This window comes from Ranitomeya imitator, chromosome 5 (assembly GCF_032444005.1).
Source record: "Ranitomeya imitator isolate aRanImi1 chromosome 5, aRanImi1.pri, whole genome shotgun sequence".
NCBI lineage: Eukaryota > Metazoa > Chordata > Amphibia > Anura > Dendrobatidae > Ranitomeya > Ranitomeya imitator.
The window spans coordinates 290,808,359-290,952,537 of record NC_091286.1 but is presented as its reverse complement, the minus strand read 5'-3'; the positions used below and the strand labels follow the sequence as shown (position 1 = coordinate 290,952,537).

General features: G+C 44.5%; 2 protein-coding genes and 1 long non-coding RNA gene across 3 annotated transcripts; 1 reads left to right on the top strand and 2 right to left on the bottom strand.

Moving 5' to 3' along the window:
* Positions 1–13,652: 13,652 nt before the first annotated feature.
* LOC138680683 (uncharacterized) lies at positions 13,653–15,087 on the bottom strand. The gene is made up of 2 exons (XM_069767985.1): positions 14,842–15,087; positions 13,653–14,689 (listed from the first exon to the last, which is right to left on the bottom strand). The coding sequence occupies exons 1-2, from the start codon at positions 14,955–14,957 to the stop codon at positions 13,804–13,806; spliced, it is 1,002 nt and encodes a 333-aa protein (XP_069624086.1). The 5' UTR covers positions 14,958–15,087; the 3' UTR covers positions 13,653–13,803.
* A 14,287-nt stretch (positions 15,088–29,374) lies between these two features.
* Positions 29,375–31,316, top strand: GPR6 (G protein-coupled receptor 6). Its single transcript, XM_069767984.1, has 2 exons — positions 29,375–29,475; positions 29,968–31,316. The coding sequence occupies exon 2, from the start codon at positions 29,987–29,989 to the stop codon at positions 30,968–30,970; it is 984 nt and encodes a 327-aa protein (XP_069624085.1). The 5' UTR covers positions 29,375–29,475; positions 29,968–29,986; the 3' UTR covers positions 30,971–31,316.
* Positions 31,317–69,419: 38,103 nt separating this feature from the next.
* On the bottom strand, positions 69,420–141,915 carry LOC138680680 (uncharacterized). Its single transcript, XR_011321727.1, has 4 exons — positions 141,896–141,915; positions 88,435–88,515; positions 75,214–75,274; positions 69,420–69,745 (listed from the first exon to the last, which is right to left on the bottom strand). It is a non-coding gene; the product is annotated as an uncharacterized lncRNA (long non-coding RNA).
* Between the last annotated feature and the right edge of the window lie 2,264 nt (positions 141,916–144,179).

Sequence of the window (144,179 nt, the reverse complement as noted above, 5' to 3'; positions counted from 1 at the left end):
GTCCCTTTAAGTCATCAATTCTTCTAGATATGCTTGCACACAGTTTTTGGAGGAACTCAGCAGCAGAATTTGTTACAAACATTTTGGAGGACTTGTTTATGCTAAAGATAATTCTTAATGACATTGTCAGCATGTTTGGGGTTTTTGGACTGCTGCAGAATACTGTAGATTCAGAGCCACTCAGATGCCTCTCTGATGATATTGCATGATGGATAATTATCTGCCAGCAATGAAGATAGCATTAATATTGACCAAATTCCCCAACTTAATTTGTTGAAATGCTGCATCAAACTTGCAAAGAACCGCCATTTGCGTAACTGTTGCCGGCAGACATTCTTTATTGTACTTTTTTGCTGCCTTTACTGTAACTAAATCTTTCACATTATAGCTCATCAGCCCAGAGACCCTGCTGTCATTTTTCTACACCCAAGTTTTGCTTTGCTCCCATGAAGACCACTTTCAGCCAGAGTTCACCAAACAGTAAATGGGTGTAGATGGGTCAAAGTGGTTGCTGCCAGTTCTGAGCTGAGGGAACCGCTGGTCATCTTCCAATTTCAAAAGGATGTAAGAATGATATCTTTTTCATCTGCTGAACTAAGTGTCCATCACTAACCACTGAGTCCTTAACCCCTTAACCCCCAAGGGTGGTTTGCATGTTAATGACCGGGCCAATTTTTACAATTCTGACCACTGTCCCTTTATGAGGTAATAACTCTGGAACACTTCCATGGATCCTGGTGATTCAAGACATATTTTACTTCACGTTAGTGGTAAAATTTCTTTGATATGACTTGCGTTTATTTGTTAAAAAAACGGAAATTTGGTGAAAATTTTGAAAATTTCGCAATTTTCCAACTTTGAATTTACATGCCCTTAAATCACAGAGATATGTCACACAAAATACTTAATAAGTAACATTTCCCACATGTCTGCTTTACATCAGCACAATTTTGGAACCCAATTTTTTATTTGTTAGGAAGTTATAAGGGTTACTAGATGGTAGCCCGATTTTACCGCATCGGGTATTCTAGAATATGTATGTAGTTTATTTATGAAGATTTTAGAATAATACATTGAATACACAGGATTCAGCCGGCAGCGACCAATTAGCGAAGAGTGGTTCAAATCCCGTGCCAATTAGCGGCCAGACTACGCCTGTCACTGATTGTTCGCGGCCGGCCACATAGTATATAGTACAGCAACGTAATATATAACAGCCCACGTAGTATATTGCACAGCCACGTAGTATATTGCACAGCCACATAGTATATTGCACAGCCACGTAGTATATAGCACAGCCCACAGTATATAGCACAGCCACGTAGTATATAGCACAGCCCACAGAGTATATAACACAGCCCATGGAGTATATAGCACAGCCCACGGAGTGTATAACAGCCAACATAGCATATAACACTGCCACGTAGTATATAACAGCCCACGTACGCAGTATATAACACAACCCACGTAGTGTATAACACAGCCCACATAGTATATAGCACAGCCCATGCAATATATTGCACAGCCCACATAGTATATTGCACAGCCCGCATAGTATATTGCCCAGCCCACATAGTATATTGCCCAGCCCACGTAGTATATAACAGCCCACGTACGCAGTATATAACACAACCCACGTAGTGTATAACACAGCCCACGTAGTATATAGCACAGCCCACGCAATATATTGCACAGCCCACATAGTATATTGCACAGCCCACATAGTATATTGCCCAGCCCACGTAGTATATTGCACAGCCCACATAGTGTATAGCACAGCCCACATAGTGTATAGCACAGCCCACGTAGTGTATAGCACAGCCCACGGAGTGTATAGCACAGCCCACGTAGTGTATAGCACAGCCCACGTAGTACATTGCACAGCCCACGTAGTATATAGCAAAGTGGGCATCATATCCCTGTTAAAAAAAAGGATTAAAATAAAAAATAGTTATATACTCACCTTTCGTTGGCCCCCGGATCGAAGTGGTTACCGACGCTCCTCGCACGCTCCGGTGTGAAGAGTGTATTATGGTCTCGCGAGATGATGATGTAGCGGTCTCGCTGGTGATGCTGTATGGTGGCTCTTTTTTGCGGGACATGATGACGTTTTCAGCGGTACCATGTTTATTTATATCCGTATTTTTGATCACGTGTTATTTCACTTTTTGTTCAGCGGTATGATGATAAAGCATTGTTTTTTGCCTGGTGTTAATTTTTTTTTAACGGTGTTCACTGACGGGGTTAACTAGTGGGACAGTTTTATAGGTCGGGTTGTTACGGACGCGACGATAGTAAATATGTGTACTTTTATTGTTTTTTTATTTACATATATTTACATATTTTTTTCTCTATATTTAGGATTTTTTAAAAAATATTTTTCCACATCAATTTAAAATAAAAACTTTTTTACATTGTCCCAGGGTGGGACATCGCTGTATAAAGTCAGATCGCTTTTCTGACACTTTGCAGAGCACTGTGTCAGATGTTGTGAATTCTGTGGCTGAATTCACTCCTGTGGTCACAAGTGGTACTGCAGCTTCTGAGCTTCCTCCCTCAGGTGTTCTGGTGAGCTCGTTGGCTGCTTTGTTATTTAACTCCACCTGATTCTGTCTTCCTTGCTCCTTGTCAATGTTCCAGTGTTGGACCTGAGCTTCTGGATCTTTCCTGTGGCCTGCTGCTCTTCTTAGATAAGTGCTTCTTTGCTTTTGTTGCTACTTTTTGTCCAGCTTGTCTATTCGTTTTTGCTGGAAGCTCTGAGACGCAAAGGGTGCACCGCCGTGCCGTTAGTTCGGCACGGTGGGTCTTTTTGCCCCTTTGCGTGGTTTCTTGCTTTAGGGTTTTTTGTAGACTGCAAAGTTCTCTTTGCTATCCTCGCTCTATCTAGAATATCGGGCCTCACTTTGCTGAATCTATTTCATCCCTACGTTTGTCTTTTCATCTTGCTAACAGTCATTATATGTGGGGGGCTGCCTTTTCCTTTGGGGTATTTATCTGAGGCAAGTCAGGCTTGTTTTTCTATCTTCAGGCTAGTCAGCTCCTCAGGCTGTGCCGAGTTGCATAGGTAGTGACAGGCGCAATCCACAGCTGCCTTTAGTTGTGTTAGGATAGGTTCAGGTATTGCGGTCTACAGAGATTCCACGTCTCAGAGCTCGTTCTATTGTTTTTGGGTTATTGTCAGATCACTGTATGTGCTCTGATTGCTGGCACACTGTGTCACTGGATTGCCTACATAACAGTCAGATCAGCAATCTGACAGGCAGTGTAGGAGGCTTCTCGGCGCCTGCTCTCAGTAAGCACTGACAAGCCACTTCCCTGCGGGACCCGGGAGGGCCCCGTGGCCATCTTAGAGCCAGGGGCCTGCAGGGAGGAGACCCTCGGAACAATACGATCACATTGCGTTGTTCTGAGGGTCTCAGGGAAGCACGCAGGGAGCCCCCTCCCTGCGCGATGCTTCCCTATGCTACCGGAACACTGCAATCTTGTTTGATCACAGTGTTCCACCGGTTAAAGTGCCGGGTGATCTCGGCTGATCATGTATGACGTACTATCCCATTCATGGGAATTAAGTCCCAGGTCACATGGACGAGATAGTACCTCCGATGGCAGAAAGGGGTTAACATTGTCAATTTCTTGGTGTTCTCAATGCTGAGAAAAACAGGTAGATGCTTATCCATCATGCAATGTCATCAGGGAGGCATCTGATTGGCTCCAAAGTGATTCATCAGAAGGACAACAACCCCAAACATACAGCGAATGTCCATAAGAACTATGTTCTGCATAAAGATGTACAAGGAATCCTGGAAGTGATCATATGCCCCCACAAAGCCTTGATCTGAGCATCAACGAGTCTGTCTGAGATTTGAAGAGACAGATGAATTTGCACAAACCTACATCCACCGATCTGTAGTTAGTTCTACAATATGTTTGGAGCAACCTCCCTGAAGAGTTCCTTCAAAAATTGTGTGAAAATGTAACTAGAAGAATTGATGCTGTTTTGAAGGCAAAAGATCACACCAAATATTGATTTGATTTAAATTTCTATTTCATTCATTCACTTCATGCATTTTGGTTAGTCGCTAAAACAATGTATTAACACATCTATTTTGTAAAGCATTTCTTACTTTGTAGCATTTTTTCCATACCTGCCTAAAACCTTTGCACAGGTGATGTGATTTTGTTGCACTGAGTATCTTGATTTTATATATAACAACTAGAGGATAACTATTAATTGTGAGGCCCCATTAAAAGCAGTGGAATAAGGAATCAATTCTTAATAACCAACATCAAAAAATAAAATCAAGACATAGGAAGATCTAATTGAAAAAGTAATGTTAAGCCAACCCCATAGAAACTATTCTATCTGCTACACCGTTAGTTACACCCATGCTTAGTTTGTTTGCATGTGCTTTAAAGCTTCCCATATAGTGGGTTTCCAGCTGCTGAAAAATTAAAACACTGACAAACAAAGACTTTGTTATTGATATGCAACAGCTGAAGAACCACAAACTGGAGGACATTGCTTGAAAGAAAGCAGATATAACAAATTCCATTAACACAGAAAAACGGTATCCTGTATATAGCTCTGGTGGGTATGTATGATTATAACATTTTCTACTAGCAGTCATAAATTGATACATGGTATAAAAACCCAATATACATTTTTTTTATTGAAACAATACAAATGTGACTCAAATTGAGTCTACCACAATAGGTAAACCTGGGTTCATTATGTAATATAGTTACCATATTTCCAGAGGCTTTGTCATATACCGCTGATGTTGCTTATTGGCATTCTCTTCATAAATAATTGGCCAACGCATCAGCAATATGAATCACAGTCCATCAGATAACTATGGAATGTGAGAACATCACATCTATGGGCTAATTGGCTTCTAGATGAGTGACATTTTTAAAAGCCAAAGGCTATTATATGTTATAGGCGAACTCTCCGAATGCCTTTACTACAGTAATTACGCTCACACATTCATTTGGAACCATATGGACCTTTAGATGAAAATATGAAGGACCAATCTGATGCTTTTACATTTCACCCCTTTCATACATCATTGAGTAAATTGTTTAATAAAAGAAACTGATGGATGGGCTACATTACTTCTCCATTAATTGAAACATTAATAATTAATGGATATTGCACTTTGTAGATTGCTTGAAATTGAGGTTTTTAATTCGTTTTCTCCTTTTTCTGTATTTTCCCCCAAACATAGCATGTGTATATATATTTGCATACACACATCCCCCATTCTACCAGGAAGACAATATGTGAAGACAGAAAGCATTCAATAGACTTTAGCTAAAACCCCAAGATGTGTCTGTAGTCACAACCTCATTCTAATAATGGATCGTCATACACAACAGATTAGGGCAGAAATGTCAGCAACTGTTCATCTCTATGAGGTTTGCAGAATTCCATGAAAATTAGTGATGAGCGAACATGATCGAATAAGGTGTTATGGGAGCATACTCGTGTGCTAACCGAGTGTCTTCGGTGTGCTCAAATATGTCTCGCCGCTGTTGGACAGCCGCAACACATGCATGGATTGTCTAACAAAAACAGGCAATCTCTGTCGAACAGCCGCGAGACATAAAGCCGCGGGGACTCGAACATATTTTTCTAGCACTCTGAAATCACTCGGTTAGCACACGAGCGTGCTAAGATAGCACTTTATCCCAGCACGTTCACTCATCACTAATAAAGATGCAACAGAAATAGTTGCTTTTGATATGAATGGAATAAATTTTATTTTTCAATCGCAGCGTAACAGAGAACTGAAATAATATACTGCTTCTTGCCAAAGTGGCAAAATAAATTTCTCAATTGGAGCGCTAATTCTAATTCTGAATTTACTTCTGATTTACTGTTACATCACAATGCAGGTAACATAGATTGAATGTTTTATGCTCTTCAGATTCCATTTGTGAACAAAATAGCTCTTCAGATTCCATTTGTGAACAAAATATCTAAGTAATACAGGAAAAAATAATTATAAATTGAATATTTAAAAAAAAACTTATACACTGATACTTTTTTTTTTACAAGGGACTCTAGGGCTCTTATGTATTTTGTAGTATTTTTCTAAATTTTGTCATTTGCTTCGATTCATAAAGTTAGTATTGATTTTTTACGCATCCACTTTCCGACAGATCCGAACTGTTGGCTTTCATGTGGTTTGTTAGGGAGACTACAAGAAAGTGCTGCAGACTGCCCCAAAAATACTAGAAAGATTAACTGGAACGCATAATCCATGTTATTACAAGCTCACAATAAACAGCGTCAAAGCTTCTAGGTAAGAATCCTATGCTTGATGTAGACTCCATTCTGCAGGACACAGAGTTCGAGTCAATACATAAATCAATATAGACTGTTGCTGTACAGAGTCTGTGCACGCTGCCACGCCATGTGAATGGACCCATCAAAAAAACACAAATTGGAAAATAAAATAATCTCTAAAGTGAGAAGAAACCATTTAACATTTTTAAGATCTGGAAAGGTTAGCTGCATAATTAATTTCATTGCATCTAAGCCTGTGTGATATTTTCAGTGTCAAACGTAAAGTTCAGAGCTCAGTTTTAGGGCAAGCTATGTCTAATGAAATGGTGGAATAAAGCAGAACACAAAAAGAAAATTAATTAAAAAGAAATTGATAAGTTACTAACGGACATTTGTAGTGTAGAACAAAGCTGTAATTTCTCTTAGCTTCCACAACAGATCTTACCAGCATATAGCTGAAGATGTTCTTTTTTGTGTAATAAATTTTACTTTGCTGTTGTGTGTTAGTCATCTTTGGTGTGGTGCTGTAGACCTGTCTAAAGCTTTATATTTCAGTTGCCATCGCACCGAAGAAACTATCTACTTTATTCTGTACCTGCCCCAGCTGCGCTCAGAGATTTTCCAGCAGTCCCATGCACCATGATTGTAGTGTGGTTGAACTTTTGCACCTATGCTTCATTATAAATGAGGTTTTGCAGAGCCAATTCTGGGGTTTCTGAGCCCCATCCAGGGGATCACTGTGGGTCCCAACAGACGGACTTCCTGTAATCCTCTATCACCAGGATAGGCTACGTTCACATTAGCGTCATGCGACGCAGCGTCGCCGACGCACGACAACGCATGCGTCATGCGCCCCTATCTTTATCATTGGGGATGCATGCGTTGCGTTGTCATGCGTTTTCGGTAAAACGCACAACGCATGCGTCGTTTCACCGCACATGGGTGGCGTCGGAGACGCTACCATGTTGCATTTTTGTAGCGTCCAAAAAACGCGCGCGTCACACTTGCGTCGCACTTGCGTCGTCAATGCATTACAATTTCCCATTGAAACGTATTGACAACGCACTTGCGTCGCGGGTGTGCGTCGTGCGTGCGTTGTACGACGCATGCGTCGTTAGATAAAATGAAACAAAAAAGTGTCTAGACAGTGTCTAGACAGTGCAAACAGTGAGAAAAACATCCCCCATATATAAAGAAAATGTTGGATTGTTTGTCACTTCTGCTGCAGCATCTTGAGGCAAGACACCAGAGGCACATCTCCAGAACATCTAGAGGCATCACACCAGAACACCAGACGACTTCTACTATTCATCCGCTGTCCAGAGATATAAGTATAGAATGATTCTGTGCATTTTCTCCATGTTTTTTAAAATTATTTTTGCAAGTTGTGTATTATATTCTGCACTGTGGTTAAAGATATTGTGGTATTTTTAGTCTGGTTGTGATGTATGGCGTTGTATAGGATGGCGTTTCATTGTGTGCGGCCTTGATTATTGTTCTTTCCAGGATAGATTTTTCGTTTCCATTTTTTGGTTTGGTGGTGTTTTTTGTATTCAGTTGTGATGTTTTCTTGCGTTATATGATGGCGTTTAATAGTCTACCGGCCCTGTCGGTTTTATTGTTAAGTATGGTAGTATAGAATGATTCTGCGCCCTTTTATTAAAAGTAACAATTTATATTGCAAGTTGTGTATTATGTTCAGCACTGTGGTTAAAGATATTGTGGTATTTTTAGTCTGGTTGTGATGTATGGCGTGGTATAGGATGGCGTTTCATTGTCTGCGGCCTTGATTATTGTTCTTTCCAGGATAGATTTTTCTTTTCCATTTTTTGGTTTGGTGGTGTTTTTTGTATTCAGTTGTGATGTTTTATTCTTGCGTTATATGATGGCGTTTAATAGTCTACCGGCCCTGTCGGTTTTATTGTTAAGTATGGTAGTATAGAATGATTCTGCGCCCTTTTATTAAATGTAATAATTTATATTGCAAGTTGTGTATTATGTTCAGCACTGTGGTTGTGTAAAGACATCGTTGTATGTTTATGGTTGTGATGTATGGCGTTGTATGGCCCTTTTATTGTCTCCGTCCCTGTCGGTTTTATTGTAAAGTATGGTGTGTTATTAATGTTTCTGCCCTTAATTTTTGGGGGTTGTTAATTTTTTACTTTCAAAAAACTATTGTGTTTTTTGTGTTGCTCCGTGCATACTGTACTTTTAAAAAAAAAAAAAAAAACCTTTTGGGATTACTACATAGGGTCTGTTGTAGATTAGTTTTCTTATCTTTAAGGTACCTTCACACATAACGATATTGTTAACGATATCGTTGCTATTTGTGACGTAGCAACGATATCGTTAATGAAATCGTTATGTGTGACAGCGACCAACGTTCAGGCCCCTGCTGGGAGATCGTTGGTCGCTGAATAAAGTCCAGAACTTTATTTCGTCGCTAGACTCCCTGGAGACATCGCTGGATCGGCGTGTGTGACACCGATCCAGCGATGTCTTCACTGGTAACCAGGGTAAACATCGGGTAACTAAGCGCAGGGCCGCGCTTAGTAACCCGATGTTTACCCTGGTTACCATGCTAAAAGTAAAAAAAACAAACACTACATACTTACCTACAGCCGTCTGTCCTCCAGCGCTGTGCTCTGCTCTCCTCCTGTACTGTCTGTGAGCCGGAAAGCAGAGCGGTGACGTCACCGCTCTGCTTTCCGGCTCCCAGACAGTACAGGAGGAGAGCAGAGAAGCAGAGCGCAGCGCTGGAGGACAGACAGCGGTAGGTAAGTATCTAGTGTTTGTTTTTTTTTACTTTTAGCATGGTAACCAGGGTAAACATCGGGTTACTAAGCGCGGCCCTGCGCTTAGTTACCCGATGTTTACCCTGGTTACCGGCATCGTTGGTCGCTGGAGAGCGGTCTGTGTGACAGCTCTCCAGCGACCAAACAGCGACGCTGCAGCGATCCGGATCGTTGTCGGTATCGCTGCAGCGTCGCTTAATGTGAAGGGGCCTTTAGGCTTTTGTACTCTGGCATTGGGTTGTCTCTGCCATTGTTTCTTTAATTTAATCAATGTGGCAGTGTTGTTTGCTCAGCGTTAGTTCAGTTGGAGTGCAATGTTCTTTGTGGTTTAAATGACTTTTTTTTTTTTTTATTTATATATTGCTGGATTGTGCATAGGAGCATAGGATCAATGTTATTTTGTTCTTTATTTCAGAATTGCATTAGTCATGGCCAGCGGCAGCGATTCCAGCCACACCCCACCGCTGAGGAGTCCGGTGAGTACATGATCTACTATTGCTTACTATATTCGCTGTCATTTGTAGTTGGTTCACTCAACTTTTTGGTAAACTATTTTGCAGGCTTCTTCAAGTGAGGAGGAGAACCAGGAGGAACAGAGGGAGCAGCAGCAGGGACCACGGGGCCAAGCTGTGGTTGCAGGACGGAGAGTAAGTATTTATTTCAAACCTATTCATTTTTTTTGTTTAATTTTTTTGTTTTTGCGGTTATGGGGGGTGGTGGGAGGTTGTGGTGTTGTGTGTAGTAGGTGGCGATGGAGGAGGTAGGGACAATTTTTTTTATCTTTCAAACATTAATATTTTCCATTTTTTCTAGGTTTCACAACGGGCCCTGGATGAACCACTCGATATTGACATGATGGTGGCATCCATTGAAGCACGGGGCCCGTTGTGGGACAGCCGTGACCCCCGGCACGCGGACCAGGGCATATTGCGGCATCTGTGGAAAGAGGTGGCACAATCGCTGTGGGATGGCTTCGACAGCGCTTCACCCAAGGCCAAAGCTAGTTTCCGTAAGTATTTACAAAATGCTGCTGTGACCCATCATGCCAGGATTACACAACCATCTGTGATGTCTTCTATTGGGATTGCACACGGTTGCGTAATCGTTTTCAATATATTATCTAAAACCTTTTTTATTTTTTCAATTTATACACAGTTAAACAATTGAAGACCAGATGGCGCTCCATGAAGGACCGCTTCAGGAGGGGCCTGAAAAAGGAGGGACAGACTCGTAGTGGTGCTGCCGCTTCAAGGACCTCGGTGTACAAGTACAACCGTATACTGCAGTTCTTGCGACCGGTCCTTGAAAGCAGAGAGTAAGTATAGTACCTATGCACACACCTAGTTTTTACAACATGCATATTCACATACTACATTCCAGCCACGTAGCTTATTGCCCAGCCATTTATTTTGGCAAGTACCAAGTATAGAAAGGAAGAAAAAAAGGCAAGTTCACCGAGGTGTGAAAAGGAAAAAATACATACTTTTATCCTCTTCAATCATAAGCAGAGGATGAAACATCAGCACAATACAATAGACACTATCTACGCGTTTCAGGTGACAGGGAACATCAGACCTGAAACGCGTAGATAGTGTTTTTATTGTATTGTGCAGATGTTTCATCCTCTGCTTCTGATTGAAGTGAATAAAGTATTTTGTTTTTACTTTTCACGCCTCGTTGACCTAGAATTTTTTATTCATTTCTGGTCTTCTCACACTTGACACAGCGGCTCCGTGCTCCGAGCCTTCTGGGATTACTACAATGTTGAGCTTGACTTACTAGCAATTTCACTGAAATCTGAAGTATACAGAACACAGAAAAATAGTAGATTGGCCATGCCCAGCCAATATTTAATAGTGTAGTAGTATAGTGGCTATCCAGGTGTATCCCCGATTTTTTATACACAAAAAAGTAAAATATAATAGATACGGCATACATTCCACTGCAAAGCAGGTTATGTTCCCATGGTTGCTCAGCTCGCAGGACCTGTGATGACGTCTCGGTCACATGACCGTGACGTCATGGCAGTTCCAACGTAAGCATAATTGTCTGGCGTTGCAAACCACAACCATGGGTGACTATTGTGAATTAAATAAATACCTTTTTTTTTAATATTGATGGTGCATATGCAGTGTCAATATTAAAAATAGGTTAATATTAATGGCGGCAATGGATACCTGGCGGTAAAGTTAATTAATGACGCATGTGAAATGTGATATTTAGTATACTAATGGTTTCCTTATGTTTTCACAGAACACACAGCAGCACCCGCGAGACTGTCCGACCCTCTGGAGCGGTCCTTTGTGAAGCGCCATCTGAACAGTCGCAGCCATCCCACAGCGAGAGCAGGTCTGCACCACCACAATCTTTCGAACCGGCAGCCGGTCCATCAGATGTTCCCCTGGCCGAGGCCTCTGTCGCTCCTTCCTTTGGGTCTTCCCGACAGCGTCAGCGGGCCTCGGACAGGGCGCCCATGCCCGAATTTTTACATCTGAGCACCGTATTTCAGAATGGTTTCAAGGCGCTGTGCGATAAAATGTGCAATATCGAACGGCGTCTTGAAAACATCGAAACGGATCTCTCGAGGCCGGCCAAACATTTTTTTACTGCCATTCACAACAGCATGGTTGAACATCTTACGCCGGAACTCCAGATTTCGGTCATGCAGGGCTGCAACAATGTATATGTCAGTGCTCTGCAGCAGGCTCGGGTCTTGCAGTCAGCGACAAATATGCCCGCAGTACCATCGCTGGCTGCCATGACTCCGACTCCTGCTGCAGAGCACCACCACAGAGCTCCGCGTGCCGAGGGCCACCGCCACCGCCACCACAGAACAGAGCCCCAAAGTTCAGAGCCTGACAGGCCTTCAAGGGGACACAGACGGGAAGCCGACCCACACCCAGAGGGAGAGAGGAGGAAAAAGAAGAAGAAGACGACGACAAGTACTACGACCTTGGCTATGGCTGCTCCCAAAAGTACCACCAGAAAACACCCCGGGTCGACCCGGAGCACACCAAGTATCCAGGCTGGGTCTACACGGAGTACACCCAGTACCCAGCCTGGGTCTACAAGGAGTACACCATCACAGCCTGGCTCTACCCGGAGCCGGAGTAGCCAGCCAAGGACACTGGTCATCCCTCCTCCTCCCTCACCTCCTGCTTTGCTAGTCACGCCACCATCCACTGGCTGGATTGATGTCGGCATCCCGTCTAGTGTCATAGAGTATGCTGCTTCCTCCCCCTCGTCCTCCTCCTCGGTCTCCTCAACACCCCCAAAAAGTGTGGGATATCAATCCCCTTTAATTGCGGATGTTGGTACCCCCTAATAACATTTCCCAATTTTTTTTTTGTACCCTAAATAAATGTTATATTTTTTTTAAAAATTAGTTTTTATTGTCTCAAATAAAGTTTGCACCGAATCACACCTTGCGCCGTATACACAAATCTTGTCTTTGTAACACCTGATGTGCAATGTCTGACAATATTTATCAATTTGTTTTTTTCATTGTTTTATAGGGCTGTCGCTCATTGTACTCAGATGTTACAAACACAAACAGCATTGCTCAATATGTCAAGTTTACAATGTACCATCACACAACAATTTCAGTATAGATAAAGTTGGTTTTTGTGTGTAACCAACGTTATCTTTTCTGAAATCGTAAAACGATTGAGCCCCTGCTGTGAGTTGTTTGGTGTCAGCGAATGATTTGGAATTTTTTTTGGGTAACTGATCAGACGCTGTCATTGTTGGATCGGCGAGTTTAGACCGATCCAGCGATGTCTTTGTTTTAAACAAGGGAATATTGGGTGACTAGCGCACTGTTTTAAACACTCAAATAAAAAGTGAACAATACCCCACAAATATAAAATGGTGTCTACCACGTCCCTCGCCGTCATCTTTCCGCACTGACACTGTGATTCCCGCCCGTAAAGCTGAGCACACCGTTGACTTAATAATAAACGCTGTGCTGTGCTTTAGGGCTGGCACAGTACGGGAAGTTGACAGCGATGGACGTTTCACACACCGGAGTGTAAGGGTTTTTTGTATTTTTTAAAATTACATTTACAATGGTAAACATCGTGAGTGTGGCAAAGCGCTTCATAACATTACCCAGATTACACGGGACTTGCTCTTTTTTGGTCGCTGGAGAGCTGTCTGTGTGACAGCTCTCCAGCAACCACGCGACAACTAAACAACGATCTCGGTCCAGTCGTATCACTGGTCGGTATCGTTGGATAATAGTTTTATTAATGTATCTTAAGATTATTGGTCAGGTGAGGTGGAAGCAATGTTCACAGTGTCGCCACTATTTGACTCTGGACGAATTCTAGCATCCTGAGTACAATAGTGTTAACTCTGTAGAGTTTTGCAAACATGATCGTCTCCCTCCTTGTCAAGCCTGGTTCCATATGCAAATAGTCTGCAGGATTAAAAATGGTTGACAAGGTGGGAGCCGATTATGTTATACGTCAAAACTATGGAACACACAAATTTTGTGTGACACACATTACTTTCAATAAAATTGGATTTTACAATTCTATTACTATGGAAAAACGTATGGGAGATTTGTTTGGTGAAAACGGAAAGGCACAAGAACTTTATTTCAAAACACAACGCATTATACAATCAGGGGACATTTTAACAATAACCATACATAGTATGGTTAAATGACATGGACTCCACAGTGTTTACATGACATCATAATAACACGAAGAATTAAACCATTTGATCTTGCCATGAAACACGGCCAACATCAGAAACAAAGTATGCAGCAAATTGGTCGCTCATATGAGCAATCTCCACAGTTGTCCGCAGAGGATGAGCTTGATAATCAGGCAATGGATTTGGTATGGGTTCATCGAGTTCCACGTTGACTCTCTCTTTATCAATAATAAAATTGTGGAGAACCACACACGCCTTCACCACCTCATCCACTGTCTCAATTTTCAAATTTATGGCGGATCCTAAGATACGCCATTTGGAGACCAGGATGCCAAAGGCGCACTCCACAGTTCTTCTGGCCCTGGACAGTCTATAATTAAATATAGTTTTGGTGCGGTCCAACCCACGACTTGAGTACGGTTTAAGTAGGTTGCCACTCATTTGAAAAGCCTCATCCCCAACCACAACAAATGGCATGGCCGGGCCGTCGGTGTTGGGAAGAGGTCGTGGATGGGGGAAATTAAAATTGTTATTGTACAATCTTCGGCCCATATCAGACTCCTTAAATGTCCGTGAATCATTAGCACGACCAAACGCTCCAATGTCCACAGCGAGAAACCTGCAGTCCGCACCTGCAATTGCCATCAGCACGGTGGAAAAGTATTTTTTATAATTAAAAAAAAGAGATCCACTTCTTGAAGGCTTGGTAATCCTAATGTGCTTCCCATCCACGGCTCCAATACAGTTAGGGAAAGAACACACTTGTTCAAATTTTTGGGCGTTGGCAAGCCATATTTCTCTTGTAGGGATGGGTAAAAATTCCTCCCGGAGGTTGTCCCACAATGCGCGGCATGTGTCGGCAATAATACCCGACAGTGTTGAGACTCCAATCCGAAACTGGAAATGCAGTGATCTCAATGTCTCTCCGGTAGCCAGGAAACTGACAAGAAGAAAAATAAATAAATATAATTAATAAAATTGTTATGAAAGAATTTTTCACTTTTAATAACAATCCCCCCACCCCACAAAACAAAAACACGTTACTTTAAAAAATGGCAAGAACATATAAATCCTTCACATTCCATTACGTACCGTAGAGTCACCAGCAGACGTTCCTCAGGGGAAATCGATTTACGGAGCTGCGTGTCCTGCCTGGAAATGGTTCCTTCCACCAGACGCAACAGATATCGGAAGCTGTCTTTTGACATCCTGGTGTATTCAAAGTATTTGTCCTGGTTCTCATTTAATTCGCCAAACAGACAATGGTAGGCTCCACGACTCTCTCGGACTTCCACTATAGGGTGTAGCCAAAAACGCCGACGACTCCTTCTCCGTAGTTTGTCTCTCTTTCTCTGTTCATGACAGGCAATAGCATAAGCAATAGCAAGGGCTAATTCCAGCTGAAAATTGAGGTAGATACTCTCCATGGGACGATCCATCTTGATGCTCTATGGTTGGAAATAATCTATGCCGGGGTATATATACCACTATTACATTAATACCCACCCCCATCTACCCATTGGTGGCATTATCGATTGTCTAGACACTAGACCCACCCTCTTCTATTCATTGGTGGTGTTATCTAGTGTCTAGACACTAAATTGTGTGTAAAGATCTAATCAGTGTTTGACAACGCATGCGTCGTAAAACGCTGCGTTTTTTGTAAAAACGCAACAAAAACGCACCAAAAACGCTGCGTTTTACGACGCATCCGCCCGACGCTTGCGTCAAAAAAGGTGCGTTTTTGCGTGCGTTTCCGATGCGTCGTGCGTTGCATCGGCGACGCTGCGTCGCATGACGCTAATGTGAACGTAGCCATAGAGGAGAGTTACTATTTAAGGAATAACCGTTTAGAACTTTAGGCATAGTAAATCTTCTTCTCAGTGTAGCCTATGTTAACATTTTATCTTTCAGACCACAGGTCCAATGTTTGAATCCTGGCAAAACAAGAGCTGTAAGGGAAAGTAGAGAATTAGTTACATAAATCCACTGAGCACAGTCAGATGCCAAAGGGCCCACAGCATCCTGTTTTCCCAGAGACTGAGGATGATCAGAAAGCACTGCAATGTTCAGCATCTGCTCAGGACATAAACTGTGATTACCATGTGCCAGTAAAGAAAAATCACCAGCAAAGTACTAGATCAGTTTGCTAACATACCTCGCCTCTGCCTTCTCCACCATGTACCCTTCTGTGGCTGCATATGCGAAATGTTTGCCCTATATTTGACCCTCAGGATTACATTAGTTTGTTTTAGTTTCACTAGAAGTTTGGTTGTCTACTATTGATGCACTTCTGCTTCTGTTACTTGTTTGGGAACAGTGGCAGTGCCCATGCAATCACCTCAACATTAAAGTATATCTGAATATACAATCCTTATAATGCCCTTGAGAAGGTGCAAATACAGGGATAATATTTTTATAGGTATTTATAATGCATTGGGAGATCATGTGAAAGCATTTATTTGCTGTACAGTTGAAGGAAATTTGTTCTCAACAAAGCACATGCTACAGGGTGGGATGTTAGTCAAGATGCAGTGGGAGTGACTACAGTGCGATCACAGTACAGTGACTGGTAACTGTTAACAGCTCCTTACGCTGCCCATAGACTGGAAGCGGGCAGTTGCAGGGAGAATAGAACTGCATTTTCTCACTGTAGCCACTCATTCAATAAACTATCTTAATGTGATTAAAACATTATTTACCACTTACCAGTAGATTATTACCATATCTGGATGAAAAGTTTTTGTAGCTCACAGGTTCCCTTTAAAAAAGCACCTCCATAAAAAAAATGTAACTTCTTAATATATTGCAATCATCATTTTATATGGCACTGTGTACTTACGATTGCTCATTTTACCTTTCTACCCAGTAAATTATTCTCTTTTCCATTAGGTCTATGACATCAAGCGATTAAAAACTGACTAGCTGAATCCTTCTAAGATCAATGTAGAAACAGGTGGTACATTTTTCCTATATGAGTCCTAAGTCACTGCAAAGGTCTCAGGCAGGGGGAAGAGCTGAACAGCTGGGTCAGGAGTTGAAGAGGGGAATGATAAATGCAGGGATAGGAGACTTCCTTTTTTTTAAATAGAGAAAAGAGAAGCATTAGCTGGGTAGAATTAAATGAGCAATTGTAGGTTCAGAGTGCTATATAATATGATGACTGCAATATATTAAGAGGATAAAACCATTGATGGGAGGAGTGCTGCTTTGAACAAAATGTCCTTTTAATACATAAGTTTACAGTGTGGGCAGCAATGGTGACGGATTTATGTAAGAGACCTTATGTAAGAGAAGCATCTACTCCATAGTTCATCTGAAAATTTCAATTGTAATTCAGTTTCCTAGGATTTGTAAAAATGGGGGAAAGATTCTAGATCATGGGTTAAGAGCAATTTGAATAAAGCCAAAATTGTGAGGTCAGTGTTTGATAGGGGAATGCACAATTTTCACACAGGGACAGAGGGTGCGCAAATATTTGCCTATTTGCGTGAGAGCCATAAAAGTAAGAGTTGGAAATACTACAAGTTTTCACGCAATGAGTGAGTACTACCGCTTAAAATGGCTGCAAGGAGGTGGAGGGTTCCTTGGGGGCAACTTGATTAAAGTGATGAGTGGATTTTTTGGAACTACTTAGAAATTAGTTGGCGGAGGAGCTTGGGTATTAAGTGTTAACAGTGTGATCAACACTAAATGACATCAGGATTTCCTTAAGTCGAGTAATAGATGGCTGAATCCATGGTGGTAAGGGAATGGAATAAGAGGAAATGTCTTGGGCGTTGTTGACCCAAAGCTTATAGTGTGAGCCAGGCTCGGACTGGCCCACAGGGTATCAAGGGAATCCCCCGGTGGGCCCCTTTGCTGACCTGGGCCCCCAATGTCACTGTATGGGCAGTATTTGACATAATTCACTTGACTCACTCCATACAGAAAAAACAGCATCTCTTCATTCATTAACAAAACTACCACGTGTATTAATAAATAGAGATAGAAGTAAATTTGTGACAAGGGTAGAGTAATATTTGTTTGCAGGGGAAAAGTGGACCCCCCAAACTCAATGTTACTGGTGGGCCCTTGGCACTCCAGTCTGACATTTGTGTGAGCAGTGTACTAAATCATGGATTGGAGAATGGGCTGCCCCCAGGTAGTATCTACGGCAGTACGGCAATCATGTTTTTATTATTTTTTTCCCAGCCATTTGTGTCATCCTTTTTGTTCTACAGTAACTGTATTTCGCTGTAGCAAGTGAATTGACTGTGGCTTTTTATATATGTGATGTACTATGCTTCAGTAATCTCTTTTTCCCTTGAATTGTTATTGTAAATACAGCCTGGAACAGCTTTTAGTTTATTTCTATTTGTGTAACTGGGACTGATAATAAAATGATGTTTAAATATACCATAATAATGGGGAAAGCGGAGAACAGGTCAATTGAGTAAACTATAGTTATTGGTTTATGGACCATTGTTTAATTAAGAAATGTCATCCCTTGTGAAACATTGGAATATGTTTGATTTAAAAATGAAGAGGTCACCTACAAATGCACATACACAAATGTATGCACACATAGACACAACATACAGACAAAAATGTATGCACACTTAGAAACAAACATACAGACACAAATGTACACACACATAGACACAAACATACAGACACAAATGTGCGGACACATAGACACAAATATACCGACACAAATGTACGCACACTTAGAAACAAACATACAGACACACAAGAAGCAGGGCGCATCCGAGGGTGAGTATATACCTAATAGGAATATACTCACCCTCGGACGCACCCTGCTTCTTTCCGGCAGCCTTCCTTCCTAAAGGTACTGTCACACTAGACGATATCGCTAGCGATCCGTGACGTTGCAGCGTCCTCGCTAGCGATATCGTCCAGTGTGACAGGCAGCAGCGATCAGGCCCCTGCTGGGAGATCGCTGGTCGGGGAAGAAAGTCCAGAACTTTATTTCGTCGCTGGACTCCCCGTAGACATCGCTGAATCGGCGTGTGTGACACCGATTCAGCGATGTCTTCGCTGGTAACCAGGGTAAACATCGGGTAACTAAGCGCAGGGCCGCGCTTAGTAACCCGATGTTTACCCTGGTTACCAGCGTAAAAGTAAAAAAAACAAACACTACATACTTACCTACCGCTGTCTGTCCCCCGGCGCTGTGCTCTGCTCTCCTCCTGCTCTGGCTGTGAGCGTCGGTCAGCCGGAAAGCAGAGCGGTGATGTCACCGCTCTGCTTTCTGGCTGCCCGGCGCTCACAGCCAGACCAGAGAAGCAGAGCGCCGAGGACAGACAGCGGAAGGTAAGTATGTAGTGTTTGTTTTTTTACTTTTTAGGATGGTAACCAGGGTAAACATCGGGTTCACTAAGCGCGGCCCTGCGCTTAGTTACCCGATGTTTACCCTGGTTACCGGGGACCTCGGGATCGTTGGTCGCTGGAGAGCTGTCTGTGTGACAGCTCTCCAGCGACCAAACAGCGACGCTGCAGCGATCCGGATCGTTGTCGGTATCGCTGCAGCGTCGCTATGTGTGACGGTACCTTAAGAATCAGCGCTTGAAGGACCTTCGGTGATGTCGCGGCTTGTGATTGGTCGCGCGAGCGGTCACATGGGCGGTCGCGCGACCAATCACAAGCCGCGACGTCATCTAAGGCCCTTCACGCGCTGATTCTAGGAAGGAAGACTGCCGGTTAGTACCAGGGCGCGTCCGAGGGTGAGTATAGCAATATTTTTTATTTTAATTCTTTATTTTACACTTAAATATGGATCCCAGGGCCTGAAGGAGAGTTTCCTCTCCTTCAGACCCTGGGAACCATTGGAAACCCAATGCACTGCATTGGGTTTCGTGTTTTGGCCGACCCCGACCCCGACTTTTTTATAGGATTGGCCGATTTCACTCGACCCGACTTTTGAAAAAGTCGGGTTTCGTGAAACCCGACCCGATCCTATAAAAGTAAAAGTCGCTCAACCCTACTTGTCATCATTGCAGAATGTCTCACAATGCACATATCTTTGTGGTCAGTTTTAGTGAACGCCAATATGTCCAATCTAGATGCTACCCATTCCATCAGACCTTGTAAAGAAAAACTCGAGTGCTTTCATAACATAACACTAAAAACATCTGAAGAAATAATTAGCATTAAACTTCGGTATCGGATTGGATCGGCCGATATCCAAAAAATATTGGATATCGCCGATACCGATACCAATGCAAGTCAATGGGACAAAAATATCGGAATTAAAATAAACCCTTTCTTTCCTTGTAGGTTAATTCTACTTGAAGGAAAACAACTAAGAATAATGTAGGATGTTTTGGGGAGGTGGAGGAGACATTAAAGGCATAGAGGTTTAGCCCAATCAAATGCAATAGCAGGAATTAATTTTTTTTTAAGACATTCGGAGTTACAAAGATATTGACTATATTAAGATTTTGTATATTTTGTCAGATATTTATGTTTCACTACTTCCATGCTCTTCACCTTCTTTTTTACTTCTCCCAAACTTTCTTCTTCATCATCCTCAGCAGCAGCATCTTTTTCATCAACTTCTTCTTCGCCTTATTCATCTTCTTCTTCACCTTCTTCCTATTATTCTTTTTTTTACATTCTTCTTATTCTTTTTATTCAACTATTATTATTCTTCATATTCTACTTCTTCTTCATCTTCTTCATATTCTTATTTTTGACAGGCATTCCTGTAGTTGTTATCTATAAAAGTTTGAAGATTACACCTTCCATTCTGTCTGTCACAAAAGATTTAAAACAGGATTTGTCCGCGTTCAGTTTGGCCTGCAGCAGCAGGTTTTTTCCAGGGGCACCACGAGGAGGAACGGACTCACCCCCATACAATGCTTAGTCTTCTTCTGCTTATAATTTAGATAATATCTTTTGCTCTGATTTTTAGTCTTATGCTTAATGTTCTTCTACTTTTTGTTCTGCAGCTTCTTGTTCTTCTGCTTCTTGGTCTTCTTTGGGGTGGTCTTCAGGGTCGTTGTCTCTAGGATCATCGTCTCCAGGGTCGTCGTCTCCAGGGTCGTTGTCTTCTTCTGGGTGGTCTTCAGGGTCATCGACTCTGGGGTCGTCGTCTCCAGGGTCATCGTCTTCTTCGGGGTGGTCTTCAGGGTCTTCGTCTTTAGGGTCGTCGTCAGGGAGATCCAGAGTGATTAGCAAAAACCATTTCCAAAAGCTTGAACTTGGAAATGTAGCAGAAGGTACAAGAAGGCTGAGGAACTGCCGAGAACCAGCTGACTGTACTGGAACCCGGATGGCTACCTGAAGGTACAAGAGCCAATGGAACTACCGAGAACCAGCTGACGGTACTGGAACCCGGTTACTAAGCAGGAGGTACCCGTGCCAGAAAGCACTATCAAAGACCACCAGACGTTGGTGGAACTCGGATACCGAGATGGAGGCACCTAAGCCAAAGACTCTGCCTGGAACCAGCTGATGGTACTGTAACCAGGATGGGGAGCAGAAGGTACAAGAGCCAAAGACACTGCCGAGAACCAGCTGACAGTACTGGAACCCAGATGGGTAGCCGAAGAAACAGGAGCCAATGGAACTACCGAGGACCAGCTGATGGTACTGGAACCCGGTTACTAAGCAGGAGGTATCCATGCCAGAAAGCACTACCAAAGACCACCAGACGTTGGTGTAACTCGGATACCAAGAAGGAGGCACCTAAGTCAAAGGCTCTGCCTGGAACCAGCTGACGGTACTGGAACCAGGATGGGTAGCAGAAGGTACAATAGCAAAAGACACTGCCGAGAACCAGCTGACAGTACTGGAACCCGGATGGGTAGCCGAAGGTACAAGATCCAATGGAACTACCGAGGACCAGCTGACAGTACTGGAACCCAGTTACTAAGCAGGAGGTACCCGTGCCAGAAAGCACTACCAAGGAGCACCAGACGTTGGTGGAACTCGGATACCGAGAAGGAGGCACCTAAGCCAAAGGCCCTGCCTGGAACCAGCTGACGGTACTGGAACCAGGGGGACCTATTCAAGATTGTCTTCCAAAGAACCAGCTAATGGTGCTGGAACTCAGATAGGCAGCTAAAGGTCCACATGAAAAAAAATTGCTAGGCCGCGAGCCGGCCGGAGTTACTAAAAACTCATAGTCCTACAGGGGGAGCTTGTCCTATTGGCACTGCGGAACCAGCCTTGATTGCCAGTTCCCGCAGCCCACATAGGAAGCACCTAAACTGCAGGCACCATAGAGTTGGCTAAACCGACCGCAACACGGCAGGACAACGTATTGGAGGCAAAGTGACCAAGACACTACCCGGAAACAGCTGGCGTGCTGGAACCAGGCTGGGCAGGAGGGAGTACCCGTGCCAAAGACACTTCTGAGCAGCAACTGGCAGTGTTGGAGCCCAGGGCTTACAGGAGAAACAGTGTAGGCTGAGGCCTAATTGGAGCAAGTTGAAAGGGAACCTGTATCCCCCTCCCAGGCGTTTGTAACTAATAGAGCCACCTTGTGTAGCACTAATGCTGCACAAGGAAAAGGTGGCTCTTTTAGTTATGCTCCTTACACACGCTGAAGTAAACACTTATAAAATGTGCCTCCTCATACCGTGAAACCGTCCCGGAGGCATTGTGTACCTCCCTCCTCTAGACAGATGTCTTCCTCCTACATTTACTCCTCCTCATCCTCCTTACAAAGTGTCCCCTGCCTAGGCCTTTGTGAGGAACCACATTGCGCAGACTGTCCAGAAGCAGATGGCATTTGTGACTCCTCATCCTCCACCTCTTCCACAACCTCATCCCTTAGCGCTTGCAGTGTTTATTGAAGCAGGCAGATAAGGGGGATAGTCATGCTGACTAGTGCATCATCTGCACTCACCATCCGCATGGAATCATTGAAGGCACGCAAAACCTGGCAGATGTCCTTCATAGTGGCCCACTCAGTGGTTGTGAAGTCTGAACGGCATGCAGTGCGACTTTTTTGCACCTGATGCAGCTGGTACTCCATTACTGCTGCCTGGTGCTCACACAACCGCTCCAACATATGTAACGTTGAATTCCACCTGGTGGGTAGGTCACATATGCGATGTTCCGGAAGGCAGAATCGGCGCTGCAGAGCTGCAATGCGCGATCTTGCCATGCTGGAACGCCACAAGTGAGCACACTCTAGGCGGACCTTGTGCAGCAGTGCATCAAGATCCGGATAGTCCTTCAAAAAACTCTGCACGACCAAGTTGAGCACATGAGCCAGACATGGGATGTGAGTGAGGTTGCCTAGGCCCAGAGCTGCCACCAGATTTTGGCCATTGTCACACACTACCATGCCTGGCTGGAGATTCGCTGGCACAAACCACAAGTCGTTCTCCTGCTTGATGGCATTCCATAGCTCCTGCCCTGTGTGGCTTCGATTCCCCAAAGAAATTAATTTCAATACGGCCTGTTGACGTTTTGCCACGGCTGTGCTCATATCAGTCGTAACAGGTAAGCGTTCACGGGTCCATGTGGAGGTAGACTATGACGGCTCCTGCAGCGGTGATTCAGAGGAACTGGAGTATGAGGAGGAGTCAATGTGTACAGACTGGATTCCTGCAATCCTTGGAGTTGGCAGAACACGTACAGCGCCACTCTCAAGATCTGTACCCGGCTCCACAACATTTACCCAATGGGCAGTGAGGGAAAGGTATCGTCCCTGTCCATGGTGACTGGTCCACGCATCGGTGGTCAGGTGGACCTTGCTACTGACGGCATTTAGGAGCGCATGTTTAATGTTTCCCTCCACATGCTTTTGCAGGGCAGGGATGACTTGCCTGCTGAAATAAAAGTGGCTGGGCACATTGTATTGTGGGACTGCCAATGCCATCAAGTTATGGAAGGTGTCAGTCTCCACCAGCCTGAATGACAGCATTTCAAGGGACAGTAGTTTTGCAATGCCAGCATTCAGAGCCTGTGCTCGGGGGTGGTTTGCCGAGAATGGCCACCTTTTCTCCCATGCCTGTGCTACCGATGGCTGTAGACTGGCCTGGGAGTGTGAGGATGACAGGGAACGTGGTGCTGTGGGTGGAATTACACTGGGTCACTGTACAACAGTGCCATAGGTTCTTCCATGGCGATCCTGTGAGGAAGCCGAACCAGCTGTGTGTGAGCTGAAGGAAGAGGCTACAACAAGAGCTGAAGAGGTGGTAGGTGCCGCTGTAGGTTGGCCTAGGTCTTCAGTGTGTTTTTGTAACTCTACCACGTGCTTCGTCCACACATGTTTCCACATATTTGTGGTATTGAGGTTGCTGAGACTTTTCCCTCTTTTGACTTTCTGATTACACAGCTTGCATTTGACAAAGCAAATGTCATCTGCAACTGTCAAAAAAGGACCAGGCACTGCAAGTCTTGGGAGCGCCCATTTTGGCTTGCTCCTAATGGGTGCTGAAGTGGAGGCTACAGGCAACGCAGTCTTCCCCCTCCCTCTCCTTCCTTTTTGGGCCGTTCGGGGAATCTCTTCCTCAGAGCTGCTCCCACCACCTTCCTGTACCTCATGCCATGATGGGTCAAGGACCTCATCATCTACACTACCCTCTTCCAACAACTGCTTCTCCTGGGTAGTCTCGGCAGCACAGTACGCACCAGAAAGTGGCACCTGAGTATCATCATCAAATGCGTGCTGCGTAGGCACTGGCCCACCCGCCTCTTCGGATTCAGAGAGACAAAGCAGTTGCACATCTGTTGTGAATTCTGTTGTCGAACTCCCTCCTGTGGTCGTGAATGGTACTTCGGCGAGTTCTGTCTATGGGCTCCCCCTGGTGGCTGTGAGTGAAGCTGCTGCTTCTGAGGTTCCTTACACAGGTGACGTGGTTTATCCTTTGGTTGGCTGCTCTATTTAACTCCACTCAGATCGTTACTCCATGCCAGCTGTTAATGTTCCTGCATTGGTTCAGTTCGCTCTTGGATCTTTCTGGTGACCTGTCTTCTCCAGCAGAAGCTAAGTTCCTGATAGTTATTATTTGTTCATTGTTTCCTTGTCCAGCTGGTTATCATGATTTTGTCTTGCTAGCTGGAAGCTCTGGGATGCAGAGTGGCACCTCCTCACCGTGAGTCAGTGCGGAGGTCTTTTTGCACACTCTGCGTGGTCTTTTGTAGTTTTTTGTGCTGACCGCAAAGATACCTTTCCTATCCTCTGTCTATTTAGTAAGTCTGGCCTCCCTTTGCTGAAACCTGTTTCATTTCTGCGTTTGTGACTTTCATCTTTACTCACAGTCAATATATGTGGGGGGCTGCCTTTTCCTTTGGGGAATTTCTCTGAGGCAAGGTAGGCTTTATTTTCTATCTTTAGGGCTAGCTAGCTCTGAGGCTGTGAAGAGGCGTCTAGGGAGAGTCAGGAGTGCTCCACGGCTATTTCTAGTGTGTGTGATAGGATTAGGGCTTGCGGTCAGCAGAGCTCCCACATCCCAGAACTCGTCCTGTGTGAGTTTAACTATCAGGTCGTGCCAGGTGCTCCTAACCACCAAGTCATAACACACATCACTGCATACTGCCTCTTCTCCAGTTTCTCGAATGCTGCTTGGTTGGCCCCCTCTTTCCAAGCCAAGAGATTCAGCAAGCAGATGTAGAGATGGCTTCTGTCCTGGGCTCTCTGACTGTCTGGGCAATTTGGCAGGTGGTGAAGAGACAGATGGGTGCTCTTCAGTGCTCTGTGCCTGAGAGGATGTGGCACTAATTGAAATCGATACGTTAGCTGCCATCCATCTGACAACGGCTTCAATTTGTCTGTCACACAGCAGTGGGGTACGGCGAGCTCCTACAAAGCTGCGCATGAAGGACTGTTCCCTGCTAAAACTGGGGGATGATGAGTCACTGGTGCCTGCAGCAGGCACAGAATCCCCATGTCCTCTCCCTGCAGAAACTCCACGCCCATGACCACGTGCCTTACTCCCTTCCTTCTTCATCTTGGTAGACTGATAAAGATAGGCAGAAAAGTACTAAGGGCTTAGTGTGCTTATTCCTGAACAGCTGCTAACAGGTATAAGAAACACTAATTTTATAAAGTGTGAACTAGACTTTAATATGAGCTAATGTGGTCTACACAACTGTAAAGCAAAGTGCTTGGTGAACTTTATTAACTTTTTGTTTTTTTTCACAAAAAGACACTGGAAGTGCCCAAAGATGTAAAACCGATAGTATCACAAACTTTTTGTAGCGATTACAATGCAGGAAGGTAACCTGCAATGCAATAGATGAGGCTCCAAAAAATAGGCTAATACTAATCTGGCTGGGCCTGCAGGGCACAAGGCTGCAGAAAGGCTCCTCTATGTACTCCTATATAGTGTTTTTCCACAATCTAGCAGGATACAGATGTAAACCCACTAATAGGATAAATCAGAAAAAATGTGCAGCAGGCAGCACTAATTGAAAAAAGGACAATGGAACAGTATGAGGCAGTGACGCAGGCTGAGCTTACTACAACCAGCTGTGGCGGCAGAACAGGCTACAGCGTGAGCTGCACTCACACAGAGACCTTGCAGACAGCCGTGAACAGCGCTGCAAGGCCAAAAAAGCTCCTCTATGTACTCCTATATAGTGTTTTTCCACAATATAGCAGGATACAGATGGAAACCCACTAATAGGATGAATCAGAAAAAATGTGCAGCAGGCTGCACTAATTGAAAAAAGGACAATGGAACAGTATGAAGCAATGACGCACTCTGAGCTGACTACAACCAGCTGTGGCTGCAGAACAGACTACAGAGTGAGCTGCACTCACACAGAGACCTTGCAGACAGCCGTGAACAGTGCTGCAAGGCAAAAACAAGGTTCTCACACAGTGGTTGCTAAATTAGCCTGGGTAAAGCACAATGAAGCAATCGCTATCTCAAACTATCCCTCAGTCAGAACAGCAGCGTCCTGTCCCTAACTGAATTCACAGCAGAGTGAACCCAAAATGGCGGCGGCGGCTTTTATAGTGCATCATGACATTTCAGCAGCCAATCACAACCATGCCCTTACTTCCATGCCTATCATGCGTAACAGGATGTGCCCACACTTCTTAGGATTCCTCATTGGCTGAATTAAATCATACTGGCTCATTGCACTATGGGAACTTCCGATTCCGGTATCCGATACACCGAATGTATCGGAACTCACTATCGGAATTCCGGTACCACGAATATCGGCCGATACCCGATACTTGCAGTATCGGAATGCTCAACACTAATTGCGATATATAGAGAACTACAGATTATAATTGTCACTCTGTACTTCAAGATAAAGCCGTCACTGCAGAATTGGACAGTGCCCATTCTGGGAGCCCAACTTTCACGAGACCAGATGATGTCCACCTTCCTGAAGGCGACGATATTCTCTCTCCCTAATTTCACTTTTCAACAACACTCCTAATTTTAAAAGTATTGGGTTTGCCATTAGGTGAACACCAATGGTTAAATGAGGTACTTAGGGTTAAAATGAGGTATATTGGGGTTGCTAATGTGAAACACATGGGGTTAGTATAAGCCTTACACTATACTGTATGTATCCCCATGTATTTTACATTAGCAATGTACTGATGTGTCTTGTTAAAACCCCATATACTGTAGTAGAAAACTGCTCTGACTGATTCTAAAATGAAGCTACGTTGCAAACGGAGAACAATGATGCTTCCTGAATGTGTACAAATTTTCTACCAATTTGTACCTACAGCCTCTGCACAGACCATTGTATCACAATTATAGCAAACTACAAACTAAGTTGGAAGCATACAATTATCTGAGATGTCTTGGTGTGCTGAAGCATTAAGATGTCCCTTGGAGGTTTGGAGCTCTGCAGTTATTAAGTTAGAAAGGTGTTGGTAACTCTTTATGGACTTTGACTTGGCATTTGTCGACCCTGCTCTGTAACTTTATGTGGCTGAGTTGCTGCGCTTCCTAAATATTTCCACTTTTCAATACAACTTACAGTTAATTGGGAAATATTGGAGAGGGGGGAGGAGGAACATTTCATAAACTGACTTGTTACAATAGAGACATTCTGTGACCCCCGGAGGTCCCTTCCGGCTCTAACACTCTATGGTCCTATTAGAGGACCCCACTGGCAACAGTGAACTCTTTAGATCAAGTCATTCTCCCACACAATTTTGTAAAGACATGACTAGTGGCTGGATGTTATATACCTGATGCAATGGGATTGAATGAAGATCCTGAATCCCATGAGTAAAACATGTCTTGATACTTTAGTCATATCGTATACATTTGGTAGGCTATAAAGAAGCATGTAATAAATGGAAGGTGCTGTGACCGAAGGATCATAGTTTATTTGTTGTTTTTTTACCATGAACTCAAAACAGTGGGATCTTTTTAATTAGGCAAATTTTTATTATTTGCAAAGTTTATCATTTTATTTTGGATGTGGTATTGAAGATGGATATTGCCTTTAATGGGGAATGTAGCAGGAGTTTTTTCTACCCCATCTGAGAACAGCGTGATGTAGGTGCAGAGACCCTGATTCCAGCAATGAATCATTTACTGATCATCTTGCAGCAGTTATAATAAAATAACTTTTTTATCTGCTGCAGATCTGCAAGTTCTCTGAATGCTGAGCTCTGCATAACACCACCCACACCACTGATTGGCAGCTTTTTGTGTACACAGCGCATAGGCAGAAAGCTGCCAATCAGTGGTGGGGGCATAATTATACAGAGCTCATGAGTATGGAGGACTACATGGCAGCATGTTTACTAGTCTTCTAGTGATAATCTTCTGCTGATAAAACTGTGATTTTATCAAAACTACAGCAAGCAGCCCAGTAAGAGACATATCGCTGGAATCAGGGGCTCTGCTCTTACATTATACTGCTCTCAGATTAAGTGGAATAAAGCTGGTGATCTTTAACACACTAACAATGGAGACATTCTTCTATATATCATGACGTTGTACAGATCCTAGAAGTTACCATAGATGTATGTATTCGTGCATTTTCAGAATGTGGTGACATAGCTGCAGAGATATACTATGGTGCTGCATTGAGGGACGGATAGTGATAGTGTGATAGTGCCTCTGTAAGCACAGGTGTCTGATGCCATGTCATGAAGTGTATTTTAGAGCTGAGCCCCTGATAACATTTCTTCGTTGTCCTGCATGCAAACGATATTCATTTTGATGATCCTTATGATATATTTTGTAACAGCATTAGTATGGTTCCGGAACAGGAGCCCCTGATGGGTGTGAATCATTTCAATATATTATCTGAACACTTATTTTTTTTCTAGCTTTAGTTCAAGGCATCTTTAGAGCTCAATCTTCAATAATGGAATATTAGAGGTGCTAGTGATGACAGCTACATTGTCCACACCAAGACAAGCATGGTCTTACTGTTTCCTACCACAGAGATCAGCATCCCCTTCTGGAGCTTATCCTTCATTATTGTGATGACAGGCTGCTCTGTATGGCGGCTTCTGTGTTATGGTGTGTGTAAGGCGCCAGAGTCTGCGGCATCGCTGAGCCTCTGACAAGTGTGCTTGCCATGGACGTCAATGTCTCAGGGTATGATGGCTATGTGAGCACAGCCAGCCCCAGTCCTTCACCTGCCTCCTCCTCTTCTGCACAGCCCACCCCTTCTCCCAACATCCTGAGACTCCAGTACAACATCCCCCGCCAGACTGCCACAGCACCAGTCCCTTACTCATCAGGTCAGAGGACTGCATGCATCCAGGCTGGCCCTCCATGCTTTCTACAGCTGACTTATGAAATGCCCTGCTAAGCCTTTGTAGAGGTAAGCACAGAAATCAGCCATTCAAAGAAATGCTGCTTTATTCTAATGAACCAAGTTGCACATATTATAGGATATATTTAATTTTCTGCATTTTGTCTAGACTATGCATGTATAAATATATATTTATTATATATAATATTTACTTTATTATATATTATACTATAGGTAGAATGCAAGTCCGCAAGGACAGGGTCCTCTCCCCTCTGTACCAGTCTGTCATTGTAAATTTGTGTACCGTAAATGATATGTATAACCCTGTATGTAACCCCTTCTTATGTACAGCTCCATGGAATTAATGGTGCTATATAAATAAATAATAATAATAATAATAATGATGTTGTAGGGTGAAGCATGTCATGATATTGCTTCGCTTCAATGTGTGCCGGTTACTATGACCTTCAGCACCATGGACAGTGGTAGCCTGCTGTTGTGCAATGTGCTGTGCTTCATTTTAGACATTGTGCTCACTTCCTATGTGTTTATATTTCCCAGGCAATCATACGCTGGAGAAATGAATGAAAGCCTTAATGACAGCGACGCCAGCTTCTCCGAACCTTGGATCCAGACCAGCGATGTCAATGGTTCCCTGGAGTTGTCAGCTTTCTTCTCAGTGTTTACCATCAACCCATGGGATATAATGCTGTGTATCTCAGGGACCATTATTGCCTGCGAGAATGCCATTGTGGTGGCCATCATCTTTTACACGCCAACACTGAGAACCCCTATGTTCGTGCTGATCGGGAGCCTAGCTACAGCAGACCTCCTTGCTGGGTTTGGCTTGATCCTTAACTTTGTATTTCAGTATGTGATTCAATCAGAGACTATCAACCTGATCACAGTAGGGTTCCTTGTGGCTTCATTCACAGCTTCAGTGAGCAGCTTATTGGCCATCACTGTGGACCGGTATCTCTCATTGTACAATGCACTGACTTACTCTTCAGAGAAGACAATCTTATGGATTCATCTCATGCTGGTGGTCACCTGGGGGGTCTCCATATGTCTAGGTCTCCTTCCAGTATTAGGCTGGAACTGTTTAGATGACATCTCATCGTGCAGCATTGTCAGTCCTCTGACCAAAAGTAATGTGACTCTATTATCCACCTCATTCTTTTTTATCTTTATTTTAATGCTGCATCTTTACATAAAAATCTGCAAAATAGTCTGTAGACATGCTCACCAAATAGCACTACAGCAACATTTCCTCACAGCGTCCCATTATGTAGCCACAAAGAAAGGAGTCTCCACTCTTGCCATCATTCTTGGGACTTTTGGGGCAAGTTGGTTGCCTTTTTCTATTTATTGTGTGGTGGGAGACCATGAATACCCCTCAGTGTACACTTATGCCACCCTCCTACCTGCCACTTACAACTCGATGATCAATCCTATTATTTACGCCTACAGAAATCAAGAAATACAGAGATCCATGTGGGTTCTTTTCTGTGGCTGCTTTCAATCCAAAGTGTCCTTTCGCTCCAGATCACCCAGTGATGTATAAATGACTGCACAAATGACAATCTAGCGACTACAATCGTGCCTGCTATGGACAACTAGATGTGTGCTGAGTAGTTGTTAAGACGAAACCTTGGACCTTTAGCACTTTATCTTTTTAATATCTCTGGGAATGGTCCATCCTGAGTATGAACAATGTGCAAGTCTATCTAGGACCCATGTGTGAAGAGAATATGCTTCAATATTGCACTTTATATTGAGCTGCTGTACTGCCAAATCAGTGTTGTGAGGGCTGACTGAGAAGGAATGTGTCTTTGTTTTATGTTATACTATATTTTGTCACTAATGCTGAGAACTTTTGTACCAACGAAATAAACGTCGTTGACATGTAATTATCATGGCTGTGTCAATCTGTTCTTCCCTTTGGTTCCATGCAGGTAGAGTATAGAGCTGAGGATTGATCACTGAAATCTTCCATGAGAAAAACAGATGATGGATTGAGAAGCATCTAATCACACAGTAAACACGTCCAATCATTACTATAAGGCTGTATTGTCGGTATCCTACCATGAACTATCCTGATGCCTGGAATTTTTTTCAAACCTAAAGATGCCCCCAGCTCTTGTGCTTTTCCCCTGTCGGAAGCTTTACGTCATGGTGGCTACCTGTGCAGAATACCAATAATGCCCCCACTATACTCACCCTGTGTGCTCACTGTATATAGTTCTGTCTCTCACTATTAGAGGCAGCTAAAAGGTTAAAAAAAAAGGCATGAGAAATGGAGAAGATTATTCCTTGTAACAGCTTTCACACTAAAGCCGGCCATAAATGTAATCATTTTTTTGCACCAATTTAATTAATGATAATTAATTGATTTGTTGCGAGAAGTGGACATTTATTCCTGAAATTATATACTACTCACTCTAGTTTGTCTCTATACGATGGTTTTATTAACATTTTTTTTGCAGAAATCCCAATGGTTGTTCAGGTTATTTAAAGTACCGTATATGTCAATTTTCAAGAGTCAGGTTGCATTACTTACACTGATCTTTATTTGCAGTAATGATCACCGCTCCATTTAATAAAACAGGGCATTGATAACACTGTTTTCCTGATCAAAGATCAGCAGCTTATAACCTCTTCTGTTGACGATACAACTCCTCTAAATAATGCAATGCATTCTTCTAAACCTTTCAGATATCTTACAATTAATCTTAATTTATAAATGAATCCAAAAATTCATTTATAAATTATAAAATAGAATTAAATGAGACACATGTTTCTAACTCGCAAAGCGTTTATGCATTCCTTCAGAAACGCACAAGAGATTGGGAAACTTTAAAAGAAATACGGTAAATAATAATAAAAACCCTTAGGTCTGAACTTGCATAATCTTTCCCTGTTTTCTTCTTTCTTTTTATCTATTTTGCATTTAAAAAAGAAATCTCAGTGTAATTACATTCAAAGGAGCCATCCTTTTTTTATTTTACTAAATTTGTCTCTCTCTCGCTCTATATATATTCCATCCTGCGTCCCCATCCTGTCATGTGCTGCTCCATCCTGCGTCTCCATCCTGTCATGTGCTGTTCCATCCTGCGTCTCCATCCTGTCATGTGCTGCTCCATCCTGCGTCCCCATCCTGTCATGTGCTGCACCCATCCTGCGCCCCCATTCTGTCATGTGCTGCTCCCATCCTGCGCCCCCATTCTGACATGTGCTACACCCATCCTGCGCCTCCATTCTGACATGTGCTACACCCATCCTGCGCCTCCATTCTGACATGTGCTACACCCATCCTACGCCTCTATTCTGACATGTGCTGCACCCATCCTGCGCCTCCATTCTGTCATTTGCTGCTCCCATCCTGCGCCCCCATCCTGTCATGTGCTGCTCCCATCCTGCGCCCCCGATCTGTCATGTGCTGCTGCCATCCTGCGCCCCCGTTCTGTCATGTGCTGCCCTATTCTATCATGTGCTGCTCCCATCCTGCGCCCCCGTTCTGTCATGTGCTGCTCCCATCCTGCGCCACCGTTCTGTAATTTGCTGCTCCCATCCATATGCCCCATACGCTGCTCCATAAAGGTTTATGGTCCCCATAAGATGCTCCATAGTATATGCCCCGTACACTGCTGCATAAAGATTTATGGCCCCATAAGATGCTCCATAGTATATGCCCCGTACACTGCTCCATAAAGGTTTATGGCCCCCATAAGATGCTCCAAAGTATATGCCCCGTACACTGCTCCATAAAGGTTTATGGCCCCCATAAGATGCTCCATAGTATATGCCCCTGTACACTGCTCCATTATGGTTGATGGCCCCATAAGATGCTCCATATTATACGCCCCCCGTACACTGCTCTATTATGGTTGATGGCCCCCATAAGATGCTCCATTGTATATGCCCGTATGCTGCTGCGATATATATATATAAAAAAAATACCATACTCCCCTATCGTCACTGGGCGCCGAGTGCTGGGGGCCTGAGCAGGCGGGGACACAGGCGCGGGCCCCCCAGCACTTGCTATATTCACCTGGCCGTGATCCAGCGCTGCGTCCGCTACGTGTTCCGGCTCCTCTGGCTGTGACTGTTCAGTCAAAGGGCGGCGCGCATTAAGCGCGTCATCGTGCCCTCTGAACTGAACGTCACAGGCAGAGGACCCGGGAGACGAAGCGGCACGCAGCGCTGGAATGGGGGACAGGTGAATATAATACTTACCCTCCTGGCGTGTCCACGGTCCCTGCCTCTCCGGTGGAGATCGCGGTGTGCGTTCAGTGTTTACGCATACCGTGATCTCCTGGGAGCGTCACTCTGTGGGGTCCAGACTGCGCCGGCGCTTGCGCAGTCTATAAAGGCTTCGGACAGAGTGACGCTCCCAGCGTTATATTATAGATATATATATGTATATATAGTGAAGTGTCCAGCGCCATTCTGCTCCTCTTCTCCGTGATTTCACCACTCTTCAGACACTCCGGGTCAAAGTGTGCTCTGCATAGGCTTTTTCAATGTAAGCCAATGTAGAGTCAGAACAAGGTTCCATAGATTTACATTGTAAGGCCTCGCTAACATAAGCAAATAAATCGGACGAGTGCAATCTGATAAAAAATCAGATTGCGCTCGGCTCAGTGTAATTCTATGAGGCAGTGCAGATATGTGATTATTTTCTCATGCATTTCAGCATGATTTGGCTTTCAAAAGCAATTGCAGTATGCGGTGACTAGCTGCAAGAATCGGATCGCATGCACTCATATAAGTCTATGGGTGTGTATGACACATCACACTTGCACTTGGATATCACCCGAGTGCAGTGCGATTCCCGCTAACGCTGGCAATTGAGAAGATGGAGAAATTACCTTTTCCGTCTCCTCCGAACTTGTGCTGGGATTCTTTCATGTGAGAGGATGGGAGCACAGAGCACTGACACTCGGCTCACACTCGCAGCAGAGCAGGAGCCATGGGCCATTAGCATCTCGCATCCAATGTTATATGCTAGTGTGTCTCCGGCCTAAACGAGACTTCCAGCTGACTGAGCCTGATAATCTGAAGAACGATGACCGTGTTTTTTGCCGCTTATGTGTGTCCACTAAACAAAAATGAAACACATATCCATTTTTCATCCAAATGACAGGTCAAAATCACACATAACAGGCTATTGTTCTGTGAAAATCATGGTCAGCACATGGGTAATATTAGAATGGGTTGGAAAAGCTTAGCAATTTTTGTTTTTATGAGAAAATCATTGATGGAAAAAATGGACACTCTGAACAAACACTGATGGAACTCCTGATCCAAAACATTACTGAAGACTGGTTTATTTTTTCATGTACATGAAAAAAAATTAAATCTGAATGAAGCTTAGGGTGTGGTCATATGGAGTTTTTTTTAAGGTAGAAAAATCCAATGTGGTTGTCAAAAGAAATCCACATCAGCAGTCCATTGTAGTGTTCAGTTCTGACACTGTTTGTGAAGCATTTTTTTCCATACATTTTATTTGCAGTGTTTTGACTTCAGTATAACCTTAGGTACTGACTCCATAGAGCAGTGTTCCCCAAGTCCGGTCCTCAAGAGCCACCAACAGGTCATGTTTTCAGGATTTCCTTAGTATTGCCCAGGTGATGGAATTATTGCCTGTGCAGGTGATGCAATTATCACCTGAGCAATACTAAGGAAATCCTGAAAACATGACCTGTTAGTGGCTCTTGAGGACCGGAGTTGGGGAACACTGCCATAGAGAATCCACATAAAAGAAGTGACATGTCACTTTTTTTTCTGCTGCATGGGTATTAAAGGGAATCAGTCATTAGGATCAACCCTCTTAAGCCATTTATATGGACATGCAGGTCATAGGAAGCTGAATAAAATGATGCCTTAAAACCTGGAATTCAATGTCTCATTCCAGAGAAATTCATATTTTTATGATATGTAAATGAGCTGTTCGGGACTATGGGCAGGGCATAGATCTCCCATAGAGTCTGCCTCCACAGCTTAATTTAAATGAAAGGAGACATTACCCATGTGTGACATGTAACTAACACAGAACAATAGTACTGAACTTTGTCTTCTTATAAACACCTTTGCTGTAGCTTTCACAGCTCTGCTGTAATGCAAAACTACAGCAGCACTGGCTACTTGTGAGATGGAAGATGAGAGGAACTTGCAGGTATGTCGGTAATAATCAAGCAAGAATCAGCAATGTATGTAGCTCACCACTACAGATGCAGTCCACAATGCAGGGAACAGCATTCAAACAAAACGTGCAGAAATGTGGAGAAACACAGTTAGGTTCCAGCTTGGGTAAAAAATATTAAATCCAACTTTATTCAATGATTAAAAGGTCATATCAAAATGTGATGAAGGTGGGACAGGAAGATTATGCTGTCTGAATAAAGCCTGATTTTTGATTAAAAAAAACTACTAAACACCTCTTCATCAATAAGAGAAAAAAAATATTTAATTGTTCTTACTACATACAGTTTATATAAAAAGAATATACAGTGGGGAAAATAAGTATCTGATATACTGCAGATTTTGCAAGCTTTCCCACTTAAAAAATTACAGATCTCGCCAATCTTTGTATTGTAAGTACACTTCATCTGTGAGAGACAGAATCTTAAAAATAATCCCGAAAATCACATTGTATGATTTTTAAATAATTAAATTGAATTTTATTGCTTGAAATAATGATTTGCTCACCTACCAACCAGCAAGAATTCTGGCTGTCACAGACCTGTTTTTCTTTAAGAAGCCCTCCTACTCTGCACTCATTACCTGTATTAATTGCACCTGTGTGAACTTGTTACCTGTATAAAAGACCCCTGTCCACACTCTCAATCACACTCCAAAATTTCCACCATGGCCAAGACTGAAGAGCTGTCAAAGGACAGGGACAAAATTGTAGACCTGCTCAAGGCTGGGATGGCTACAGGACAATAAGCAAGCAGTTTGGTGAAAAGGCAACAACTATTATCAATAAGAAACAAGAGTAAACTGAATGGCACTAGGAACAAGGTGGATACTCACTGATGAAGCAGGTTAGCTGAGTCGACAACACTCCTCGCGGTAACTCCCCGAGAACTTGTTGTGCTCGCTTGAAAAAACATGTGTGATCAATCCAGAAGTAGAAGAAATTAGCCGCACCACACAAATCTTCCTTATCTTTAAAAACCTTTGTCCTTTATTGCAAACATCGTGATGTGGATATGGTTACAAAGGGCAGGACGGCTGCAGATCAAGCTGGTGTAATCAATGGACGACGGCCGTTTCGCGTATTGCACGCTTCAACGGGTTCACACTACACCGTCATGGATTAAAATTCTGCAGGGCACGCAAAGTCCCCCTGCTCAAGCCAGCACATGTCCAGTCCCATTTGAAGTTCAGTAATGACCATCTGGATGTCACAGAGGAGGCATGGGAGAAGGTCATGTAGTCAGATGAGACCAAAATAGAACTTTTGGCATCAACTCCACTCACAGTGTTTGGAGGAAGAAGAAGGATGAGTTCAACCCCCAGAACACCATCCCAACCGTGAAGCATGGTGGTGGAAACAACATACTTTGGGGGTGCTTTTATGCAACAGGACAGGTGACTGCATCGTATTGAAAAAAGGATGGATGAGGTCATGTATCATGAGGTTTTGGCCAACAACATTCTTCTTTCAATAAGAGCATCGAAGATGGGTTGTGACCGGGTCTTCCAGCATGACAATGACCCAAAATACTCAAAACACTCAGCCAGGGCAACTACGGAGTAGTTCCGTAAGAAGCATTTCAAGGTTCTGCAGTAGCCTAGCCAGTCTCCAAACCTCAACCCAATAGAAAATCTTTGGAGGGAGCTGAAACTCTATGTTGCCCAGCAACAGTCCCAAAACCTGAAAGATCTGGAGAATATCTCTATGGATGAGTGGGCCAAAATCCCAGAAGCAGTTTTGCAAACTTGGTCAAGAACTACAAGAAACATCTGATCTCTGTAATTGCAAACAAAGGATTACCAAATGTTAAATTCTGCTTTTCTATTGTATAAAATACTTACAGTATTTCATGCAAATTCATCTTAATAATGTAAAAATCATACAATGTGATTTTCTGATTTTTTTTTTAAGATTCTGCCTTTCACAGTTGAAGTGTGCCTACGATAAAAATTACACACCTCTCCATTCTTTGTAGATGGGAAAACTTGCAAAAACGGCAGTGTTTCAAATACTTATTTTCCCCAATGTGTGTACAATATATATATATATATATATATATATATATATATATATATATATATATATATATATATATATATATATATATATATTATATCTAAGAAATATTATCATAGTTCATAATTTAGCACAGTCAAAAATATAAATTAAATTGAGATTATAAATCTAAATCCTCCAAACCACTTATTTTTGCTGGAAAAATGGACAGTAAGCAAAATATTTGCAGTTAGTAAATCACTAAAGGGTTAATTAAATCAACAATTTATCTTAGCAGTGCTAACCACTAAACTTCATCCAATTGTCTGATATTTTTGTTTAATCTGCCTGGAAATGAAGTGGATGGAGCTATACGAGAGTGCCGTGGGAGGTGAAGCTGGCTGGTGCTATCCCCAAGCCTCTGTTAATGTGTAACATAACCCTCTTGTGATGACAGTATTGATTCCTAGTCTCATTCCTCACATCGGTCATTGACACCTTGGGCTGGTTTTACCTCTGGAGCTGCATTCTTTAACTTATCTCATTGTGTGAACAATTACAGATCCTGCCTTTTTTTCATCCTAACCCTTTCCTGATAAAGCAATGAAATGATGTGCTACAGTGCATTTTTCCTGGTGATCGATGATTGTTTATATTCATGACATTAGATTTAATACTCTATAATTATATTCGTCCAATACAAAATAATAAATGTGTAACATAGAATATATATCTGCTTGCCAGCGCAAGCATTACAGCTTTGTCTAAGGATACAACACATTGTTATGAAACATAGGAAGCTTATTTTCACGCTTTCTTTTTTCAGACAGAAGCTTTTGAATGCCTCTGTGTGAAATGTATTAGAAGATACAATAAAAGGCCAATATCCCTCTATGAGAGTCCTTTAATGTTCTGTACAAGCTAGTAATAAAGCCCAAAACATGACAGATGCCACATGGTGTCCATTTTTAATGGATTAACTGCTAATATTAACATTGGAAAGTATATTTAGCTTTTTCACATCTTCCATTATCGATGTATAAAAATGGATGCCAAACGAATAGCATATACTATGGAGATGAAAAAATCTTGTTTTTTTCTAGATTAAAAATAGAGTTTTTCATACATTTGTGTGAACTTCACCTAAGCCTGTGCCCAGTCAGTCCAATTTTACAGGTTACTACTTCCAAGAGAAGGTGAACGGAAGCTGTGAACTTTTTGGTACAGCATAGTGCATATCCAGTTCATCTCCTCATTCTTTTTTCTCTGCTCTAATTATAATTTAGTCCCTGCGGTTACTTTTGTCTAGGTGTTAGCTGAAGATGCACTGAGTTTAACATTTGATCATGGCCAGCTTATATCCATACAACTGACAATCACGCAGAAGTCGACTGGCAACAGAAAAAGTTTATTAAGATCATAGTCCATATAGTTCACTTATTGTTCGCTCTTATTATGTCTCCTGATAATTAATACTTGCCCCCCAAAAAGAACTATGTTAATAATGAAAAAATGCTTTAACTATTAAAGAATCATAGAATTATCTGCTCTATAAATTGCAACACCAATAAGGAAAGTCGTGGAATCATGGAAATCACATCACTGATAAACAGAAAAACATGTTAATGATCTGCACATGGTGAGAAAAGAAACAAAATGTTCAAAATGTCTTGATTTATTTAACATTTTGTATTTGCACTATATGCAGAAATACCCGCACTTATAGGCTTTAACATGCTATCAATTAGTTTATTAATAATTTCCTGAGGAATATTCCATCACACTAAATGCACTTTGGCATGCAAATCATAAAGGTCTGTTGTTGGCAGCTTCCTAAGCAATAGTTGATAATGTCCCAGACATGCTCGATGAGGGACATGTTCCGAGATGCATGCCATGGTAACACTTTTAGGCCACAAGGGCTACCCATCAACATTTGGCATGACTCCTGGGACACGTTGGAGAAATCGCTATACCACTGGTTCCACGGTCTAGTCAATGCAAGGTTGAGACACTGGTTTACCTGGAATGGAGACTAAAGGTGTCTGACTGCTGTATACTTGGCAGCCCACACCATAATCCCGGGAGTAGGACCGGTGTGACATTCCCTTATGAAGGCCTTTTGGCATAGTCCATGTGGTGTCGAGAGGGAACATGGAGTCTGGATTGGAGCAATATAGCACTATCCTCCTCAGCAATGAGTCACACCTTTCTCTTAAACATAATGTTAACCAGAGATTGGTCTGCAGACCCCATCAGCAACACCATGAAGACAAGAGAAAATCACACCTGTCCACCTCCCAATATTATAATGTGGAGTTGTATAATTTACAGTAGTCAGACCCTTATAGTCTTCATTTCAGGTACACCAATAACTTGCCATGACATTGGTTTGGTCATGGAATCAGTGGTGTGGCCATTTCTCCAAAGTGTCACAGGACCAATTTTTTTCAATATGATACACTAGGCCACATGTAGAAGCAACTGTGAGCAGCCTGGTGTGACCTAAAATTGGTACCATTGCCTGCTGCATCTCGAGACTTGTCTCCCATAGAGTACGTCTGAAGCGACATTGGCTGTCAATTGCAAAGGTAGATGCCAGCAGTGAATCTTAATTATTTGCGTCCCCAACTGCATTCAGCGTGGATAATATTCTTCAGATAACCATTAATAACCCTATTGATAACATGCCAAAGCGCTTAAAGGGAACCTGTCACCCCCCCAGGTGTTTGTAACTAAAAGAGCCACCTTGAGCAGCACTAATGCTGCATTCTGACAAGGTGGCTCTGTTAGTTCTTGGTGTTGTAACTGCAGAAATAATCGATTTTGCAATTTGTCCAAAATACCTTGAAACAGTCCTGGGGGGCAGGTCTTTCCTCCCCCCCCCCCCCCAATGCAGACGCAGCACCGCCATCACTCATGCCCTCTTGGCGCCTCCTCAGCGTTGTTTTCAACTGTCCCGACACCTGCGCTGTTATCTTATGCCTTGGGCATGTGCAGTTAGCGCTGCCCATCTTCTGACATCATTTGATGTCTTGCTGACTGCGCCTGTGCGACCGCGCTGCCCGAGATCCCGCCCCGCAGTGTGAATAAATCAGAAGACACTGCGGGGCAGGATCTCAGGCTGCACAGCCACACAGGCGCAGTCAGCAAGACGTCAAATGATGTCAGAAGATGGGCAGCGCTAACTGCACATGCCCAAGGCATAAGTTGAAAACAACACTGAGGAGGCAGCGCAGGCGCCAAGAGGGCATGGGTGACGGCGGTGCTGTGTCTGCATTGGGGAGGGGGGGGGAAGACGCCCCCAGGACTGTTTCAAGGTATTTTGGACAAATTGCAAAATTGATTATTTCTGCAGTTACAGCACCAAGAACTAAAAGAGCTGCAGCACCCCAGGGTCCTGGTCATTGCAGTAATATCATTCTCCTCTAGGGGGGAGTGATGCACTCTTCACAATTAGGTAAAACTGGTGGTCTGGATAGGAAGTTAGGCAGAAGCTGGCTGGGCTTCACCCAGTGAGCTGCTATCTGAGCTCCGCTCAGGTAGTTGGTCCCTGACAGGGGTGGGATCCTGTCAGAGGCCTAGACAGAAGGCCACGGTGCTGCGACTGCCTACCGATGCGGCAGCATCCTAAGAAAGAGACACGAACAGTGAATTGTATTGTAGCGGGTGAGAAACAAAGTCATAGCAAAAGGAGAGGAAACCAGAAGCAGTTCTGCCCTGCAACAGGCTGCCTCCTTCTGAGGCGCAGAATCCGGTGGCCGGAACACCGAGGGAGCAATCGTCTCCAGGCCTTGCTCCAGAGACCGGCAGGACAGTTAATTGCACATTGCTGATCCGCACCTATGCCCAGGAGGCACGGTGGCAACTTGTGGAGGCCAGGGCGTGCTAGAGTCCCTGTAAAAAGCCTCAAGCCACCAGTCATACGGGTTTGTCCTATTCATCTGGGGGACAGAGAGAGAAATAACATCTACAATAGTTGTGAGGACCTTATCGAGAAGCTCAGCAGGAAGGGACTTCAACACTAAGATGCTAGAGGAAGGCTACTGATTTCCACCTGGATAGGGGGACTCTGGATTTGCCTTCAGACTGGCCGGACTCTGCCTGCCCTGTGATCTGGTGCTCTGGACTGTGGATGCTGAAGCCTTCAGTAAAAAGGTAAAGAGACTGCAACCTTGTGTCCTCGTTCTTCACTGCGCCTCACACCATCCGCCATCTATACACTGGGAAGCCCTGGGGACATACTTCACCTGTGGGCAGGTATACCATCTAGCTGCCATAACATCACCCCAGGGGACCCTTAAGCAGCATCCGTAACCCTGACCGAATACCACAGGTGGCGTCACGAACATTATCCATTTAAAGACCTTTCCCCTTTTATTAACGGACCTCTCGAGGCCCACGGACCGGGTCAGCCACCGTGACATCCCCCTTGAGAACCGAAGGGCCCGGTACCGAGTACTCCACTGTCCTACACGGTGGCGATCCAGAGCCACCTTGTCAGAATGCAGCATTAGTGCTGCACAAGGTGGCTCTTTTAGTTACAAATGCCTGGGGGGTGACAGGTTCCCTTTAAGTGCGTGTATTTCTGCACGTGGCACTCATACTCAATATTGAATAAATCAAAATGTTTTAAAAATGTTGTTTCCATTTTTTCCTGATTTTTATATCATTAAAATGTCTATCAATCCTGTGATTTCCATTATTCAACAACTTTTCCATCTTGGTTTTGCAATTTCAATGTTGAGGAGTGTAGTTATATGGATTTAAACTCAGGAAGTCTTAACCCCTTTCTGACCTTGGACGGGATAGTACGTCCGAGGTCAGAAGCCCCGCTTTGATGCGGGCTCCGGCGGTGAGCCCGCATCAAAGCCGGGACATGTCAGCTGTTTTGAACAGCTGACATGTGCCCGTAATAGGCGCAGGCAGAATCGCAATCTGCCTGCGCCTATTAACTAGCTAAATGCCTCTGTCAAACGCAGACAGCGGCATTTAACTACCGCTTCCGGCCGGGCGGCTGGAAATGATCGCATCGCCGACCCCCGTCACATGATCGGAGGTCGGCGATGCTTTTGAATAGTAACCATAGAGGTCCTTGAGACCTCTATGGTTACTGATCGCCAGTAGCTGTGAGCGCCACCCTGTGGTCGTTGCTCATAGCAAGCCTGCATTTCTGATACATAGCAGCGAACATCAGATCACTGCTATGTAGCAGAGGCGATCATGCTGTGTCTGCTTCTAGCCTCCCAAGGAGGCTATTGAAGCATGGCAAAAGTAAAAAAAAAGTTAAAAAAAATGTGAAAAAAATAAAATAAATATAAAAGTTTAAATCACCCCCCTTTTGCCCCATTCAAAATAAATCAATAAAAAAAATCGAACCTACAAATATTTGGTATCGCCACATTCAGAATCGCCTGCTCTATCAATAAAAAAAAGCATTAACCTGATCGCTAAATGGCGTAGTGAGAAAAAAATTTGAAACGCCAGAATTATGTTTTTTTGGTCGCCGCGACATTGAATTAAAATGCAATAACGGGTGATCAAAGAACGTATTTGCACCAAAATGCTATCATTAAAAACACCAGCTTGGCACGCAAAAAATAAGCCCTCACCCGACCCCAGATCACGAAAAATGGAGACGCTACGAGTAACGGAAAATGGTGCCTATTTTTTTAGCAAAGTTTGGAATTTTTTTTCACCACTTAGATAAAAAATAACCTAGTCATGTTAGGTGTCTATGAACTCGTAATGACCTGGAGAATCATAATGGCAGGTCAGTTTTAGCATTTAGTGAACTTAGCAAAAAAAACAAGCAAAAAACAAGTGGGGATTGCACTTTTTTTGCAATTTCACCGCATTTGGAACTTTTTTCCCGTTTTCTAGTACACGACATGCTAAAACCAATTCTGTCGTTCAAAAGTACAACTCGTCCCGCAAAAACTAAGCCCTCACATGGCCAAATTGACGGAAAAATAAAAAAGTTATGGCTCTGGGAAGGAGGGGAGCGAAAAACGAACACAAAAAAAACGGAAAATCCCAAGGTCATGAAGGGGTTAATATTAGGGTGAAACCAATCATCATAAAGTTAACGTAATAAGACAATACACAGTATGTGTTCAATTAATGATACACAGTATGTGTTCAATTAATGATTAACAGTAGCGTATAGAATATTTGTCAAAATTCCCAAGTTAATAAGAATGGGACTGCAAAATACATAGGATTTATGCAAATTTTCCTTGAAAGGGTATTTTTGGTAGTTTTCAGCATTTTAGTTACACAAGTAGGAGTATGAGAATATATTAAAAAAAAACTCTTCAGGGTCCACATAAATATAATACAGCTAAAAAAATTAAAAGACCACTCCAAAATGGTGGGTTTGTCTTATTTTTCTCTTTATAGGTATATTTTTGAGTAAAATGTAAATTGTTCTTTTCATTCTATAAACTTCTGACAACATGTCTCAGAATTTCCAAGCAATAAATGTTGCATTATTTTTTGAAAAGGAGAAACGGTCAAAATAAAAAACAACAACTGTGCTTTCAGACCTCAAATAATGCAAAGAAAACAAGTTCATAACTGTTTAGAAACAACAATACTAACGTTTTAACTCAGGAAGAGTTCAGAAATCAATATTTTGTGGAATAACCATGATTTTTAATCACAGCTTTCATGCGTCTTGGCATGCTTTCCAAGAGTGTTTTCAGTGCCCTCTGACTCTACGACCGACATTTCAGGGCAGGGGGCGCAATGATGTCATCACAGTGCTCTCAACCTCTCTGTCCTGAGCACTGCAGAATCAGAAGAGAACTAGAAAACCACACACACACACTAATATAAACTAATAAATATAATTTTTATATCTAAATAAAACAGATAAATATAGTGTATAGATAAATTAGATATATGGGGTGTGTGGTAAAAGTGAGTGGTTCCCCCTCAGTGCATAGAAAAAAAAAACAAAGCCCAAAAGACATAGACTAAAAGACAGAGGAATACTAAACTAGGATATGCATATATATATTTTTTTATTTTAATAGCAGATGGTCAAATTACATAACATAATTAAAAATAATAAAAGAAGTGTACCACAGGACATATAATAGCATTCCTTCGTCAGGAAATTCTACCGAAACGCGTGTCGGGGCACGTTGTGCACATGGACATTAACCCTTAAAGGTATCCTGTATGTGTATTTTGTTATCTTTTTAATCACTTATCTTGGTTTTGGCAGAGCAGTGGCTCTGATACAGTATCTATACCGGCTCTGGTATTTATACCTGACCGGTGTGAACACTTTATGGTTGCTGTGGCACTTGTGCACTTTATTTATTGATGCACTTTGTTATTATCTACTTATATGCTAATGATTGATGCACTTTTTTTTAAATTTCAATATATTTTGTACCATATTGGAAGTTTTTCACCGTTCCACGTTCACTTGTTATTAATTATTCTACTTTTTTTTTAGCATCATGTCTCCTTTTAATTATATTGTGGGTTATTATATAATTATTTATTAATTAATATTAATACTATTATATGTCCTGTGGTGCACTTCTTTTATTATTTTTTAATTATGTTATGTAATTTGACCATCTGTTATTAAAATTAAAATAAAAAAATATGCATATCCTAGTCTAGTATTCCTCTGTCTTTTAGTCTATGTCTTTTGGGTTTTGTTTTGTTTTTTCAGAGTCAGAAGAGACTCTGAGTATACCAGACCTGCGGTAGTAATGGGAAAGGTGAGTATTTGATTTTTTTTATGCGAGCAGCATTATATGGGGCCCATGATAGACTGTATGGAGGATCATTCTATGAGGCCCATGATATATTGTATGGAGGAGCATTCTATGGGGCCCATGAAAAACTGTTTGGAGGAGAATTCTCTGGGGCCCATGATATACTGTATGGAGAAGCATTCTGTGAAGCCCAATGTTAGGGATTGAGTTCCCGCCTCTGCACAGGGGGAATCTCCAACCATCTCCGCTGCGGTCTCCCATTCTTCTTCTGCCGCAGTGGAGCCTGCTCTACGGAGGCGTCGGTCCCAGCGTCTCGCTCAGTCTGACACTGTGCAAAGGGTTACTGCTGCTTTTCCAGCTTCTGCCATTGTAGCCAGTACTGGTCAGCGGCGAGCAGACGTCTTTGGGACTAAGTCCTACTTTAACCCTTCTGAGCATGCCCAGGGTAAGATCTCTCATTGGAGATCAAGGGTCACATGCTCAGGTACCGCAGCAATTCCCATTGGTCCTCTAGGAAGGTCCTGAAGTTGCTCAAGTTCTGTGGCAGCCTCCCATTGGTCCTTCTGGGAAGGTCCTGTAGTTGCTGCAGTTATAAAAGGTTTGCATGACCACACGGCCATGCGCTAGTATTAATCCTTGTTATGTGCTTTGCGCCAGTGTGGTCATGTATGCCTGTGGTCAGGGTCAGCTGTAAAAGCCATTAGAATACCGGCACCTCTGCTCAGAAGTTTGGTTGCATGTATTCAGGGCCCAGCTGAAATAAGCCCCTAGATTACCGGCTCCTTCTGTGAGGAATTGGTTGTGTGCTTTCCTGACTGCATGACCACTGACTGCTATCTGCTCAGCAGTTATCTGCGTGCTTTTTTTCCCATCTTTTGACAAGCACTTGCTTATTACTGTGATTTTTTTACAACAGGGTATTTTTGACCTCACTGTGCTCTTTTTTGTCTTCAAGTTTCTTGGTGGTGTGTGAACAGGTTCCTACAGACTTTTTCATTTTGCAAGTAGCCCATGTGTTTCTGGTTCTATAATTGTTCTCTTGTTTCTACAAGACTGGGGAGTCCATCACTCCTCTGTGGGTCATTTGCATTTAAGCTGTTCCATCCTGCATGTCCACATGGCTATACCTTCTCTGAACCCTGCTTATACAGGTACTATACAGATGATCAGGTTTTAAATACATCAGATAGGGATTATATACATTAGATAGGACTGCTCTATAAGGGTATACCTTGACGTTTGATGGAGCAGCTTAATATACATTTTTTTGCAAAAAAAGTATCAACTAAATACCCTGTTTTTTCCCATCTTTTGACAAGCACTTGCTTATTCCTGTGATTTTTTTTACAACAGAGTATTTTTGACCTCACTGTGCTCTTTTTTGTCTTCAAGTTTTTTGGTGGTGTGTGAACAGGTTCCTACAGACTTGTTCATTTTGCAAGTAGCCCATGTGTATTAGGGCTAGCGGAACGCACCAAATAATTAAATAGATATAATGAGGTGCGTTCGCAGCCCGGGGGCCACCGTGCAGAGATGGAACCTGCTGCTAAGTAATGACGGACTATATGGCGGTACAATGAGGATACACACATGGGTTAGCTTCACCCTGTATGAAGAAAGCGATCCCTGTTAAGTCACAGGGTTGCGGTACCGCACAGAGAGCGCAAGCAAGGAACCACAGACCTCTTTCCCAGGACACAGGATTAGAGTTAGTGTAGAGCTCTTGCGATCGACACCACAATTGGGGTATCAGAGGTAACTAATATGCACAGAAGTGCATGCTGTGCCACACTAGCGGACGCCACTAACCACCCAGACTTGGGTAAGGTAAGCGCTCTAATAGCGCATGGTGCTGCACTGGCGGTCACAGCAGTTAGACGCTGTTTCGTGTGTTAAAGCTGTGAGTTCAGCCGGGCGCTAGATTGCAGCCATACACCTTACCCGAACAGTCATACACAAGGGATGGGTTTTTTAAGGAACGACTTGCACTCATCAACACACACACGATAACAATTGTATACTGGCCGTGCGGCCATGCATACCTTTTATAGCTGCAGCAAGTACAAGACCTTCCGAGAAGGACCAATGGGAGTCTGCCACAGAAGAAGAACACCTTTAGGACCTTCCTAGAGGACCAATGGGATTAGCTGCAGTATCTAAGCATGTGACCCTCGACCTCCAATGGGAGGTCATCCCGTGGGCATGCTCAGAAAGGGAAAATCTGGACTTAGTCCCAGAAAGACCTGCTCACTGCTGAACATTGCTGGCTACAAGAACAGAGCCTGAAAGGGCAGTAGTAACCAGTCATCCAGTATTAGCCTGAGCTAGACGCTGGGACCGACGTCTCCGCTGAGCAGACTCCACTGCGGCTGGAGAAGAATGGGAGACCGCAGCGGAGATGGTTCGAGATTCCCCCTGTGCAGAGGTGGGAACTCGACACCTAACATTACCCCCCCTCCTTGGACCTCGCTACGCTCAAAGGCCGCAATGAGCTGTGGAGCTCGAATGTGTTCAGCAGGCTCCCAGGACCTGTCCTCTGGGCCATAACCCTTCCAATCCACCAAATAGAATTTTTTGCCACGCACCACCTTGCACCCCAAAATAGTGTTCACCTCGTAATCGTCCGTAGACTAACCCGATGTCCCGGCAGATGACTCGGAAAACCGGGACATGTATACGGGCTTCAAGAGGGACACATGAAAGGTGTCGGTGATACCCAGGCGTGGAGGAAGGGCCAGATGGTAGACCACAGGATTAACCTGTTTGAGGACCTTGAAGGGACCCAAGTAGCAAGGTGCAAACTTAGTGGACTCAACGCGCAGCCTGATGTTACGGGTGGAGAGCCACACCAAGTCGCCAGGAGCAAAAGTCGGAGCGGGGCGCCGATGTGCATCGGCGGAGGTCCTCATTCTCTCCTTGGAGGCCCGAATGGCATCCTGAGTGCGGTCCCAAATGTCCTGTGCCTCCACAGCCCAGTCTGCCACCCTGGAGTCAGCGGAAGACACAGGCATGGGCACAGGGTCACGCGGATGCTGGCCGTAATTTAGTAGGAATGGAGTCTGACCGGTGGAGTCGGCTACGCCGTTGTTAAGCGCAAACTCTGCTCACGGTAGCAAGGATGCCCAGTCATCCTGCCTGGCAGAAACAAAATGTCGTAAATATGTGACCAGGGTCTGGTTGGCCCTCTCAACCAACGCATTCATCTCGGGATGATATGTCAAAGAGAGATTCAACTCAATACTGAGTAGACGACAAAGCTCTCTCCAGAATCGAGACGCAAACTGGGGACCCCGGTCACTGACAATTTTGTCCGGCATTCCGTGTAGGCGAAAGATATGCCTGATGAACAACGCTGCCAGAACCCGTGCAGAAGGTAGCAGTGGAAGAGGCACCAAATGAACCATTTTGGAAAAATGATCGGTGACCACCCAGATAATGGTGCAGCTATGAGACTTGGGTAAGCCCACCACAAAGTCCATCCCGACCATCTCCCAGGGCCTGTCCGCCACCGGCAGGGGGTAAAGCAACCCAGCTGGCCGTTGCCGAGGAGACTTGTTCTTGGCGCAAGAGACACACGCCCGAACATAGTCTGCGACATCACGAGCCATATGTGGCCACCAGTATGTCCTCGCCAGTAACTCAGATGTCCTTTTGGACCCAAAATGTCCACCCACCCTGGACGAATCAGCCCAAGAGAGAACCTCCGGATGCAAACTGGATGGTACAAAAGTCTTGCCCGGAGGCACAGACTCTGGTGAAACCGAGGCCACAGTTCTCAGGCTCTCGGTGGGGACAATAAGCCGAGGCTCCTCTTCATCCTCCACAGATGATACAACGGAGCGAGAGAGAGCGTCGGCACGAATGTTCTTCTCCCCGGAAAGAAAATGAAGGGTGAAATGAAATCGGGAGAAGAACAAGGACCATTTGGCCTGGCGAGAATTTAACCGCTGGGCTGTCTGCAGGTACACCAAATTCTTGTGATCTGTGAAGACTCGGAAGGGAAAACGAGGTCCCTCCAAGAGATGTCTCCACTTCGAGAAGGCCAACTTCATGGCTAGCAACTCCCTGTCCCCGATGGAATAATTCCTCTCTGCTGGTGAGAAGGTCTTAGAAAAAAAGAAGCAAGGATGCTTCCGACCTTGAGCATCCTTTTGGAAAAGGACTGCTCCAGCACCAACAGATGAGGCATCCACCTCCATTATAAATGGCTTATCTACATTGGGGCGATGTAGGATGGGAGCGCTAGCGAAGTGAGACTTAATGGAGAGAAAGGCCTTGGAGACCTCAATTTGGGATTTGCTCCCTTCTTGGTGAGGGCAACCAAGGGGGCTACCAAAGTTGAGAAGTGTGGAATGAACTGGCGATAGTAATTAATGAACCCCATAAAGCGCTGCACTGCTTTAAGAGAATGGGGTTCCTGCCAGTCCATCACAGCCTGTAGTTTAGCAGGATCCATAGCCAATCCCTGGGCGGAGATGATATAGCCTAGGAAAGGTAGGGACTCCTGCTCGAACACACATTTCTCCAACTTGGCATAGAGGGAGTTGCCCGTAGGAGGTCGAAGACTTTGCAAACATCTCTCCGGTGGGAGTCAATATCTGGAGAGTAGATGAGAATATCATCCAGATAGACTACGACCGAGGTGGAGAGCATATCCCGGAAGATGTCGTTCACAAAGTCTTGGAAAACGGCTGGGGCATTACAGAGCCCGAAGGGCATCACCAGATATTCATAGTGCCCATTCCTGGTGTTAAAAGGCGTCTTCCATTCGTCCCCCTCACGGATGCGAATCAGGTTGTAAGCACCCCGCAGATCTAATTTTGTAAATACCCTTGCTCCCCGAAGCCTATCAAAGAGCTCAGATATCAGGGCAAAGGATACTTATTCTTAACGGTGATGGCATTAAGACCCCTGTAATCTATGCATGGACGTAGTTCCCCATTCTTCTGCACGAAGAAGAACCCAGCCCCTGCAGGTGACACTGACTTCCTAATGAATCCTCTTGCCAAATTGTCCTTGATGTACTGTGACATTGCCTCGGTCTCCGGGAGAGATAACGGATAGACTCGACCCCGGGGAGGCTCAGCACCAGGCAAGAGGTCAATAGGACAGTCATAGGGGCGGTGAGGCGGAAGGGTCTCCACAGCTCTTTTGGAGAACACGTCTGCATAGGGCCAATATTGCTTGGGGAGAGAGGATAGATCTGCGGGTACCTCAGTAGTAGCAACCTGAACACATTCCTTCTGACATCTACCCCCACAAGATTCACCCCATCCCAAAATTCTGCCTGTGGACCACTCAATATGAGAGTGGTACCGTAGCCAAGGCATCCCCAACAGGACCTCGTCAATTCCCTCAGGAATGACAAGCAGAGATATAATCTCCTGATGAGACGGCGACATGGACAGAGTGAAAGGGATGGTCTGGTGTGTTATCTGTGAGGGCAGTGTCGACCCATTTACCACTCGTACGGTCACTGGTTGAGCTAACATTACCAGGGGAATTGCGTGACGTTGGGCGAAGGCAGATGACATAAAATTGCCCTCCGCCCCAGAATCCACGCAGAGCTCTACCGAGTGGGAAAATGTGCCTATAGTAATTGTCCCCTTATAGGACAATTTGGAGGCAAACGTCACCGTGTCTAGTGTACCTCCACCTACTACCACTAGACGCTGACGTTTCCTCAACCGCTGGGGACATCTGGTGGCAAGATGTCCTGACTGCTGGCAAACATAACAAACCTGGAGTGCTCGAGCGGTCTGGGACTTAGATCCCGCTCGTGACACTACCATAGGCTCATGCAAGTCAGGGGCCTGGACTGGAGATTCCAAAGGTTTGGCAAAGGTTGGAGCCAGCCGAAACCTCTGCCTACAATGGGCTCGCTCTAACCTCCGCTCGTGAAAACGGAGGTCAATACGAGTGGACACTGCTATTAACTCTTTCAGTGTGGCTGGAATCTCCCTAGTCGCCAGAGCATCCTTCACGTGGTCAGCCAGCCCCCTCCAAAATATCGGAATAAGGGCTTTATCCGACCACTCCAGCTCAGATGCTAGTGTGCGAAAGTGGACGGCAAAATGGCTGACCAAGTACGAGCCCTGAGTTAATGCCAACAGTTGGAGCGCCATATCATGGATGACATGAGGTCCTAAAAAGACCTGTTTCAGAGTGCTCAGAAACAATGGAGCATTCTGCACCACATGAGCGCCACGCTCCCACAGCGGCGTAGCCCACTCCAACGCCCTGTCCGACAGGAGAGACACAACAAATCCCACCTTAGCCCGCTCTGTGGGGAAACGTGCGGCCAGAAGCTCGAGATGAATAGAACACTGACTCACGAAACCCCTACAAGATTTACTATCGCCAGAAAATTTTTCTGGCAGCGGGAGGCGAGATAGAGTCGGAACAGGGGTGGCAGTGGACAAGGTTGCTGCTGCCACGCTAGCAGCCTGAACAGCAACTGCGGTTACATCCACAGCTGAGGTTGTGCACTCAAGAGCCGCCAACCTACCCTCCAGCTGCTGGATGTACTGCAAAGATTGCTGTTTGTCCATCATTACTAGCCAGACCCTGGCGCTAGTATAATGTTAGGGCTAGCGGAACACACCAAATAATTAAATAGATATAATAAGGTGCGTTCGCAGCCCGGGGTCCACCGTGCAGAGATGGAACCTGCTTCTAAATAATGACGGACTATATGGCGGTACAATGAGGATACACACATGGGTTAACTTCACCCTGTATGAAGAAAGCGATCCCTGTTAAGTCACAGGGTCGCGGTACCGCACAGAGAGCGCAAGCAAGGAACCACAGAACTCTATCCCAGGACACAGGATTAGAGTTAGTGTAGACCTCTTGCGATCGACACCACAATTGGGGTATCAGAGGTAACTAATATGCACAGAAGTGCATGCTGTGCCACACTAGCAGACGCCACTAACCACCCACACTTGGGTAAGGTAAGCGCTCTAATAGCGCACGGCGCTGCACTGGCGGTCACAGCAGTTAGACTCTGTTTCGTGTGTTAAAGCTGTGAGTTCAGCCAGGCGCTAGATTGCAGCCATACACCTTACGCGAACAGTCATACACAAGGGATGGGTTTTTTAAGGAATGACTTGCACTCATCAACACACACAATAACAATTGTATACTAGCGCATGGCCATGCGGCCATGCAAACCTTTTATAGCTGCAGCAAGTACAAGACCTTCCGAGAAGGACCAATGGGAGTCTGCCACAGAAGAACACCTTTAGGACCTTCCTAGAGGACCAATGGGATTAGCTGCAGTATCTAAGCATGTGACCCCCGACCTCCAATGGGAGGTCATCCCGTGGGCATGCTCAGAAAGGGAAAATCTGGACTTAGTCCCAGAAAAACCTGCTCGCTGCTGAACATTGCTGGCTACAAGAACAGAGCCTGGAAGGGCAGTAGTAACCAGTCGTCCAGTATTAGCCTGAGCTAGACGCTGGGACCGACGTCTCCGCTGATCAGACTCCACTGTGGCTGGAGAAGAATGGGAGACCGCAGCGGAGATGGTTCGAGATTCCCCCTGTGCAGAGGCGGGAACTCGACACCTAACAATGTGTTTCTGGTTCTATAATTGTTCTCTTGTTTCTACAAGACTGGGGAGTCCATCACTCCTCTGTGGGTCATTTGCATTTAAGCTGTTCCATCCTGCATGTCCACATGGATATACCTTCTCTGAACCCTGCTTATACAGATGATCAGGTTTTAAATACATCAGATAGGGATTATATACATTAGATAGGACTGCTCTATAATGGTATACCTTGACGATTGGTGGAGCAGCTTAGTATACATTTTTTTGCAAAAAAAGTATCAACTAAATACCCTGTTTTTTTCCCCATCTTTTGACAAGCACTTGCTTATTACTGTGATTTTTTTTACAACAGAGTATTTTTGACCTCACTGTGCTCTTTTTTGTCTTCAAGTTTTTTGGTGGTGTGTGAACAGGTTCCTACAGACTTTTTCATTTTGCAAGTAGCCCATGTGTTTCTGGTTCTATAATTGTTCTCTTGTTTCTACAAGACTGGGGAGTCCATCACTCCTCTGTGGGTCATTTGCATTTAAGCTGTTCCATCCTGCATGTCCACATAGATATACCTTCTCTGAACCCTGCTTATACAGATGATCAGGTTTTAAATACATCAGATAGGGATTATATACATTAGATAGGACTGCTCTATAATGGTATACCTTGACGATTGGTGGAGCAGCTTAGTATACATTTTTTTGCAAAAAAAGTATCAACTAAATACCCTGTTTTTTTCCCCATCTTTTGACAAGCACTTGCTTATTACTGTGATTTTTTTTACAACAGAGTATTTTTGACCTCACTGTGCTCTTTTTTGTCTTCAAGCTTTTTGGTGGTGTGTGAACAGGTTCCTACAGACTTGTTCATTTTGCAAGTAGCCCATGTGTTTCTGGTTCTATAATTGTTCTCTTGTTTCTACAAGACTGGGGAGTCCATCACTCCTCTGTGGGTCATTTGCATTTAAGCTGTTCCATCCTGCATGTCCACATGGATATACCTTCTCTGAACCCTGCTTATACAGGTACTATTCAGATGATCAGGTTTTAAATACATCAGACAGGGATTATATACATTAGATAGGACTGCTCTATAAGGGTATACCTTGACGATTGGTGGAGCAGCTTAGTATACATTTTTTTGCAAAAAAAGTATCAACTAAATACTGTTTTTTTCCCATCTTTTGACAAGCACTTGCTTATTACTGTGATTTTTTTTTACAACAGAGTATTTTTGACCTCACTGTGCTCTTTTTTGTCTTCAAGTATCTATACCGGCTCTCGTATTTATACCTGACCAGTGTGAACACTTTATGGTTGCTGTGGCACTTGTGCAGTTTATTTATTGATGCACTTTGTTATTATCTACTTATATGCTAATGATTGATGCACTTTTTTTTACATTTCAAACAATATATTTTGTACCATATTGGAAGTTTTTCACCGTTCCATGTTCACTTGTTATTAATTGTTCTACTTTTTTTTTTAGCATCATGTCTCCTTTTAATTATATTGTGGGTTATTATATAATTATTTATTAATTATTATTAATACTATTATATGTCCTGTGGTGCACTTCTTTTATTATTTTTTAATTATGTTATGTAATTTGACCATCTGCTATTAAAAAAAAAAAAAAAAAAAAATATATATATATATATATATATATATGCATATCCTAGTCTAGTATTCCTCTGTCTTTTAGTCTATGTCTTTTTGGCTTTGTTTTTTTTCAGAGTCAGAAGAGACTCTGAGTATACCAGACCTGCGGTAGTAATGGGAAAGGTGAGTATTTGATTTTTTTATGCGAGCAGCATTATATGGGGCCTATGATAGACTGTATGGAGGATCATTCTATGAGGCCCATGATATATTGTATGGAGGACAATTCTATGGGTCCTATGATCAGGGCCGGACTGGCCATCGGGCAGTTCTGGCATTTGCCAGAAGGGCCGCCCCCTGCCGTGGGCCGCTCCCTCTGCAGGAGCACTATTGATGTGACAGGACAGGAGCCGCGCAGGAGAAGGAGGCGTGGCCTCAGTTGCTCTGTACATGTGAGCAGCAGCAGTGAGACACAGGAGTCGGCAGTGAGGAGGAAGGGCAGAGGCAAGGTGGAGGGGGGAAGGGCTCCTGCTCATGGCCAGCCGGATAATTTACATACCTCTCTGGTGGCATCAGCTCCATATCGCCAGCACAGCTGCTGAGCCTGACTATAGCACCCAGCCAATGAAAACAAGCAGCAGGGGAGCTGCAGAAACCAATGAGGAGGTGGGCGGGGCCAGTGCTGTGAGGAAAAAAAGACTGGAAGATCCCAGCACTGAGCTCCTCCAATAGCAGCTGCAGCGTTCCCTCCTCTGCCGGATCAGAGCTGGAGGATTCAGGGCCGAGAGAGGAGGGCAGACGGCCTGTGTGAAACCGCTAGCAACAGAGCTGAAATCCCCTGCTCCTAGGAAGTAAGGTCACATGAAGAAATCCAGCTGCCTGCAGAAAGGAGTGAGTATATAGGTGTATGCTCAATGTGTGTATATGTGCAAGTCCTGTGTCTTGTAGTTTATGTATATATATATATGCACTGTGTATATGTGTATGTATATACATGCACCTTATGTGTCTGTATGTGTACTGTATGTGAGTCCTGTGTATGCACTGTATGTGTGTATATGTACTGTATGTGACTGAGTGTGTCTGTCTATGTACTGTATGTAAGTGTTTGTATGTGTACTGTATGTGAGTCCTGTGTATACACTGTATGTGTGTATATGTACTGTATGTGAGTGTGTCTGTATATGTACTGTATGTGAGTGTGTCTGTATATGTACTGTATGTAAGTGTGTGTCTGTATATGTACTGTATGTAAGTGTTTGTCTGTATATGTACTGTATGTGAGTCTGTGTATGTACTGTATGTACTATATGGGCAGCACGGTGGCGCAGTGGTTAGCACTACAGCCTTGCAGCGCTGGAGTCCTGGGTTCTAATCCCACCTTGGACAACATCTGCAAAGAGTTTGTATGTTCTCTCCGTGTTTGCGTGGGTTTCCTCCGGGTACTCCGGTTTCCTCCCACATTCCAAAGACATACTGATAGGGAATTTAGATTGTGAGCCCCATCGGGGAGAGCGATGATAATGTGTGCAAACTGTAAAGCGCTGCGGAATATGTTAGCGCTATATAAAAATAAAGATTATTATTATTATATTATTATGTGAGTCTGTGTATGCACTGTATGTCTGTATATGTACTGTATGTAAGTGTGTGTCTGTATATGTACTGTATGTAAGTGTGTGTCTGTATGTGTACTGTATGTGAGTGTGTATACACTGTATGTGTGTATATGTACTGTATGTGAGTGTGTCTGTATATGTACTGTATGTGAGTGTGTCTGTATATGTACTGTATGTAAGTGTGTGTCTGTATATGTACTGTATGTAAGTGTTTGTCTGTATATGTACTGTATGTGAGTCTGTGTATGCACTGTATGTCTGTATATGTACTGTATTTAAGTGTGTGTCTGTATATGTACTGTATGTAAGTGTTTGTCTGTATATGTACTGTATGTGAGTCTGTGTATGCACTGTATGTCTGTATATGTACTGTATGTAAGTGTGTGTCTGTATATGTACTGTATGTAAGTGTTTGTCTGTATATGTACTGTATGTGAGTCTGTGTATGTCTGTATATGTACTGTATGTAAGTGTGTGTCTGTATATGTACTGTATGTAAGTGTGTGTCTGTATATGTACTGTATGTAAGTGTGTGTCTGTATATGTACTGTATGTAAGTGTGTGTCTGTATATGTACTGTATGTAAGTGTGTGTGTGTATATGTACTGTATGTAAGTGTTTGTCTGTATATGTACTGTATGTGAGTCTGTGTATGCACTGTATGTCTGTATATGTACTGTATGTAAGTGTGTGTCTGTATATGTACTGTATGTAAGTGTTTGTCTGTATATGTACTGTATGTGAGTCTGTGTATGTCTGTATATGTACTGTATGTAAGTGTGTGTCTGTATATGTACTGTATGTAAGTGTGTGTCTGTATATGTACTGTATGTAAGTGTGTGTCTGTATATGTACTGTATGTAAGTGTGTGTCTGTATATGTACTGTATGTAAGTGTGTGTGTATATGTACTGTATGTAAGTGTTTGTCTGTATATGTACTGTATGTGAGTCTGTGTATGCACTGTATGTCTGTATATGTACTGTATGTAAGTGTGTGTCTGTATATGTACTGTATGTAAGTGTTTGTCTGTATATGTACTGTATGTGAGTCTGTGTATGCACTGTATGTCTGTATATGTACTGTATGTAAGTGTGTGTCTGTATATGTACTGTATGTAAGTGTTTGTCTGTATATGTACTGTATGTGAGTCTGTGTATGCACTGTATGTCTGTATATGTACTGTATGTAAGTGTGTGTCTGTATATGTACTGTATGTAAGTGTTTGTCTGTATATGTACTGTATGTGAGTCTGTGTATGCACTGTATGTCTGTATATGTACTGTATGTAAGTGTGTGTCTGTATATGTACTGTATGTAAGTGTTTGTCTGTATATGTATTGTATGTGAGTCTGTGTATGCACTGTATGTCTGTATATGTACTGTATGTAAGTGTGTGTCTGTATATGTACTGTATGTAAGTGTTTGTCTGTATATGTACTGTATGTGAGTCTGTGTATGCACTGTATGTCTGTATATGTACTGTATGTAAGTGTGTGTCTGTATATGTACTGTATGTAAGTGTTTGTCTGTATATGTACTGTATGTGAGTCTGTGTATGCACTGTATGTCTGTATATGTACTGTATGTAAGTGTGTGTCTGTATATGTACTGTATGTAAGTGTGTGTGTGTATATGTACTGTAATGCTGCAGAATCACGCCCCCTCTAGGCTGCCCACCCTGTATGTCTGTGACTGGCATTTTACTGCCCTGTGTTGCAGATTTGTGGACACAAATATATTTATAAAGGGAACATATCACCAGCGTTTGAGTCTTTCAACAAATGCAGCCGCCTTTACCTGCTCTGTGCTGCATTATGTTTCCGTGTGGCGTATTTGGTCTGGATTTTCTGCGGATTAAACGCTGCGTACAGCCGCAGCGTCCAGATGTTACAGCATAGCGGAGGGGATTTTATGAAATGCCATTTCCACTATGTGTACAGGGATGTGGGTGACACACCCGAAATTACACACATGCGGCGCGTCTTTATAGACCGCAGCATGTCTATCTTGCGGACACGATCAGTCTCCACAAGATAAATATCCCTCTTTTATTTATAGGATGCGGTGATTAAAGGGACACTGTCACCTGAATTTGGAGGGAACAATCTTCAGCCATGGAGGCGGGGTTTTCGGGTGTTTGATTCACCCTTTCCTTACCCGCTGGCTGCATGCTGGCTGCAATATTGGATTGAAGTTCATTCTCTGTCCTCCGTAGTATATGCCTAGGAAAGGGTGAATCAAACACCCAAAAACCCCGCCCCTATGGCTGAAGATTGTTCCCTCCAAATTCAGGTGACAGTGTCCCTTTAAGCATGTGTTCAATGAACACAAGTGGTATCACCGCATGTACAAAGGGGGCAGCGCTTTGGGTGGAGCTGGTTATCCGCTGCGTCCAAAGCACTGTCAGTACGCAGCGTGGAGACATACCCTCACACCGACATGTATATTGACTCCTGACCCCCTGCCTAACCCCAAACAAAACATTTGAGTTGCTCCCACGCTGTATTTAAGTGAGGCTGGTCGGGCGTCATCTCTGTGGTCCGTGCGCCTCCTTTCTGCTCCTAAACTTTGTCCTTCAGCTCTGATAAATATGGATGACTTGTCATCCACATAGCACAACAAAATCTTATGCCTGCACAGTAGCATCGCCGTCCCAAGCAGGCGCACTTTCACCGATGCTGGAATAACATCTTTTGCCACATATCCAATAATGTGCCTTGCTCCACCCGCAGAGCAAAGTGGACGGGCCGGCGATGCTACTGCACAGGCGCAAGATTTCGTTGCACTATGTAGATGACGCAGGACGAGTCATCCACAACAATCAGAGCCGGTGGACGGCGATTAGGAGCAGGGAGGAGGCGCACACACCGCAGATAGTTTGCGGGTTATACAGGAGAAGGCAGGAATCAATATACACATTTGTGTAATGCAGCACAGAGCAGAAAACAGAGGTGACATTTGTTGATTGACTCAAAAAATGGTGACAGGTTCCCTTTAAAATTCTAAATAGCTTTAAACACTTTTTTTTTTCAATCTGCTTTTTTTTGTGGGGTCGGTGGGGTGCTCCTATGCCTCCATCTACCTTTTTCTTAAAATGACGCATCCTTTTAAGCTGCAGCAATTTTCAAATAATTTTTTCTTATAACATGTACATGACCACCGACCAGCTATATACACCTCAGTCAGCATCCTATACGGCCTATTCACACAGGAGGACCGCACTTCTCTGTGCACACAGTGACTGTTAGGGTATGTGCACACGTTGCGGTGTTTGCTGCGGATCCGCAGCAGTTTTCCATGTGGTGTACAGTACAATGTTAACCTATGGAAAACAAAAACCGCTGTGCACATGCTGCGGAAAAAAACGCGCGGAAACGCTGCGATTTATTTTCCGCAGCATGTTAATTCTTTGTGCGGAATCCGCAGCGGTTTGGCACCTGCTCCATATTAAAAATCCGCGGGTGTCTAAAACCGCAGTGGAAACCGCACAAAAAACCGCGATAAATCCGCAGTACTTTTTGCACTGCGGATTTAAATCAAATCCTCTGCGGAAAATTCCGCAACGGAATCCGCAGCGTGTGCACATGGCCTGAATATGTTTTGTGCACATAGAATGTCCTGTTCTTGGGAGCGCATGTCCTGTTTACTGGGGCAATATGCTACCATGAACCTTGATTTTTAAGCCGGCTAAAAATCATCTCATGTGACTACTAATCATTTTGGTCTTAAATCAGGTGATTACTGACCTATTTAAATGAGCCAATAATCAGGAAGATGCGCTCTTACAATGACACATTTCATAATTATTGGCTCATCTAAATTGGCCATAATTCAGTGGCTGATGGCTACGGAGGTCCGCAACACAAAGCGTTTTGATTGTATGCTGCTGACCTGTACTTAGACTATCTAGAGAGCAAGAGTACAGAAGTTACAAGACGTGGGCCTGTGTTCTTAAAAATGCCAGGGCTGAATTTCAGTCCCAGTCCGGCCCTGATTAGAGGACTGGGGGTTCTGCAATACCAAGATAAATTATTACACTTGGGGCTATTTAGTTTGGAAAAACGAAGGCTAAGGCGTGATCTTATTTTAATGTAGAAATATATGAGGGGACAGTACAAAGACCTTTCTGATGATCTTTTTAATCATAGACCTGAGACAGGGACAAGGGGGCATCCTCTACATCTGGAGGAAAGAAGGTTTAAGCATAATAACAGATGCGGATTCTTTACTGTAAGAGCAGTGAGACTATGGAACTCTCTGCCGTATGATGTTGTAATGAGTGATTCATTACTTAAATTTAAGAGGGGACTGGATGCCTTTTTTGAAAAGTATAATGTTACGTTTTATATATACACTAGATTCCTTGGTAGGGCGTTGATCCAGGAAACAAGACTGATTGCCGTATTTGGAGTCGGGAATTTTTTTCCCCAATGTGGAGCTTACTCTTTGCCACATGGTTTTTTTTTGCCTTCCTCTGGATCAACATGTTAGGGCATGTTAGGTTAGGCTATGGATTGAACTAGATGGACTTAAAGTCTTCCTTCAACCTTAATAACTATGTTACTATGTATGTGTCAGAGGCTGCGCGCTGACTCCTGCAGCCTTTGATAGGCCGGTTGCCTATGTTACTGCTATGTGACGTCAGAGCGCGGCCTGTCACATAGCAGAGCTCCCTATGACAGCTGCAGTTGGCAGCCATTTTAATGACCACGCCGAATATGAAGCCACAGGAAGACATCGGGGAGCACAGGAAGGTGAGAAGAATGTAACCCCCCCCCCCCACAACCACCTGTGTAGTGGACTTAGGGGCAGACATATGGGCTCAGGATGGGGACCTTATTAAAGTAGACATTGGGTTCCAGGATGGGGACATTAAACTATTAAATAAAGGGGTGACATGATGACTGTATGAAGGTCAGGATGAGGAACATACATTATTGGTGTATAGTGGCAAGTGGGGACTTAATTACTGTAAGAGCCAATCAAGGAACATTATTACTGCTGTAATTTAATTTACTTTTAATGATATGGGGGAGAACAAATGGGAGGCCCTATTACTGTTCAGGGGGACACTATGCCTCTTTTTTCTTCACCTGACATGTAGAAGTCGGGGGGAAAAAGTGGAGAATGTGCTCTGGAAGTGATCAGCTATAGAAATCTGTGTCTTATATTCTGCAGAGATGAGTCCTGGCCAGAAGAAGTGATTGCGGTCTGCACTGGATGAAGATGAAGGACTTCAACTACAAACATCAATGGTGAGTCAGTGTATTACCAGTACACTGACACTATATACTGTATACTGTGTATAGAGCTCCTGTGTATAGTGTCACCGGTGGTCACTAAATTACCTGTACACTGACATTATACACTGTATACTGCGTACAGAGCTCCTGTGTATATTGTCACCGGTGGTCACTGTATTAACTGTACACTAAATACAGAGTAGTCTTTTACGGCCTGCTGCCATTATAAGGAAAGAATGTAATAAACCTCAGATCGTACACACAAACAGATCCAGACTTGTCTGTCTGTGGCTATGCTGCAGTATTGTGCTCAAAGTTTCACTTTCATTTTCTTGTCTGCTTGCCCTTCCTCCTCCTCACACTTAGATTCACATTCTTCCTGTGTTGTGCAGATCTATTCCACTCTGTTGTGAATTCTGTGGCTGAGTTCACTTCTGTGGTCACAAGTGGTATTGCAGTCTCTGGGCTTCCTCCCTCAGGTGTTTTGGTGAGCTCGTTGGCTGCCTTGCTATTTAGCTCCACCTGAGTCTGTCTTCCTTGCTCCTTGTCAATGTTCCAGTGTTGGATCTGAGCTACTGCATCTTTCCTTGGGCCTGCTGCTCTGCTAGATAAGTGCTTCTAGTTTGTTTTCTGTTTTTTTCTGTCCAGCTTGCTATTGTCTTTTGCTGGAAGCTCTGAGAAGCAGAGGGGTGCACCGCCGTGCTGTTAGTTCGGCACGGTGGGTCTTTTTGCCCCTTTGTGTGGTTTTCGTTTTAGGGTTTTTTGTAGACTGCATAGTTCTCTTTGCTATCCTCGCTCTGTCTAGAATATCGGGCCTCACTTTGCTGAATCTATTTCATTCCTACGTTTGTCTTTTCATCTTGCTAACAGTCATTATATGTGGGGGGCTGCCTATTCCTTTGGGGTATTTCTCTGAGGTAAGTCAGGCTTGTATTTCTATCTTCAGGCTAGTCAGCTCCTCAGGCAGTGCCGAGTTGCATAGGTAGTTGTTAGGCGCAATCCACTGCTGCTTATAGTTGTGTGAGGATAGATCAGGTACTGCAGTCTACAGAGATTCCACGTCTCAGAGCTCGTCCTATTGTTTTTGGTTATTGCCAGATCTCTGTATGTGCGCTGATTACTGCACGCTGTGTTGCCTGATTGCCAGCCATAACAGTACAAGGAGACAACCAATGATTCCCAATAGAGGGAAAAAAGAAATCCTGACATCATTTTTTTTTCTTAGCTCTGTCTTCAGTCTTTTTTTTCCCCTAGACATTAGAGTGCTTCAGGACACAGCTGTGGACATGGATATTCAGGCTCTGTGCTCCTCAATGGATAATCTCGTTGTAAATGTACAAAAGATTCAAGATACTATTGATCAGAAATCGATGCTAGAACCAAGAATTCCGATTCCTGATTTGTTTTTTGGTGACAGAACTAAGTTCCTGAGCTTCAGAAATAATTGTAAGCTATTTTTGGCCTTGAAACCTCATTCTTCTGGTAATCCTATTCAACAGGTTTTGATTATTATTTCTTTTTTGCGCGGCTACCCACAGGACTGGGCGTTTTCTCTTGCACCAGGAGATTCTGCATTGAGTAATGTTGATGCATTTTTCCTGGCGCTCGGATTGCTTTACGATGAGCCTAATTCAGTGGATCAGGCTGAGAAAAATCTGCTGGCTTTATGCCAGGGTCAGGATGATGTAGAAGTATATTGTCAGAAATTTAGGAAATGGTCAGTACTCACTCTGTGGAATGAATCTGCACTAGCGGCTTTGTTCAGAAAGGGTCTCTCTGAAGCTCTTAAGGATGTAATGGTGGGATTTCCTATGCCTGCTGGTTTGAATGAGTCTATGTCCTTGGCCATTCAGATCGGTCGTCGCTTGCGCGAGCGTAAATCTGTGCACCATCTGGCGGTACTGCCTGAGAGTAAACCTGAGCCTATGCAGTGCGACAGGACTATGACTAAAGTAGAACGGCACGAACACAGACGTCTGAACAGACTGTGTTTCTATTGTGGTGATTCTACTCATGCTATTTCTAATTGTCCTAAACGCACTAGGCGGTTCGATAGCTCTGCCGTTATTGGTACTGTACAGTCCAAATTCCTTTTGTCCATTACCTTAATGTGCTCTTTGTCATCGTATTCTGTCATGGCGTTTGTGGATTCAGGCGCTGCCCTGAATCTGATGGATTTGGATTATGCTAAACGTTGTGGATTTTTCTTGGAGCCTTTGCGGTGTCCTATTCCGTTGAGAGGAATTGATGCTACACCTTTGGCCAAGAATAAACCTCAGTACTGGGCCCAGCTGACCATGTGCATGGCTCCTGCACATCAGGAAGTTATTCGCTTTCTGGTACTGCATAATTTGCATGATGTGGTCGTGTTGGGGTTGCCATGGCTACAAACCCATAATCCAGTATTGGATTGGAACTCTATGTCGGTAACCAGCTGGGGTTGTCAGGGAGTACATGGTGATGTTCCATTTTTGTCTATTTCGTCATCCATTCCTTCTGACATCCCAGAGTTCTTGTCGGACTTTCAGGATGTATTTGAAGAGTCCAAGTCTGATGCCCTTCCTCCGCATAGGAATTGTGATTGTGCTATCGATTTGATTCCTGGTAGTAAATTCCCTAAGGGTCGTTTATTTAATTTGTCCGTACCTGAACACACCGCTATGCGCAGTTATGTGAAGGAGTCCCTGGAGAAGGGACATATTCGCCCATCGTCGTCACCATTGGGAGCAGGGTTCTTTTTTGTAGCCAAGAAGGATGGTTCGCTAAGACCGTGTATTGATTACCGCCTTCTTAATAAGATCACTGTTAAGTTTCAGTATCCCTTGCCATTGATTTCTGACTTGTTTGCTCGGATTAAGGGGGCTAGTTGGTTTACTAAGATTGATCTTCGTGGTGCGTATAATCTGGTGAGAATCAGGCAGGGAGATGAATGGAAAACGGCATTTAATACGCCCGAGGGTCATTTTGAGTATCTGGTGATGCCGTTCGGACTTGCCAATGCTCCATCTGTTTTTCAGTCTTTTATGCATGACATTTTCCGTGAGTATCTGGATAAATTCTTGATTGTTTACTTGGATGACATTTTGATCTTCTCAGATGATTGGGAGTCTCATGTGAAGCAAGTCAGAATGGTTTTCCAGGTACTGCGTGCTAATTCCTTGTTCGTGAAGGGATCAAAGTGTCTCTTCGGTGTGCAGAAAGTTTCATTTTTGGGGTTCATCTTTTCCCCTTCTACTATCGAGATGGATCCGGTTAAGGTTCAGGCCATCCAGGATTGGACTCAGCCGACATCTCTAAAAAGTCTGCAGAAATTTCTGGGCTTTGCTAATTTTTATCGTCGCTTCATCTGTAATTTTTCTAGCATTGCCAGACCATTGACCGATTTGACCAAGAAGGGTGCTGATTTGGTTAATTGGTCTTCTGCTGCCGTGGAAGCTTTTCAGGAGTTGAAGCGTCGTTTTTGCTGTGCCCCTGTGTTGTGTCAACCTGATGTTTCTCTTCCGTTCCAGGTCGATGTTGATGCTTCTGAGATTGGTGCAGGGGCGGTTTTGTCACAGAGAGGTTCTGGTTGCTCAGTGTTCAAACCGTGTGCTTTCTTTTCCAGGAAATTTTCTGCTGCTGAGCGTAATTATGATGTGGGCAACCGAGAGTTGCTGGCCATGAAGTGGGCATTCGAGGAGTGGCGTCATTGGCTTGAGGGTGCTAAGCATCGCGTGGTGGTATTGACTGATCATAAGAACTTGACTTATCTCGAGTCTGCCAAGCGCTTGAATCCTAGACAGGCCCGTTGGTCGTTATTTTTTGCTCGTTTTGATTTTGTGATTTCATACCTTCCGGGCTCTAAAAATGTGAAGGCGGATGCTCTGTCTAGGAGTTTTGTGCCCGACTCTCCGGGGTTATCTGAGCCGGCGAGTATCCTCAAGGAAGGAGTCATTGTGTCTGCCATCTCCCCTGATTTGCGGAGAGTGTTGCAGAAATTTCAGGCTAATAAACCTGATCGTTGTCCGGCCGAGAAACTGTTCGTCCCTGATAGGTGGACTAGTAAAGTTATCTCTGAACTTCATTGTTCGGTGCTGGCCGGTCATCCAGGAATCTTTGGTACCAGGGAGTTGGTTGCTAGATCCTTCTGGTGGCCATCTCTGTCACGGGATGTGCGTGCTTTTGTGCAGTCCTGTGGAATTTGTGCTAGGGCTAAGCCCTGCTGTTCACGTGCCAGTGGGTTGCTTTTGCCCTTGCCGGTCCCGAAGAGGCCTTGGACACATATTTCGATGGATTTAATTTCTGACCTTCCCGTTTCTCAAAAAATGTCGGTCATTTGGGTGGTCTGTGATCGCTTTTCTAAAATGGTCCATCTGGTGCCCTTGGTTAAATTGCCTTCCTCCTCTGATTTGGTGCCTTTGTTCTTCCAGCATGTGGTTCGTTTACATGGCATTCCTGAGAATATTGTTTCTGACAGAGGTTCCCAGTTTGTCTCGAGGTTCTGGCGAGCCTTTTGTGGTAGGATGGGCATTGACCTATCTTTCTCCTCAGCCTTCCATCCTCAGACTAATGGCCAGACCGAACGAACCAATCAGACCTTGGAAACATATCTGAGATGTTTTGTTTCCGCTGACCAGGATGATTGGGTGTCATTTTTGCCGTTGGCTGAGTTCGCCCTTAATAATCGGGCCAGCTCGGCTACCTTGGTCTCTCCATTTTTCTGCAATTCTGGGTTCCATCCTCGTTTCTCTTCAGGACAGGTTGAGTCTTCGGACTGTCCTGGTGTGGATTCTGTGGTGGACAGGTTGCAGCAGATCTGGACTCAGGTAGTGGACAATTTGACCTTGTCCCAGGAGAAGGCTCGGCTTTTCGCTGATCGCAGACGCCGTGTGGGACCCCGACTTCGTGTTGGGGATTTGGTTTGGTTATCTTCTCGTCATATTCCTATGAAGGTTTCCTCTCCTAAATTTAAACCTCGTTTTATTGGTCCGTATAGGATTTCTGAGATTCTCAATCCGGTGTCTTTTCGTCTGACCCTCCCAGACTCCTTTTCCATACATAATGTATTCCATAGGTCGTTGTTGAGGAGATACGTGGCACCTATGGTTCCATCTGTGGAGCCTCCTGCCCCTGTTTTGGTGGAGGGGGAATTGGAGTATATTGTGGAGAAGATTTTGGATTCTCGTGTCTCTAGACGGAAACTCCAGTATCTGGTCAAATGGAAGGGTTATGCTCAGGAAGATAATTCCTGGGTTTTTGCCTCTGATGTCCATGCCCCAGATCTTGTTCGTGCCTTTCATGTGGCTCATCCTGGTCGGCCTGGGGGTTCTGGTGAGGGTTCGGTGACCCCTCCTCAAGGGGGGGTACTGTTGTGAATTCTGTGGCTGAGTTCACTTCTGTGGTCACAAGTGGTATTGCAGTCTCTGGGCTTCCTCCCTCAGGTGTTTTGGTGAGCTCGTTGGCTGCCTTGCTATTTAGCTCCACCTGAGTCTGTCTTCCTTGCTCCTTGTCAATGTTCCAGTGTTGGATCTGAGCTACTGCATCTTTCCTTGGGCCTGCTGCTCTGCTAGATAAGTGCTTCTAGTTTGTTTTCTGTTTTTTTCTGTCCAGCTTGCTATTGTCTTTTGCTGGAAGCTCTGAGAAGCAGAGGGGTGCACCGCCGTGCTGTTAGTTCGGCACGGTGGGTCTTTTTGCCCCTTTGTGTGGTTTTCGTTTTAGGGTTTTTTGTAGACTGCATAGTTCTCTTTGCTATCCTCGCTCTGTCTAGAATATCGGGCCTCACTTTGCTGAATCTATTTCATTCCTACGTTTGTCTTTTCATCTTGCTAACAGTCATTATATGTGGGGGGCTGCCTATTCCTTTGGGGTATTTCTCTGAGGTAAGTCAGGCTTGTATTTCTATCTTCAGGCTAGTCAGCTCCTCAGGCAGTGCCGAGTTGCATAGGTAGTTGTTAGGCGCAATCCACCGCTGCTTATAGTTGTGTGAGGATAGATCAGGTACTGCAGTCTACAGAGATTCCACGTCTCAGAGCTCGTCCTATTGTTTTTGGTTATTGCCAGATCTCTGTATGTGCGCTGATTACTGCACGCTGTGTTGCCTGATTGCCAGCCATAACACCACTCCAAACAATCAGAAACATATTGTCTAACTTCTTGGAGTTGGCACTGAAGGGGTTGATTCTGTATTCATAGGTTTGTAGAACAATAGGATTAAGGTCTTTTTCTCAACTCTGTTCATGTTGTAACATGTTTGCCGTGAAGAAGAGGCTGGGACCTCTGCGGAGTCAAATTCAGTTAGGTAGAAACTTTGATTTAAATCACTGATTTAAATCAAGCCTTACTGACTAGTGATTTAAATCGTGATTTAAATCAGTTAGATTTAAATCAAATCCACCCTGTCTGCAACACAGCTTCTTTTTACTCCTTGCCCTGGGCATGGCCACCCAGGCACTGCACTCCATTCAATTCTTGCCCGGAGCATGGCTGCTCGGGCTCTGCTCACTGATTTCCTACTTCTGTTCCCTTATCTACTTGCTCCTCCCTCCAAGTTAACCAATCCCTGGTTGTAGTCTATCACTGCTCCCCTTCTAGTGCCTTCTTCTCCTGCCACCTAGTGGCCGTCCTCTCACAACATTCACTCTCATGCGCAACACATTTTCAGTATATTAAAACACACGTGGGGATGAAAAAACAAGAAACACACTGGCGCTACAGAAAAATTATTGTTTTCTATTTGAAGCTGCTGATATCAAGACAAGCACTGTGCCAGAGTCAAGGAAATCACGTATAGAAACCATTAGCGGCCACCTTTTTACCCTGTTTTTTTCCCCGACCACCAAGCGACGACGACGCCCGGGGCGTTCCTGGCTCTGCATTGCAGGCACCAAACATACAGATACCGGAATGCCAACCTGTCTACTACCCACGCTTGAGTAGCAAGAGAAGAAGAGGTACCATACCACCCCCCTACACCCTGACTACCCTACCTGCTATGCTGCCCCTAGTGGTTGCAATATCACTACTCCAACTCAGGTCAGTCCATAACATAGTTTGGTCACGGTATGGGGGTATTTATTCCTTGTATGTGGTATTATTTGGTCACTGTGTGGTGATAAAATGTGGTCTGGTCATGGTGTGATGATACTTGTTCCTTGTATGGGGTATTGTTGGTCTTAGTATAGAAGATTGTGTTGAGTATGGAGGTCACTTGGTCTCTCTGATAATAATAAGAGGAAGTTTCTTGATTTCCAATAAAAATTAAATACTTGAAAGTTTAACCCCTCCCTGTCATCTGATTACACAGTAGCAAATATACACTTACAGGAGTTCTACGGTGAAAAAAGTGATCACCTATCCTAAGGCCATGTTCACACATTGAGTATTTGGACAGTATTTTGTGTAAGTATTTGTAAGCCAAAACCAAAAGTGTGTGATAAATTCAGAAGTATAAATGTGTTTCTATTATACTTTTCCTCTGTTCCACTCCTGGTTTTGCCTTACAAACACTGATGTAAAATACTGCACAAATACTGAAAGTGTTAATGTGGCTTATCGATAAGTGATAAGTTATAGATTGGTGGGGGTCCGACTACTGGGACCTGCACCAATCTGCAGAATGTACAACTTTTATCTCCATTAATATGGTGCGGCATGTACGACTCGACCACTGATCCATTCATTTCCTAAGGCTCTGCATTTGGCTTTTTCTGGAAGCCCATAAAAAGGATGAATGGAGCTGTGGTCAGACATCCCAGAGGCTGCCCCATTTAAAATAGGGATAATAGTGTCCTATCAGGGCTAAAAGTTCCCCATTTTTCTGATTGGTGTGGTTTCCAATGGTCGGATTCCACCGCTCAATAAGTTAACACCTACCTAACCTGTGGATCCGTGATAACTTGTTTTTAAATCAAAGAACACCTTTACTGCAAACTACCGTAACTGTACATCCTAGTTATAGTGGTGCACACTATATGGTGTGGTGCACAATAGATGAGCAGGAGCCTGTAATGAATGGAAACGGAGGCACAGAAGGTGAAGTTCACATTTGTGTTTATTGAAGTTAAACGTGGAACCTCGGGACCACGGTCCGGGGGGCTCCGAAGGGGGTGTGACTAGATGAACCCCAGACACCCGTAGTATGTCCCCTTGAACAGGGTCAGAATGGAATGCCTGAGGGACACGGGTGCTACCTCCAGTTAGACCCCGGACTCGGGGAACAGACAGACAAGCAGGGTTAGCAGAAGACGTAGAGCTAACCAGATGATACCGGATGTTCGGGTAAGAGCTGGTACCGATGAGTCTGGCATTGTCCAGAGAGGAGGATGGTAGACTGACGGGACGAGACGGAATTGTGTTGATAGAACAGTCGTCGTCCAGGATAGCCGGGTAACATGTAGCTGGGGATCTGTGGAGACACAGTATAAGCGGAGTAATAGCAAAGAACTACAGAAGCACGTGCTGACAGGAACGGGAAGTAAGCAACAGTGAATACTTGTTGCTCCGGCACCCTCTCTATGGTGGAAGGGCTAGATATAGTGATCACTAACACACCATTCGTCAGAAGTACTTTTGGAAAATGCACTCTGTCTCTTTAAGAGACTGGGAGTGAGCGCTCGAGCGAGACCTAAGTACTCTACTCGGGAACCTGCTGGCTGCATTCCAGGAAGCAGCTGAGGGAGAAGGAGCAGAGGCTGTAGCCAGACAGTGTGGAGTCGGCACAGAGCGGGAGTCCCGACGGGGACGCCGGGAAGGTACAGGAGCTGGACCGGGTGTAACGGAGCCCACTGTGTTTTACAGTCGATGCTCCACTATAACAGAAATAATGGCTAACAGATATTTACATATAGCTGTAGGGTGGACCCCTAGGGTCAATTCACCCTGTTGGCCCCAAACACCCCAGTCCGACCCTGTATTTGTCTACTTATTTGTGTATTAGTAATTTGTGTATTAGTTTCTGAGAATTCCAGAAGGTACTGTACACTTCCTGGAGAAAATGAAATATATCAGCTTTACTAAGACCTTTAGTAATAAGAAATGAAGCAGTAAAGTTCATACTTTTTTCATATTTTATATATCTCTTAGCAACAAGTACTTTCTGTAGTATCCTTCTCTGATTCATTGTCACTGTGGTGGGGGCAGCTGGTGATAGTTTGTCATTAAAGATATATTATTTACAGTGAGTTTGTAAAAAGAGGTGATGCTAGGGGATACTGAACAGCTTAAAGTGAAACTTGTCAACAGGTTTGGCCAATATAAGATACAGCCATCACCTTTCAGGGCTGATACACAGCATTCTACAATGCTATATATAAGCCCCTAATGCGACCTGTAATAGAAGAAAAAGACCTTTTATTATACTCACCTGTCGGGCGTTCTGGTCCGGGTGGTGTCGCTCTTCTTGGTCCGGCAACTTCCATCTTCTTGCGATGCCGTCCTCCTTCTTGGTTCATGTGGATGACTCATCGCTACATCATCCACACAGTCTCCTCAGCACCGCGCTCCTGTGCAGGTGTACTTATCTGCCCTTTTGAGGGCAGAGCAAAGTACTGCAGTGCGCAGGTGCTGGAAAAGGTCAAAGAGCCTCACCACCTGTACACTGTAGTATTTTGCTCTGCCCTAAACAGGGCAGGGAAGTACACCTGCGCAGGAGAGCGGTGCCGAGGGGACTGTGTGGATGATGCAGCAATGCGTCATCCACACGAAGCAAGCAGGAGGATGGCGATCATAAGAAGATGGGAGGCGCCGGACCAATAAGAGCAACACTCCTTGGACCGGACCACCCTGCAGGTCAGTATAATAAAATGTCTTTTTCTTCTCTTAGAGCTCAGGTTGGGGGCTTATATACAGCATTGTAGAATGCTGTATATCAGCCCTAAAAGGTGATGGCCGTATCTTATATCGGCCAAAACTGGTGACAGTTTCTGTTTAATAGGTAGAGTGTACAATGGTATGCGTCTTTAAATAAAATATGATGTAGTAGCCTTAGGTATAGTAGTTTTCCATGTTGGGATTACAGAAGCATACAGGTAAATAGAGGTGTCAATTGAAGAACTTTACAAACAAGGAGGCAATGGGCATAGTGGTTAACAGTCTTCGATGAGGCAATTAGCTTCACAGATTCAACAGTCTTGCATTATGTCCCAGATTGCATTGAACGTATTCAAGAGAGTTGTTTTATTTGTGACAGTATTTTATATTACAATATGACAATTTGCTAATGAGTCCAACAATTTGCTGGCACTTGCGACAATCTAGAGGTGCTTCCCTCAGCATAACTTGCATCACACTGCAACTGTCTCTGTGACAGTTACCTCAGCACCTTAGCTCGCACTCTTCATGATGCTCACAACCCTCCTCACTTCTGGATGGCAGAAATGTCAAATGTAGCTTGTCAGGTCAATTTGGTACAAAAATTGAACAACTTAAAAGGAATATGTGATTAGAAAATAATATATTAGAATATATTTTTTTTATCTTGATCATGTTTTCCTGTTTTCTACATATAATTGTTCCGTGACCTCACTTTCATTACATGTGGGATAAACTGACAGATAACACCATTATACTGTATAAATCTCTGAGTGATATGACAGATGAAACCCCCGATGGATCCATTCACTATAATGAGGCAACAGAGTTACTCTGGACTCCGTCTGGCCTCTGTTCAGCGGTGTCCTTCTTTTCAGAAGTGCACAAAACTGTGGCCGATGGCACTTTTATGCAATCCTAAAAAGATGGACACTACCGGATCACAGGTCCTGTGGTGTCCACAGCGTCCTCCATGTGCCTCATTGTAGGGAATCTTCTGCCAAAGGTTCTGTCTAAATCACTTATTTCAGAGATTTACATAGAAACCCCGGTGTAAGCGTTCAGCACAGAGTGCAGGATAAATGCGCGCAAAGCCTTACTGCGATCTTTGGGAAGCAGAATTGAAAAAATCAACAGCATGTGAAAAATTGGTTTTATTTAATTTTCATACTGTTCCTCGTGTGTTAAAGTGATTAGGCGACTTTATTTTTCGGTTCAGTGCGATTACAGCGATTTCAGATTTTGGGTTTTTCACACACTAAAAAACGCTTTTTATTGTGAAAACTATTTTACCCATCACCACATTTTCAGAGCTATAATTTTTCCATATTTTGGACAAAAGAGTCATGTGAGGGCTTGTTTTTTGCGGGACGAGCTGACATTTTCATTGGTTCCAATTTTGGGCACATAACATTTTTTGATCACTTTCGATTCTGATTTTTGGGAGATAGAATGAACAAAAACCAGCAATTTAGGAATTGATTTTGTTTTTTTTTATATACCGTTCCGTGTGTGGTAAAATTGGTAAGGAAGCTTTATTCTTCTGGTCGGTACGAGTACAGTGATACGTGATTTATGTCTTTTTTTATCTTTTGGAGCTTTTAGACAATAAAAACTATTTTATAGAAAAATTTATTATTTTTGCATCACTTTGTTCTGAGAGCTTTAACTTTTTTATTTTCCTGCTGATGGAGTTGTATCATGGCCTGTTTTTTTGCGGGAAAAGATGATGTTTTCAGGGGTACCATTTTTATTTACGCTCATCTTTTTGATTGCGTTTTATTGCACTTTTCGCTCGGCAGTGTGATGATAAATCAATATATTTTGCCTGTTTTTAATTTTTTTATGATGTTCAGTGTAGGGGTTAACTAGTAGGACAGTTCTATAGATCGGGTCATTAGGGATGTGGCGATATCAAATTTGTGTACTTTTATTGTTAGTCTTTTGATTTACATAAATAAATGTATTTATTGGAAAAATATTTGTTTCTTTTTGTTTTCTTTATTTGGGGATTTAAAAAAAGATATATTTTTACACTTTATTTTTTTATTTCATTACTTTTTTACATTGTCTCATCTTGGGACATCACTGTATGGTATCAGATCACTGATACCGCCACTGATACCGCTCACAAGCTACCTTCCCTGCAGGACTCAATGGCCATCTTGCGGTCAGGGGTCTACATGATTAAATGTGGGTGTTGCTGCATGGTGTCAGCTCTCACACAGAGCTGACACCCACACCTGATCGATGCAGCGCTCAGCGTGAGGCTGTGCAATTGGTGCACCATACCTGTACTGCTGTTTGCGGCAATGCAGCTCCCGCAGGGCAGTACAGGTACGGCATGTCAGTAAGTGGTTAACAATGCTAGATGAAAATTGCAGATATATTCAGATATAATTGTGACAAAGTCACTGGTAAAGTACTGGAGGGGAGATATGTGTCACTACTAGTGATGGGCGAGTATACTTGTGGCTCGTGTTTTCCCAAGCATGCTCGGGTGGTCTCCGAGTATTTTGGCGTGCTCAGAGATTTAGTTTTGGTTGCCTCAGCTGCACGATTTGCAAATGCTAGACAGGTTGAATACATGTGGGGGTTGCCTGTTTGTGAGGGAATTCCCACATGTATTCAGCCCATCTAGCAGTCGTAAATCATGCAGCTGAGGCAACGAAAACTAAATCTCCGAGCACGCGGAAATACTCGGAGACCATCCGAGCATGCTCGGGAAAACCCGAGCAACAAGTATACTCGCTCATCACTAGTCACTACACTTAATGGCGTCAGTGATAAAAAAGTACTGGTAAAGTACTGGAGGGGAGATATGTGTCACTACTAGTGATGGGCGAATATACTTGTGGCTCGTGTTTTCCCAAACATGCTCGGGTGGTCTCCGAGTATTTTGACGTGCTCAGAGATTTAGTTTTGGTTGCCTCAGCTGCACGATTTGCAACTGCTAGACAGGTTGAATACATGTGGGGGTTGCCTGTTTGTGAGGGAATTCCCACATGTATTCAGCCCATCTAGCAGTCGTAAATCATGCAGCTGAGGCAACGAAAACTAAATCTCCGAGCACGCGGAAATACTCGGAGACCATCCGAGCATGCTCGGGAAAACCCGAGCAACAAGTATACTCGCTCATCACTAGTCACTACACTTAATGGCGTCAGTGATAAAAAAAACTGAGTATTTTCCTCCAGCACACTAAAGTGTTGTGAGGCTTAAACTAAAGTTGCATAAATGGGCTGGTTTTATGTGGACATTCACATTCCAGCGCGTGGGAGAATGTCCACCTTATCTCCACCTGCAGAACCAGCTCAACTGTGTCCTGACAGGACCTGTGTGATGTCACAATCATGTGATCAGTCACATGACGGAGGAGGTGCGTAGTCTGGGCTTAAGTAGCTGCTTTCCAAGGGCAGTGGGGTTCAATGTGCCTGGAGAGGAAGCACTCCAAGAAAATGTTTTTGCCCTTGTTGTTGGTTAATGGGCCTGAACCACAGACATTGCTAACCGTGAGCGGGCTGATCCCCACTAAGAGAAGGACTGTGTTTTGTTTTGCTGTTTTGCCCAGAGGGCCATGTTTATTTTTCCTGGCTTGGTTTATGCTGCCTTTAATAAACCAAGCACGTTCTTAAAGAGACAGTGTTCCATTTCTTCCTTTGTGTCCAGCCAATTGAGCCGTTATACCACAAATGTTATACTGTGATTAGGCAGCAACACTAGGAATTGTGGTAACAATACACCCACTGCTGTTTGTTAACATCTGATTGAAGGAGATCTGTTACTAAGGAATTGACGATTATATTTGGAGAATATTGCTTTAAACGTCTCTAGCAAGACACAGACTTGGTATAATAAATGCAAAAATGCTTCCAACATGATAAAAGATGTGCAAATTTAACACCATTAGATTGGAAAGTAACAACTACAAGTTTCACATTGTGAAGTGCAATTAGCAGCTTTGTAATATTTGCCTTCAATATAATTGCTTCATTCTTCTAAAAGGGTAAAAGTTCTAGATTTTCAACACATAATCGTTAGAGAGAGTTGCATTTGTTAAATTACCATTCCTTTTAAACTTCCCTTGCTACATCCAAGTCTTGAGGAGCATATTCTGAAGATACTGCTGATAGAAAACCAATATTGCAAATCACAGGTCAGTAAAATAACTATTAAACTTGATGAAGATCAAGTGAAAATTGCCAGTTAATTTATAATAAAAAATCAATTTCTGTTTCTTTACTTTGGCTAATTGTACATTTTGTCCAAGCCAATTTTCTGACATCCTAAAGCAGGACGAGACTGCGACTGAAATTCAGCTCCGACATTTTGAAAGGAGGCCCACATTACAGATATTATCACGCCTGGAGGAAATCACAACTTACTACAAGACCAATATTACCAATAATATTGCTATATAAGATTAATTAATACCGCTATGCCATGACAACATAATACCACCAAACAGTGACTGAAAAATGAAATCATACTGATCATTAACGGGGTTGAACACCTGAGTAAATTTTCCTCAAGTAGTGCAGGATACCAAATCCTAACAGTGTTTAATATATACATTAGGATTTGGCTCTGCTTGCCAATATTAACAGTGGTGATGTGATGACAAGTATGAGAGTTAACTAGTGTCTCATCTGCTCCTTTCAATGTTATATTCTTGTTAGAACATGACTGCAAGGGTGCAAATCACATATTTGCAAACACTTCACAACTGGTGGAACCAGCAAGTAGAGGGGAATCCTAATGGTGTGTAAATATCATGCTATGACTGCAGGGCCGTATTTAGAGTTTCTGCTGCCCTAGGCACTTATAGTGCTGCCTCCCCCATTGGTGAGTATGACACTATCGGCATAGACTTTGTCAAGAATCGCTGATGTGAAAGTCGCCTTTTGCAGCAGATAGGGCAGTTTTTCTGCATCTGCCGTGTAACGGATCACTTACGGCAACCCTGCGTATGGCCTCATTCATTCCCCATGGGATTTGTGGCACTTGCCTGTTGTGAATTCTGTGGCTGAGTTCACTTCTGTGGTCACAAGTGGTATTGCAGTCTCTGGGCTTCCTCCCTCAGGTGTTTTGGTGAGCTCGTTGGCTGCCTTGCTATTTAGCTCCACCTGAGTCTGTCTTCCTTGCTCCTTGTCAATGTTCCAGTGTTGGATCTGAGCTACTGCATCTTTCCTTGGGCCTGCTGCTCTGCTAGATAAGTGCTTCTAGTTTGTTTTCTGTTTTTTCTGTCCAGCTTGCTATTAACTTTTGCTGGAAGCTCTGAGAAGCAAAGGGGTGCACCGCCGTGCTGTTAGTTCGGCACGGTGGGTCTTTTTGCCCCTTTGCGTGGTTTTCGTTTTAGGGTTTTTTGTAGACTGCATAGTTCTCTTTGCTATCCTCGCTCTGTCTAGAATATCGGGCCTCACTTTGCTGAATCTATTTCATTCCTACGTTTGTCTTTTCATCTTGCTAACAGTCATTATATGTGGGGGGCTGCCTATTCCTTTGGGGTATTTCTCTGAGGTAAGTCAGGCTTGTATTTCTATCTTCAGGCTAGTCAGCTCCTCAGGCAGTGCCGAGTTGCATAGGTAGTTGATAGGCGCAATCCACTGCTGCTTATAGTTGTGTGAGGATAGATCAGGTACTGCAGTCTACAGAGATTCCACGTCTCAGAGCTCGTCCTATTGTTTTTGGTTATTGCCAGATCTCTGTATGTGCGCTGATTACTGCACGCTGTGTTGCCTGATTGCCAGCCATAACAGTACAAGGAGCCATTCAATGATTTCCAATAGAGGGAAAAAAGAAATCCTGACATCATTTTTTTTTCTTAGCTCTGTCTTCAGTCTTTTTTTTCCCCTAGACATTAGAGTGCTTCAGGACACAGCTGTGGACATGGATATTCAGGCTCTGTGCTCCTCAATGGATAATCTCGTTGTAAATGTACAAAAGATTCAAGATACTATTGATCAGAAATCGATGCTAGAACCAAGAATTCCGATTCCTGATTTGTTTTTTGGTGACAGAACTAAGTTCCTGAGCTTCAGAAATAATTGTAAGCTATTTTTGGCCTTGAAACCTCATTCTTCTGGTAATCCTATTCAACAGGTTTTGATTATTATTTCTTTTTTGCGCGGCAACCCACAGGACTGGGCGTTTTCTCTTGCACCAGGAGATTCTGCATTGAGTAATGTTGATGCATTTTTCCAGGCGCTGGGATTGCTTTACGATGAGCCTAATTCAGTGGATCAAGCTGAGAAAAATCTGCTGGCTTTATGCCAGGGTCAGGATGATGTAGAAGTATATTGTCAGAAATTTAGGAAATGGTCAGTACTCACTCTGTGGAATGAATCTGCACTAGCGGCTTTGTTCAGAAAGGGTCTCTCTGAAGCTCTTAAGGATGTAATGGTGGGATTTCCTATGCCTGCTGGTTTGAATGAGTCTATGTCCTTGGCCATTCAGATCGGTCGTCGCTTGCGCGAGCGTAAATCTGTGCACCATCTGGCGGTATTGTCTGAGAGTAAGCCTGAGCCTATGCAGTGCGACAGGACTATGACTAAAGTAGAACGGCACGAACACAGACGTCTGAACAGACTGTGTTTCTATTGTGGTGATTCTACTCATGCTATTTCTAATTGTCCTAAACGCACTAGGCGGTTCGATAGCTCTGCCGTTATTGGTACTGTACAGTCTAAATTCCTTTTGTCCATTACCTTAATGTGCTCTTTGTCATCATATTCTGTCATGGCGTTTGTGGATTCAGGCGCTGCCCTGAATCTGATGGATTTGGATTATGCTAAACGTTGTGGATTTTTCTTGGAGCCTTTGCGGTGTCCTATTCCGTTGAGAGGAATTGATGCTACACCTTTGGCCAAGAATAAGCCTCAGTACTGGGCCCAGCTGACCATGTGCATGGCTCCTGCACATCAGGAAGTTATTCGCTTTTTGGTACTGCATAATTTGCATGATGTGGTCGTGTTGGGGTTGCCATGGCTACAAACCCATAATCCAGTATTGGATTGGAACTCTATGTCGGTAACCAGCTGGGGTTGTCAGGGAGTACATGGTGATGTTCCATTTTTGTCTATTTCGTCATCCATTCCTTCTGACATCCCAGAGTTCTTGTCGGACTTTCAGGATGTATTTGAAGAGTCCAAGTCTGATGCCCTACCTCCGCATAGGATTTGTGATTGTGCTATCGATTTGATTCCTGGTAGTAAATTCCCTAAGGGTCGTTTATTTAATTTGTCCGTACCTGAACACACCGCTATGCGCAGTTATGTGAAGGAGTCCCTGGAGAAGGGACATATTCGCCCATCGTCGTCACCATTGGGAGCAGGGTTCTTTTTTGTAGCCAAGAAGGATGGTTCGCTAAGACCGTGTATTGATTACCGCCTTCTTAATAAGATCACTGTTAAGTTTCAGTATCCCTTGCCATTGATTTCTGACTTGTTTGCTCGGATTAAGGGGGCTAGTTGGTTTACTAAGATTGATCTTCGTGGTGCGTATAATCTGGTGAGAATCAGGCAGGGAGATGAATGGAAAACGGCATTTAATATGCCCGAGGGTCATTTTGAGTATCTGGTGATGCCGTTCGGACTTGCCAATGCTCCATCTGTTTTTCAGTCTTTTATGCATGACATTTTCCGTGAGTATCTGGATAAATTCTTGATTGTTTACTTGGATGACATTTTGATCTTCTCAGATGATTGGGAGTCTCATGTGAAGCAAGTCAGAATGGTTTTCCAGGTACTGCGTGCTAATTCCTTGTTCGTGAAGGGATCAAAGTGTCTCTTCGGTGTGCAGAAAGTTTCATTTTTGGGGTTCATCTTTTCCCCTTCTACTATCGAGATGGATCCGGTTAAGGTTCAGGCCATCCAGGATTGGACTCAGCCGACATCTCTAAAAAGTCTGCAGAAATTCCTGGGCTTTGCTAATTTTTATCGTCGCTTCATCTGTAATTTTTCTAGCATTGCCAGACCATTGACCGATTTGACCAAGAAGGGTGCTGATTTGGTTAATTGGTCTTCTGCTGCCGTGGAAGCTTTTCAGGAGTTGAAGCGTCGTTTTTGCTGTGCCCCTGTGTTGTGTCAACCTGATGTTTCTCTTCCGTTCCAGGTCGAGGTTGATGCTTCTGAGATTGGTGCAGGGGCGGTTTTGTCACAGAGAGGTTCTGGTTGCTCAGTGTTCAAACCATGTGCTTTCTTTTCCAGGAAATTTTCTGCTGCTGAGCGTAATTATGATGTGGGCAACCGAGAGTTGCTGGCCATGAAGTGGGCATTCGAGGAGTGGCGTCATTGGCTTGAGGGTGCTAAGCATCGCGTGGTGGTTTTGACTGATCATAAGAACCTTACTTATCTTGAGTCTGCCAAGCGCTTGAATCCTAGACAGGCCCGTTGGTCGTTATTTTTTGCTCGTTTTGATTTTGTGATTTCATACCTTCCGGGCTCTAAAAATGTGAAGGCGGATGCTCTGTCTAGGAGTTTTGTGCCCGACTCTCCGGGGTTATCTGAGCCGGCGAGTATCCTCAAGGAAGGAGTCATTGTGTCTGCCATCTCCCCTGATTTGCGGAGAGTGTTGCAGAAATTTCAGGCTAATAAACCTGATCGTTGTCCGGCCGAGAAACTGTTCGTCCCTGATAGGTGGACTAGTAAAGTTATCTCTGAACTTCATTGTTCGGTGCTGGCCGGTCATCCAGGAATCTTTGGTACCAGGGAGTTGGTTGCTGGATCCTTCTGGTGGCCATCTCTGTCACGGGATGTGCGTGCTTTTGTGCAGTCCTGTGGAATTTGTGCTAGGGCTAAGCCCTGCTGTTCACGTGCCAGTGGGTTGCTTTTGCCCTTGCCGGTCCCGAAGAGGCCTTGGACACATATTTCGATGGATTTCATTTCTGACCTTCCCGTTTCTCAAAAAATGTCGGTCATTTGGGTGGTCTGTGATCGCTTTTCTAAAATGGTCCATCTGGTGCCCTTGGTTAAATTGCCTTCCTCCTCTGATTTGGTGCCTTTGTTCTTCCAGCATGTGGTTCGTTTACATGGCATTCCTGAGAATATTGTTTCTGACAGAGGTTCCCAGTTTGTCTCGAGGTTCTGGCGAGCCTTTTGTGGTAGGATGGGCATTGACCTATCTTTTTCCTCGGCCTTCCATCCTCAGACTAATGGCCAGACCGAACGAACCAATCAGACCTTGGAAACATATCTGAGATGTTTTGTTTCCGCTGACCAGGATGATTGGGTGTCATTTTTGCCGTTGGCTGAGTTCGCCCTTAATAATCGGGCCAGCTCGGCTACCTTGGTCTCTCCATTTTTCTGCAATTCTGGGTTCCATCCTCGTTTCTCTTCAGGACAGGTTGAGTCTTCGGACTGTCCTGGTGTGGATTATGTGGTGGACAGGTTGCAGCAGATCTGGACTCAGGTAGTGGACAATTTGACCTTGTCCCAGGAGAAGGCTCAGCTTTTCGCTAATCGCAGACGCCGTGTGGGACCCCGACTTCGTGTTGGGGATCTGGTTTGGTTATCTTCTCGTCATATACCTATGAAGGTTTCCTCTCCTAAATTTAAACCTCGTTTTATTGGTCCGTATAGGATTTCTGAGATTCTCAATCCGGTGTCTTTTCGTCTGACCCTCCCAGACTCCTTTTCCATACATAATGTATTCCATAGGTCGTTGTTGAGGAGATACGTGGCACCTATGGTTCCATCTGTGGAGCCTCCTGCCCCTGTTTTGGTGGAGGGGGAATTGGAGTATATTGTGGAGAAGATTTTGGATTCTCGTGTCTCTAGACGGAAACTCCAGTATCTGGTCAAATGGAAGGGTTATGCTCAGGAAGATAATTCCTGGGTTTTTGCCTCTGATGTCCATGCCCCAGATCTTGTTCGTGCCTTTCATGTGGCTCATCCTGGTCGGCCTGGGGGTTCTGGTGAGGGTTCGGTGACCCCTCCTCAAGGGGGGGGTACTGTTGTGAATTCTGTGGCTGAGTTCACTTCTGTGGTCACAAGTGGTATTGCAGTCTCTGGGCTTCCTCCCTCAGGTGTTTTGGTGAGCTCGTTGGCTGCCTTGCTATTTAGCTCCACCTGAGTCTGTCTTCCTTGCTCCTTGTCAATGTTCCAGTGTTGGATCTGAGCTACTGCATCTTTCCTTGGGCCTGCTGCTCTGCTAGATAAGTGCTTCTAGTTTGTTTTCTGTTTTTTCTGTCCAGCTTGCTATTAACTTTTGCTGGAAGCTCTGAGAAGCAAAGGGGTGCACCGCCGTGCTGTTAGTTCGGCACGGTGGGTCTTTTTGCCCCTTTGCGTGGTTTTCGTTTTAGGGTTTTTTGTAGACTGCATAGTTCTCTTTGCTATCCTCGCTCTGTCTAGAATATCGGGCCTCACTTTGCTGAATCTATTTCATTCCTACGTTTGTCTTTTCATCTTGCTAACAGTCATTATATGTGGGGGGCTGCCTATTCCTTTGGGGTATTTCTCTGAGGTAAGTCAGGCTTGTATTTCTATCTTCAGGCTAGTCAGCTCCTCAGGCAGTGCCGAGTTGCATAGGTAGTTGATAGGCGCAATCCACTGCTGCTTATAGTTGTGTGAGGATAGATCAGGTACTGCAGTCTACAGAGATTCCACGTCTCAGAGCTCGTCCTATTGTTTTTGGTTATTGCCAGATCTCTGTATGTGCGCTGATTACTGCACGCTGTGTTGCCTGATTGCCAGCCATAACACTTGCCGTCATATGGCAAATGTGGTACCATACCTCCCAACTTTTGAAGACGGGAAAGAGGTATAAAGTTTGTGGCGCACGTAGTGCGCCGTGGTAAATTTTAGGCCACGCCTCTGACCACACCCATTTCACAACTAGTCACACCCATATCCACGTCCCAACCACACCCACTTAGCATTGCTGATCACACTGTTTCATATATAATAATTATAGACAAATATAAATATGGCCACACAGTGCTCCATACTGTATAATGGCCACATATGATGCTCCATACTGTATAATGGCCACACATGATGCTCCATACTGTATAATGGCCACACATGATGCTCAATACTGTATAATGGCCATTGGCCACACATGATGCTCCATGCTGTATAATGGCCACACATGATGCTCCATACTGCATAATGACCCCACATGATGTTCAATACAGTATAATGGCCCTACATGATGCCCAATACTGTATAATGGCCACACATGATGCTCCATACTGTATAATGGCCACACATGATACTCCATACTGTATAATGGCCACACATGATGCTCAATCTATATATATAATTGTCTAAGGGTTTTTCCGTCTGTCTGTCTGTCTGTCCTGGAAATCCCGGCTCTCTGATTGGTCGAGGCCGCCACGCCTCGACCGGCACAGCATCGACGTAGAAATCCCGCGTCTCTGATTGGTCGAGGCCGCCAGGCCTCGACCAATCAGCAACGGGCACAGCGACGATGATGTCATAAAGGACGTAGACATCCTGCGTCTGATTGGTCGAGGCCGCCAGGCCTCGACCAATCAGCAACGGGCACAGTGACGATGATGTCATAATGGTTGCCATGGCGACGATGATGTCATAAAGGTTGCCTCGACCAATCAGCGACGGGCACAGTCTGCCGCGAATTCTGGAATCATCATTGTCCATATACTACGGGGACATGCATATTCTAGAATACCCGATGCGTTAGAATCGGGCCACAATCTAGTACTGTATAATAGCCACACATGATGCTCTATACTGTATAATGGCTACACATGATGCTCAATCTATATATATAATTGTCTAAGGGTTTTTCCGTCTGTCTGTCTTTCTGTCTGTCTTTCTGTCTGTCTATCTGTCTGTCCTGGAAATCCCGGCTCTCTGATTGGTCGAGGCCGCCAGGCCTCAACCAATCAGCAACGGGCACAGCGACGATGATGTCATAAAGGACGTAGACATCTCACGTTTCTGATTCAGCGACGGGCACAGTATCGACGTAGATGTCATAATGGTTGCCATGGCGACGATGATGTCATAAAGGTTGCCTCGACCAATCAGCGACGGGCACAGTGTGCCGCGAATTCTGGAATCATCATTGTCCATATACTACGGGGACATGCATATTCTAGAACAGTGATTTTCAACCTTTTTTGAGCCGCGGCACACTTTTTATACTTAAAAAATCCCGAGGCACACCACCAACCAAAATGGCACAAAATGGTGCGTCCAGGTTTGAGATGAAAGTCTGCAGTCATTCTATGTGACTGCAGGCTTCTGAATTCTCACAGCGCAAGCACTGCACACTTTCAGGATTCTCCCTTGCCGGTGGCCAGAGTGGACGGTCATGACAGCACAAGTATGTGATTTGGATACTTCTGGCCACATTCTAACTAGACGTGTCCGGCCTCAGTCAATTCATTTTCATTGAATGAGGCCACACATGTCTAGTCAGCACGTGACCGCATGTATGTAAATCACCAACATCAGAGAATTATGATAGCAGTGCGCACTGTGAGAATTCAGAAGTCTGCAGTCACATAGTATGACTGCAGACTCATCACAACCTTGGACATCCCCTTTAATGTTCCTAACAAATAAAAATGAGAATTAGTATCACAAAAAAAACACATTTACATCCAGGTACCTGATAGATGACGTTGTTTGTGGAGTCGCCTCTTTCTTTTCATCTTCACCTTGTCCAGATGCCATGATGACTCTTCTCATCCACCGGCAGAGCTCGTTTCTGCAGACTTCCATCTTCTCTTGTCTTCTGCAGCACATCCCGACACAACACCCTTAAAGATAGCAGTGTTATTATAATGCTCCGGAATAACAATATCTGCCCTAGGCTGAGCCCCTGAGTAAATAATTGCCCCTCACTTTATTCCCAACACATAATATGACCCTCACTGTCCCTCTTATGGTACATGCCATCCACACTACCCTCTCTCGCTTTTCCATACTTCACACTGCCTTCTCATACGGTGTCCCTCATAGAGAGCCCAGTCTCTCTACTGTGCCCCTTCATTACACTCCTCCTACTTGGCATACTGTCTCCTCCTGGCTGTTACCCTCACACTACTCAGTATCTATTATGTGTCCACTCACACTTTCATCCCCCCATACTGTCTGCACACATTTCTAATAGCCTCTTCCTGTACATCCCCCCCTGCTAACATACCCCTTTGCTCTCTCCATATTTCCTCCTCACACATTCCCCCCTCACACATTCCCCCGACTCCCCATACTGTCCTCACACATCCCATCACCGTTGCTCCCAGTACTGTCAGCACACATTTTTCCCCTCGCTACTGTGTCCACCCCCATCTCCCCACTCACCCCCACAGAATATATCCACTGCCCTTCCGATAGAATAAATCCATCCCCTTCCACAGAATAAATTCACCCTGCCCCACACATGCTAAATAAATTCCAGCCCCCCCCCACGTACACACTGAATAAATCCCCCCCCACACACTGAATAAATCCCCCCCACACACTGAATAAATCTCCCCACACACTGAATAAATCCCCCCACACACTGAATAAATCCCCCCCACACACTGAATAAATCCCCCCCACACACTGATTAAATCCCCCCACTCACTGAATAAATCCCCCCCACGCACTGAATAAATCCCCCCACTCACTGAATAAATCCCCCCCACGCACTGAATAAATCCCCCCACACACTGAATAAATCCCCCCACACACTGAATAAATCCCCCCACACACTGAATAAATCCCCCCCACACACTGAATAAATCCCCCCCACACACTGAATAAATCCCCCCCACACACTGAATAAATCCCCCCACACACTGAATAAATCCCCCCCACACACTGAATAAATCCCCCCCACACACTGAATAAATCCCCCCCACACTTAATAAATCCCCCCCCACACTTAATAAATCCCCCCACACACTTAATAAATCCCCCCACACACTTAATAAATCCCCCCACACACTTAATAAATCCCCCCACATACTCCCCATAAACCCACCCCACGCTGAATCTTCGGTGTCTTCAGCTCCACAGCACAGGAGCACTTACCACCAAGTCTCTTCTTTCTCCTGCGCGCCGGATAGTGACGTCAGCAGCGTGATCACATGACTTGATCACGCTGCTGGCGTCGCTCTGACCCAGCGGTCAGAGCCTCAATTGTACTCGCAGCTGGTAGATGTCTGCGAGTACAATTGATCTCCGCGAGCCGGCGCGCTGCAGCTTCTCTGTGCCAGCTGTCAGCTTGACAGTCGGCACAGAGAACAGCTGACTCCCGTTCCCCGCGGCACACCCGACCATGTGTCGCGGCACACTGGTTGAAAAACACTGTTCTAGAATACCCGATGCGTTAGAATCGGGCCACAATCTAGTCTATATATATAATTGTCTAAGGGTTTTTCCGTCTGTCTGTCTGTCTTTCTGTCTGTCTGTCTGTCCTGGAAATGCCGGCTCTCTGATTGGTTGAAGCCGCCAGGCCTCGACCAATCAGAGACCGGCACAGCATCGACGTAGAAATCCCGCATCCCTGATTGGTCGAGGCCGCCAGGCCTCGACCAATCAGCAACGGGCACAGCGATGATGATGTCATAAAGGACGTAGACATCTCACATTTCTGATTCAGCGACGGGCACAGTATCGACGTAGATGTCATAATGGTTGCCATGGCGACGATGATGTCATAAAGGTTGCCTCGACCAATCAGCGACGGGCACAGTGTGCCGCGAATTCTGGAATCATCATTGTCCATATACTACGGGGACATGCATATTCTAGAACTAGATTGTGGCCCGATTCTAACGCATCGGGTATTCTAGAATATGCATGTCCCCGTAGTATATGGACAATGATGATTCCAGAATTCGCGGCAGACTGTGCCCGTCGCTGATTGGTCGAGGCAACCTTTATGACATCATCGTCGCCATGGCAACCATTATGACATCATCGTCGCTGTGCCCGTTGCTGATTGGTCGAGGCCTGGCGGCCTCGACCAATCAGACGCAGGATGTCTACGTCCTTTATGACATCATCGTCGCTGTGCCCGTTGCTGATTGGTCGAGGCCTGGCGGCCTCGACCAATCAGAGACGCGGGATTTCTACGTCGATGCTGTGCCGGTCTCTGATTGGTCGAGGCCGCCACGCCTCGACCATCAGAGAGTCGGGATTTCCAGGACAGACAGACAGACAGACAGACGGAAAAACCCTTAGACAATTATATATATATAGATACCCGATGCGTTAGAATCGGGCCACAATCTAGTACTGTATAATGGCCCCACATGATGCTCCATACTGTATAATGACCCCACATGATGCTCCATACTGTATAATGACGCCACATGATGCTCAATACTGTATAATGCCCCCCTGCCATCTTGTATGCGTGACTCATCTCCCTCCCATACGCATGGCTCATATTCCCCCCCTCCTGTACGCATGTCTCATATTCCCCCCCCCCTCCTGTATGCATGGCTCATATTCCCCCTCCTGTATGATGGCTCATATCCCCCCTCCTGTATGCATGGCTCATAATCCCCCCTGTATGCATGGCTCATAATTCCCCCCCACCTCCTGTATGCATGGCTCATATTCCATCCCCCCTCCTGTACGCATGGCTCATAATCCCCCCTCCTGTATGCATGGCTCATAATTCCCCCCCACCTCCTGTATGCATGGCTCATATTCCACCACCACCCCCTCCTGTATGCATGGCTCATAATTCCCTCCCTGTATGCATGGCTCAATTCCCCCCACTCCTGTATGCATGGCTCATAATTCCCTCCCTGTATGCATGGCTCATAATTCCCCCCCTGTATGCATGGCTCATATTCCCCCCCCTCCTGTATGCATGGCTCATAATTTCCCCCACCTCTTGTATGCATGGCTCATAATCCCCCCGTATGCATGGCTCATCTCTCCACCCCCCACCCCCCCGCTCCTTCTCCCATGGCTCTGCTCCCCATCGTCTTTCTCCCCCCCATCCCTCATACTCACCTGTCACACACCGCGCGGCCGTGCCGACATCCCTCTCACTCTGTCCCGACTCCCGGCGCAGCATTTTCTTCCTGAGTGAGCGGTCATGTGATACCGCTCATTAAGGTCATGATTATGTGCATATTCATGACCTTAATGAGCGGTACCACGTTGCCACTCACTCAGGACACGCTACAGACGCTGAGACCAGGCATTGCTGGAGCAGGGTGAGTATCATCTTCAAGGAGGGTGAGAGGCAGGGAGGCAGGCAGGTGGGGGGTGGGCGGGGCCTGGGGGGGCTTTCGGTCGGGAGGTGACACAGGACTTTAAAAAAAAAAACTTTGCTCAGGTGCCGCCCCCCCACATCGTCCCCGCCCTAGGCACGTGCCCTCAAGTGCCTAATGGCAAATACGGCCCTGTATGACTGTACATAAATAGGGAAGGAGCCCTGCACTGTCCCTTGGGCTGGGACCCTAATTATCCCTGCTCCCAATGTACTACTAGAGGTGAGGAGGTTTGGGCCACCAGCCTTATTGTTCTTCTATTATACACTAAGCTTACCCTCCTGAGGAGAGCTGGGACAGCAATGCTAGTGTATAAACATGGATAACAAAATCAACTAACATGCAAATCCCTCACCAAAGGTAGAGAGGTATATAGACAGGGTATGAATGTACAGACCAAATGGTAATAGGACAATTAGGAAAGCATGCACCTAAAAACAGCATGCAACAATCTACAGCAGCAACAATAATCTTCAATTCAGCATAGTGACTTCAAGGAGCTAGGAAGTAAAACTTTAACAGGTGAGGAAGAAAAGGTTTGGACAAATTTTATTGGGAGAAGAAAGTACCAGGTCAGGAACAGCTGTGAGATGGAGCTGCAAGTTTCTAACCAGCATCGAAAGGGCTGTTAACCTCTTCAGCACCAAAGGAAACAAAATCCATTTAATATGAAACACAAACATCCAGGCTAAATGGAAGATCTGCGCGTCACAATATGTAGTGATTTTCTAACCCCAGATCTCCCAGGAGATTACACACTGTTAGGATTCGGCAAGCTGCACTGCTTTCCGACAATTTACTCAGGTTTGGACAACCCTATGAAATATGACTGCACCATGACCAATAATAGCATTAATATTGTAAAATAGTAAACAAATAATATCAACATTTCATCACCATATATTAGCAGCTTATGCAATAGTGATAATACTACCATCCTGACTTTCAACCAAAATCTTTGTACTAGGACTGATATTACCATCATACAGTGACCATATAATGGTAATATCAGTTCTACACCAGTGCTAAACACACCATACACAGTATGTGCAGACTGTATAGATACTCACCAGTATCATTCTTGATGATCATAGTCATCCATTTTCTCTTTTCATTTCCATTCGACACCATGACCACTTTTTTCCAATATTCTTTTTATTTTTTTTATAGACATTAAGGTGAGTAAAAAAACATAACATAGTAATGTAAAACTTGTTCTATTAAACAAGTAAGTAAGAAGATACAGTATATTCAAAGAAGAATCAACAGAGGAAAAAAAAAAGGTTAATGCAAGAGGAAAAGAATGTGGAAGGAAAAGTTAGGAAAGGTAGAGGGGAAGGGGAAGGGGAAGGAAAGAAAAGGGCATAGGAGAAGGTTGGATCACATAAGCGTGCAGATTTTGTTAGTATATTCTCTGGTAGAGGGAGGGATTGGTCTAAATTCACGATAATTAGAGCGTCTAAGGGAGAATTCTCATTGTAAGACTTTTCCATTTCTGCCCAGCTGGTTTTGGCTTCATCTATAAGCCATTTTCTGCTCTGCAGTAGAATATTAGCCTCGGAGTAGGACTGCAGATTTGGGAGACCGATGCCTGCACTTCATTTGTTCTTATATAGTAATGATTTGGCTACTCTTGGTGATTTTTTATTCCAAATACTTTTTGACATTTGCTTATGGAAGTTCTTAATCCATATATCTTGAATCTGAATTGGAACAGTTCTAAAGATATAGTGACATTTTGGTAGGATTATCATTTTATATAAGACAATCTTACCAAGCCGTGAGGTATTTGTTTTAGCAAAATTCTCAATTTTTTTTAAATCTGTTTTTGTAAGAAATTCAGATTTTCATTTAGTACCTTACGTAAAGAATTGGTAATTCTAATTCCTAAATATGGGATGTGATGTTTTTACTATATAAGAGAGAAATTCTTGTGCTATCAATTTTTTGGTTATGTGGTCTATGAAAAAGCCTAAAATCTTTTGATTTTTCTTCATTCATTTTATAGTATGAAACTGGAGAGAAGTTTCTTATAGTAGAAGTAATAATTCTCAATGAGTTGGTAGGGTCAGTGGTAAAGATTAGCACGTCATCCGCGAATAGACTTATTTTATGTTGCCTAAAGTTAAAAGGTATTCCCTTTATTAAGAAATTTGTTCTAATGGTTTCAGCAAAAGGTTCCATGATTAGGTCGAATAAGAGTGGGGATAATGGGCAACCTTGCCGCGTCCCATTATAGATAGAAAAAGAGTTATATAATAAATTATTCACGTGGACTTTTGCAGAGGGACAAGAGTATAAGGCCATAATAGATTTCAAACAAAGAAGAACTGCTTAATTTTTTGCACCAGAAGCAGTGTGAAAGACTGGTGTAAAGCATGCCAAGACGCATGAAAGCTGTGATTAAAAATCATGGTTATTCCACAAAATATTGATTTCTGAACTCTTCTTGAGTTAAAACATCAGTGTTGTTGTTTCTAAATGATTATGAACTTGTTTTCTTTGCATTATTTGAGGTCTGAAAGCACTGTTTGTTTTTTGTTTTTTTAATTTTGATCATTCCTCATTTTATACATTTTTGATACATAGTTAATGATGATTTATTTTAGCTGATTTAGTATGTGAGGGATTAAAAGGTGGTCTCACCCATTACATCTCATCATGCCTTAAGAAAGCACCACATGGTGCAAGACAATCATAGGCTATATGTTTGCTATCCCATCTCTTTGCGAGTGTGAAATAAAAAGGACATTTATTTATTAAAAGTAGATGGGAGAGAGCCATGGATTATTTCCTATTTCTGGATTTTTTTTCATCAAAATTTTATTCCATTTTTTTGGAGGCAAATGAATGATAAACATAAATTATGGCATTGTATTTTTTGTTCTAATGCCTTCACCATACAGATTAAATACTAGAGATGAGCTGATCAACCAAAATTCGAATTCACCAAATTGTGCAGATTTTTCCAGGAAATTCAATTATCAGCAGCTATTCTCCATGAATTGAATATCACTAACTATCCTCTCAGGTTTCTGAAGACCGCAGGGTATAATAAACGTAAGATGCAAATTAACCCCTAAAAACTAATACCTTACCGCTCACCTCTCTGGCAGCCCTGTTGCTCTCTACCTGCCATCTAGTCCTCAGGGCCTCTTCTCTCTGCTGTTGCATAAAGCATCTCTAGTGTCTTCATTGTAGAATGAGACTTCAGGTCCCAGCCAGGCGTGGGACGTTCCTGTGCATGGTGGCAAAGTAACATGCATTGTAACCTTATTATAAGTTATGACTAGGCTTGAGCGAAACGGATCGGACAAATTCAAAAGTCGCCGACTTTTTGCAAAGTCGGGTTTCATGAAACCCGACTCGATCCTAGTGTGGGATCAGCCATGCGGTCGGCGATCTTCGCGCCAAAGTTGCGTTTCGTATGACGCGTTTGGCGCCATTTTTTACAGCCAATGAAGGATCGTGGGCAGAGTGATGACATAGCCATCTTCTTGCTTGTGCACTGTAGCGATTTGCAATGTGAAACACCAGCTTTTCTGTTCAGGGGCGGAGGAGAGAGAGAGAGAGATTTCCCATTGAGTTTGCATGGGGTTTCGTGTTTTGGTCGATCCCCGACTTTTCGCGATAATCGGCCAATTTCACCCAACTCGACCTTTGAGATAGTCGTGTTTCGCGAAACCCGACTCGACCCTAAAAAAGTAAAAGTCGCTCAACCCTAGTTATGACCAAGAGAAGAGGTTTTATGAACCAGCTGGAGGGGAGTGAGTAGCGGGGCAACAGAAAGGTGAGCGGTGAGGTTTATTTTACAGTTTGCCTTCTATGGTTCAGCAGAAGACCAGAAAAAATTGTTGAATTTGCCAGCGCAAATTACAAAAAATCCATAATCTGGAGAACAAATTTTTTTTTACATTCAAGTAGAATGCAACTCCACTCAAATAAATTCATCTATTTCTATAAAAAAAAAACTCAAATTTTAATGTATAGAGTGGCTATGGATATAGTCATACCAATTATGAGTGGGGGGTTAATCTCTTCCCCATATTCACCATTCATTGCATGTCTATTAACCTGTTAAATGCTGTTGTCAATCTCTGACAGCAGCATTAACAGCACATCCAGAGGTGTATCTAGGGGGGAGCAGCCGAGGAATGTGCTCCGGGCTCAGCAGGCAGGGAGGCGCCGTCGGCCCGCCTAATGCAGCAATTCGAAGTGTTTCCTCTGGTGGCTGCATTCTAATGTCAAGCTGGTGGAAAGCCCAAAATACTGTGTCTGCGAATTGAGATACTGATTTGGCTTTTATCCTAAGTCATATTTCACGACTCGTTAAAAGGTTGATTGTGACTTGTAGGATAGCTACTTCCAACAGGTGGCGCTATAGAGTTTAACCCTAGTATGCGTGACATCAGAAATCTTCATATTAACGTATTGGGGCCTTTTAGGCCCCCATGCAAATCATATGGAAAAACACACTTACATAACTTTTACAAGTTTATTTTAAAAATGCTAAATAAAATATATGATTAGAAAAACAAAATTTTAATTATAACTAGATGGTGGCCCGATTCTAACGCATCGGGTATTCTAGAATATGTATGTATATATGTATGTATATAGCAGCCACATAGTATATAGCACAGGCCACGCACGAAACAGTATATAACACAAGCCACGCAGTATATAACATTGCCCACGTAGTATATAACACTGCCCACGTAGTATATAGCAGCCACGTAGTATATAACACTGCCGATGTAGTATATAGCAGTCACGCAGTATATAACACAGCTCACGCAGTATATAGCACAGCCCACGCAGTATATAACACAGGCCACGCAGTATATAACACTATATAGCACAGCCCACGTAGTATATTGCCCAACCACGTAGTATATAACACAGAAGCGTAGTATGTAGCACAGCCACGTAGTATATAACACAGCCACATAGTATATAACACAGCCACGTAGTATATAGCACAGCCCACGTAGTATATTGGCCAGCCAAGTAGTATATTGCCCAGCCACGTAGTATATTGCCCAGCCACGTAGTATATTGCTCAGCCACATAGCATATTGCACAGACACGTAGTATATAGCATGTTATGACCTGGTGGTTAGGAGCACCCAGAATAACCTGATAATTAAACCTCATACAGGACGAGCTCTGGGATGTGGGAGCTCTGCTGACCGCAAGCCCTAATCCTATCACACACACTAAAAATAGCCGTGGAGCGCTCCTGACCAGACCTAGGCGCCTCGTCACAGCCTAAGAACTATCTAGCCCTAGAGATAGAAAATAAAGCCTACCTTGCCTCAGAGAAATTCCCCAAAGGTAAAGGAAGCCCCCCACATATATTGACTGTGAGTAAAGAAGAAAGTCACAAACGCAGAAATGAAACAGGTTCAGCAAAGGGAGGCCAGACTTACTAAATAGACAGAGGATAGGAAAGGTAACTTTGCGATCAGCACAAAAACCTACAAAAGACCACGCAGAGTGTGCAAAAAAGACCTCCGCACCGACTCACGGTGCGGAGGGACCACTCTGCATCCCAGAGCTTCTAGCTAGCAAGACAAAATCATGAAAACCAGCTGGACAAGAAAACAGAGAACAAAATAAGACTATAAGGAACTTAGCTTCTGCAGGAGAAGGCAGGTCACCAGAGAGATCAAGGAGCGAACTGAACGAATGCAAAAACATTGACAGCTGGCATGGAGTAACGATCTGAGAGGATCCAACCAAAGGATAAACCACGTCACCTGTGTAAGGAACCTCAGAAGCAGCAGCTTCACTCATAGCCACCAGACGGAGCCCATAGACAGAACTCGCCGAAGTACCATTCACGACCACAGGAGGGAGTTCGACAACAGAATTCACAACAGTACCCTCCCCCCTTGAGGAGGGGTCACCGAACCCTCACCAGAGCCCCCAGGCCGATCAGGATGAGCCAAATGAAAGGCACGAACCAGATCGGCAGCATGAACATCAGAGGCAAAAACCCAGGAATTATCTTCCTGACCATAACCCTTCCACTTGACCAGGTACTGGAGTTTCCGTCTCGAAACACGAGAATCCAAAATCTTCACCACATACTCCAACTCCCCCTCGACCAACACCGGGGCAGGAGGATCAATGGAGGGAACCATAGGCGCCACGTATCTCCGCAACAGCGACCTATGGAACACATTATGGATGGCAAAAGAAGCTGGAAGGTCCAAACGAAATGACACAGGATTAAGAACTTCAGAAATCTTGTATGGCCCAATGAAACGAGGCTTAAACTTAGGAGAGGAAACCTTCATAGGAACGTGACGAGATGACAACCAAACCAAATCCCCAACACGAAGGCGGGGACGAACACAACGCCGGCGGTTAGCGAAACGTTGAGCCTTCTCCTGGGACAATGTCAAATTGTCCACCACATGAGTCCAAATCTGCTGCAACCTGTCCACCACCGCATCCACACCAGGACAGTCCGAAGGTTCAACCTGCCCTGAAGAGAAGCGAGGATGGATAACAGAATTACAGAAAAAAGGAGAAACTAAAGTAGCCGAGCTGGCCCGATTATTAAGGGCGAACTCAGCCAAAGGCAAGAAGGACACGCAATCATCCTGATCAGCAGAAACAAAGCATCTCAGATATGTCTCCAAAGTCTGATTAGTTCGTTCGGTTTGGCCATTATTCTGAGGATGGAAAGCCGAAGAAAAAGACAAATCAATGCCCATCTTAGCGCAAAAGGACCGCCAAAACCTCGAAACAAACTGGGAACCTCTGTCCGAGACGATGTTCTCTGGAATGCCATGCAAACGAACCACATGCTGGAAAAACAATGGCACCAAATCAGAGGAGGAAGGCAACTTAGACAAGGGTACCAAATGGACCATCTTAGAGAAGCGATCACAAACCACCCAAATGACCGACATCTTTTGAGAAACAGGGAGATCAGAAATAAAATCCATGGAAATATGCGTCCAGGGCCTCTTCGGGATCGGCAAGGGCAAAAGCAACCCACTGGCACGAGAACAGCAGGGCTTAGCCCGAGCACAAGTCCCACAGGACTGCACAAAAGAAGCACATCCCATGACAAAGAAGGCCACCAAAAGGATCTAGCCACCAAATCTCTGGTACAAAAGATTCCAGGATGACCAGCCAACACTGAACAATGAATCTCAGAGATAACTCTACTAGTCCATCTATCAGGGACAAACAGTTTCTCCGTAGGACAACGGTCAGGTCTATCAGCCTGAAACTTTTGCAGCACACGCCGCAAATCAGGGGAAATGGCAGACAAAATTACCCCTTCTTTAAGAATACCCGCCGGCTCCGGAACACCCGGAGAGTCAGGCACAAAACTCCTTGACAGGGCGTCAGCCTTCACATTCTTAGATCCCGGAAGGTATGAAACCACAAAATCAAAAAGGGAGAAAAAGAGCGACCATCGAGCCTGTCTAGGATTCAACCGTTTGGCAGACTCGAGATAAGTCAAATTCTTGTGATCCGTCAAGACCACCACACGATGTTTAGCTCCTTCAAGCCAATGTCGCCACTCCTCGAATGCCCACTTCATGGCCAACAACTCCCGATTGCCCACATCATAATTGCGCTCAGCAGGCGAGAATTTTCTAGAAAAGAAGGCACAGGGTTTCATCACCGAGCCATCAGAACTTCTTTGCGACAAAACCGCCCCTGCTCCAATTTCAGAAGCATCAACCTCAACCTGAAAAGGGAGCGAAACATCTGGCTGGCACAACACAGGGGCAGAAGCAAAATGATGCTTCAACTCCTGAAAAGCCTCTACAGCCGCAGAGGACCAATTGACCACATCAGCACCTTTCTTGGTCAAATCAGTCAACGGTTTAGCAATACTGGATAAATTAGCGATGAAGCGACGATAAAAATTAGCAAAGCCCAGGAACTTCTGTAAGCTCTTCACAGATGTCGGCTGAGTCCAATCGTAAATGGCCTGAACTTTAACAGGGTCCATCTCGATAGTAGAAGGGGAAAAAATGAAACCCAAAAATGAAACCTTCTGAACTCCAAAGAGACACTTTGACCCCTTCACAAACAAGGAATTCGCACGAAGGACCTGGAACACCATTCTGACCTGCTTCACATGAGACTCCCAATCATCCGAAAAGACCAAAATGTCATCCAAATATACAATCATGAATCTATCCAGGTACTCTCGGAAGATATCATGCATAAAGGACTGAAACACAGATGGAGCATTAGAAAGCCCGAATGGCATAACCAGATACTCAAAATGGCCTTCGGGCGTGTTAAATGCCGTTTTCCATTCATCACCCTGTTTAATTCGCACAAGATTATACGCACCACGAAGATCTATCTTGGTGAACCAACTAGCCCCCTTAATCCGAGCAAATAGATCAGACAGTAGCGGCAAAGGATACTGAAATTTGACTGTGATTTTATTAAGAAGGCGGTAATCAATACAAGGTCTCAAAGAACCATCCTTTTTGGCCACAAAAAAGAACCCTGCTCCCAATGGTGACAGCGACGGACGAATATGACCCTTCTCCAAGGATTCCTTTATATAACTCCGCATAGCGGCGTGCTCTGGCACAGATAAATTAAACAGACGGCCTTTAGGAAACTTACTACCAGGAATCAAATTAATAGCACAGTCGCAATCCCTATGAGGAGGTAGGGCACCAGATTTGGGCTCTTCAAATACATCCCGGTAATCTGATAAAAACTCAGGGACTTCAGAAGGAGTGGATGGCGAAATTGACAGCAATGGAACATCACCATGTACCCCCTGACAACCCCAGCTGGACACAGACATAGATTTCCAATCTAACACTGGATTATGGACCTGTAGCCATGGCAACCCCAAAACGACCACATCATGCAGATTATGCAACACCAAAAAGCGAATATCCTCCTGATGTGCAGGAGCCATGCACATGGTCAATTGAGTCCAGTACTGAGGCTTATTCTTGGCCAAAGGCGTAGCATCAATTCCTCTCAATGGAATAGGATACTGCAAGGGCTCCAAGAAAAACCCACAGCGCCTAGCATACTCCAAGTCCATCAAATTCAGGGCAGCGCCTGAATCCACAATTGCCATTACAGAATAAGATGACAGAGAGCAAATCAGAGTAACGGACAAAAGAAATTTAGACTGTACTGTACCAATGGTGGCAGACCTAGCGAACCGCTTAGTGCGCTTAGGACAATCGGAGATAGCATGAGTGGATTCACCACAGTAAAAACACAGCCCATTCCGACGTCTGTGTTCTTGCCGTTCAGCTCTGGTCAAAGTCCTATCACACTGCATAGGCTCAGGCCTATGCTCAGAGAATACCGCCATATGGTGCACAGCTTTGTGCTCACGCATGCGCCGATCGATCTGAATGGCCAAAGACATAGCCATGGCCATGACATCCTTAAGGGCTTCAGAAAGACCCTTTCTGAAAATTGCCGCCAGGGCACATTCATTCCACTGAGTAAGCACAGACCACTTTCTAAACTTCTGACAGTACACCTCCGCTTCATCCTGACCCTGACACAAAGCCAGCAAGATTTTCTCTGCCTGATCCACTGAATTTGGTTCATCATAAAGCAATCCAAGCGCCAGAAAAAACACATCTACATCACGCAATGCAGGATCTCCTGGCGCAAGGGAAAATGCCCAGTCTTGAGGGTCACCACGTAACAAAGAAATAATGATTTTTACCTGTTGAACGGGGTCACCAGAGGAGCGGGGTTTCAAAGCCAGAAACAGTTTACAATTATTTTTGAAATTCAAGAACCTAGATCTATCCCCAGAAAATAAGTCAGGAATAGGAATTCTAGGCTCTAACATAGGATTCTGAACCACAAAATCTTGAATGTTTTGTACCCTTGCAGTGAGATGATCCACACAAGAGGACAGACCTTGAATGTCCATACCTACACCTGTGTCCTGAACCACCCAAAGGTCTAGGGGAAAAGAAAGACAAAACACAGTGCAAAGAAAAAAAAATGGTCTCAGAAGTTCTCTTATCCCTCAATTGAGATGCATTAATACTTTGGGCCAGCTGTACTGTTATGACCTGGTGGTTAGGAGCACCCAGAATGACCTGATAATTAAACCTCATACAGGACGAGCTCTGGGATGTGGGAGCTCTGCTGACCGCAAGCCCTAATCCTATCACACACACTAAAAATAGCCGTGGAGCGCTCCTGACCAGACCTAGGCGCCTCGTCACAGCCTAAGAACTATCTAGCCCTAGAGATAGAAAATAAAGCCTACCTTGCCTCAGAGAAATTCCCCAAAGGTAAAGGAAGCCCCCCACATATATTGACTGTGAGTAAAGAAGAAAGTCACAAACGCAGAAATGAAACAGGATCAGCAAAGGGAGGCCAGACTTACTAAATAGACAGAGGATAGGAAAGGTAACTTTGCGATCAGCACAAAAACCTACAAAAGACCACGCAGAGTGTGCAAAAAAGACCTCCGCACCGACTCACGGTGCGGAGGGACCACTCTGCATCCCAGAGCTTCCAGCTAGCAAGACAAAATCATGAAAACCAGCTGGACAAGAAAACAGAGAACAAAATAAGACTATAAGGAACTTAGCTTCTGCAGGAGAAGGCAGGTCACCAGAGAGATCAAGGAGCGAACTGAACGAATGCAAAAACATTGACAGCTGGCATGGAGTAACGATCTGAGAGGAGTTCAATAGAGAATCCAATCAAAGGATAAACCACGTCACCTGTGTAAGGAACCTCAGAAGCAGCAGCTTCACTCATAGCCACCAGAGGGAGCCCATAGACAGAACTCGCCGAAGTACCATTCACGACCACAGGAGGGAGTTCGACAACAGAATTCACAACAATAGCACAGACACGTAGTATATGGCACAGACACGTAGTATATTGCCCAGTCACGTAGTATATTGCCCAGCCACATAGTATATAGCACAGACACATAATATATAGCACAGACACATAGTATATTGCACAGCCACGTAGTATATTGCACAGCCACATAGTATATAGCACAGACACGTAGTGTATAGCACAGACACGTAGTGTATAGCACAGACACGAATTATATAGCACAGACACGTAGTATATAGCACAGACACATAGTATATTGCCCAGCCACATAGTATATTGCCCAGCCACATAGTATATTGCCCAGCCACGTAGTATATAGCACTGACACGTAGTATATTGCCCAGCCACATTGTATTTTGCACAGCCATTCAGTATATTGCACAGCCATGTAGTATATAGCACAGCCACTTAGTATATAGCACAGCCACGTAGTATATAGCACAGAGACATAGTGTATAACACAGGTCACATAGTATAGAGCACAGCGATGTAGTATATTGCCCAGCCATGTAGTATATAGCACAGCCCATATAGTATATAGCAAAGAGATGTAGTATATAACATAGCCCACGCAGTATCTAACACAGCCCATGTAGTATATAGCAATGTGGGCACCATATCCCTGTTAAAAATTGAATTAAGATAAAAAATAGTTATACACTCACCCTCTGTCGCCCCCCCGGATCTACTATGATGCACCATAGGACAGAGTAGAGATGTGTGTGTATTGGAAATGTTTAGTGCCTTGTGTGATAGGGTTTAATTGTTATATCTGTTACCTCTGATTCAGTCCGAAGAGGTGACTTATGTTTAATTTGTAAAACATTGCATTTTAATAATCTGCTAACAATCTGCTAGCATTGTTGAATTTTGTATCAGAATTATTCAAATTGTTGTGCTACAGTAATAAACACAGGTCTACAAAAAAAAATTTTTTCAGGTGCCAAGGTTTTTTGAATGGATTTAGGATATTTTGAGGGTGCCAAATAAAAAAATCCCATTACTTTTGCTGAATTGGTTCTAATATTTTAGATCATTCATTCATGAAAAAAAGGCATTGCCCTAATTCGACTTGTGTGTGATAACAAATGCAATCGCTTTTGATCTGTCTTTTGCTCTTTAACAGTGTCTTAGGTAATGAAATATTCCATATAATTATTTTATATTTCAATTTGTAGGTCTACAATGCTATAAAAGCAACTTTTTGAAGCCAGAATTCTACTGTGAATAATTAATTATTAAATATCTCAGGAACTAGAGCCAATCTGGCAAAACCGAAGTCATATTCTTAATCAGCCCCATAAACTTAACATAAAACTGTTTAGACATCTTGGGATCAAAATCACTGTATCACCTGTAATCTTTGGTTAAGTTACCGCTTTGTCCTCATCTTCTGCGTGTTGCATCCCAAGCACCTGTCTACATAGTAACCAGTAAGATACTTTCCTCAATTTGTTAAAGGTTAAAAAAAATCTGAAACCTGATTTGCTGGAACATTATTAAAATATGGATCCTGACCCAGGAGATAAAATTGTTTTCCCCTCTGAAATGTGTTTCTTTGTTACGTACAGAACTGAAATCAGAGATTTAAATGTCTAATTAAATAAGTTTTTAGGTTGTTTTTTTCCAGCAACAAGTATACAGCCATGGACAGAAGTTCTGAGACTGACCCAAATTTTGGTTTTCAAATAGTTTGTTGATTCAGTTGTTTTTAGATCTTTTAGTCTGATGTTTCTATGGTTACTGAAGTACAATAATAAGCATTTCATAGTTTGGGAACTTTATTGACCAATATATCAAGTTTATATAAAAACAATTCTCCCTGACGTGCTGGATATCAACTTCTGGGCCAAATCCTGACAAATGGCAATCTATTCTTGTCTCATCAGTGCTTGTGAGTTTACCACAATTTCTGTGGTTTCCCATCTGCTTTTTGATTATTGACCACAGGTTCTCAATGTGATTGAGATCTGGAGAGTTTACTGGCCATGAACCCAAAACTCAAATGCTTATTCACCAAACTACTTAGTTATCCCAATTTCCTTGTGGATGAGGCTCCATCATGCTGGTAAGAGCATTTGTCATCATCATATTGCTCCATGGTTTTTGGGAGCAGTTGCTCTTGGAGGATGTTTAGACAACATTTTTTTTTCATGGCAGTGTTCTTAGGCAAAATTTTGAGTGAGCCTCCACCCTTAGATGGAAAGCAATCCTACACATGAATGGTCTCAGAATCCTTTACTTTTGGCATGATACAGGACTCATGGTAGCGTTCACCTTTTCTTCTCTGGAAAACCATTCATCCAAATGTCCCAAACAGTCCAATCCCTGAACTTCCTGCAAAGTTATTTACTCTGACCAAACCCCTTTCAGACTGTTTGGAGAAGAAAAGATGAACAGTACAAGTACAGTTGATGCCTAACTGAGTAACTGCAAGCAAACACCACCATCTGCTTGTCAATGGTAAAAATTAAAATAAAGAACAAATTATAGTAGTAGGAACTCCAAGAGTGGAAGTGCATGTACCCGGAGCAGAGATTGAAGACACTGGGTCAGGTGACACCTGTGTCCCAGTTACTAATTCTAAAAAGACCTGGCCAGGCAGAGAAGAGGTGGAGTTGGTGCCAGAACCTGCATCAGGAAGGTTGTGTGGCTGTGAGGTGGGCTTACAGCCACCATCACTGCAGAAGGATCAGCCTGAGCCATGACCAGCGCCAGTAGAATACCCTATGAAATCTCAGTAGAAGACCTTAAGCAGTGCCAGTAGAAGACAGTAAATCGCATCAGTAGAAAACTGTAAGCAGTGCCACTAGAAGACAGTAATCAGCATCAGTAGAAGACCCTAAACAGTGTCAGTCGAAGACTGTGACCAGATCCAAACTGTATCAGAGGACCGTTCATGTGGGCTGTTACTTCTACCGTGCTTTAGGGAAAAGAGATGGCCAGTGTGATCAGCACACGGTATATCTAGATTTGCTGCATAGCGGGAAATACTTCCAGGGCCAGGGTAACGATCAGAGGAGCTTACAGAGACTACAACAGGACTGGGCCTAGTACTGAGAGTAACGCCTGCTAAGCTGAGACATAAAGGCATTATTAGTTGTTTAACTGCTATATATAGTAAGAACAGTGAATATAATAGAAAGTTGCTTTTGTTACCCATAATATAGAGCTTACTTATGCAGATATAAGAGCCGTATATGTATACCGTTAGATTTTCTTTCTGTGTTAGTCAAATAGTGTAGATTAAGTGCCATTGTCTCCTCATTGTCTGCGCTGTTGCGTCCAAGTAACCTGTTTACAGTCCTGTGTCATGCCAACTGTAAAGCATCCTGAGACCATATTTGTCTCAAAACATTTGGCCACGATTGTATAGTTGTTACAAAATCCCAGTCTCTGTTTGGTTATCTGTTGGGTTAATATCACTGAGTAGTAAATAGTAGTATCATTATTAATCAATCTCCCATCTGCAGACATAGAGTATTTCACTTGGAATGCGGGGAGAATCTGTCTGGTTGTTTTTCTGCCCTGTGTTTAACATTTTCCTCCACCACCTACACTATCTCCTCCTACACACTACTTGTCTCTTTGTAGTCAAAGAAAATTGTCTTGATTGCTTTGGCAGGTGGATATGTAATAAAACAAAGACTGTGAAATGAGGTATACTGCAAATCAAAACATGTTACTGCTTCGCTGTGTGTAACAGTCACTAGATATTATCTGATATAGTCAGAAATGTCATGTTCAGATTGGAAATAAATACTAGAGCCAAATGGGAATTACAGAATAGCAAAATGTGAAGTGCAACCCATTAACAAGTACGTTCTAAAGTTCATAGTGTATAAAACTATATTTTAATTTACTTCTTCTTTCCTTAGCTGCTCACAAAAATGATGTGCTGTTTGTTAAATGAATGATGAGCTACTGCCTTGGTCTATACATAGTGAATTAACTGTAATGTGCCTACTACTGTTAATACAGGCCCATTCCTGCACAGGGGCCCACCGGGATATTCACCTGTTAACCTGTGGACCAGTCCAAGCCGGCTGCACATATATAGAAGGGGGGCTGTAATGGGCGTAGCTTGATGGAAGCCCCCACATGACTGCGTGGCCGAGAAGGGGGTTTGGAGTTAATTTTGAATAAAAACAAGGATCGCAAGGGGATTGGTGGGAATTTTGAGTAGGGGGGTGTTTTCAGTGGAAGAAGGAGGCAGGGGCCGAAAAAGTGCGGGAAGGATCACTTGTGAGGTGAATCAAGAGGAGAGAAGACGTGTGCAGCTACTCACCATGGCCTCCATAGACAGCCTCGTGGAGCAGCTGCGCAGGGAATCCAGGTCCAGGAGCGATGGATGGCTGGAGGAGCAGCTCACCAGGCTGCTGGGCGACTGCGGGAGCCGGGGCAGCAGGACCAGGAGGACCCGGCCCCCAGAAAGGTTGTCCCCCGATATGGCACCGCGCGGCAGGCGCAGGCTGCGGAGCCCCTCCGGGGACCCTGCGGGGGCTGCGGGACGCGGCGCGACCATCCAGCCCGCTCCCCCTCCGGCAGGAATCCACCCGGCGGCTCTGCCGGCGCGAGTCGGCGGCGTGGAGCGGGGACCAGCCAGGCGCGGCCCGATGCCAGGGCCGCAACGGAAGTCAGGGCCGCACCGGAAGTGCGGCCTAGTCCAGGAGCGAGCGGCAGTGCGGCGCCCTCTAGCGGTGCCAGAAGTAGCCGGACCACGGCGCAGACAGCGGCGGCAGCAGCAGGAGGAGACGGGAGTACAGCGGTGCCAGCGGTGAGGGCCGCACAGGAAGTGCGGCCTAGTCCGGGATCAAGGGGAAGTGCGGAGCCCCCCAGCGGCGCCAGGAACAGCCGAATTACAGCGCGGTCAGCGGCGGCAACAACAGGAGGAGCCAGGAGTCCAGCGACGCCAGCAGTGAGGGGGAGTTACGGAGCAGCGGTGGCAGCGGCGGGCTCACCTTCCCCAGGTGGGCCTGGCAGAGGCACCGGACAACAGAGCAGGGCGACGGGCAGGCTGGCATCGGTGGTTCAGCTGGGCCCGGGACGTGGTGGTCGTGGGGCAGGTGCCGGTCGGGCAAGTAGGCCAGGAGGCCGAGGTGGATTACAAACAGCCGTCAGGTCAAGATCCGCCAGGAGGTCCAGCGACAGGAGTGTATCGCCAGTCTCGGTCCCCCCTGGTGACGTGGAGGCCAGGGGCGCGGGCCTGGGGCACCTCAGTGGCAGCGACGACCCTGGATCTGGGAGCGAGCATCCAGACGATGGCGAGCAGTGGGATTCCGGAGACACGGCTGGTGGGGACACAGCACCTGCGCAGCCTCGTGAGTATATGTCTAGTCCTATTTCGGTGCCGGGTTCGGCGGGGTTAGCGGAGGGGGTAGGGGAGGCCGGTTCAGGTTTTCCTGGAGTTAGAGAACTTTTGGCGGGCATGTCGCACATTTTGAGGAGATTGGATGCAGGGGCAGCAAGCAGTGTGGGAGGGTCACCCGCTGGGGATTGGTTGGTGGATTCTGGTAACGTAGCCGGGGGAGGGGTCCCTGGTGTTTTAGTGGGGTCTGGGGCTGCTGTGTCGGATCAGGCAGCTGGGGTGTCAGTCTCGGTTCAAACGGAGACGGGTAAGAAGGATGAGGTGAAGCTGGACGATCGGGCAAAAGGGGAAGTTTATGTGTGCTTTGAGGGTCCCCTCGGTGCCCATTTAAAGAAAGAGGTGAAGGAGAAGATTTGGAAGGACGAATTTGTGGAGATTTTCTCCCTCCTTCCTTTGGAGAAATTTAATTTGGACAAAGGGAAGAAGGATGATAGAAAAAAGGAGGAGGAGGAAAAAAGGCGTTGGCGCTTGATCCCTCAGACGTTTGTAAATTGGCAGCAGGCTTTTGCTATCTTGGCCAGTGTGATAGGAGAAAAATTCCCGGAGAATTGCTCGGGTCTTTTCTGTTATTTTGATTCTATTGGGAAGGCACATCGTACGTATGGAGGCCAGGCTTGGCTGCGGTACGATGAACAATTCAGGCAGCGGAAGGCGGTGAGGCCCGAAATAAAATGGGATCAAAAAGATATTGGATTGTGGCTGAAGGTGATGGCCCCTGTGCGGTACGGGCAGTCCTTTCAGGGGGGCGGGGGGGTAATAGTCAGCAGTCCGGACAAGGGGGAGGAGGACAGGGGTCACAGGGGGCTAAAGAAAAAACGGGCACGTGCTGGCAGTTCAATGACGGCCAGTGCAAGTATGGCAATACCTGTAGGTTTAAGCACGTATGCTCCCATTGTAGCGGAGCCTCACACGGGGCTTCAAAATGTTTCAGAAAAGCAAGGGGCAAGCCAGGTGTGGGTAGCGGTCATGGGGTTGACGCCGGTGAGGCTTCAAAAGATGGCCCCTTATCTAAGTAGATACCCGGACCGGTTGAAGGCGGCGATTATTAGGGATGGTTTTGCTGAAGGTTTTAGGATTCCTCGCCCGAATCATGCGGTCCCTTTTTCTACAAAGAATCTGAGGTCAGCAAGTTTACATGCGGATGTTGTTTCATGTAAGTTAGCAAAAGAGGTGGAGTTAGGGAGAATGGCGGGCCCGTTTGGTTCGCTGCCTATGGAAGGGGTGATTGTTTCTCCGTTGGGAGTGGTGCCCAAGAAGGAGCCGAATAAGTTTAGTTTAATTCAGCATCTATCGTACCCAAAAGGTTGTTCTCTTAACGATGGCATTGCAGAGGAATTATGTTCGGTTGTGTATACGTCGTTCGATGCGGCAGTGGAGTGGGTTCGTATGTACGGAGCGGGGGCCTTGATGGCAAAGACAGACATCGAGTCTGCCTTTCGGCTTCTGCCGGTGCATCCGGAGAGCATTCCGTTGCTAGGTTGCTTTTGGAATGGAGGTTTTTATTTAGATAGGTGTTTGCCGATGGGCTGTTCGATTTCCTGCTCGTTGTTTGAAACTTTCAGTACATTTTTGGAATGGGTGGTTAGAGACGTTTCTGATGTTCCTTCGGTCATTCATTACTTGGATGATTTTTTGTTTGTGGGTCCTCCAGACTCGGCGGTGTGCGGCAATTTATTGGCCACTATGGAATGGGTGGCCGGGCATTTCGGGGTCCCTTTGGCGCAGGAGAAAACAGAGGGCCCATGTACGGTTTTAAGTTTTCTTGGGATTCTTATTGATTCTGGTAAGATGGAGTGCAGGTTGCCCGATGACAAATTGTTGTTGCTGAAGCAGGAGGTATCCAGAATCGGAAAGTTGAGGAAAGTGACGTTGAAGGAGTTGCAGTCGTTGCTAGGTCGCCTGAATTTTGCGTGCCGCATCATGCCCATGGGCCGCATTTTCTGCAGAAGGTTGTCCAGGGCTACGGCGGGTGTCCGTGCAGCTCATCATTTCATACGCCTGAGCAGGGAGCACAGGGAGGATCTGTTGGTTTGGCAGCATTTTTTGGAGAACTATAATGGCAAGGCGTTGATTCAGCAGGAGGATTTGAATGCCTTTGATTGTGAAATTTATACGGACGCAGCAGGGGGAGTCGGGTATGGGGCCTACTGCGGAGGCAAATGGAGTGTCGGAGTGTGGCCGGAAGAGTGGCGAAAAAATGGGCTTACAAAAAATTTGGCATTGTTGGAGTTGTTCCCAATTGTGGTGGCAGCGTTTATTTGGGGCGACATGTTTAAGGATCGCCGGGTACGCTTTCATTGCGATAACTTGAGTGTCGTGTCAGTTATCAACAGTTTATCTTCTTCTTCTCCCCCCGTTATCAGGTTGGTTAGGGAATTGGTGTTAAGGTGTTTGGAATTGAACTCGTGGATTTCGGCAGTGCACGTTCCAGGTGTACAAAACACTATAGCCGATGCTTTATCTCGTTTGCAGTGGGATCGATTCCGGGAACTGGCGCCAGATTCGGAACCTACAGGAGCGGGATGTCCTTCGCATCTGTGGCAGATTGTTGCGGACGGGGAGGTCGTTTAATACAGGCTTCATTGTCGAGACGAACGTGGTCGGATTACGAAGCGGCATGGGAGATGTGGGAAGGTTGGTTGGCCCAATGCGGGCCGGTTGAGTCGGACGGCGATAGGACTATGGCTTTGCTGGCATTGATGGGTAAGGCGGCTGAATGGGGATGGTCTGTGTCAAAGTTGAATAAAGTTATTGCAGGTCTGGCTTTTGGTTTTCGTTTGCAAGGTTCGGCGGACGTGACAAAAGATTTTTTGATAAGACAGGCGTTGAAGGGTTTTAGGAAAGGCAACGTGTCTTTTGATAGACGCAGGCCGATTTCTTTTGGAATGCTGGAACGGCTCGGGGAGACTTTGGGCGGTATTTGTAGTTCTCAGTTCGAGGTTTTATTGTTTCGGTTAGCCTTTTCTCTAGCGTTCTTTGGGGCTTTGCGCCTGGGGGAGTTGGTTTCCCCGAATAAAGATAAGGCGGGTGGTCTGTTAGCGGAAGATGTTGACTTTTGGGCTGGGGGCATTGTTTTTTGGATTAGGCGTTCTAAGACTGATCAGCTTGGTAAGGGTAAGCGAGTGGTGCTGGGAAGAGTTGGAGGTAGCGTTATGTGCCCGCAGCACTGTTTGGAGTCTTATTGGCGTCTGTGGCCGCTGAGGGCAGGCCCTTTGTTACGACACCAGAACGGGGAATTCTTGTCACGCTTTCAATTCACGGCTCTATTGAAGAGGGGTTTGGGATTGCTGGGTGTCGACCCGAGGAATTTCGGGTCGCACTCGTTTCGAATTGGTGCTGCGTCCGAGGCTGATGATCTGGGTTTGGGATTGGACGTGATTAAGAGAATAGGCAGATGGAGCTCGAATCGTTATCTGTCTTATGTTAGGCATTGAGTCTGGGGGTGATGATGGCAAGATATGTATGGCGCTAATCATTGTTATATTTTTCAGGTCGATCCTCCCTCCTGGCCTGGATTATCGGACACTCATTTGTTCACTGGGGTGCGCTTCGGGCGGATGCCAGGCCAAATGGTAGGCAATTAGGCTTCGCACGGGATTCGGTGGTTATTAGATGGTTGGGCTTTCGGGGTATGTTATGGCGGAGGTTGTTGGTGGAAGTTCTAATGCCGCCAGACTTGATCGCCCCCCGGACATTTTGGTGGTTCACCTTGGAGGAAATGATTTGGGTAGGAGGCCAGTGAGGGAATTGATTAGAGACATACGTTTCGATTTTTTAAGGTTGTGGGTTGCTTTTCCTGGTGTTCTGACTGTTTGGTCGGACATTGTGCCACGGCGTAAGTGGCGGGATGCACGTTCCCATAATGGGATTAATAGAGCCTGGGTAAAACTGAATAGGGCGGTGGCGGGTTTTGTGTCTCGGAACGGGGGTATTGCCGTGAGACATTTGGAATTGGAGGCTGGGGTTGGCAATTTTTGGAGGGATGATGGAGTGCACCTTAATGATGTTGGTATGGATTTATGGGCGCTCGGGCTACAGGAAGGAGTTGAAAGAGCTCTGGTGGTGGTGGGGCACTCACGAGCCTGAGGTGGTCAGGGCTGTTCGTGTGTGGCGGGGGGTGGGGTTCTTGGAGGTGGTGATGACGTTTTACGGGGTTTGATCTGGCTTTTGTTTACGGGCTCTGGACGGGGAGTTTACCTCGGGAGCTTTGGGGTTTTGGTTTGCCCGAAATGGGTTACATGGTGCCCTTGAGCTGGTGGTTACGGCTGAGGGTAAAGAAGTGTTTGGTTTTCCAAGTTTTGGTGGTGGCTTTATGCCTATTTTTGAGCCAGATTTATTACCCCAAGAACCCTCCCCTCAAGGTTTTTACATATGGTTTATATGTTGTTATTCATGTTATTGTTTGTTTAATAAAATGGCCGCTGTGGCCAAATTATCCAAAGAAACTTACGTGTTGTGTGTTAATTTAAGGTTTAACAGAAGGAGGGGAGGATGGTATAATGGGTACGTGGGGAGTTAGGAAGATGGGGCACGGAGAAGACCCAGTTTGGCGATACGCGGTCAAGAAGGGGGGCTGTAATGGGCGTAGCTTGATGGAAGCCCCCACATGACTGCGTGGCCGAGAAGGGGGTTTGGAGTTAATTTTGAATAAAAACAAGGATCGCAAGGGGATTGGTGGGAATTTTGAGTAGAGGGGTGTTTTCAGTGGAAGAAGGAGGCGGGGGCCGAAAAAGTGCGGGAAGGATCACTTGTGAGGTGAATCAAGAGGAGAGAAGCCCACCCTCCCTCCCATTTTTCGTATCAGTTCGAGGGAACAGTTTGAGGGGGGGGATAGCCAGGGAGTTGGGAGTCTGTCGTTTTAGTCAGTAACTGCTAGAGGGGAGTTTTTTCGTTAGCATTGTCACAGTGGCGGGTTGGCGGGGGGTGGGGTTCTTGGAGGTGGTGATGACGTTTTACGGGGTTTGATCTGGCTTTTGTTTACGGGCTCTGGACGGGGAGTTTACCTCGGGAGCTTTGGGGTTTTGGTTTGCCCGAAATGGGTTACATGGTGCCCTTGAGCTGGTGGTTACGGCTGAGGGTAAAGAAGTGTTTGGTTTTCCAAGTTTTGGTGGTGGCTTTATGCCTATTTTTGAGCCAGATTTATTACCCCAAGAACCCTCCCCTCAAGGTTTTTACATATGGTTTATATGTTGTTATTCATGTTATTGTTTGTTTAATAAAATGGCCGCTGTGGCCAAATTATCCAAAGAAACTTACGTGTTGTGTGTTAATTTAAGGTTTAACAGAAGGAGGGGAGGATGGTATAATGGGTACGTGGGGAGTTAGGAAGATGGGGCACGGAGAAGACCCAGTTTGGCGATACGCGGTCAAGTAAATTTAGCTTCCCTCAGAGAAAACGGCAATCATCAGAGCTTTCCGAAGCAAGACCTTCACTAAACTAAGATAGCTTCAAATTAAAAAGAAGTTTTAAATAGGTATTATCACCAGGACAAGAGTGGCCAAGTTTTGCTCTTATTTTATTCCCACTGCTCGCTTGAGTATTCAGTTTTTTTGTTCTTTTTTATAAATCAAATCTGTCAAACAGTTCCAGAAATATGGGCATTTTTTATGTTGGGCATTTTTTTATGGTCTATCCAATTTCAGATTCACAAGATTCTGCCAGCAGCCAGGCCTTGTTTGGTCTGTAAGCGTAGCTAAAATCCCGATACAATAGATTACATCAGTCTCAAGCTTCTGTGATCGCACTATGAGAGTTATTGCATAAATTGGGATTTACTAAAATCATGAAGGGTTGAGACCAGCCCAAAACCAGGCCCTTGTGAGGCCATCACAGAGGACTGTGTGGGTGGAACTCAGGATCTGATAAAAGATGAATCTCAATCATCATCAAGGTTCGTGCAGAGAGTTACATATCTTGTATGCAGGGACCCCATTTATTGACGGCCAAATCGAAGCGCTCTCTTTCGGCTAAACTGAATCGTCTCTGCGATCGGTGTAGGAACTTCTGGTAATCACTTTTATTTTCTGTAACTGTTTGTGCTGTATTGTTTTGTCCCCTTTGTATATTTTTCATAAACACTGCCTCCCTTTGGATTAAACATAAAATGTAATAGTTCTGTTCCTTCTGTTTTGTAAACTAAGCCTCAAAGGCATAAACTACCGTAAACAGTGTCTAATCGACCGAGACAGATTAGTGGTGGTGGCAAGTAGTCTGGGGCTATCATGAAGTTAACGTTGCCCGTACCGGGGCATATATACATATTCCATGTGTTAATATAATCTGTGCAGGAGGTGTGGGTTAAATCCGCGCTGCCTTAATGATGAAGTTCCAAGGATAATAAATTTAAAAGGTGGTTTATTCAACGCGTTTCAAGGTCGGTGCGACCTCTTCTTCAGGAAATTCCACATACAACATTCGTATGACCTTGAAACGCGTTGAATAAACCACCTTTTAAATTTATTATCCTTGGAACTTCATCATTAAGGCAGCGCGGATTTAACCCACACCTCCTGCACAGTTTATATTGTCATACGGCCCTTGATCGGCTTGTGGATCTGCAGCAGCCGAAATCGCTACATGCTCTTCATTCAACAAAATCAGGTGAGCAATTCTAAGAAAGCTCTCTTGGTTATCTAGAGGATAAGACCCTATTTTGCGCTTTGTGTCTCCATTTTTTTCCTATAGCAGTTTTCCATGTGTTGGAATTCGGAGATGTATATGCTGTATGCTCACCGTTAATTTTCCTAGTTGTGTGAACAGGCGCGGCCTTCTCCATTGATCGTTGGCCAATCGTGTATTTGTCCGGACAATAGGGGGGCAGCAGAGAGCTGTTTGCTCCACACATCACAGCGAGTGGTACTCATAACCTTCCCAGCCTGTGATATCAGGAATTTATGGGATTAAAAAAGTCCTGACAAAATTAAAATCCCTGTCAGTTCAGATGAATGTTTTTGCACACAGACAGATGGATGGTCCACTTGTAAAAAAAATAAATAAATCACAGTATCAGCTACTTTGATCTGCATTCTGAATCAGACTCGCCAATCATTACTCGATGGGGTTACCTTCCATATGTCATGCATTTTTCGTGAATACATTATAAAGATTGGCAACTGTATTTGTGCTTTGTTATTTATCAAACTAAACTCTACTCCTCCTTGGCCGTGAAATTGCAAAAAAAGTGCAATCCCACACTTGTTTTTTGGTTGGCTTTTTTGCTAGGTTCACTAAATGCTAAAACTGACCTTACCATTATGATTCTCCAGGTCATTACGAGTTCATAGACACCTAACATGACTAGGTTATTTTTTACCTAAGTGGTGAAAAAAAATTCCAAACTTTGCTAAAAAAAAAAAAAAAATTGCGCCATTTTCCGATACTCGTAGCGTCTCCATTTTTCATGATCTGGGGTCGGTTGAGGGCTTATTTCTTGCGTGCCGAGCTGGCGTTTTTAATGATTCCAATTCGGTGCAGATACGTACTTTTGATCGCCCGTTATTGCATTTTAATGCAATGTCGCGGCAACCAAAAAACGTAATTCTGGCGTTTTGATTTTTTTTCTCATTACGCCATTTAGCGTTCAGGTTAATGCTTTTTTTTATTGATGGATCGGGCGATTCTGAACGTGGCGATACCATATATGTGTAGATTTGATTTTTTTTTTATTGATTTATTTTGATTGGGGCGAAAGGGGGGTGATTTAAACCTTTATATTTTTTTATTTTTTTCACATTTTTTTAACTTTTTTTTTTTACTTTTGCCATGCTTCAATAGCCTCCATGGGAGGCTAGAAGCAGGCACAGCACGATCGCCTCTGCTACATAGCAGCGATCTGCTGATCGCTGCTATGTAGCAGAAATGGAGGTGTGCTGTGAGCGCCGACCACAGGGTGGCGCTCACAGCCACCGGTGATCAGTAACCATAGTGGTCTCTAGGACCTCTATGGTTAACATCCTGACGCATCGCCGACCCCCGATCATGTGACGGGGGTCGGCGATGACGTCATTTCCGGCCGCCCGGATGCGGTAGTTAAATGCCACTGTCTGCGTTTGACAGCAGCATTTAACTAGTTAATAGCGGCGGGTGAATCGTGATTTCACCCGCCACTATTGCGGGCACATGTCAGCTGTTCAAAACAGCTGACATGTCCCGGCTTTGATGCGGGCTCACCGCGGAGCCCTGCATCAAAGCAGGGGAGCTGACATCGGACGTACTATACCATCCGATGTCAGTAAGGGGTTAATGACCAGGCCAATTTTTACAATTCTGACCACTGTCCCTTTATGAGGTTATAACTCTGGAACGCTTCAACGGATCCTGGTGATTCTGACACTGTTTTCTCGTGACATATTGTACTTCATGATAGTAGTAAAATTTCTTTGATATTACCTGCGTTTATTTGTGAAAAAAACAGAAATTTGGCGAAAATTTTTAAACTTTCACAATTTTCCAACTTTGAATTTTTATGCAATTAAATCACAGAGATATGTCACACAAAATACTTAATAAATAACATTTCCCACATGTCTATTTTACATCAGCACAATTTTGGAACCCAAATTTTTTTTTGTTAGGGAGTTATAAGGGTTAAAAGTTAATCAGCAATTTCTCATTTTTACAACACCATTTTTTTTTAGGGACCACATCTCATTTGAAGTCATTTTGAGGGGTCTATATGATAGAAAATACCCAAGTGTGACACCATTCTAAAAACTGCACCCCTCAAGGTGCTCAAAACCATATTCAAGAAGTTTATTAACCCTTCTGGTGCGTCACAAGAATTTTTGGAATGTTTAAATAAAAATGAACATTTAACTTTTTTTCACAAAAAATTTATTTCAGCTCCAATTTGTTTTATTTTACCAAGGGTAACAGGAGAAATTGGACCCCACAAGTTGTTGTACAATTTGTCCTGAGTACGCTGATACCCCATATGTGGGGGTAAACCACTGTTTGGGCGCATGTGAGAGCTCGGAAGGGAAGGAGCGCCGTTAGACTTTTCAATGCAAATTGACAGGAATTGAAATGGGACGCCATGTTGCGTTTGGAGAGCCACTGATATGCCTAAACATTGAAATCTCCCACAAGTGACTCCATTTTGGAAAGTAGACCCCCTAAGGAACTTATCTAGATGTGTGGTGAGCGCTTTGACCCACCAAGGTAATGCAGAACCGGAAAAATAAAACAAACATTTTTTCCCACAAAAATTATTTTTTAGCCCCCAGTTTTGTATTTTCCCGAGGGTAACCGGAGAAATTGGACCCCAAAATTTTTTGTCCAATTTGTCCTGAGTGTGCTGATACCCCATATGTGGGGGGGAACCACTGTTTGGGCGCATGGGAGGGCTCGGAAGGGAAGGAGCACCATTTGGAATGCAGACTTAGATGAAATGGTCTGCAGGTGTCACATTGCGTTTGCAGAGCCCCTAATGTACCTAAACAGTAGAAACCCCCCACAAGTGACACCATTTTGGAAACTAGACCCCCTAAGGAACTAATATAGATGTGTGGTGAGCGCTTTGATCCACCAAGGGCTTCACAGAAGTTTATAATGCAGAGCCGTAAAAATAAAACAAAAATTTTTTCCCACAAAAATTATTTTTTAGCCCCCAGTTTTGTATTTTCCCGAGGGTAACAGGAGAAATTGGACCCCAAAAGTTGTTGTCCAATTTGTCCTGAGTGCAGACTTAGATGGAATGGTCTGCAGGCGTCACATTGCGTTTGCAGAGCCCCTAATGTACCTAAACAGTAGAAACCCCCCACAAGTGACCCCATATTGGAAACTAGTCCCCCCAAGGAACTTATCTAGATGTGTTGTGAGAACTTTGAGCCCCCAAGTGTTTCACTACAGTTTATAACGCAGAGCCGTGAAAATGAAAAATCTTTTTTTTCCCCACAAAAATTATATTTTAGCCCTCAGTTTTGTATTTTCCCAAGGGTAACAGGAGAAATTGGACCTCAAAAGTTGTTGTCCTATTTGTCCTGAGTACGCTGATACCCCATATGTTGGGGTAAACCCCTTTTTGGGCACACGGGAGAGCTCGGAAGGGAAGGAGCCCTGTTTTACTTTTTCAATGCAGAATTGGCTGGAATTGAGATCGGACGCCATGTCGCATTTGGAGAGGCCCTGATGTGCCTAAACAGTGGAAACCCCCCAATTATAACTGAAACCCTAATCCAAACACACCCCTAACCCTAATCCCAACAGTAACCCTAACCACACCTCTAACCCTGACACACCCCTAACCCTAATCCCAACCCTATTCCCAACCGTAAATGTAATCTAAACCCTAACCGTAACTTTAGCCCCAACCCTAACCCTAACTTTAGCCCCAACCCTAACTGTAGCCTTAACCCTAGCCCCAACCCTAACCCTAATCCTAACCCTAGCCCTAACCCTAGCCCTAACCCTAGCCCTAACCCTAGCCCTAACCCTAACCTTAGCCCTAACCCTAGCCCTAATGGGAAAATGGAAATAAATACATTTTTTTAATTTTTCCCTAACTAAGGGTGATGAAGGGGGGTTTGATTTACTTTTATAGCGGGTTTTTTAGCGGATTTTTATGATTGGCAGCCGTCACACACTGAAAGACGCTTTTTATTGCAAAAAATATTTTTTGCGTTACCACATTTTGAGAGCTATAATTTTTCCATATTTTGGTCCACAGAGTCATGTGAGGTCTTGTTTTTTGCGGGACAAGTTGACGTTTTTATTGGTAACATTTTTGGGCATGTGACATTTTTTGATCGCTTTTTATTCCGATTTTTGTGAGGCAGAATGACCAAAAACCAGCTATTCATGAATTTCTTTTGGGGGAGGCGTTTATACCGTTCCACGTTTGGTAAAATTGATAAAGCAGTTATATTCTTCGGGTCAGTACGATTACAGCGACACCTCATTTATATTTTTTTTATGTTTTGGCGCTTTTATACGATAAAAACTATTTTATAGAAAAAATAATTATTTTTGCATCAATTTATTATCAGGACTATAACTTTTTTACTTTTTTGCTGATGATGCTGTATGGCAGCTCGTTATTTGCGGGACAAGATGACATTTTCAGCGGTACCAAGGTTATTTATATCTGTCTTTTTGATCGCGTGTTATTCCACTTTTTGTTTGGCGGTATGACAATAAAGCGTTGTTTTTTGCCTCGTTTTTTTTTTTTTTTCTTACGGTGTTTACTGAAAGGGTTAACTAGTGGGCCAGTTTTATAGGTTGGGCTGTTACAGACGCGGCGATACTAAATATGTGTACTTTTATTATTTTTTTTTGTTTGTTTAGATAAAGAAATGTATTTATGGGAGTATAATATACTGTATATATTTTTTTCATTATTTAGGAATTTTTTTATTATTTTTTTTTTACACATTTGGAAAAAAATTTCTTTACTTTTTTACTTTGTCCCAGGGGGGGACATCACAGATCGGTGATCTGACAGATTGCACAGCACTCTGTCAGATCACCGATCTGTCTGAGAGCACTGCAGGCTTACCAAGCGCCTGCTCTGAGCAGGCACTTGGTAAGCCACCTCCCTCCCTGCAGGACCCGGATGCCGTGGCCATCTTGGATCCGGACCTGCTACAGGGAGGGAGGTAAGGAGACCCTCGCAGCAACGCGATCACATCGTGTTGCTGCGGGGGTCTCAGGGAAGCCCCCAGGGAGCCCCCTCCCTGCACGATGCTTCCCTGTACCGCCGGCACACCGCGATCATGTTTGATCGCAGTGTGCCGGGGTTTATTGTGCCGGGGGCGGTCCGTGACCGCTTCTGGCACATAGTGCCGGATGTCAGCTGCGATAGGCAGCTGACACCCGGCCGCGCTACCCCAGAGAGCGCGGCCGATCGCGTATGACGTCGGTGGGCATACGGGTCCACCCCACCTTGACGGGATAGTACGTCTAATGTCAGAAAGGGGTTAAGAAAGACATTGAAAAACTGGAGCAAGTTCAGAGAATAGCTACCAGGATGGTAAACGGACTGCAAACGATGTCCTACGGAGAACAGTTAACGGATCTGGGAATGTTTAGCTTGCAAATAAGAAGGCTAAGAGGAGACTTAACCCCTTAAGGACCGGGGATATTTATGTTTCTGCGTTTCTCTTTTTTTGCTCCCCTTCTTCCCAGATCCATAACTTTGTTATTTTTACGTCAATATGGCCTCTGAGGGCTTGTTTTTTGCTGGACAAGTTGTACTTTTTTGAGCGGCAGCATCAATTTTACCATATATTGTACTGGAAAACTGGAAAAAAATTCAAAGTGTGGTAAAATTGCAAAAAAAGAGCAATTCCACAATTGTGTTTTTTTTTTACCATGTTCACTAAATGCTAAAACTGACTTGCTATTATGATTCTACAGGTCATTATGAGTTTGTATATACCAAACATGTCTAGGTTCTTTTTTATTTAAGTGGTAAAAAAAATCCTAAGGCCTGTCCCACATGTCCAGATAATTCTGGTACCGGAAAAATCGGTACCGGAATTTTCCGTGTCCGTATTTTATTAACAGCGGGGGGCGCACAGGGTGTGGGAGGGGGGTGGGGACAGGGATCTTTTTTTTAAACACCAAAAAAAAAGATTTTTCATATCTTCTCTCCAGCGAACGCTGCTGGAGAGAAGAAATGAATGGCGGCTTCAGCACCACGCTGGGGGGACAGCGCTTACTGTAGCGCTGTCTCCTGCACGACACACGGACTGCACACGGACAGCATCCGTGTGCGGTACATGTTTTACATGGCCCCATTGACTTTAATGGGTCCGTGTAATACGTGCGCTCCCACGAACACTGACATGTCTCCATGTTTTTCAAACGGACACACGGTCCATGAAAACACGCTGACATGTGCAGAGACACATTGATTTTAATGTGTCTACGTGAGTCAGTGTCTCTGGTACGTGAGGAAACTGTCACCTCACGTACCGGAGCCACTGACGTGTGAAACCGGCCTAAGTTTGTAAAAAAAAAAAAAAAATTACCATTTTCCGAGACCCGTATCATCTCTATTTTTCTGGGATCTGGGGCCGGGTGAGGGCATACAGTTAGGGCCAGAAATATTTGGACAGTGACACAATTTTCGCGAGTTGGGCTCTGCATGCCACCACATTGGATTTGAAATGAAACCTCTACAACAGAATTCAAGTGCAGATTGTAACGTTTAATTTGAAGGGTTGAACAAAAATATCTGATAGAAAATGTAGGAATTGTACACATTTCTTTACAAACACTCCACATTTTAGGAGGTCAAAAGTAATTGGACAAATAAACATAACCCAAACAAAATATTTTTATTTTCAATATTTTGTTGCAAATCCTTTGGAGGCAATCACTGCCTTAAGTCTGGAACCCATGGACATCACCAAACGCTGGGTTTCCTCCTTCTTAATGCTTTGCCAGGCCTTTACAGCCGCAGCCTTCAGGTCTTGCTTGTTTGTGGGTCTTTCCGTCTTAAGTCTGGATTTGAGCAAGTGAAATGCATGCTCAATTGGGTTTAGATCTGGAGATTGACTTGGCCATTAGAGAATGTTCCACTTTTTGGCACTCATGAACTCCTGGGTAGCTTTGGCTGTATGCTTGGTGTCATTGTCCATCTGCACTATGAAGCGCCGTCCAATCAACTTTGCAGCATTTGGCTGAATCTGGGCTGAAAGTATATCCCGGTGCACTTCAGAATTCATCCGGCTACTCTTGTCTGCTCTTATGTCATCAATAAACACAAGTGACCCAGTGCCATTGAAAGCCATGCATGCCCATGCCATCACGTTGCCTCCACCATGTTTTACAGAGGATGTGGTGTGCCTTGGATCATGTGCCGTTCCCTTTCTTCTCCAAACTTTTTTCTTCCCATCATTCTGGTACAGGTTGATCTTTGTCTCATCTGTCCATAGAATACTTTTCCAGAACTGAGCTGGCTTCTTGAGGTGTTTTTCTGCAAATTTAACTCTGGCCTGTCTATTTTTGTTATTGATGAATGGTTTGCATCTAGATGTGAACCCTTTGTATTTACTGTCATGGAGTCTTCTCTTTACTGTTGACTTAGAGACAGATACACCTACTTCACTGAGAGTGTTCTGGACTTCAGTTGATGTTGTGAACGGGTTCTTCTTCACCAAATTAAGTATGCGGCGATCATCCACCACTGTTGTCATCCGTGGACGCCCAGGCCTTTTTGAGTTCCCAAGCTCACCAGTCAATTCCTTTTTTCTCAGAATGTACCCAACTGTTAATTTTGCTACTCCAAGCATGTCTGCTATCTCTCTGATGGATTTTTTCTTTTTTTTCAGCCTCAGGATGTTCTGCTTCACCTCAATTGAGAGTTCCTTTGACCGCATGTTGTCTGCTCACAGCAACAGCTTCCAAATGCAAAACCACACACCTGGAATCCACCCCTGACCTTTTAACTACTTCATTGATTACAGGTTAACGAGGGAGACGCCTTCAGAGTTAATTGCAGCCCTTAGAGTCCATTGTCCAATTACTTTTGGTCCCTTGAAAAAGAGGACGCTATGCATTACAGAGCTATGATTCCTAACCCCTTTCTCCGATTTGGATGTGGAAACTATCATATTGCAGCTGGGAGTGTGCACTTTCAGCCCATATTATATATATACCGTATATACTCGAGTATAAGCCGAGATTTTCAGCCCAAATTTTTGGGCTGAAAGTGCCCCTCTCGGCTTATACTCGAGTCAATGTGGGTGGCAGGGTCGGCGGGTGAGGGCGCTGAGGTATACTTACCTAGTCCCAGCGATCCTCGCGCTGTCCCTGCCTTCCTCCCCGTCTTCTGTGCTGCAGCTTCTTCCTCTCTTCAGCGGTCACGTGGGACCGCTCATTAGAGATATGAATAAGCGGCTCCACCTCCCATAGGGGCGGAGCCGCCTATTCATTCCTCTAATCGGCGGTGCCGGTGACCGCTGACAGGAAGAGCTGCGGCACCGAAGACCAGGCAGAGGGACAGCGCGAGGATCGCCAGGACTAGGTGAGTATGTCATATTCACCTGTCCTCGTTCCAGCCGCCGGGCGTCGCTCCATCTTCCCGGCCGGCGCCTCCATCTTCCCGACGTCTGCGCTCTGACTGTTCAGGCAGAGGGCGCGATGACGCATATAGTGTGCGCGGCGCCCTCTGCCTGATCAGTCAGAGCAGAGACGCCGGGAAGATGGAGGCGCCGGAACGAGACGCCGGGAGCTGCAATCAAGGGAGGTGAGTATGTGTTTTTTTTTTTTATTGCAGCGGCGGCGGCGGCAGAGATTTCTATGGGGCACAATGAACGGTGCAGGGAGCAGAGCTGTGTATATATGTGGGACATGCAGGGAGCAGAGCTGTGTATATATGTGGGACATGCAGGGAGCAGAGCTGTGTATATATGAGGGACATGCAGGCGGCAGAGCTGTGTATATATGTGAGACATGCAGGCGGCAGAGCTGTGTATATATGTGGGACATGCAGGGAGCATATGGCACCGTATATGGCACAGCAATGGGGCACAATGAACGGTGCAGAGCACCGTATATGGCACAGCAATGGGGCACAATGAACGGTGCAGAGCACCGTATATGGCACAGCAATGGGGCACAATGAACGGTGCAGAGCACCGTATATGGCACAGCAATGGGGCACAATGAACGGTGCAGAGCACCGTATATGGGCACAGCAATGGGGCACAATGAACGGTGCAGAGCACTATATGGGGCACAGCTATGGGGAAATAATGAACGGTGCAGAGCACTATATGGCACAGCTATGGGGAAATAATGATCTATTTTTATTTTTGAAATTCACCGGTAAATGCTGCATTTCCACCCTAGGCTTATACTCGAGTCAATAAGTTTTCCCAGTTTTTTGTGGCAAAATTAGGGGGGTCGGCTTATACTCGGGTCGGCTTATACTCGAGTATATACGGTAATTGTATTTCTGAACATGTTTTTGTAAACAGCTAAAATAACAAAACTTGTGTCACTGTCCAAATATTTCTGGCCCTAACTGTATGTTTGTTCGCTGAGCTGATGTTTTTATTGATACCGTTTTGGGGTAGATAACAAGTTTTGATCAACCATATTGCACCAAAAAAACGTAATTCTGGTGTTTTGTTTTTTTCATTATGCCATTTACCGATCCAATTAATTCTTTTTATGTATTGATAGATCAGGCGATTCTGAATGCAACAATGCCAAATATATATTTTTTATTTTTTTAATTGTTTTATTTTGAATGGAGCAAATGGGGGGTGATTTGAACTTTTATATACAGCTCTGGCAAAAATTAAGAGACAGCCACATCAAAACCCTGTCATGGGCAGCCCAATCTCCAGACCTGAGCCCCATTGAAAACCTCTGGAATGTAATCAAGAGGATGATGGATAGTCACAAGCCATCAAACTGCTTACATTTTTGCGCCAGGAGTAGTGTGAAAGACTGGTGTAAAGCATGCCAAGACACATGAAAGCTGTGATTAAAAATCATGGTTATTCCACAAAATATTGATTTCTGAACTCTTCTGGAGTTAAAACATTGTTAAAGTATTGTTGTTTCTAAATGATTATAAATTTGTTTTCTTTGTGTTATTTGAGGTCTGAAAGCACTGTTTTTTTTATTTTGACCATTTTTCTTTCTCGGAAAAAAAATACAAAATTTATTGCTTGGAAATTCGGAGACATATTGTCAGAAGTTTATAGACTAAAAGAACAATTTACATTTTACTCAAAAATATACCTATAAAGAGAAAAATCAGACAAACTGAACATTTTGCAGTGGTTTCTTAATTTTTTGCCAGAGCTGTATATTTTTTAAAATATTTTAAAAAACATTTTTTTTACTTGCTTCAATAGTCTCCATGGGAGACTAGAAACTGCGATCATCCGATCGCCTGTGCTACATAGAGCAGGAATGCAGCCTTGTTCTATATAGCAGAAATGCTCAATTGTTATGAGCGCCGCCCACAGGCAATGACAACCACAGGGGTCTCCTGTGGTCTCATTTGACACGAGCTCTGATGGGCAGGGTCAATGACGTGCTTCCTGCGAGTCCTTGTTAAATGCTGCTGTCAGAGTTTTGACTGCAGCATTTAACATGTTAAGAGCCGGAAGTGGATGGCTATTCCAAACACAGCTGTTTGGGGCACAAGTCAGCTGTTCAAATCAGCTGACATTTGCCAGAAAAGGTGTGGCTCATCACCGGAGCCTGCACCAAACAGGGGCAGGCATCCAATGTTGGATATATAGGTCATTGGACATTAAGGGGTTAATATCTGTCTACAAATCTGAAGGGATGTCACAGTGTAGAGGGATCATCCTTATTCTCATTTGCACATGGAAATACCAGAAGTAATGGGATGAAATGGAGTAGATATAGATTAGATACTAGAAACCAAGAATCTGCAAAAACGCTAGTCCATGCACTCATCATCTCCCGCCTTGACTACTGCAACCTCCTGTTTTGTGGCCTCCATTCTAACACTCTCCCACCCCTCCAATCTATTCTAAACTCTGATGCCCGACTAATCCACTTATCCCTTTGCTATTCCCCAGCTCTTCCCTCTGTCAATCCCTTCACTGGCTCCCCATTACCCAGAGACTCCAGTTCAAAGCCCTAACCATGACATATAACGCCATCTACAACCTGTCTCTTTCATACATCTGTGACCTAGTCTCCCAGTACTTACCTGCACGCAACCTCCGATCCTCACAAGATCTCTGTCATGATCCAGACCGGGTCTTTTCTCTCCTTTCCCGGTCTGGTCATGTCAGGTGTTAACTTTCACAGCCTTGTTTCCATGTCAGGTCTGCTTTAGATCTGTGCTGCTCCTGTATTCAGTGCTAGTCATATTTCCTGCCTACAGCATGTGTAGCTGGCTCCGGTGAGACCCTGATTTATCCTGCTGCATTTAGCTTTCTTTGGCCGTGTCTGTTCATTCCTCTCTTCCCACCCCGACTCTGTGTTTCCCTGTATGTTTGGATTCCCCGATGCTCGACTGTACTTTCGTTCTGACCAGATTCTGTCTCTTCCCTCCGGTACTTCTGCTACGGACCGTTACTGACCTTTGGTGCTCCTCTGACTCTGTGCTTGGGATATCCCTTTGTACTACGCGACTCTCTGGTATCTACCTGGCTTGTCTGACTTTTCTGCTGTCATCTGGTGGTAGCCTCGCTGCAGTTCTGCTGGTCTGCTCTGAGCAGGTTTGTTAGCCCTCTTTCCACTCTGCTGCCATCTAGTGGAGTTTGCATTTATCTGCAGTGTGACAATCTCCTTCTCTACTCCCCTCTTCCCACAATTGCATACAAGATTTTTCCTATGGGAACTCTCTACCCCAACATATCAGACTCTCGCCTACCATGGAAACCTTTAAAAGGAACCTGAAGGCCTACAACCTGCAGTAACCACCGATCCACCAAACCGCTGCAAGACCAGCTCTACCTTCACCTACCTGTATCCTCACCCATCCCTTGCAGACTGTGAGCCCTCACGGACAGCGTCTTCTGTCCTCCTGTACCAGTCGTGACTTTTATTGTTTAACCCCTTCAAGACTTTGCCCTTTTCCGTTTTTGCGTTCTCATTTTTCGCTCCCCTCCTTCCCATGGCCATAACTTTTTTCTTTTTCCGTCAATATGGCCATGTGGGAGCTTGTTTTTTGCGGGACAAGTTGCACTTTTGAACGACATTACTGGTTTTAGCATGTCGTGTACTAGAAAACGGGAAAAAAAATTCCAAGTGTGGTGAAATTGCAAAAAAAGTTCAATCCCACACTTGTTTTTTGTTTGGCTTTTTTGCTAGGTTTAATAAATGCTAAAACTGACCTTCCATTATGATTCCACAGGTCATTATGAGTTCATAGACACCAAACATGTCTAGGTTATGTTTTATCTAAGTGGTAAAAAAAATTCCAAACTTTGTTTACCTTTTTTTTTGTTTACGTGATCTGGGGTCGGGTGAGGGCTTGTTTTTTGCATGCCGAGCTGACGTTTTTAACCCCTTTACCCCCAAGGGTGGTTTGCACGTTAATGACCGGGCCAATTTTTACAATTCTGACCACTGTCCCTTTATGAGGTTATAACTCTGGAACGCTTCAATGGATCCTGGTGATTCTGACATTGTTTTCTCGTGCCATATTGTACTTCATGACAATGGTAAAAATTCTTTGATAGTACCTGCGTTTATTTGTGAAAAAAACGGAAATTTGGCGTAAATTATGAAAATTTCGCAATTTTCCAACTTTGAATTTTTATGCAATTAAATCACAGAGATATGTCACACAAAATACTTAATAAGTAACATTTCCCACATGTCTACTTTACATCAGCACAATTTTGGAACCAAAATTTTTTTTTGTTAGGGAGTTATAAGGGTTAAAAGTTGACCAGCAATTTCTCATTTCTACAACACCATTTTATTTTAGGGACCACTTCTCATTTGAAGTCATTTTGAGGGGTCTATATGATAGAAAATACCCAAGTGTGACACCATTCTAAAAACTACACCCCTCAAGGTGCTCAAAACCATATTCAAGAAGTTTATTAACCCTTCTGGTGCTTCACAGGAATTTTTTGAATGTTTAAATAAAAATTAACATTTAACTTTTTTTCACAAAAAATTTAATTCAGCTCCAATTTGTTTTATTTTACCAAGGGTAACAGGAGAAAATGGACCCCAAACATTGTTGTACAATTTGTCCTGAGTATGCCAATACCCCACATGTGGGGGTAAACCACTGTTTGGGCGCATGGCAGAGCTCGGAAGCGAAGGAGTGCCATTTGACTTTTCAATGCAAAATTGACTGGAATTGAGATGGGACGCCATGTTTCGTTTGGAGAGCCCCTGATGTGGCTAAACATTGAAACCCCCCACAAGTGACACCATTTTGGAAAGTAGACCCCCTAAGGAACTTATCTAGAGGTGTGGTGAGCACTTTGACCCACCAAGTGCTTCACAGAAGTTTATAATGTAGAACCGTAAAAATAAAAAATCATATTTTTTCACAAAAATTATCTTTTCGCCCCCAATTTTTTATTTTCCCAAGGGTAAGAGAAGAAATTGGACCCCAAAAGATGTTGTACAATTTGTCCTGAGTACGCTGATACCCCATATGTGGGGGTAAACCACTGTTTGGGCGGATGGGAGAGCTCGGAAGGGAAGGAGCGCCGTTTGACTTTTCAAAGCAAAATTGACAGGAATTGAGATGGGACGCCATGTTGCGTTTGAAGAGCCACTGATGTGCCTAAACATTGAAACCCCCCACAAGTGACACCATTTTGGAAAGTAGACCCCCTAAGGAACTTATCTAGAGGTGTGGTGAGCACTTTGACCCACCAAGTGCTTCACAGAAGTTTATAATGCAGAGCCGTAAAAATAAAAAAAATTTTTCCCACAAAAATTATTTTTTTAGCCCCCAGTTTTGTATTTTCCTGAGGGTAACAGGAGAAATTGAACCCCAAAATTTGTTGCCCAATTTGTCCTGAGTGCGATGATACACCATATGTGGGGGGAACCACTGTTTGGGCACATGGGAGGGCTCAGAAGGGAAGGAGTGCCATTTGAATGCAGACTTAGATGGAATGGTCTGCAGGTGTCACATTGCGTTTGCAGAGCCCCTAATGTACCTAAACAGTAGAAACCCCCCACAAGTGACACCATTTTGGAAACTAGACCCCCTAAGGAACTCATCTAGATGTGTTGTGATAGCTTTGAACCCCCAAGTGTTTCACTACAGTTTGTAACGCAGAGCCGTGAAAATTAAAAAAAAAAATCTTTCCCCCCAAAATTATTTTTGAGCCCCCAGTTTTGTATTTTCCCGAGGGTAAGAGGAGAAATTCGACCCCAAAAGTTGTTGTCCAATTTGTCCTGAGTACGCTGATACCCCGTATGTTGGGGGAAACCACCGTTTGAGCGCATGGCAGAGCTCGGAAGGGAAGGAGCGCCATTTGGAATGCAGACTTAGATGGAATGGTCTGCAGACGTCACATTGCGTTTGCAGAACCCCTAATGTACCTAAACAGTAGAAACCCCCCACAAGTGACCCCATATTGGAAACTAGACCCCCCAGGGAACTAATCTAGATGTGTTGTGAGAACTTTGAACCCCCAAGTGTTTCACTACAGTTTATAACGCAGAGCCGTGAAAATAAAAAATCTTTTTTTTTCCCCACAAAAAATATGTTTTAGCCCCGAGTTTTGTATTTTCCCAAGGGTAACAGGAGAAATTGGACCCCAAAAGTTGTTGTCCTATTTGTCCTGAGTACGCTGATACCCCATATGTTGGGGTAAACCCCTGTTTGGGCACACGGGAGAGCTCGGAAGGGAAGAAGCACTGTTTTACTTTTTCAACGCAGAATTGGCTGGAATTGAGATCGGACGCCATGTCGCGTTTGGAGAGCCCCTGATGTGCCTAAACAGTGGAAACCCCACAATTATAACTGAAACCCTAATCCAAACACATCCCTAACCCTAATCCCAACAGTAACCCTAACCACACCTCTAACCCAGACACACCCCTAACCCTAATCCCAACCCTATTCCCAACCATAAATGTAATCTAAACCCTAACTGTAACTTTAGCCCCAACCCAAACTGTAGGCCTAGCCCTAACCCTAGCCCTAACCCTAGCCCTAACCCTAGCCCTAGCCCTAGCTCTAACCCTAGCCCTAACCCTAGCCCTAACCCTAGCCCTAACCCTAACCTTAGCCCTAATGGGAAAATGGAAATAAATACATTTTTTTAATTTTTCCCTAACTAAGGGGGTGATGAAGGGGGGTTTGATTTACTTTTATAGCGGGTTTTTTAGCGGATTTTTATGATTGGCAGCCGTCACACACTGAAAGACGCTTTTTATTGCAAAAAATATTTTTTGCGTTACCACATTTTGAGAGCTATAATTTTTCTATATTTTGGTCCACAGAGTCATGTGAGGTCTTGTTTTTTGCGGGACGAGTTGACGTTTTTATTGGTAACATTTTCGGGCATGTGACATTTTTTGATCGCTTTTTATTCCGATTTTTGTGAGGCAGAATGACCAAAAACCAGCTATTCATGAATTTCTTTTGGGGGAGGCGTTTATACCGTTCCGCGTTTGGTAAAATTGATAAAGCAGTTTTATTCTTCGGGCCAGTACGATTACAGCGATACCTCATTTATATCATTTTTTTATGTTTTGGCGCTTTTATACAATAAAAACTATTTTATAGAAAAAATAATTATTTTGGCATCGCTTTATTCTCAGGACTATAACTTTTTTATTTTTTTGCTGATGATGCTGTATGGTGGCTCGTTTTTTGCGGGACAAGATGACATTTTCAGCGGTACCATGGTTATTTATATCTGTCTTTTTGATCGCGTGTTATTCCACTTTTTGTTCGGCGGTATGATAATAAAGCGTTGTTTTTAGCCTCGTTTTTTTTTTTTTTTTCTTAAGGTGTTTACTGAAGGGGTTAACTAGTGGGCCAGTTTTATAGGTCGGGCCGTTACGGACGCGGCGATACTAAATATGTGTACTTTTATTGTTTGTTTTTTTTTATTTAGATAAAGAAATGTATTTATGGGAATAAATTTTGGAATATTTTTTTTTATTTTTTTTTACACATTTGAAAATTTTTTTTTTAACTTTTTTACTTTGTCCCAGGGGGGGACATCACAGATCAGTGATCTGACAGTTTGCACAGCACTCTGTCAGATCACTGATCTGACATGCAGCGCTGCAGCCTTCACAGTGCCTGCTCTGAGCAGGCTCTGTGAAGCCACCTCCCTCCCTGCAGGACCCGGATCCGCGGTCATCTTGGATCCGGGGCTCGAGGGAGGGAGGGAGGGAGGTAAGACCCTCGCAGCAACGCGATCACATCGCGTTGCTGCGGGGGGCTCAGGGAAGCCCGCAGGGAGCCCCCTCCCTGCGCGGTGCTTCCCTGCACCGCCGGCACATCGCGATCATCTTTGATCGCGGTGTGCCAGGGGTTAATGTGCCGGGGGCGGTCTGTGACCGCTCCTGGCACATAGTGCCGGATGTCAGCTGCGATAGGCAGCTGACACCCGGCCGCGATCGGCGGCGCTCCCCCCGTGAGCGCCGCCGATCGCGCTGGACGTACTATCCCGTCCATGGTCATAGGGGCCCACCCCACATGGACGGGATAGTACGTCCGATGTCAGAAAGGGGTTAATGATACCATATTGGTGCAGATACGTTCTTTTGATCACCCGTTATTGCATTTTAATGCCGCAGTGACCAAAAAAATGTACCGTATATACTAGAGTATAAGCCGAGATTTTCAGCCTACTTTTTGGGGCTGAAAGTCCCCCTCTCAGCTTATACTCGAGTCATACCCAGGGGTCAGCAGGGGACGGGGAGCGGGGGCTGTCTAATTATACTCACCTACTCCTGGTGCGGTCCCTGCACGTCCCTGCTTCTTCCAGCGCTGCAGAGCTTCTTCCTGTAGTGAGCGGTCACATGGTACCGCTCATTACAGTAACGAATATGCAGCTCCACCTCCCATAGAGGTGGAGCTGCATATTCGTTACTGTAATGAGCGGTAACGGTGACCGCTCACTACAGGAAGAAAATGCGGCGCCGGGGAACAGACGTGCAGCGACAGCACCAGGAGCAGGTAAGTATGACGGGGCAGTGCGCGATACTCACCTGCTCCTCGTTCCACCGTCGGTGCCGCTGTGTCTTCCGCAGTGACGCTCAGGTCAGAGGGCGCGGTGACATGATTAGTGCGCGCCGGCCTCTTCCTGAACGTCGGCGCAGAGGATGGGAAGACACAGCGGCAGTCAGCGGTGGAACGGGAAAGGTGAGTATAGCAAGTGCCTGGGGCCTGAGAGGTGTGTATGTAATTTTTTTATTTTTTTCTTCGCAGCAACAGCATATGGGGAAAATATCTCTATGGAGCATCTTATGTGGCCATGTGCAGCATGATATGGGGGCAAATATCTGTATGGGGCATCTGTATGGGGCCATGTGCAGCATTGTATTGGGGTAAATATCTGTATGGAGCATCTTATGGGTCATAATCAACATTTGTGGAGCATTATACGGGGCAAATATCTGTATGGAGCATCTTATGTGGCCATGTGCAGCATTATATGGGGGCAAATGTCTGTATGGAGCATCTTATGTGGCCATGTGCAGTATTATATGGGACAGTTATCTATATGGAGCATCTTATGGGGTCATGTGCAGCATTATATGGGACAGTTATATGGGACCACAGGGTGGCGCTCACAGCAGGCCGGCATCAGTAACCATAGAGGTCTCAAGGAGACCTCTGGTTAATATGCTGACGCATCGCTGACCCCCGATCATGTGACGGGGTCAGCGATGTGAGCATTTCCGGCCACGCGGCTGGAAGCGCCGGTTAAATGCCGCTGTCAGCATTTGACAGCGGCATTTAACTAGTTAATAGCGGCGGGTGAATCGCCATTTCACACGCCGCTATTGCGGGCACATGTCAGCTGTTCAAAACAGCTGACATGTCCCGGCTTTGATGCGGGCTCACTGCCGGAGCCCACATCAAAGCAGGGGTCTTGACCTCTGCAGTAATAGTACGGCGGAGGTCGGGAAGGGGACTTGTTTTTATTATGTACAGTATACCCCTTTTCACATGTAAAGAGCCATGGATTAAATGGTGCTATAATAATAATAATTATAATGTTGTGTGGATTACATCCATTTTTGCTACAGAAACGCAACAGAAACATACATACATTTTTTATATGCTGACTTTCTGCAGCTCATTAAAGTCTACTGAGAAAACCTCAAAATAAAACACATATTAACCACAAGAAAAAGTGACTGCTGCTGATTTAAAAAATTCCATGCCTTTCACATTCTTTAGTATCAATAAAGGGGCAAGGGCGAGAGATTTACTTACATGTCAGAAGCAAAAACACTCAATGATCAAGACCGTCATCTGAAAAGCGCTTGTATCATTTTTGAATGTTTTTTAGAGATGAAGTTGTGATTTCCTTTCTCTATTTTTGCACCATAAAGTTTGGCTTGTAATAGAAGATTCTGATGCTGGATCACTGCTCTTTGCTTCTGACGACCTCTCACCCGTTACAAGTCTCCGTGCGTGGATCTTCTCATGGGGAAGCTTACGTTTTTTGCCTTTTTGATTATATACCTGTCATCCACTTTTCTGGAACTGTAATACTCTGTAATATGGTTTTATTGCATGAAAATATGCAACAGAACTTTCCCTAAATGAGCATGTCACACTCAGGTGTAGCAGCCAGTTGTAAGTGCGGGGAATACAGGAAGATGGATGTCATAGGAGTGACCATATACTGCAGTCTGTCCTGGGGAGGGTGAGAAGAGGACAATTTGTTTGTTTTTAAAACGGCAATTGGGGGACGGGAATTATTGAAAAAGGAAAACTCCTTTAACGCTTCTAACCTCCGCGGCTTCACTGCAGCTCACACTGTCAGATCCATTAGTGAGGATTTAGGGCACTGTGACATGGCTATATTTTACATCAGTATTTGTTATCAGACCCCAGGAAAGGATCAGGTGGAAGAGGCTGTGGGCGGTGGTTGCGAGCTGGTACTGATGGTGGTGGTGGTGCATCTGGTGGTAGTGGCAAAAGCACAATGGCACCTAAGGCTGGAGGTGTTGAGCCGGCTTCATCATCTGGCTACACAAGGCCTCGAAGGCTCCCTTATCTGGGAGTAGGAAAACAGCTTTTAAAGCCGTAACGGCAGGAAAAAGTTTTGGCTTTCCTTGCTGACTCAGCCTCTAGCTCTTTCGCCTCCTCTTCAGAAAGTTCCAAATATAAAAGCAGCGAGTCGTCAGTGGATGCTCCCGGTCAGGAACAAGACGTTTCCTTGTGTCCTTCACCCAAACCAAAAGTGAAGGATGCGTCAGGGGACACTACAGGTTACTCCATGGAGCTCTTTACACATACCATGCCTGGGTTAGAACGGGAAATAGTTAACTGCCCATTACAAGATGAATCGGACATGCAGTGCATTGATGCACAGCCACAGCTAGATTATAATGCTGTTCCATTGACTCAGATCACTACATTGCCCTCGCAGTGTACTGAGCCAGAATCTGACCCTGATGAAACTATGGTGCCCTGTCCCGAACGCTATAGCACCTTACTCGGTGACACAGAGGAAGGTGCACATGACATTGAAGAGGAGGTGATAGATGACCCAGTTGTGACATTGAAGAGGAGGTGATAGATGACCCAGTTGTTGACCCAGATTAGCAGCCATTGGGGGAAGAGGGTGCCGCTGCCAGTAGCTCAGAAGTGGAGAAGGATGATCCGCAGCAGCCATCTACTTCAGCGTGGCCATCCGGTGAAAGTAGCACAGCGTGCAATGCCTGAAAAAATATTCCATAGTAGGAAGAGTGCAGTGTGCCAATTTTTTAACCAAGATCTGAATGATCAGTCAAAAGTTATCTGTAAGAAATGCTCAAAGACCTTTAGCAGAGGGAAGAATCTTCAAAATTTAAATACAACGTGCATGCTTAGACATTTAACCAGCATGCACTTGCAAGCCTGGACTAACTACCAAACGTCCCGTACCATTGGTACACCTGCTCAGAATGAAGTAGTCAGCAACGCTACATTGCTTCCTCACTGTAAGCCCACCGGTTAGGACACCACCAGCAGCAAATGTGGAGGTATCGTCGCAAGGCCAAAGCAGTCAGGGAATCACAAGGTTATTGGTAGGAAACACTGTATGTAGGCCAACATCGAGAGTACATCACCAACCCTCTGTCAATCCGCCATGTCCACCACCACCACCGCTAGTTCCACCATATGCACGTCTCCAGTCCAGCTCACCCTACAAGAGACTCTCGTTAGGAAAAGAAAGTACTCATCCTCTCATCCGCGTACACAGGGTTTGAACACCCACATTGCTAGACTAATCTCGTTGGAGATGATGCCCTAGCGGTTGGTTGAAAGCAAAGCTTTCAAAGCCCTGATGGCCTACGCAGTACCACGCTATGACCTACCCAGTCGACACTTCTTTGTGAGAAAAGCCATCCCAGCCCTCCACCAGCATGTCAAAGACCGCATTGTCATTGCACTGAGGCAATCAGTCAGTAGAAAGGTGCACCTCACAACAGATGCATGAACCAGTAGGCATGGCCAGGGACATTACGTGTCCATCACAGCACACTGGGTTAATATGGTGGATGCAGGGTCCACAGTGGACAGCCATAGTGGGACAGTTCTGCCTAGCCCACGGTCTAGGAAACATTTGGCTGTAGGCGTTCGCCATTCCTCCTCCTCCTCCAGAAGCGAAAGCTCGTACACAGAGCACAGTCGCACGACCACTCCATCCGCAGCTGCCAGTGTTGCACACGAGGTGTCCCATTATCGAACAGCTAGTGGTAAGCATCAGCAGGCTGTGTTAGAAATGAAGTGTTTGGGCGACAACAGACACACCGCAGAAGTACTGGCCGAGTACTGGCAGCAACAAACTCAGTCATGGCTGGGCAGTGTACATCTTGAGGCAGGCAAGGTAGTCAGTGATAACGGAAGGAATTTTATGGCTGCCATAGCCCTTTCAGAACTTAAACACATACCTTGCCTGGCTCACACCTTGAACTGGTGGCGCAGTGCTTCCTCAAAAATTATCTGGAGTTACCAGCCCTGCTCCTGAAGGTGCGAAGACTTTGCACATCCACCAGTCGCCTGTACACTCCAGCTGCATGCTGAACCATCAGCGATCGCTGAATCTTCCCCAGCACCGCCTAATAATAGACGTTGCAACAATGTGGAACTCCACACTGCACATGGTTCAGATGCTGTGCGAACAGAGGCATGCTGTAATTAATTTGTGGTAGGGTACACATACACGGGCAGGCAGTTGGATGGCAGACATGGAGATGTCTGGTGTGCAGTGGTCGAAGCTCCAAGACCTCTGTCAAGTCCTTCAGTGTTTTGAGGAATGCACACGGCTGGTAAGTGAAGACAACGCCATCATAAGCATGAGCATCCCACTAATGTGTCTGCTGATGCAAAGTTTGATGTACATTAAGGACCTGGCGTCTGCAGCCGAGGAGGAGGGAAGCCTTGATGACAGTCAGCCATTGTCTGCTCAGGGAACTCTCCTGGACAAGGTGGTGGACGAAGAGGAGGAGGATGATGGGGATGAATATTTATGGGAGGAGGATGCTTTACAGGGGGCAATAGAAACTGGTGGCGTTGCAAGGTCAGGTACAGGGTTTTTGCGGGACACAAGTGATGTTGATTTGCAAGAAAGTGCTCCTCAACCCAGCACAAGCAGTGAATTGACACCTGGAACATTGGCCCACATGGCTGAGTATGCCTTGCGTATCCTAAAAAGGGACTCCCGCATTATCAAAATGATGACCAATGACGATTACTGGTTGGTCTGCCTACTGGATCCACGATATAAAGGAAAATTACAAAATATCATGCCACATGAGAACCTAGAGCAAATATTGGCTACCAAACAAGCAACTCTTGTGGACTGTTTGGTTCAGGCATTCCCAGCACACAGCGGCGGTGATGGTTCTCACACAAGCCGTAGGTGGCTACATGGAAGAGGTGTTAGAGGTGCACAAATCCGAAGTGGCGTTGGACAGAGGGGTTTTATGACCAGGTTGTGGAGTGATTTCGCAATGACCGCTGACACGACAGGTGTGCTGCATCGATTCAAAGTCACAGGAGACAGCATTTTTCCAGTATGGTTACGAACTACTTTTCCTCCCTTATCGATGTTCTCCCTCACAGGTCATTCCCCTTTGATTACTGGGCATCTAAAATAGACACCTGGCCTGAATTGGCAGAATATGCATTACAGGAGCTCGCTTGCCCTACTTCTAGTGTGCTATCAGAAAGAGTCTTCAGTGCTGCTGGTTCAATACTGACCGAAAAAAGGACACGTCTGGCTACCCAGAATGTTGATGATCTAACCTTCATTAAAATGAACCAATCATGGATTTCAAATTATTTTGCCCCACCTTCTCCTGCTGACACGTAGCTTGCCTGAAAAATGTCTTGCTTTTGGCCTCCTCTTACTGACTTCTCCAATTCCGCCATTTGCAGCTGCTGAATGTCCACCATAGGCCATTTTTATACCTCCCTAAATGGGCTGACTCCCCCCACGGGGCCGTGGTCACCACTTGGTGCAAGTACCGTGCGAGTGCCGTTTGCCTGGACAGGTGGGTGCGCCCACTCTTGGGCGACGGCACTGGCACAGGGTCCCTCATAGTACAATGAAGTGTCTCTGACGGTGGTGGTGCACAACCAACATCAGACACATGGTCGTAATATGAGGGGCGCTGTTCCAGTACCGCCACCCACGTGAGAGTGTTCCCCCCAGCTCGAACAGTGCTCTACCACTTGCAATACTTACCTCTCCCTGCTCCACCACTGTGTAGTCTGTGCTGTTAAATCCTTCAATGCACTGCCAATACAAATTTGTTGAAATGATAGAGGATAGTTAAAATATACAGGGGCCCTGGCCTCCATTTTGACCAGTTAATACTTTGCGCCTTCTACAACTGTCTGCTACTCAGCAGAGGAGCCCACCCCAGTACCTAGCTATGCCGCCTGTTTAGTCCTGTTACCAATTTTGAACTGCTTTTAGCCTACTTTTTTATTTTGGGCCTACTAACTGTGTCTGCGCCACTCATTACAGTTGTCCTCCACTGAACAAAGCTATGCCACCTGTTTAGCCCTGTTACCAATTTTGAACTGCATTTAGCCTACTTTTTTTATTGTGGGCCTGCAAACTGTTTCTGCGCCACTCATTACAGTTGTCCTCCACTGAACAAAGCTATGCCACCTGTTTAGCCCTGTTACCAATTTTGAACTGCATTTAGCCTACTTTTTTATTGTGGGCCTGCAAACTGTGTCTGCGCCACTCATTACAGTTGTCCTCCACTGAACAAAGCAATGCCGCCTGTTTAATCCTGTTACCAATTTTGAACTGCATTTAGCCTACTTTTTTATTGTGGGCCTGCAAACTGTGTCTGCGTTACTCATTACAGTTGTCCTCCACTGAACAAAGCTATGCCGCCTGTTTAGTCCTGTTACCAATTTTGAACTGCATTTAGCCTACTTTTTTATTGTGGGCCTACTGTGTTTGCGCCACTCATTACAATTGTCCTCCACTGAACAAAGCAATGCCGCCTGTTTAGTCCTGTTACCAATTTTGAACTGCTTTTAGCCTACTTTTTTATTTTGGGCCTACTAACTGTGTCTGCGCCACTCATTACAGTTGTCCTCCACTGAACAAAGCTATGCCGCCTGTTTAGTCCTGTTACCAATTTTGAACTGCATTTAGCCTACTAGCCTACTTTATTATTTGGGCCTATATCTGTGTTTCCTCCTCATCCTGCCCATTGCCCAGCCACTGCTAGATGAGTCTGCTGGTACATTGACCCAGACCACTACATTCCCCTTGCACTTTACACAGCCTGAATCTGACCCTGCTGAAAGTCAGGTTCCCCTTCCCGCATACTATACCACCTGACACGGGGATAAAGAAGGTGCAGATGAAAGTGCTGGTTCCTTCATCACATCAGATGGGGGGCATACTCGTTGGTGACATCACTGGCACAGGGCCCCTCATAGTACGCAAAAGTGTCTCTGGCAGTGGGAGGCGCCACCTGCCATCAAACACACCGCCGTACTATGAGGAGCCCTGTGCCAGTGCCAAGTGCCAACGAGTGGGCCCCCCCTGCTTGCTCAGGATCACAGCACTTGCAAAGTTGAAATACTTACCTCTCCCTGCTCCACTGCCGTGACATATTCCGCGTTTCCTGGGCCCACGAAAATCTTGAGCCAGCCCTACCCCCCCCCCCACAACTTTAGCCAAATGACTCCCTGTTTTCAATGCCTAACTATTATTATAAAGTAAATTAAGATTGACAAGCTTAAGAAATAAGAATTAATGTTTTTGGCATTAAAATGGGCACTGTAGGTGTTTTCCTGTCCTCCACTCACTGCCAACTTTGATTCCCCATTGACTTGCATTGGGTTTCGTGTTTCGGTCGGCCCCCGACTTTTCGCAATAATCGGCCGATTTCACCCGACCCAACTTTTGACAAAGTTAGGTTTCGCGAAACCCGACTCGATCCTAAAAAGTAAAAGTCGCTCAACTCTAGTTACAGATAATGACTTACCGCTGACATTCTCTCTGATGGAATTGTTCACTGGCCCAGACTGACATGACAACTTCTTTCAGCCACGACTCACCTGCAGAGAATACAACAAAGACATATTTCACTTCTCACATTCCAGCCCATCATCATCTATTCCCTCATCCTGCTGATACCCCAATACTGAGCCGCTGCTGCCGTATGTGTCTCTCATCCTGCTGATACCCCAATACCGAGCTGCTGCTGTATGTGACCCTATTACTGCCCCTGATACCCAATACTGAGCCGCTGCTGCCGTATGTGTCCCTATGACTGCACCTGATACCCCAATACTGAGCTGCTGCTGCTGTATGTGTCCCTACTACTGCCCCTGATATCTCAATACTGTGCCGCTGCTGTCGTATGTGTCCCTATTACTACACCTGATACCCCAATACTGAGCCGCTGCTGCCATATATGTCCCTATTACTGCACCTGATACCTCAATACTGAGCTGCTGCTGCCGTATGTGTCCCTATTGCTGCACCTGATACCCCAATACTGAGCCTCTGCTGCCGTATGTGTCCCTATTGCTGCACCTGATACCCCAATACTGAGCCTGTGCTGCCGTATGTGTCCCTATTACTGCACCTGATACCCCGATACTGAGCCTCTACTACCGTATGCGACCCTATTACTGCATCTGATACCCCGATACTGAGCCGCTGCTGCCATATGTGACCCTATTACTGCCCCTGATACCCCAATACTGAGCCGCTGCTGCGGTATGTCCCTATTATTGCACCTAATATCCCAATACTGAGCTGCTGCTGCCATATGTGCCCCTATATACCCTGTAGTATAAAGCAGTACCCCTTTAGGCAGACCCTGTAGTATAAGACAGTACCCCTATAGGCAGACTCTGTAGTATAAGGCAGCACCACCCCATAGGCAGATTCTGTAGTATAAGGCAGCACCACATAGGCAGACCCTGTAGTATAAGGCAGCACCCCCCATAGGCAGATCCTGTATGTAAGGCAGCATCCCCCATAGGCAGATCCTATATATTAGGCAGCACCCCCCCCATAGGCAGATCCTGTATATAAGGCAGTACCCCCCCATAGCCAGATCCTGTATATAAGGCAGCACCCCCCATAGGCAGAACCTGTATGTAAGGCAGCACTCCCCATAGGCAGATCCTGTATGTAAGGCAGCACCCCCCAGAGGCAGATCCTGTATGTAAGGCAGCCCCCCATAGGCAAATCCTGTATGTAAGGCAGCACACCCCCCCATAGGCAGATCCAGTATATAAGACAGCACCCCATAAAAAAACACAATAAATACTCACCTCTCTTCCTACCTGTTCCAGTGGCGCTCCCTGCTCCCGCTCATCTCCTGACAGCGGGCGCCGGGTAGTGATGTCATCGCGCCTGCTGTCAGATGATGTGGGAGATGATGGGAGAAGGAGTGCAACGCTCCTTCCCTCATCACCGCGGTCAGCTGTATCAGCTAGATGCGGTCACAGACCGCTGCCAGCACACTAACCCCCGGAACACTGCGATCAAATATGATCGCAGCGCTCCGGCGGCATAGGGAAGCATCGCGCAGGGAGAGGGGCTCTGACCCGATCGTGATCACATCTCCTACCTCCTCCTCCCTGCAGACCCAGATCCAAAATGGCCACGGGGGGCCTTCCGGGTCCTGCAGGGCTGCAAGTGCCTGCTCAAAGCAGGTGCCGGCAAGCTTCCCTGCAGTGCCTGCCAGATCGCTGATCTGACACAGTGCATTGCAAAGTGTCAGATCAGCGATCTGACACTATACAGTCATGTCCCCCCCAGGGCAATGTAAACAAGTAAAAAAAAAAATATTTACAAGTGTAAAAAAAAAAAATCCTAAATAAGGAAAAAAAAATATTGTTCCAATAAATACATTTCTTTGTCTAAATAATAAAAAAAAACAATAAAAGTACACATATTTAGTATTGCAGCGTCCGTAACGACCCGCCCTATAAAACTGTCCCACTAGTTAACCGCTTCAGTGATCACCATAAAAAAAAACAGGCAAAAAACAACGCTTTATTATCATACCGCCAAACAAAAAGTGGAATAACACACGATCAAAAAATGAGATATAAAAAAAAATGGTATAGCTGAAAACGTCATCTTGTCCTGCAAAAAACGAGCCGCCATACAGCATCATCAGCAAAAAACTAAAAAAGTTATAGTCCTCAGAATAAAGCGATGCAAAAATAAAATCTATTTTATATAAAAAATAATTATAGTATAAAAGCGCCAAAGCATAAAAAAATGATGTACAGTTAGGTCCATATATATTTGGACAGAGACAACATTTTTCTAATTTTGGTTATAGACATTACCACAATGAATTTTAAACAAAATAATTCAGATGCAGTTGAAGTTCAGACTTTCAGCTTTCATTTGAAATTGGAATGAAGGGTTTAGGAGTTTCAGCTCCTTAACATGTGCCACCCTGTTTTTAAAGTGACCAAAAGTAATTGGACAATTGACTCCAAGGCTATTTCATGGACAGGTGTGGGCAATCCCTTCGTTATGTCATTCTCAATTAAGCAGATAAAAGGCCTGGAGTTGATTTGAGGTGTGGTGCTTGCATTTGGAAGGTTTTGCTGTGAAGTAAACATGTGGTCAAAGGAGATCTCCATGCAGGTGAAACAAGCCATCCTTAAACTGCGAAAACAGAAAAAAACCATCCGAGAAATTGCTACAATATTAGGAGTGGCAAAATCTACAGTTTGGTACATCCTAAGAAAAAAAGAAAAAGCACTGGTGAACTCATCAATGCAAAAAGACCTGGGCGCCCACGGAAGACAACAGTGGTGGATGATCGCAGAATAATCTCCATGGTGAAGAGAAACCCCTTCACAAAAGCCAACCAAGTGAACAACACTCTCCAGGAGGTAGGTGTATCAATATCCAAATCTACCATAAAGAGAAGACTACATGAAAGTAAATACAGAGGGTTCACTGCGCGGTGCAAGCCACTCATAAGCAACAAGAATAAAAAGGATAGACTGGACTTTACTAAAAAACATCTAAAAAAGCCAGCACAGTTCTGGAAGAACATTCTTTGGACAGATGAAACCAAGATCAACCTCTACCAGAATGATGGAAAGAGAAAAGTATGGCGATGGCGTGGTACAGCTCATGATCCAAAGCATACCACATCATCTGTAAAGCACGGCGGAGGCAGTGTGATGGCTTGGGCATGCATGGCTGCCAGTGGCACTGGGTCACTAGTGTTTATTGATGATGTTACACAGGACAGAAGCAGCCAAATGAATTCTGAGGTATTCAGAGCCATACTGTGTGCTCAGATCCAGCCAAATGCATCCAAACTGATTGGTCGTCGTTTCATACTACAGATAGACAATGACCCAAAACATAAAGCCAAAGCAACCCAGGAGTTTATTAAAGCAAATAAGTGGAATATTCTTGAATGGCCAAGTCAGTCACCCGATCTCAACCCAATTGAGCATGCATTTCACTTGTTAAAGACTAAACTTCAGACAGAAATGCCCACAAATAAACAACAACTGAAAACCACCGCAGTGAAGGCCTGGTAGAGCATCAAAAAGGAGGAAACACAGCGTCTGGTGATGTCCATGAGTTCAAGACTTCAGGCAGTCATTGCCAACAAAGGGTTTTCAACCAAGTACTAAAAACGAACATTTTATTTCTAATTTATAATATAAATGCCCCCCAAAAATCGGAATAAAAAGCGATCAAAAAATGTCACATTCCCAAAAATGGTTCCAATAAAAACGTCAGCTCGTCCCGCAAAAACAAGACCTTTGTGGACCAAAATGTGGATAAATTATAGCTCTCAAAATGTGGAGACGCAAAAACTATTTTTTGCAATAAAAAGTGTCTTTTAGTGTGTGACAGCTGCCAATCATAAAAATCCGCTAAAAAAACCCGCTACAAAAGTAAATCAAACCCCCATTCATCATCCCCAGAGTTAGGGAAAAATAATAAAATTTAAAAAATGTATTTATTTCCTTTTTCCCATTAGGGTTAGGGTTGGGGCTAAAGTTAGGGTTAGGGTTGGAGCTAAAGTTAGGGATAAGGTTGGGGCTAAAGTTAGGGTTAGGGCTACAGTTAGGGTTGGGGCTACAGTTATGGTTGGGGTTGGGGCAACAGTTAGGGTTGGGGCTACAGTTAGGGTTAGGGTTCGGGCTAAAGTTAGGGTTAGGGTTGGAGCTAAAGTTAGGGTTAGGGCTGGGGCTACAGTTAGGGTTAGGATTGGGGCTACAGTTAGGGTTAAGGTTGGGGCTAAAGTAAGGGTTAGAGTTGGGGCTAAAGTTAGGGTTAGGGCTACAGTTAGGGTGGGGGCTACAGTTAGGGTTAGGTTTGGGGATAAAGTTAGGGTTAGGGTGGGTGCTAAAGTTAGGGTTAGGGTTGGGGCTAAAGTTAGGGTTGGGGCCAAAGTTAGGGTTAGGGTTTGGATTACATTTATGGTTGGGATTAGGGTTAGGGGTGTGTCAAGGTTAGGTGTGTGGGTAGGTTAATGGTTGGGATAAGGGTTAGGGGTGTATTGGAGTTAGGGGTGTGGTTAGGGTTGGGATTAGGGTTAGGGGTGTGTTGGGGTTAGTGATCTGGTTGGGATTAGGGGCATGTTCGGGTTAGGGGTATGGTTAGGGTTATGGTTAGGGTTGGGATTAGGGTTAGGGGTGTGTTTGGGTTAGGGTTTCAGTTAGAATTGGTGGTTTCCACTGTTTAGGCACATCAGGGCCTCTCCAAACGCGACATGGCGTCCGATCTCAATTCCAGCCAATTCTGCATTGAAAAAGTAAAACAATGCTTCCTCCCTTCCGAGCTCTCCCGTGCGCCAAAACAGGGGTTTACCCCAAGATATGGGCTATCAGCGTACTCAGGACAAATTGGACAACAACTTTTGGGGTCCAATTTCTCTGGTTACCCTTGGGAAAATAAAAATTGAGGGGGCTAAAAAATCATTTTTGTGGGAAAAAATGATTTTTTATTTTCATGGCTCTGCGTTATAAACTGTAGTGAAACACTTGGGGGTTCAAAGTTCTCACAACACATCCAGATAAGTTCCTTGGGGGGTCTAGTTTCCAATATGGGGTCACTTGTGGGGGTTTCTACTGTTTAGGTACATCAGGGGCTCTGCAAACGCAATGTGACAAATGCAGGCCATTCCATTTAAGTCTGCATTCCAAACAGCGCTCCTTCCCTTCCAGGCTCTGCCATGCGCCCATACGGTGGTTCCCCCCACATATAGGGTATCAGCGTACTCAGGACAAATTGGAAAACAATTTTTGGGTCCAGTTTCTCCTGTTACCTTTGGGAAAATAGAAAACTGGGGGCTAAAAAATATTTTTTGTGGAAAAAAAAATAATTTTTATTTTCATGGCTCTGTGTTATAAACTGCAGTGAAACACTTGGGGGTTTAAAGTTCTCACAACACATCTTGATAAGTTCCTTGGGGGGACTAGTTTCCAATATGGGGTCACTTGTGGGGGGTTTCTGATATTTTGGTGCATCATGGGCTCTGCAAATGCAATGTGATGCCTGCAGACCATTCCATCTATGTCTGCATTCCAAACGGCGCGCCTTCCCTTCCAAGTTCTGCCATGCGCCCAAACAGTAGTTTTCTCCTACATTTGGGTAACAGCATACTGAGGACAAATTGGACAACAACTTTTGGGGTCCAATTTCTCTTGTTACCCTTGGGAAAATACAAAACTGGGGGCTAAAAAATATTTTTTGTGGAAAAAAAAGAATTGTTATTTTCACGGCTCTGCGTTGTAAACTGCAGTGAAACACTTGGGGGTTCAAAGTTCTCACAACACATTTAGATAAGTTCCTTGGGGGGTCTAGTTTCCAATATGGGGTCACTTGTGGGGGGTTTCTACTGCTTAGGTACATCAGGAGCTCTGAAAACGCAATGTGACACCTGCAGACCATTTCATCTAAGTCTGCATTCCAAACGGCGCTCCTTCCCTTCTGAGCTCTGCCATGCGCCCAAACAGTCGTTTTCTCCCACATATGGGGTATCGGCGTACTCAGGACAAATTGGACAGCAACTTTTGGGGTCCATTTTCTCCTGTTACCCTTGGGAAAATACAAAACTGGGGGCTAAAAAATAATTTTTGTGGAACGGCTCTGCGTTATAAACTGTAGTGAAACACTTGAGGGTTCAAAGTGCTCACCACACATCTAGATAAGTTCCTTGGGGAGTCTACTTTCCAAAATGGTGTCACTTGTGGGTGATTTCAATGCTTAGGCACATCAGGGGCTCTCCAAACGCGACATGGCATCCCATCTCAATTCCAGTCAATTTTGCATTGGAAAGTCAAAAGGCGCTCCTTCCCTTCCGAGCTCTGCCATGCGCCCAAACAGTGGTTTACCGCCACATATGGGGTATCAGCGTACTCAGGACAAATTGCACAACAACTTTTGGGGTCCAATTTCTCCTGTTACCCTTGGTAAAATAAAAAATTGGAGCTAAAGTAAATTTTTTGCGAAAAAAAAGTTAAATGTTCATTTTTTTTTTTCAACATTCCAAAAATTCCTGTGAAACACCTGAAGGGTTAATGAACTTCTTGAATATGGTTTTGAGAACCTTGAGGGGTGCAGTTTTTAGAATGGTGTCACACTTTGGTATTTTCTATCATATAGACCCCTCAAAGTGACTTCAAATGTGATGTAGTCCCTAAAAAAATGGTGTTGTAAAAATGAGAAATTGCTGGTTAACTTTTAACCCTTATAACTCCCTAACGAAAAAAAAAATTTGGTTCCAAAATTGAGCTGATGTAAAGTAGACTTGTGGGAAATGTTACTTATTAAGTATTTTGTGTGACATATCTCTGTGATTTAAGGGCATAAAAATTCAAAGTCGGAAAATTGCAAAATTTTAAAAGTTTTGCCAAATTTCCATTTTTTTCACAAATAAACGCAGGTATGAAAGAAATTTTACCACTATCATGAAGTACAACATGTCATGAGAAAACATTGTCAGAATCATCAGGATCTGTTGAAGCGTTCCATAGTTATAACCTCATAAAGGGACAGTGGTCAGAATTGTAAAAATTGGCCCGGTCATTAACGTGCAAACCACCCTTGGGGGTAAAGGGGTTAAAATCTTGCTTGCTTTTGCAGCTCCTTCCTGATATTGAGTACTGCTGCTCAGCTTACTTGTAACCACAATACCCCCAAGTCATTCTCCTGTATTGTAATCTCTAATATATTTATATTTAATATATATGTTGACTTACCCTCCAAAAAATTATTCCAAAGTGCTGGCCATAGATGTCTCCCTTCTGTCTAACTTGCTGAGAAACTACTTTAGCAAAAGAAAGAGCGAGGCCATAAAGGTCCCAAGTCCACTAGTCACCACCAGGTCTCTAGATCAAGGTCACAGTAACAATGTTTTTGTTTCTGAATAGTCAGGATTTAAATGACATTAGTCTTTAATGCTGTGATTAATTTGCAGTAATTTTATTGCTGCGATTTTTATGCTAAGAAAACTACTCCATTCTATGTTCTTTCTGATCACACACTGGTATTTTCAGCTTGTTAAAAAAATACATGACTACAATTTATTCAGCATATATTGTACTCTTAAGGAAATAAAATACAGAATGGCAAAAACTGGATTCATTATTAGATCCTGTTTGTTCCCAAACAACTATTCACTGCTTCATGTATCAAGTACACTTTACACAACCCTCTGAATTTTATCACAGACTAGATTTATTTTTCTAATGTTTTAAAGAAGGTGTAAGCAATGCAAGTCAGATCAAAATTTCAGTGTAATATGCCTGCCAAGAAATATGTAGTTATTTCCTCAAAAGGGCAACATAAGCAGCAGTGCCAAGAAGAGTATGCTTTCTCATGGTTAATGATTTCCAGGAATATCTGTCTATTCCCATTAACATGTTTGTATGACGTCATCTTATATACACTTCCTATAAATTGCTTAAGCAGGAACATACAGGCTATAAATCGGCTGGTTATTTTGTCCTAGAAACAAATTTTGTTTTGTATTTTAGTTTTCATAGAATGGCCAGAATCACATTTCAATAATATATCCAGGCGCTTACTGTATAATCAGAGACCAATATCAATAGATAGAGGACATAGAAAAGTAAAGATATCAAGTGATTAGTTAAAAGAATTTAGTAGTGTAGATCATAAAACATGGTGAGTATATTTCCCAATTATTAGGTACTGCCAAACCAGAAAATACAGAGGAACATAACTGAGATATGCCCTGATCATGTAATAATTGGGTTACAGGGGTTGTGCACTACACGGACAACCAGCATGTTTGCACCACTAGTATTAAACTTATATGCAACTCCTGTGCTTGCGCCATTCCAGTGGTGTCGGCACTCGGTTCCTGGGGCTTGCATGACATTTTTCTGTCACATGAGCCCTGTGCCCTATCAGAGCTGGCTTCACTCTCGGACATCAAGAGGAAGTCAGAGCTGCTGTGACATCGCTGGTCGGAGCTAGAAGGCCAGAACTTTATTTCGTCGCTGGATCACCCGCTGACATCGCTGAATTGGCGTGTGTGACGCCGATCCAGCGATGTGTTCACTGGTAACCAGGGTAAATATTGGGTTACTAAGCGCAGGGCCGCGCTTAGTAACCTGATGTTTACCCTGGTTACCATTGTAATGTAAAAAAAAACAACACATACTTACATTCTGGTGCCTGTCACGTCCCCAGCGTACGCTTCCCTGCACTCGTCCTGCTTCCTGTGTCAGCGCCGGCCGTAAAGCAGAGCACAGCGGTGACGTCACCGCTCTGCTTTACGGCCGGCGCTTACACAGGATGCAGGAGGAGTGCCGGGAAGGGGACGTGACAGGCACCGGAATGTAAGTATGTGGGTTTTTTTTTTTACATTTACAATGGTAAACAGGGTAAACATCGGGTTACTAAGCGCGGCCCTGCGCTTAGTAACCCGATGTTTACCCTGGTTACCCGGAGACTTCGGCATCGTTGGTCGCTGGAGAGAGCTGTCTGTGTGACAGCTCTCCAGCGACCACACAAGGACTTTCCAACGATCACGGCCAGGTCGTATCGCTGGTCGTGATCGTTGGAAAGTTGCTGAGTGTGATGGTACCTTAAGATTTACTTTCCTGGAAACCAGGCCAGCGCCCTTTCCAAGGAATTACCAATAGGAGTTAATTTGCAGGAATATTTTTGCTGGTGAGAATTGTCAAAAAAGTAGGGAAAAAATTGTAAAACCTTTAAAAGGGAAAAGTTCCTAAGTAAGGTTTTCAGATGAAATAATTGTGTATCTGTACTTCTGTGCACATGCAATGGGCAGAGGCGTAGCTACGGTTTTTGTTCAAGGGGGGCAAAACTTCTGAGTGGGCCCCTAACCAGGTAACCTTATTTATAACTCGGTGATGCACCCCAATAGTGGAGGAGGACTTCAGCAGATGACGCGCTGTTGCTGAAAATAATCTCTATACAAAGAGCAGCATTGATATTACCGCCATATGGTCAGTGGTAAATACCAGTACTACAGAACATAAGTGATTACAG

Bases quoted from the DNA above. Each gene is read 5' to 3' on its own strand.
- LOC138680683 (XM_069767985.1), bottom strand. From the start codon at position 14,957: ATGTCAAAAGACAGCTTCCGATATCTGTTGCGTCTGGTGGAAGGAACC. The intron at 14,690-14,841 runs GTACGTAATGGA...TCTTCTTGTCAG, and splicing joins CGTCTGCTGGTGACTCTACG to TTTCCTGGCTACCGGAGAGA.
- GPR6 (XM_069767984.1), top strand. From the start codon at position 29,987: ATGAATGAAAGCCTTAATGACAGCGACGCCAGCTTCTCCGAACCTTGG.